Below are 104242 nucleotides of genomic sequence, written 5' to 3'. Positions count from 1 at the left end.
AGGACCTCCACCAGCCGAAGCTAAGTAGTAACATTAACAGTATGACTTCTAATTGCAGTCGCTGTACTCATAATATACAGGAGAACGATTGCCTTATGGCGAGGATAGCTGTGCTGCAAGTCCAGCTTCATACGCAATCGTTAGGCAAGGGTAATTTAAGTGTAGGAAAGGATGAAACAGCGTCTGTGCCACAAATAAGTACAGATAGTAGTAAAAATCCTGCGCACAGTCCCCGCAGCCAGACAATTTTCTCATGGCTTCTGGAAGGAAATGCTGTAGGAATGCTCAACCGGTGTTGCTCATTCATCCGACAGAAACTTTTAACCGGTTCTCCCCATTAAGCAACGGGTCGGAGTCAGAGGCCGAGCCTTCTCTGGTCTAGTTTTGTCCCATGGAATAAATGTTGTGGATCTTAATGTTTTTCCTCATAATCCTGGACTATCGGACCACCATTTTATTACGTTTGCAATCGCAACAAATAATCTGCTCAGACCCCAACCAAGGATCATCAAAAGCCGTGCTATAAATTCTTGGACAACCCAAACATTCCTAGATGCCCTTCCAGACTCCCTCCACCTACCCAAGGACGTCAGAGTAAAAAATCAGTTAACCACCTAACTGACAAATTTAATTTAACCTTGCGTAATACCCTAGATGCAGTTGTACCCCTAAAAACAAAAAACATTTGTCTGTCATAAGAAACTAGCTCCCTGGTATACAGAAAATACCTGAGACCGGGAAGCAATTATCCAGCAAATTGGAAATTAAATGGCGCTACACCAAACTGGAAGTCTTCCGACGAGCTTGGAAAGACAGTACCGTGCAGTATCGAAGAGCCCTCACTGCTGCTCGATCATCCTATTTTTCCAACTTAATTGAGGAAAATAAGAACAATCCAAAATGGATTTTTGATACTGTTGGAAAGTTAACTAAAAAGCAGCATTCCCCAAGAGAGGATGGCTTTCACTTCAGCAGTGGTAAATTCATGAACTTCTTTGACGAAAAGATCATGATCATTAGAAAGCAAATTACGGGCTCCACTTTAAATCTGCGAGTAAATCTGCGTTGTCCTGTGTCTGCACAACACTGCCAGGTCCTAGGATCAAGGGAGACACTCAAGTTTTTTAATACTACATCTCTTGACACATTGATGAAATGAATCATGGCCTCTAAACCTTCAAGCTGCATACTGGACCCTATTCCAACTAAACTACTGAAAGAGCTGCTTCCTGTCCTTGGCCCTCCTATGTTGAACATAATAAACAGCTCTCTATCCACCGGATGTGTACCAAACTCACTAAAAGTGGCAGTAATAAAGCTTCTCTTGAAAAAGCCAAACCTTGACCCAGAAAATATTAAACTATTGGTCTATTTCGAATCTCCCATTCCTCTCAAAACATGTTGAAAAAGCTGTTGCGCAGCAACTCACTGCCTTTCTGAAGACAAACAATGTATACGAAACGCTTCAGTCTGGTTTTAGACCACATCATATTACTGTGACTGCACTTGTGAAGGTGGTAAATTACCTTTTAATTGCGTCAGACCGAGGCTCTGCATCTGTCCTCATGCTCCTAGACCTTAGTGCTGCTTTTGATACCATCGATCACCACATTCTTTCGGAGAGATTGGAAACCAAAATTGGTCTACACAGACAAGTTCTGGCCTGGTTTAGATTTTATCTGTCGGAAAGATATCACTTTGTCTCTGTAGATGGTTTGTCCTCTGACAAATCAACTGTAAATTTCAATGTTCCTCAAGGCTCCATTTTAGGACCACTATTGTTTTCACTATATATTTTACCTCTTAGTGATGTCATTCGGAAACATAATGTTAACTTTCACTGCTATGCGGACGACACACAGCTGTATTTTCGATGAAACATGGTGAATCCCCAAAATTGCCCTCCCTGGAAGCCTGTGTTTCAGACATAAGGAAGTGGATGGCGGCAAATTTTCTACTTTTAACCTGTTTGGGATAGGGGGCAGTGTTTTCACGGCCGGATAAAAAACATACCCGATTTTCTACTTTTAAACTCGGACAAAACAGAGATGCTAGTTCTAGGTCCCAAGAAACAAAGAGATCTTCTGTTGAATCTGACAATTAATCTTGATGGTTGTACAGTCGTCTCAAATAAAACTGTGAAGGACCTCAGCGTTACTCTGGACCCTGATCTCTCTTTTGATGAGCATATCAAGACTGTTTCAAGGACAACTTTTTTTTCCATCTACGTAACATTGCAAAAGTCTGAAACTTTCTGTCTAAAAATGATGCAGAAAAGTTAGTCCATGCTTTTGTCACTTCTAGGGTAGACTACTGCAATGCTCTACTTTCCGGCTACCCGGATAAAGCACTAAATAAACTTCAGTTAGTGCTAAACATAGCTGCTAGAATCTTGGCTAGAACCCCAAAAATTATCATATTACTCCAGTGCTAGCCTCTCTACACTGGCTTCCTGTTGAGGCTAGGGCTAATTTCAAGGTTTTACTGCTAACCTACAAAGCATTACATGGGCTTGCGCCTACCTATCTTTCCGATTTTGGTCCTGCCGTACATACCTACACGTACGCTACGGTCACAAGACGCAGGCCTCCTTACTGTCCCTAGAATTTGTAAGCAAACAGCTGGAGGCAGGGCTTTCTCCTATAGAGCTCCATTTTTATGGAATGGTCTGCCTATCCATGTGAGAGACGTAGACTCAGTCTCGACCTTTAAGTCTTTATTGAAGACTCATCTCTCAGTAGGTACAATGATTGAGTGTAGTCTGGCCCAGGAGAAATGCTCACTATCAAGGATGTGCACAAAATTTGAGAGAAAAACCTTTTTTGTGCATAATGGAACATTTCTGGGATCTTTTATTTCAGCTCATGAAACATGTGACCAACACATTACATTTTGCATGTATATTTTTGTTCAGTATATGTTATTTTCAGCAGTATACTGACTGTGGCTGTCACTGGTGTAGAGAGGAGTAGGCAGGAAGAAGTCGCAGGTTTAGAACTACTGAATTTATTTAAGCACCATAGATGAAAGCGTGACAAAACCCAAATGCTGTTTTGCTCGAAATATATCTTCATAAACAAGGCACAGAGCGAACCCAAAGTGCAAAATATAAAGTACTCAGGAAATAGTAGGAGAACTTCCTCTCAGGAAAACAAGTAACATTTACAATGACCGACAAAGACAAATGGCAGAGGGATTATATATACAGTGATAGTGGGGATTGGAACCAGGTGTGTGTAATGATGACGAGACAAGTCCTGGGTTGATGAGTGAAGGGCGTTTGACAGCAGTAAGTTCGGCAGCAGCTAGAAGGCCGGCGATGCCGAATGCCTGAGCTGGACATGAGGGGGAACCAAAGCGAAGGCTGGTGTGGCAGCCAAAACATATAAATGTGAATCGATTCTTAATTGCGATATGGTTCTAGAATCATAAAGCGCTTTACTTTCATGTCACATGAAAATAATTTCACAAATGCTAAATATACACTTACTGTACAATGTTTTAACCGGCTTTATCACAGTTCTAGAAGACAGTGTTTTTCAGTGACAACATGTTTCTGGCAGTCTTCTTCCATTACACACAGGTGTCCGAAGCATGCTAGATAGCTAATTAGCACAGGTGGTCTCTCTGTCTTCCATCTGTCATCTATAAACATGTGCTGTTACATGGAGATATGGTCATGTGGGAACACTAACCCTCATCCTATAAGGGTGTGTATCAATTTAACCCTTTGTTTTTTGAAAATAATTTTTCGCTGATATGAAAGATAAGGTCCTTATGCTTTTAAAACCGTAACACAAGTGATGCATGTTAATGTCAGGGATCTTAACAAAACTCCCCCCTACAGAAGACACCTTCCTCCAATGACTCTTATGTGTAATGTCATGGAACTGAGTCATTACCAAGGGTTAGATGTAATGTAATGGAACGGAGTCATGACCAAGGGTTAGATGTAATGTAATGGAACTGAGTCATAACCAAGGGTTAGATGTAATGTAATGGAACTGAGTCATTACCAAGGGTTAGATGTAATGTAATGGAACTGAGAGTCATGACCAAGGGTTAGATGTAATGTAATGGAACTGAGAGTCATGACCAAGGGTTAGATGTAATGTAATGGAACTGAGTCATGACCAAGGGCTAGATGTAATGTAATGGAACTGAGAGTCATGACCAAGGGTTAGATGTAATGTAATGGGCAAGATGTAATGGAACTGAGAGTCATGACCAAGGCCTAGATGTAATGTAATGTAATGGAACTGAGAGTCATGACCAAGGGTTAGATGTAATGTAATGGAACTGAGAGTCATGACCAAGGGCTAGATGTAATGTAATGGAACTGAGAGTCATGACCAAGGGCTAGATGTAATGTAATGGAACTGAGAGTCATGACCAAGGGTTAGATGTAATGTAATGGAACTGAGTCATGACCAAGGGCTAGATGTAATGGAACTGAGAGTCATGACCATGGGCTAGATGTAATGTAATGGAACTGAGTCATGACCAAGGGCTAGATGTAATGTAATGGAACTGAGTCATGACCAAGGGCTAGATGTAATGTAATGGAACTGAGAGTCATGACCAAGGGTTAGATGTAATGTAATGGAACTGAGAGTCATGACCAAGGGCTAGATGTAATGTAATGGAACTGAGTCATGACCAAGGCCTAGATGTAATGTAATGGAACTGAGAGTCATGACCAAGGGTTAGATGTAATGTAATGGACCGGAGAGTCATGACCAAGGGTTAGATGTAATGTAATGGAACTGAGAGTCATGATCAAGGGTTAGATGTAATGTAATGGGCTAGATGTAATGTAATGGAACTGATAGTCATGACCAAGGGTTAGATGTAATGTAATGGGCTAGATGTAATGTAATGGAACTGAGAGTCATGACCAAGGCCTAGATGTAATGTCATGGAACTGAGAGTCATGACCAAGGGTTAGATGTAATGTAATGGAACTGAGAGTCATGACCAAGGGCTAGATGTAATGTAATGGAACTGAGTCATGACCAAGGGCTAGATGTAATGTAATGGAACTGAGAGTCATGACCAAGAGTTAGATGTAATGTAATGGAACTGAGTCATGACCAAGGCCTAGATGTAATGTAATGGAACTGAGAGTCATGACCAAGGGTTAGATGTAATGTAATGGAACTGAGAGTCATGACCAAGGGCTAGATGTAATGTAATGGAACTGAGAGTCATGACCAAGGGTTAGATGTAATGTAATGGGCTAGATGTAATGTAATGGAACTGAGAGTCATGACCAAGGGCTAGATGTAATGTAATGGAACTGAGTCATGACCAAGGGTTAGATGTAATGGAACTGAGTCATGACCAAGGGTTAGATGTAATGTAATGGAACTGAGAGTCATGACCAAGGGCTAGATGTAATGTAATGGAACTGAGTCATGACCAAGGGCTAGATGTAATGGAACTGAGAGTCATGACCATGGGCTAGATGTAATGTAATGGAACTGAGTCATGACCAAGGGCTAGATGTAATGTAATGGAACTGAGAGTCATGACCAAGGGTTAGATGTAATGTAATGTAATGGAACTGAGTCATGACCAAGGCCTAGATGTAATGTAATGGAACTGAGAGTCATGACCAAGGGTTAGATGTAATGTAATGGAACTGAGAGTCATGACCAAGGGCTAGATGTAATGTAATGGAACTGAGAGTCATGACCAAGGGTTAGATGTAATGTAATGGGCTAGATGTAATGTAATGGAACTGAGAGTCATGACCAAGGGCTAGATGTAATGTAATGGAACTGAGTCATGACCAAGGGTTAGATGTAATGGAACTGAGTCATGACCAAGGGTTAGATGTAATGTAATGGAACTGAGAGTCATGACCATGGGCTAGATGTAATGTAATGGAACTGAGTCATGACCAAGGGTTAGATGTAATGGAACTGAGTCATGATCAAGGGTTAGATGTAATGTAATGGAACTGAGTCATGACCAAGGGTTAGATGTAATGTAATGGAACTGAGAGTCATGACCAAGGGCTAGATGTAATGTAATGGAACTGAGAGTCATGACCAAGGGTTAGATGTAATGTAATGGAACTGAGAGTCATGACCAAGGGTTAGATGTAATGTAATGGAACTGAGAGTCATGACTAAGGGTTAGATGTAATGTAATGGAACTGAGAGTCATGACCAAGGGCTAGATGTAATGTAATGGAACTGAGAGTCATGACCGAGGCCTAGATGTAATGTAGTCTCAAAGACTGTAGAGTATGGCAGCCTGTAGACTTGCTTTAGTGCACAAGTTCAAACTGTAGATGACAACATCCATCCCCACTAGTCTATAAGGGTGTTGTAGTTTTAGCTCTCCTGTGGCCTGAGTGTGGACGGAGATTTCACAATGGAATATAAACAATTTACAGTTTTATGAATATTCAATCTAAAGTGTAAATGGAAATAACAAAATCACTGTTACATAACAAATCAACATCAGACAGGGAGAGAAATCAGCTGATCAAGATAATCTATATCTAAATCTGGAACCTGATTAATAGACAACATGAATCTCATATAAAATATATAACATAATCATACCAAAATGACCTATTACGTTTGTTCATTACTGTAAGTAACTTAGGCCTACCACCCTAGCCATTTAGCTAACTGACAGATTTAGTTACAAAATATCTTTCTCTTTTCTAAGTGACTGTAAATTAGGACTTATCAGAAGGCTGCATGTTTAAAAACTTCAAACTGGCAGTAGGCCTATTGGGAGGAGGACAGGAATCTCTGAGTGGGAGAAAAAAAGCACACATTTCCCAATAATAACCTTTATTATGGCACCATCTAGTTGGATTATAGGAGAGATGACAGTCTGCCTCCGTGTCACTCAAAGTAGGCAGAAGTCCAGATAAAAAATCTCTGAATAATCAATCATTCACACAAAGCCTATAGGAAATTAAATTACTGCAGGCTATTTGGCCAAGCCAATATCTGTTATAATGCAATAGGCCTATCGTTGCACTGTTTTCCATATTGACATATTATAATGATGATGAGAGCCTATAGGCTACACCATAATATACATGACACAACACAAGATCACCAGAGATTGTTTTGTAGCCTACAATTTATTCATGTATAGCCTATAAAATAACATTGCTGCAACTTTCAATCTTATAGAATAACTGACATTACATAATATCTGAAGATGTAGGACGACTGAGATCTACGCAGACTACTCCGCCTTTAAAAGGCCTGTCCGCTCGACAGTGTTGCCAACTTAGCGACTTTGTCGCTATATTTAGCGAGTATTCAGACCCCTCTAGCGACACATATTCAAAAAAAGCAACTAGCGACGTTATTCCTCTCTCCTACAGCGTCCATCATTATTACATGCACATGGCCAATTATGCAAATTAGGTGATGACGTCATTTAGCAACTTTTAGGACAGCCAATAGCTACTTTCCTTACTGAGGAGTTGGCAACACTGCATACAGTGTTGAATGGATTATTAGCAGGGCTGGGGGAACTGGGAAGTGGGTGTGCGGTTAACCCACCCCTCGTCTTCTTTAGCAACTGCCCGTGTTATTTTGGGATCGGGAACAAAGTATTTCGGTCTCAATGACAACATGAAGCACATAAGAGTTGAATGGTCTGACAGTACACATCGATGCACGGATTTTAGGAGCACCTAAATATATCCGAGATAGGCTATATGATTAATAACTGTAGCCTAGCCTATAGCCATTAGGACTACCACCTAGCTCCTAGCATATACACTGCCTTCAGAAAGTATTCAATCCACTTGATTTATTCCACATTTTGTGTTATAGCCTGCATTCAACATGGATTATATGTATTTATTTTCTCGCCCATCTACACACACTACCCCATAATAAAAGTGAAAACATGTTTTTAGACATTTTTGCAAATGTATTGAAACTGAAATACAGAAATATTTCATTTTACATAAGTATTGACACCATTAAGTCAATACATGTTAGAATTATGTAAGGCAGTGATTACAGCTGTGAGTCTTTCTGGGTAAGGCTCTAAGAGCTTTGCACACCTGGATTGTACAATACATGCCCATTATTTTTTTCTTCTAGCTCTGTCAAGATGGTTGTTGATAATTGCTAGACAGATATTTTCAAGTCTTGCCACAGATTTTCAAGCCCATTTAAATCAAAACTGTAATTAGGCCACTCAGGAACATTAAATGTCACCTTGGTAAGCAACTCCGGTGTATATTTGGCCTTGTGTTTTAGGTTGTTGTCCAGCTGAAAGGTACATTTGTCTCCCAGTGTCTGTTGGAAAGCAGACTGAATCAAGTTTTCCTCTAGGATTTTGCCTGTGCTTAGCTCTATTCCGTTTATTTTTATCCCCCCAAAATTTCCCTTATCCTTGCCGATGACAAGCATACCCATAACATGATTCAGTCACCACAATGCTTGAAAATATGAAGAGTGGTACTCAGTGATGTGTTGTGTTTGCCCCAAACATAACACGTTGTAATTCAGGACATAAAGTTAATTTCTTTGCCACATTTTGTGCAGTTTTACTTTAGTGCCGTATTGCAAACAGGATGCATGTTTTGGAATATTTTTATTCTATAGAGGCTTCCTTCTTTTCACTCTGTTATTTAGGTTAGTATTGTGGAGTAACTACAATGTTGTTGATCCATCCTCAGTTTTCTCCTAATGCGACCATTCAACACTGTAACTGTTTTAAAGTCATTGGCCTCATGGTGAAATCCATGAACGGTTTCCATCCTCTCCGGCAACTGAGTTAGGAAGGACGCTTGTATCTTTGTAGTGACTGGGTGTATTGATGAACCATCCAAAGTGTTATTAATAACTTCACCATGCTCAAAGGTATATTCAATGTCTGCCCTTCTTTGCGAGGAATTGGAAAACATCCCTGATCTTTGTGGTTGAATTTGTTTCATATTCACTGCTCGACTACTAAGGGACCTTACAGATAATTGTATGTCTGGGGTACAGAGATAAGGTAGTCATTCAAAAATCATGTTAAACACTGTTATTGCACAAAGAGTGAGTCCATGCAACTAATTATTTGACTTGTTAAGCACATTTTTACTCCTGAACTTATTTAGGCTTGTCATAACAAAGGGGTTGAATACTTATTGACTCACAACATTTCCTATTTTTATTTGAAATTAATTTGTACAAATTTCTAAAAACATAATTACACTTTGACATTATGGGTTATTGTGTGTAGGCCAGTGACACAAAATCTAAATTTAATCCATTTTAAATTCAGGCAACAAAAAAAAGTCAAAGGGTAGGCCCCATCCCAATAGCTTGCACATGACCAGTGCCCCATAGGCATGATTCAGATCTTTGAAATGTTTACATTTTTCTCAAATTTCCAGTCACAACACTATCAATACAAATGCACAGTTGCAGACCCAGGCAATTTCTCCCACTGTTGCATCAGATGGTCTTAATATTGAGCAAAAGGAGGAAGTGCGCATGTCCTCTTTTTTTGTGTATAGCCCCTCTCTCACCATTGGTGGAGAAACACGTTGTGTTTGACAGGACTAATAACGCTTGCATCAGCCTACTCGCAATTGCTACTCATCTGAGTGTGTGTTCTCCCAAGCTTCTCCAGGAACTGCCAATTTTCTCACGAATTACCGTTATTCAGAGTTCTGCCCCACAATTTCCATCAAAATTGAGAAGATAAACGGACACACAATGACCAATTCGGTCTCCACCGACGAAATCTTGGAGAAGAATGGAAATAAGAAGAAAAGCCGTAAAGACAAGTTGATGAGATTTTTGAATAGGAATATGTTAGTGATAATGACGGTGTCTGGAGTTCTAGTAGGCGTCGGCCTCGGAATGATGGTTCGGAATATGAACCTAACCCGGGCGCAGATGACTTATTTCGCTTTCCCCGGTGAGATGCTTCTGAGGATGTTGAAGATGATTATCCTTCCTCTGGTCGTGTGCAGCCTGATCTCCGGCGCCGCCAGCCTGGACACGCGCTCCCTGGGGAAACTAGGAGGCATCGCGGTCTCCTACTTCCTGGTGACCACACTCATCGCATCGGGAATCGGTGTGTCCCTCGCCTTCATTATCAAACCGGGAGTCGGTGCCGGGGCTCTAAACACAAATAATCTAGGTCTCGAGAGCGTCAATACCAACAAGGAGACCACGGATTCGTTTTTAGATCTTGCAAGGTAACGGTTGCGGGATGAGGTTATTGTTTCAATAGGCTAATACATGTATTCTGTTAAAGAGTGTTTCTTGAAAGGAAATCAACTAGCATGGCTGAGGGGGTGAGATGACTGAGGGGCGGGTAGTAGTGGAGTAGATGTATGCTCCACTAATTCACCCGGGCGCAGTACTGTAGCCTATATAGGTTACCCACGTGAGAGCCCAGACGCATGCTTGTTCCAGTACTTACATGGGATTACATGCTCTCAGAAATCAACAGACCAAGGTCTGGATATAGATGATTATTGATCAATATTTGGGGGGGAATTAGTCAACATATGTTTTTCATTTACGTGATTCGTTTATGCATAATGGTACGATATAAAACAGTAAGAAAAACAAAACAGACCGTGACAGGAAGAATCACTGCAAAAAAACGAAATAACTATAGCATTCCCACGAGACAAAGGTTCTTACACAGTGTGTCATTGGGTGTCTGTCTCTCTCGCTATCAATAGCTGCCTGTCTGTGTGTCTGCCTACCTAACTCCCTGTCTGCCCGTCTGTGTGTCTGCCTACCTAACTCCCTTTCTACCTGAATGACTGTCTGTCTGTCGGTCTGTGTCCAACTATCTGCCCGTCAAACCTTCTGCCTGCTCTCCTATCTATCTGTCTGCCTTCCTGTCTGTCTGCCCGCTTGTCCATCTGTCTGTCTGCATCTGAGGGGAAGCTGACAGCTGTTAAACCAGGGATTATATTCTGCACAAGGAAAAGTTATCTGTAGGGAAGCACAAGCTACACCACAGCTGGCGTATGTTAACTACACAGGCATGCTCACAACCATATATCCCAGCCATATATCATAGCCATATATCCCAGTCATGTATCATAGCCATATATCCCAGCCATATATCCCAGCCATGTATCATAGCCATATATCCCAGCCATATATCCCAGCCATGTATCATAGCCATATATCCCAGCCATATATCCCAGCCATGTATCATAGCCATATATCCCAGCCATGTATCATAGCCATATATCCCAGCCATGTATCATAGCCATATATCCCAGCCATATATCCCAGCCATGTATCCCAGCCATATATCCCAGCCATGTATCATAGCCATATATCCCAGCCATGTATCATAGCCATATATCCCAGCCATGTATCATAGCCATATATCCCAGCCATGTATCATAGCCATATATCCCAGCCATGTATCATAGCCATATATCCCAGCCATGTTTTTATTTTATTTTATTTCACCTTTATTTAACCAGGTAGGCAAGTTGAGAACAAGTTCTCATTTACAATTGCGACCTGGCCAAGATAAAGCAAAGCAGTTCGACAACATACAAAAACACAGAGTTACACATGGAGTAAAACGACATATAATCAATAATATAGTAGAAAAATAAGACTATATACAATGTGAGCAAATGATGTGACATAAGGCAAAAAAGGCCATGGTGGCAGAGTAAATACAGTATAGCAAGTAAAACACTGGAATGGTAGATTTGTTATTTGAAGAAAGTTCAAAGTTAAAATATAAATAATATGGTGCAAAGGAGCAAAATAAATAAATAAATACAGTAGGGAAGAGGTAGTAGTTTGGGCAAATTTTTTGATGGGCTATGTACAGGTGCAGTGATCTGTGAGCTGCTCTGACAGCTGGTGCTTAAAGTTAGTGAGGGAGATAAGTGTTTCCAGTTTCAGAGATTTTTGTAGTTCGTTCCAGTCATTGGCAGCAGAGAACTGGAAGGAGAGACGACCAAAGGAGGAGTTTTAGGGGTGACCAGAGAGATATACCTGCTGGAGCGCGTGCTACAGGTGGGTGCTGCTATGGTGACCAGTGAGCGGAGATAAGGGGGGACTTTACCTAGCAGGGTCTTGTAGATGACCTGGAGCCAATGTGTTTGGCGACGATTATGAAGCGAAGGCCAGCCAACGAGAGCGTACAGGTCGCAGTGGTGGGTAGTATATGGGGCTTTGGTGACAAAAGGATGGCACTGTGATAGACTGCATCCAGCTTGTTGAGTAGGGTATTGGAGGCTATTTTGTAAATGACATCGCCGAAGTGGAGGATTGGTAGGATGGTCAGTTTTACGAGGGTATGTTTGGCAGCATGAGTGAAGGATGCTTTGTTGCGAAATAGGAAGCCAATTCTAGATTTAACTTTGGATTGGAGATGTTTGATGTGAGTCTGGAAGGAGAGTTTACAGTCTAACCAGACACCTAGGTAATTGTAGTTGTCCACAAATTCTAAGACAGAACTGTCCAGAGAAGTGATGCTGGACAGGCGGGCAGGTGCAGGCAGTGATCGGTTGAAGAGCATGCATTTAGTTTTACTTGTATTTAGGAGCAGTTAGAGACCACGGAAGGAGAGTTGTATGGCATTGAAGCTCGTCTGGAGTGTTGTTAACACAGTGTCCAAAGAAGGGCCAGAAGTATACAGAATGGTGTCGTTTGCATAGAGGTGGATCAGAGATTCACCAGCAGCAAGAGCGACATCATTGATGTATACAGAGAAAAGAGTTGGCCCAAGAATTGAACCCTGTGGTACCCCCATAGACTGCCAGAGGTCCGGACAGCAGGCCCTCCGATTTGACACACTGAACTCTATCAGAGAAGTAGTTGGTGAACCAGGCGACGCAATCGTTTGAGAAACCAAGGCTACTGAGTCTGCCGATGAGGATGTGGTGATTAACAGAGTCAAAAGCTTTGGCCAGGTCAATGAATACGGCAGCACAGTATTGTTTCTTATCGATGGCGGTTACGATGTCGTTTAGGACCTTGAGCATGGCTGAGGTGCACCCATGACCAGCTCTGAAACCAGATTGCATAGCGGAGAGGGTGCGGTGGGATTCGAAATGGTCGGTAATCTGTTTGTTGACTTGGCTTTCGAAGACCTTAGAAAGGCAGGGTAGGATGGATATAGGTCTGTAGCAATTTGGGTCAAGAGTGTCACCTCCTTTGAAGAGGGGGATGACAGCAGCTGCTTTCCAATCTATGGGAATCTCAGACGACACGAAAGAGAGGTTGAACAGGCTAGTAATAGGGGTTGCAATAATTTCGGCAGATAATTTCAGAAAGAAAGGGTCCAGATTGTCAAGCCCAGCTGATTTGTAGGGGTCCAGATTTTGCAACTCTTTCAGAACATCAGCTGAATAGATTTGGGAGAAGGAGAAATGGGGGAGGCTTGGGCAGGTAGCTGTGGGGGGTGCAGTGCTGTTGAATGCAGTAGGGGTAGCCAGGTGGAAAGCAAGGCCAGCCGTAGAAAAATGCTTATTGAAATTCTCAATTATAGTGGGCTTATCGGTGGTGACAGAGTTTCCTATCCTCAGTGCAGTGGGCAGTTGGGAGGAGGTGTTCTTATTCTCCATGGACTTTACAATGTCCCAGAACTTTTTAGAGTTTGAGTTGCAGGAAGCAAATTTCTGTTTGAAAAAGCTAGCCTTGGCGTTTCTAACTGCCTGTATGTATTGGTTTCTAACTTCCCTGAAAAGTTGCATATCGCGGGGGCAGTTCGATGCTAATGCAGAACGCCACAGGATATTTTTGTGTTGGTTAAGGGCAGTCAGGTCTGGGGAGAACCAAGGGCTATATCTGTTCCTGGTTCTAAATTTCTTGAAAGGGGCATGCTTATTTAAGATGGTGAGGAAGGCATTTAAAAAAAATAACCAGGCATCCTCTACTGACGGGATGAGGTCAATATCCTTCCAGGATACTGGGGCCAGGTCGATTAGAAAGGCTTGCTCGTTGAAATGTTTCAGGGAGCGTTTGACAGTGATGAGTGGAGGTCGTTTGACCGCTGACCCATTACGGATGCAGGCAATGAGGCAGTGATCGCTGAGATCTTGGTTGAAGACAGCAGAGGTGTATTTAGAGGGCACGTTGGTTAGGATGATATCTATGAGGGTGCCAGTGTTTGCGGCTTTGGGGTTGTACCTGGTGGGTTCATTAATCATTTGTGTGAGATTGAGGGCATCAAGCTTGGATTGTAGGATGGCTGGGGTGTTAAGCATGACCCAGTTTAGGTCACCTAGTAGCACGAGCTCTGAAGATAGATGGGGGGCAATCAGTTCACATATGGTGTCCAGAGCACAGCTAGGGGCCGAGGGGGATCTATAGCAGGCGGCAACGGTGAGAGACTTGTTTTTAGAGAGGTGGATTTTTAAAAGTAGAAGTTCAAATTGTTTGGGTACAGACCTAGATAGCAGGACAGAACTCTGCAGGCTATCTCTGCAGTAGATTGCAATACCGCCCCCTTTGGTCGTTCTGTCTTGTCTGAAAACGTTGTAGTTAGGGATGAAGATTTCAGAGTTTTTGGTGGACTTCCTAAGCCAGGATTCAGACACGGCTAAGACATCCGGGTTGGCAGAAAGTGCTAAAGCAGTGAATAAAACAAACTTAGGGAGGAGGCTTCTAATGTTAACATGCATGAAACCAAGGCTATTACGGTTACAGAAGTCATCAAAAGAGAGCACCTGGGGAATAGGAGTGGAGCTAGGCACTGCAGGGCCTGGATTCACCTCTACATCCCCAGAGGAGCAGAGAAGGATGAGTATGAGGGTACGGCTAAAAGCTATGAGAATTGGTCGTCTGTGACGTCCAGAATAGAGAGAAAAAGGAGCAGGTTTCTGGGGGCGATAAAATAGCTTCAAGGTATAATGTACAGACAAAGGTATGGTGGGATGTGAATACAGTGGAGGTAAACCTAGCCATTTAGTGATGATGAGAGAGATATTGTCTCTAGAAACATAATTGAAACCAGAAGATGTCATAGCATGTGTGGGTGGGGGAACTGAGAGGTTGGATAAGGGATAATGAGCAGGGCTAGAGGCTCTACAGTGAAATAAGCCAATAAACACTAACCAGAACAGCAATGGACAAGGCATATTGACATTAAGGAGAGGCATGCTTAGCCGAGTGATCAAAGGGTCCAGTGAGATTCCTCATATATCCCAGCCATGTATCCCAGCCATGTATCCCAGCCATGTATCCCAGCCATGTATCCCAGCCATGTATCCCAGCCATGTATCCCAGCCATGTATCCCAGCCATGTATCCCAGCCATGTATCCTAGCCATATATCATAGCCATATATCCCAGCCATGTATCATAGCCATATATCATAGCCATGTGTATACCTGTCCTGAAGTATTAGTGGTCTATTACAAACTGCCTGGGACAAGAATCCACCTGTCCTGAAGTATTAGTGGTCCATTACAAACTGTCTGGGACAAGAATATACCTGTCCTGAAGTATTAGTGATCTATTACAAACTGTCTGGGACAAGAAACCACCTGTCCTGAAGTATTAGTGGTCCATTACAAACTGTCTGGGACAAGAATCCACCTGTCCTGAAGTATTAGTGGTCCATTACAAACTGTCTGGGACAAGAATCTACTTGTCCTGAAGTATTAGTGATCTATTACAAACTGTCTGGGACAAGAAACCACCTGTCCTGAAGTATTAGTGATCTATTACAAACTGAGAATACAGATGATTATTAGTTTTACTCCGTCCTCAAGTGCCACATTCTAGATGTTGATATATCCTATCTCACTGACACTTCATTTATAACTGGCTTACTTTACTTTACCTTTAACTTGGGGCTGCAGGTAGCCTAGTGGTTAGAGCATTGGGCCAGTAACTGAAAGGTTGCTGGATTGAATCCCCGAGCTGACAATCTGTTCTCCCCCTGAACAAGACAGTTAACCCACTGTTCCCCGGCAGGCCGTCATTGTAAATAAGAATTTGTTCTTAAATGACTTGCCTGGTTAAGTAAAGGTTATATTTAAATTTGTTTTATCTATACTTACTTACTTTACTAGGTGACTCAGTTCAGATCAAATATCTATTTAACAAAGGAGAGCTGTCCTAAGATGACATGGCTGTCTAACTTATTAACGTCACTAATTGACAATTAGAGAGCGAGTAAACACCTGGTTTCTCATGTCTAAATCAGTTACTTATTGAAAGGTGAGAATGGAAACACTCAAGGACAGCAGTGCTGCACCCCAGCATTGTGTGGTTTAACTATGCTGCACCCCAGCGTTATGTGGTTTAACTATGCTGCACCCCAGCGTTATGTGGTTTAACTATGCTGCACCCCAGCGTTATGTGGTTTAACTATGCTGCACCCCAGCGTTATGTGGTTTAACTATGCTGCACCCCAGCGTTATGTGGTTTAACTATGCTGCACCCCAGCGTTATGTGGTTTAACTATGCTGCACCCCAGCGTTATGTGGTTTAACTATGCTGCACCCCAGCGTTATGTGGTTTAACTATGCTGCACCCCAGCGTTATGTGGTTTAACTATGCTGCACCCCAGCGTTATGTGGTTTAACTATGCTGCACCCCAGCGTTATGTGATTTAACTATGCTGCACCCCAGCGTTATGTGGTTTAACTATGCTGCACCCCAGCATTATGTGGGTAGTGAACCACCCCAGCATTATGTGGTTTAACTATGTGGGTAGTGAACCACCCCAGCATTATGTGGTTTAACTATGTGGGTAAATTAAAGGAGAAGTTTACAAAAAATCCAGGAACTGCCAAGTGATTCCATACATTGAAAGTACTGTAGTTCTGTGAAGTTTGCCCTCTCCCCCTCTGTCTCCCCTGGAGTGCAGAACTGAGACAGCTGCAAAAACGGGTCATGCTGGATGCAGGCCTCGCTCTGCTCTGTGGTCAGTTGTTAGGTATCTCTGCTGATATGGCAGTCGGCTACATAAAATATTATATAAAATAATCACAAATATTTTAGGTAGAAAAGTACACATTTCCTGATTCAAAACCGCTAGTACTTTTGACAAAATTAGCTAATGTGGCTGTACACTTTCAAAAAAACAATGAATTTGTCCACAGTTTGCGTATTTGTGCATTCATTGACCACAGAGCAGAGCCAGCAACGTCACTAGTCACATGACCCGCAGCTGTTTCAGTTCTCCACTAGAGGGAGAGAAGGGGAGAGGGCAAACTCCACTGAAATAGTTTCAATATATGGAATCACTTGGGAGTCCCTGGATTTTGGGTAAACTTCTCCTTTAAGAGTTGTTGGTTTATAAGTTCAATAAATTCCATTGTTAAATAAATTCCATGGCCTCATTGAACAATTGATTTAAACATTTAATTTGTTTCTTAACCTCTGCCATCATTAATATTATGTAATCAGAGAAAAACATGATTGAAGTTGTGAATTTACAACAGATTCTGTGGTTGTTCATCGTGTAAGGCTTGCTTTGTAGTGGTTAAACGCTTCTTGTTGTGTTACTGATGAACCAGAGAGAGGGGCTTTGTCCCAAGTATGTCTCCTGCATCAAAGTGTTCACTTGTTCACTTCCCATCACTTCTAACCACTAGTATCTGAAAGGTTGCTGGATTGAATCCCCGAGCTGACAAGATAAATATCTGTTCTTCCCCTGAACAAGGCAGTTAACCCACTGTTCCCCGGCAGGCCGTCATTGTAAATAAACATTTGTTCTTAACTTGACTTGCCTGGTTAAATAAAGGTTAAACAAAACCATTTAAAAAATCATTCACAAGGAGATTACTGGTTTAAGAAATATGAATGAAACTCCCACTAATCCATGCCTCCACTAATCCAATGCTTCATGATTTGTGGGAAGTAGTGAACAAGTGCACACTTCAGGAAAGGGCATATTATTAGGATGTACCCCTGGTTCAAGACTAACACATTAATGAAACCTCTCCTGTTTATCTTGTCTTCCTCTGCAGGAATTTGTTCCCAGCTAACCTTGTGGCTGCAGCATTCCGTTCTGTAAGTATATCTATCTCTCTCTCTTCACCCCTCGTCATCTTTCTCTCCTCTCTCTCTCGCCTCTCTTCATCTCTTTCTCTAACTTTCTTTCTCTCTTCATCTCTCTCTCTCACACACATACTGTCCTATGCTCACCTCTTCATATATATACCATAAATCCTTTCCTTAGCGTTAAAAGTCTATGTAAATTCATGAATGAAGAGACTCAGAATAAAGAGTTCTGCTCTCCCTCTCGTCTTAGCACCTCTCATCTTCCTTTCACCAACCGTTACCATAGTGAGGTGATTCCATTCCAAACAGCCTAGCAACCTGTCTCGCCTCGTTGCTCTTTAATGTGCCCAGTGGCAGCCTGGTACCATTTCCTGGAACTGTGTGAGTGTCTGTCTATTAAGGCTGAAAGAGGGTCAGGAGGGTTCAACGTTTGGGGAGGAACACACACACACACACACACAAATGTGTCCTTTTAACCATGTTCTCATGGGGACATTTGGGGATTGCAGCTCCCCACGAGGATAGAAGAACAAGATACACACACAGAGCTGAATAATAATCATCAGCAGGCCAGGAATGAGAAATGACATCCACTTAACACCTTTTCATTCATATTACTGATACCAAACATTAACAAAACAACACGAAGAACAATTAATCATTACTATAATTCAGTTTTAATAAACCTGTTGTCACCTACTGTAGTACTACATCATGGTAAAACCTGTTGTCATCATCTACTGCAGTATTACATCATGGTAAAACCTGTCGTCATCTACTGTAGTACTACATCATGGTAAAACCTGTTGTCGTCATCTACTGTAGTATTACATCATGGTAAAACCTGTGGTCATCTACTGTAGTATTACATCATGGTAAAACCTGTGGTCATCATCTACTGTAGTATTACATCATGGTAAAACCTGTTGTCATCATGTACTGTAGTACTACATCATGGTAAAACCTGTTGTCATCTACTGTAGTACTACATCATGGTAAAACCTGTTGTCATCTACTGTAGTATTACATCATGGTAAAACCTGTGGTCATCATCTACTGTAGTATTACATCATGGTAAAACCTGTTGTCATCATGTACTGTAGTACTACATCATGGTAAAACCTGTTGTCATCATGTACTGTAGTACTACATCATGGTAAAACCTGTTGTCATGTACTGTAGTACGACATCATGGTAAAACCTGTTGTTATCTACTGTAGTACTACATCATGGTAAAACCTGTTTTTATGTACTGTAGTACATTTAATAAGATCACCAGTTTCTATTAGAGGGAGATGCCATTCTCAGTGGGCAGTGCCTACATATGTAATCTGTGTTCAGCATGGACAGATAGAAGTAGAGAGACAGGTACTGATGGACAAAAACATACATGTTTTAGAGAGAGACCAGACAACATTTATACCCTCCACACTCATCTACTCATGTTTTAGAGAGAGATAGAGACCAGACCACATTTATCCCCTCCACACTCACCTACTCATGTTTTAGAGAGAGAGACCAGACCACATGTATACCCTCCACACTCACCTACTCATGTTTTAGAGAGAGAGACCAGACCACATTTATACCCTCCACACTCACCTACTCATGTTTTAGAGAGAGAGACCAGACCACATTTATACCCTCCACACTCACCTACTCATGTTTTAGAGAGAGAGACCAGACCACATTTATACCCTCCACACTCATCTACTCATGTTTTAGAGAGAGAGACCAGACCACATTTATACCCTCCACACTCACCTACTCATGTTTTAGAGAGAGAGACCAGACCACATTTATACCCTCCACACTCACCTACTCATGTTTTAGAGAGAGAGACCAGACCACATTTATACCCTCCACACTCACCTACTCATGTTTTAGAGAGAGACCAGACCACATTTATCCCCTCCACACTCACCTACTCATGTTTTAGAGAGAGAGACCAGACCACATTTATCCCCTCCACACTCATCTACTCATGTTTTAGAGAGACCAGACCACATTTATCCCCTCTACACTCACCTACTCATGTTTTAGAGAGAGACCAGACCACATTTATCCCCTCCACACTCATGTACTCATGTTTTAGAGAGAGAGAGAGACCAGACCACATTTATCCCCTCCACACTCATGTACTCATGTTTTAGAGAGAGAGAGACCAGACCACATTTATCCCCTCCACACTCATGTACTCATGTTTTAGAGAGACCAGACCACATTTATCCCCTCCACACTCATGTACTCATGTTTTAGAGAGAGAGAGACCAGACCACATTTATCCCCTCCACACTCATCTACTCATGTTTTAGAGAGACCAGACCACATTTATCCCCTCCACACTCATCTACTCATGTTTTAGAGAGAGAGAGACCAGACCACATTTATCCCTTCCACACTCATCTACTCATGTTTTAGAGAGAGAGAGACCAGACCACATTTATCCCCTCTACACTCATCTACTCATGTTTTAGAGAGAGAGAGACCAGACCACATTTATCCCCTCCACACTCATCTACTCATGTTTTAGAGAGAGATAGAGACCAGACCACATTTATCCCCTCCACACTCACCTACTCATGTTTTAGAGATAGAGACCAGACCACATTTATCCCCTCCACACTCATCTACTCATGTTTTAGAGAGAGAGACCAGACCACATGTATACCCTCCACACTCATGTACTCATGTTTTAGAGAGACCAGACCACATTTATCCCCTCTACACTCATCTACTCATGTTTTAGAGAGAGAGAGACCAGACCACATTTATCCCCTCCACACTCATCTACTCATGTTTTAGAGAGAGAGACCAGACCACATTTATACCCTCCACACTCATCTACTCATGTTTTAGAGAGAGAGACCAGACCACATTTATACCCTCCACACTCATCTACTCATGTTTTAGAGAGAGAGACCAGACCACATTTATACCCTCCACACTCATCTACTCATGTTTTAGAGAGAGAGACCAGACCACATTTATCCCCTCCACACTCATCTACTCATGTTTTAGAGAGAGAGACCAGACCACATTTATCCCCTCCACACTCATCTACTCATGTTTTAGAGAGAGAGACCAGACCACATGTATACCCTCCACACTCATCTACTCATGTTTTAGAGAGAGAGACCAGACCACATGTATACCCTCCACACTCATCTACTCATGTTTTAGAGAGAGAGACCAGACCACATTTATCCCCTCCACACTCATCTACTCATGTTTTAGAGAGAGAGACCAGACCACATTTATCCCCTCCACACTCATCTACTCATGTTTTAGAGAGAGAGACCAGACCACATGTATACCCTCCACACTCATCTACTCATGTTTTAGAGAGAGAGACCAGACCACATGTATACCCTCCACACTCATCTACTCATGTTTTAGAGAGAGAGACCAGACCACATTTATCCCCTCCACACTCATCTACTCATGTTTTAGAGAGAGAGACCAGACCACATTTATCCCCTCTACACTCATCTACTCATGTTTTAGAGAGAGATAGAGACCAGACCACATTTATACCCTCCACACTCATCTACTCATGTTTTAGAGAGAGAGAGACCAGACCACATTTATCCCCTCTACACTCATCTACTCATGTTTTAGAGATAGAGACCAGACCACATTTCTCCCCTCCACACTCATCTACTCATGTTTCAGAGAGAGAGAGACCAGACCACATTTATCCCCTCCACACTCATCTACTCATGTTTCAGAGAGAGAGAGACCAGACCACATTTATCCCCTCCACACTCATCTACTCATGTTTTGTAGACTTCAAGAAAGAATTTGATTACATTTGGCACACGGTATTTTTGATAAATTAATTGAAACTGGTGATCTTATTAAATCAATGTATACTAAAAACAAATGTGTGGTTAAAATTGGCAACAAACAGGGCTGCTCAATTAGTCCAACACTATTTAACATCTACATTAATGAATTGGCCAAATCATGAGAAGAATCTGATGCACCTGGTCTCACTCTACACAACACTGAAATCAGGGCACCTGGTCTCACCCTACACAACACTGAAATCAGGGCACCTGGTCTCACAACACTGAAATCAGGGCACCTGGTCTCACCCTACACAACACTGAAATCAGGGCACCTGGTCTCACCCTACACAACACTGAAATCAGGGCACCTGGTCTCACAACACTGAAATCAGGGCACCTGGTCTCACCCTACACAACACTGAAATCAGGGCACCTGGTCTCACAACACTGAAATCAGGGCACCTGGTCTCACCCTACACAACACTGAAATCAGGGCACCTGGTCTCACCCTACACAACACTGAAATCAGGGCACCTGGTCTCACCCTACACAACACTGAAATCAGGGCACCTGGTCTCACCCTACACAACACTGAAATCAGGGCACCTGGTCTCACCCTACACAACACTGAAATCAGGGCACCTGGTCTCACCCTACACAACACTGAAATCAGGGCACCTGGTCTCACCCTACACAACACTGAAATCAGGGCACCTGGTCTCACCCTACACAACACTGAAATCAGGGCACCTGGTCTCACCCTACACAACACTGAAATCAGGGCACCTGGTCTCACCCTACACAACACTGAAATCAGGGCACCTGGTCTCACAACACTGAAATCAGGGCACCTGGTCTCACAACACTGAAATCAGGGCACCTGGTCTCACAACACTGAAATCAGGGCACCTGGTCTCACCCTACACAACACTGAAATCAGGGCACCTGGTCTCACAACACTGAAATCAGGGCACCTGGTCTCACCCTACACAACACTGAAATCAAGGCACCTGGTCTCACCTACACAACACTGAAATCAGGGCACCTGGTCTCACCCTACACAACACTGAAATCAGGGCACCTGGTCTCACCCACACACTGAAATCAGGGCACCTGGTCTCACCCTACACAACACTGAAATCAGGGCACCTGGTCTCACCCTACACAACACTGAAATCAGGGCACCTGGTCTCACCCTACACAACACTGAAATCAGGGCACCTGGTCTCACCCTACACAACACTGAAATCAGGGCACCTGGTCTCACCCTACACAACACTGAAATCAGCGCACCTGGTCTCACCCTACACAACACTGAAATCAGGGCACCTGGTCTCACCCTACACAACACTGAAATCAGGGCACCTGGTCTCACCCTACACAACACTGAAATCAGGGCACCTGGTCTCACCCTACACAACACTGAAATCTGCAGCACCTGGTCTCACCCTACACAACACTGAAATCAGGGCACCTGGTCTCACCCTACACAACACTGAAATCAGGGCACCTGGTCTCACTCTACACAACACTGAAATCAGGGCACCTGGTCTCACCCTACACAACACTGAAATCAGGGCACCTGGTCTCACCCTACAACAACACTGAAATCAGGGCACCTGGTCTCACCCTACACAACACTGAAATCAGGGCACCTGGTCTCACCCTACACAACACTGAAATCAGGGCACCTGGTCTCACCCTACACAACACTGAAATCAGGGCACCTGGTCTCACCCTACACAACACTGAAATCAGGGCACCTGGTCTCACCCTACACAACACTGAAATCAGGGCACCTGGTCTCACCCTACAACAACACTGAAATCAGGGCACCTGGTCTCACCCTACACAACACTGAAATCAGGGCACCTGGTCTCACCCTACACAACACTGAAATCAGGGCACCTGGTCTCACCCTACACAACACTGAAATCAGGGCACCTGGTCTCACCCTACACAACACTGAAATCTGCAGCACCTGGTCTCACCCTACACAACACTGAAATCAGGGCACCTGGTCTCACCCTACACAACACTGAAATCAGGGCACCTGGTCTCACCCTACACAACACTGAAATCAGGGCACCTGGTCTCACTCTACACAACACTGAAATCAGGGCACCTGGTCTCACTCTACACAACACTGAAATCTGCAGCACCTGGTCTCACCCTACAACAACACTGAAATCAAGTGTCTGCTGTACACAGATGACCTGGTTCTACTGTCTCCCACTAAGGAGGAGTTACAGCAGCACCTAGATCATCTGCACAGGTTCTGTCAGACCTGGGCTCTGACCGTTAATCACAGGTTCTGTCAGACCTGGGCTCTGACCGTTAACCACGGGTTCTGTCAGACCTGGGCTCTGACCGTTAACCACGGGTTCTGTCAGACCTGGGCTCTGACCGTTAATCACGGGTTCTGTCAGACCTGGGCTCTGACCGTTAACCACGGGTTCTGTCAGACCTGGGCTCTGACCGTTAACCACGGGTTCTGTCAGACCTGGGCTCTGACCGTTAACCTAAAGAAAACAAATATAATGATATTCCAAGAGAGGTAAGGAAATCAGGATAACAAATATAAATTCTATTTGGACACAGTTTTATTAGAAAACACCAAAAACAAAAGTATTTTGACACCTGCTCGTCAAACATCTCATTCCAAAATCATAGGCATTAATATGGAGTTGGTCCCCTTTGCTGCTATAACAGCCTCCACTCTTCTGGGAAGGTTTTCCACTAGATGTTGGAACATTGGTGTGGGGACTTGCTTCCATTCAGCCACAAGGGCATTAGTGAAGTTGGGCACTGATGTTGGGCGAATAGGCCTGGCTCGCAGTCAGCATCCCAATTCATCCCAAAGGTATTCGATGGGGTTGAGGTCAGGGCGCTGTGCGGGCCGGTCAAGTTCTTCCACACCGATCTCAACAAACTATTTCTTTGTTGAACTTGCTTTGTGCATGGGGGCATTGTCGTGCTGAAACAGGAAAGGACCTGTAGGGGGTAGGGGGTCCGCTGAACGGCAGTGGGGGGTCCAGATCTTTCAGAGCGCAGGGCCTCAATGGACAGAGAGGAAAAAGGAGTGTGTGTGGACAGGGGACAGGGGTCTCTGCCATTGTCTGCTGGTCTCTGGCTGCCAGGTCCTCTCCACCACATCTCTGAAGCTGCTTTTTTTTTTTTTTTTTTATCAGAAACTAAATATGTATCTGAAACAGGCATTCATCAGCACAGGAACTAAATACATCTCTGAAACAGGCATTCATCAGCACAGGAACTAAAGACACATATCTGAAACAGGCATTCATCAGCACAGGAACTAAAGACATCTCTGAAACAGGCATTCATCAGCACAGGAACTAAAGACATATCTCTGAAACAGGCATTCATCAGCACAGGAACTAAAGACACATCTCTGAAACAGGCATTCATCAGCACAGGACCTAAAGACACATATCTGAAACAGGCATTCATCAGCACAGGAACTAAAGACACATCTCTGAAACAGGCATTCATCAGCACAGGAACTAAAGACACATCTCTGAAACAGGCATTCATCAGCACAGGACCTAGAGACACATATCTGAAACAGGCATTCATCAGCACAGGAACTAAAGACATATCTGAAACAGGCATTCATCAGCACAGGAACTAAAGACAGGTATCTGAAACAGGCATTCATCAGCACAGGAACTAAAGACAGGTATCTGAAACAGACATTCATCAGCACAGGAACTAAAGACATCTCTGAAACAGGCATTCATCAGCACAGGAACTAAAGACATCTCTGAAACAGGCATTCATCAGCACAGGAACTAAAGACAGGTATCTGAAACAGACATTCATCAGCACAGGAACTAAAGACAGGTATCTGAAACAGACATTCATCAGCACAGGAACTAAAGACAGGTATCTGAAACAGGCATTCATCAGCACAGGAACTAAAGACATCTCTGAAACAGGGTCTCGGCTGCTTAGTGTTTGCATGTTCTGGTGCTAAGCTGTTATTTATTGAAGGGTATAAAACATAGAATGTAGAGTTCAGAAGGAACACAATCATAGAGCTAGAATGGAAAAATGACTCATGGTTTTAGCTTTCATTCCCACCCGATCTGAAGGATATTGGAGCAAACCTTGCACAGGTGCAAACGCTTAATACATCTGACAATAAATACCTGATCCTAAGTACTTTAATATAACTAGTTACTTGTTTATGAATGGCTTTGTTAACATACATGTACTTCCAAATAATTGTTGTTTAAATAAAGTTATTACTTTTTAAAATATTCAATTCATGTTTTCTCTGTCTCTTCCTCCATGTCACAGTATGCCACTGATTACAAGATGGTTGCTGTGGGAAACGACACCAATGGAACCATCCTCTACCAGAAGGTACTGATTATGAGATCCCTCATAGTTGTTGGTTTGTTTGTTTGATTGTTTGTTAGGGTCTCATTTAGCCTGTCATAGGCTATTCATCCAAGAAAAACCAAAATACAAAACGAATGACAACTTTTAAGGAAGTGGAATTACAACCACAGTACAGTAAGAACAAAGACACATTAGAAACATACACTATAAAAGAACAGGTGTCTGTGTTGGAGATGGTTGAGGGGGCTGTTCCACAGACAGGAGGGATCTGGTCCACGGACAGGAGGGATCTGGTCCACGGACAGGAGGGATCTGGTCCACGGACAGGAGGGATCTGGTCCACGGACAGGAGGGATCTGGTCCACGGACAGGAGGGATCTGGTCCACGGACAGGAGGGATCTGGTCCACGGACAGGAGGGATCTGGTCCACGGACAGGAGGGATCTGGTCCACGGACAGGAGGGATCTGGTCCACGGACAGGAGGGGGCTGGTCCACGGACAGGAGGGGTCTGGTCCACGGACAGGAGGGGGCTGGTCCACGGACAGGACAAATAATGAAACGGATAGGAAGAAAGTGGAAATGGAGTGAAGATCCTAGTCAGCATATTCTGGGTCTGTTATTGAGGGTACGTCCCAAACAGCCCTGGGTCTGTTAATGGGGGTACGTCCCAAACAGCTCTGGGTCTGTTAATGGGGGCACGTCCCAAACAGCTATGAGAGACCAGTGGGAGGACAGCAAACACAGAAGAGGAGCACAACGTGTTGTACAACGTACTGTTCTATGGTTCACTGTCCAATGGTGAAGACACTTGTCACAATACACTACGCAAGTGACCATCCGTTTCCATAGCAACACACATAGCAACATCACTGGAGCCTGGTAACAAACAGAAAGGACTCAATACAAGTTTAACGGTTCTCTCTTTAAAAAGTGATCAGTGATGAACCGTTCAGGGATCAGTATTCATCCACATCCTTAACCCTGATCAGACCAAGCTACTCTGTTGTGACGTCAATGTCAGTCACTGTCCTGTGTTTGTTGAGTTATGTCATGTGTCATATGTCATATGTCATGCATAAACAATCAAACAGTAAATATGGTTACAAGGAAATGATAGGGGAGGTTCCCTAGTGGGCTAAGCCGATATGACGGCTTGGTGGACAAAGGGAAGTGGGTGTGGACTGAGAAGGGCGGGAATTACAAGTCACTAAACAGTTGATAATTATTAATTGAAATGCTAATCCTTTGCACATGCACGCTCACTCATTCGGGAATCATTGCAATCAATATATATATACTGCTCAAAAAAATAAAGGGAACACTTAAACAACACAATGTAACTCCAAGTCAATCACACTTCTGTGAAATCAAACTGTCCACTTAGGAAGCAACACTGATTGACAATAAATTTCACATGCTGTTGTGCAAATGGAATAGACAACAGGTGGAAATTATAGGCAATTAGCAAGACACCCCCAATAAAGGAGTGGTTCTGCAGGTGGGGACCACAGACCACTTCTCAGTTCCTATGCTTCCTGGCTGATGTTTTGGTCACTTTTGAATGCTGGCGGTGCTTTCACTCTAGTGGTAGCATGAGACGGAGTCTACAACCCACACAAGTGGCTCAGGTAGTGCAGCTCATCCAGGATGGCACATCAATGCGAGCTGTGGCAAGAAGGTTTGCTGTGTCTGTCAGCGTAGTGTCCAGAGCATGGAGGCGCTACCAGGAGACAGGCCAGTACATCAGGAGACGTGGAGGAGGCCGTAGGAGGGCAACAACCCAGCAGCAGGACCGCTACCTCCGCCTTTGTGCAAGGAGGAGCAGGAGGAGCACTGCCAGAGCCCTGCAAAATGACCTCCAGCAGGCCACAAATGTGCATGTGTCTGCTCAAACGGTCAGAAACAGACTCCATGAGGGTGGTATGAGGGCCCGACGTCCACAGGTGGTTGTTGTGCTTACAGCCCAACACCGTGCAGGACATTTGGCATTTGCCAGAGAACACCAAGATTGGCAAATTCGCCACTGGCGCCCTGTGCTCTTCACAGATGAAAGCAGGTTCACACTGAGCACATGTGACAGACGTGACAGAGTCTGGAGACGCCGTGGAGAACGTTCTGCTGCCTGCAACATCCTCCAGCATGACCGGTTTGGCGGTGGGTCAGTCATGGTGTGGGGTGGCATTTCTTTGGGGGGCAGCACAGCCCTCCATGTGTTCGCCAGAGGTAGCCTGACTGCCATTAGGTACCGAGATGAGATTCTCAGACCCCTTGTGAGACCATATGCTGGTGCGGTTGGCCCTGGGTTCCTCCTAATGCATGACAATGCTAGACCTCATGTGGCTGGAGTGTGTCAGCAGTTCCTGCAAGAGGAAGGCATTGATGCTATGGACTGGCCCGCCCGTTCCCCAAACCTGAATCCAATTGAGCACATCTGGGACATCATGTCTCACTCCATCCACCAACGCCACGTTGCACCACAGACTGTCCAGGAGTTGGCGGATGCTTTAGTCCAGGTCTGGGAGGAGATCCCTCAGGAGACCATCCGCCACCTCATCAGGAGCATGCCCAGGCGTTGTAGGGGGGTCATACAGGTACGTGGAGGCCACACACACTACTGAGCCTCATTTTGACTTGTTTTAAGGACATTACATCAAAGATGGATCAGCCTGTAGTGTGGTTTTCCACTTTAATTTTGAGTGTGACTCCAAATCCAGACCTCCATGGGTTAATAAATTGGATTTCCATTGATTATTTTTGTGTGATTTTGTTGTCAGCACATTCAACTATGTAAAGAAAAAAGTATTTAATAAGATTATTTCTTTCATTCAGATCTAGGATGTGTTGTTTAAGTGTTCCCTTTATTTTTTTTTAGCAGTGTATTTACGCTCAGTGTGTTGTCAGAGATCTCTGTTGGAATCGTCCGTCTTTCTGTTGGAAAGTTCATCCGCTCGTCTCTCCATCTGCTTCTAAGAAGTCTTTCGTGGTTACAACGGACACTTCAGAGTCCCATTCAGAAATGTTCTTCTAGAATAGATGTTTTGGCGGTTGTCGGTCTTCACATCTCAGGTTAACATAGTTTCTAGCTGCAGACTAGTAATTAGTATCTAAGATTTGCTCGTATTCTGTCGGGATCGATAGTTTCAGACTTTCAACCATTCAACCATAACAACCTTAGCTTATACTGAGGTTTTTGTGGTCTCTACTCAACCTTCGCCCTCTCGGTGATCGAGGTACACATGGTCTCAAGAGGATTTCTCCAGGTGGGGTTTTTATTTGTAACAGTAGAAAAGGACTGTCCCATGACGCCAGATCGATGTCTGTACTCATGGGGCGGGCCAATGACTTAGTTAAACTTTAAAGGGAATACAATTCTCTCACGTTAATGGTTCAACATCACCTTACATAATTTCACAAATAGTTTCATCTTTACTCATTCATTTTATACAATAATTAGATGCAAACCTCATAACGGAGGCTCCTGTATAAACAGAGTTGTGGTAATGTGGCTGTATTGTCTTTCATGAGGTCACAAACATTAAACAAAACAGACCGGTCGTAGCTGGCTTCTCCACCAACCGTTTACACATTCTCCAAAACATGGATATTGTTCAGTTCTCAAGTTCTGTGATGTAGAAGTTCCTTTGTTCTACTGTGAAGCTCTCTCTCTCTATACTGCATAGCCCTGAGGAGAGTCTCCTCATGGAATTTACAACCTGAGATAACATAACCTGGGTGTCGGAGGGAGAGAGAGGTGATAAGAGAGAGGGGGAGGGTACTCGCTATACCCAAAGAGGGCAATGTCATGACACGTGTCATATTCAGCCCTCATATAGCCAGGCAGGCTCGGACTGTTGGCCAGCTAGCATGTTAGTTTGACCAACGACTCTGATTTTAAGAGAGAGAGAGAGAGAGAGAGTCCAAACAGGGAACCCTGGTCTGGCACGGTCCGAGGATGGATTCCTGGAGCACCCTGGGCTTTGGCCAGATACACTCAGACGTAGTGGCTGGTTGGCATTGCTGAGTGTGTGTTTGTCTGTGTGTATGCATGCATATGTACAGAGCTGGGGTGAGAAGGTCAGTCATCGCTACAGGAAAACGTGGTGACACAGAATTCTTTCTGTTTTTATTTCTGTGTGAATTTCAGAAGACGTTTGGGGAAGAAAAAAAAAACGGAGAAGAGATTCTGTCACCAAGATACTTATATCTTGGTCCAGTCAGCACAGATGATATGAGCTCCCACCCACCTGTCTGAGGAACATTCAGTAGTCTACCATTTTAAAAGCCTACAGATGGAAAAAGAACAGAAAGGCCTGCGCATCCTGTTCCTGCAGATGCTCCCAACTATCACCTCTGTTGACAATGTTTTGATCAGGCACAGCACTTCACAGGGGATGATGTCCCAAAGAAACGAAACACCAACAAACTACACAGATCACCAGCATGCAAGGGTTAATGTGCGCAGCTCGACTGCACTGTATTCGGCTTGGAACGTGACAATTTTTCTGACTTGTTGACTTGACCTCCAAGCGAGGCTGGAAGGACGCCCAGCCATGTCATCACTCAGCTGGGTAGTTTGGCCCAGCCGTCACAGGGCCCGTAGAGGAAGAGAAGACGGGAACCAGGGACTGGGAGGGGTGACAAGGATTGGAGGGGACAGGGCCAGTCCCTTTCTGAATCACCCTCTTGTACCCAGCTGCCAGACTGACAAGGGCATGCGTTCCAAATGGCACTCTATTACCTATATAGTGCACTACTTTAACCAGGGCTCTATATAGTGCACTACTTTTAACCAGGGCTCTATGATGATTTATAGGGATTAGGGTACCATTTGGGACACTCATAGAAATGTTTGGCTCATTCATTGGCAGAGAATTACCAGTCTGAGGGGTACTGATGAACAGACATGGCAGACCCTCCTCCGACCAGTGCCAATAGTGGTGGGTCCCCCATGAAGGGGTCAGTGGGAGCATAGCTCTTTTCTCTGGGCTGAATATCATCTGAGGAGGCTATTTAAACGGTAGCCTACTGAATCAAATTAAATGAAAGACTATGTTCTGATGTTCTATTTTCTGATGCTTTGATATTCTGTGTTATGATGTTCTGTGTTTTTTATTTTTTTATTTTTTTAAAATAACATCCATACATAAACAAAAGTGTGTTATGTGTGTTATGTGTTCTATGTAGGTTCCTGTGGGCACAGAACCAGATGGTATGAACATCTTGGGCCTGGTTCTCTTTGCCATGGTGTTCGGGGTGGCACTGAGGAAGCTGGGAGAGGAGGGGGAGGAGCTCATACGCTTCTTCAACGCTTTCAATGAAGCCACCATGGTACTGGTGTCCTGGATCATGTGGTGAGTGTCCTTAAACAACCCAGATCATGTGATTAGCCTCTCCTGGTTCCCAAGACTATTCCCAAGGGAAAACAAGAGGAGCTTCTGATGGCTCACTAGATAAAGTCTGTACTGTTTATTCCTTAAGAACTGCAGGAGGTGTTGTAGCCTGCTGACGCTATGCATTTGACACTGAAATGAGAAGCTACTTTTTGACTGGGAAGCTGCCTACTTATGTTGAATCAAATTAAACATTTAATTACATTTCTGATAAATGTTTTAGCTTTTCCTTTCATATAAATCTGCAGCAAAAATAAATATTCTGTTAGTCATCACCTCACCAAATGGTATACTTTCGATATTTCTCCTACCTCAGGTACGTCCCGTTCGGCATCATGTTCCTGGTGGGTAGTAAGATTGTGGAAATGGAGGATGTGGTTCTGTTGGTGACCAGTCTGGGGAAATACATATTCGCCTCTGTCCTGGGTCATATCATCCACGGGGGGGTCGTCCTGCCTCTCATCTACTTTGGGTTCACACGCAAGAACCCCTTCAGCTTCCTGTCCGGCCTCATCACGCCCTTCACCACCGCCTTTGCCACCTGCTCCAGGTAGGCCTCTGTTACTGTATCCCTTCACCAGTCCAGGTACTATCCCTCCACCAGTCTAGGTACTATCCCTCCACCAGTACTATCCCTCTGCCTGTCCAGGTACTATCCCTCTGCCTGTCCGGGTACTATCCCTCTGCCTGTCCGGGTACTATCCCTCTGCCTGTCCGGGTACTATCCCACTGCCTGTCCGGGTACTATCCCTCTGCCTGTCCGGGTACTATCCCTCTGCCTGTCCGGGTACTATCCCTCTGCCTGTCCGGGTACTATCCCTCTGCCTGTCCGGGTACTATCCCTCTGCCTGTCCGGGTACTATCCCTCTGCCTGTCCGGGTACTATCCCTCTGCCTGTCCGGGTACTATCCCTCTGCCTGTCCGGGTACTATCCCTCTGCCTGTCCGGGTACTAGGTATTCCTCCGCCTACCTGTCTAGGGAAGACGTGACAACATAATAATCTAGAGGCAAAAGAAACGCACACCAATTTAGGCGAGGTGCTGGTTAGCGGAGTAGAACGCTTGAAAAACGTTTCGACAGACAAGCTGTCTTCATCAGGGTATAATGACAAACACTGCAGGGTGACTCGTTTATATAATGTCAAAGGATATCATTGGTTAATTCTCAGATATAGAAATAACATATCAAAAACATGAATGGATAGCATACAATCATAGATACAATTTGGCTACATAGGCCTACAACATTTGCAATAATCACAAGAATGGCTTCAGATCAAAGTCTACATTGAGACCGGAGGGAGCAAGGGTCTTTAAATTAAAGATCCAGGCAGCCTCTCGTTTTAACAATAAATTGTCGAGGTCACCCCCTCTCCTAGGGAGGGTGACATGTTCGATACCAATATAACGTAGTGACGAAATCGAGTGGTTTGCTTCCAAAAAGTGGGCCGTAACTGGGTAAATCGAGTTTTATCACCTAATGGTGCTACGATGCTCCGAGATTCGTACCTTTTAATTCGAGCTTTGTTTTACCCACATCATTTTTACCACAAGGACAAGTTATAAGATAAATAACTGCCTTAGTGGAGCACGTAATAACACCTTTGATTGGGATCTGTTTCCCTGTTTGGGGGTGTTTTGAAGGATCTACATTTAGAAGTGCCATTGCATTGAGCACAGCCATTAGATGTTGTGTAGGGATATCTTGGGGTGGTAAAATCAGAGTTTACCAATTGATCTCTGAAATTTCTGCCCCGCGAGAATACGATCAAGGGAGGCTCCGAAACCACATTACTGATACTGTCATCGGAGCTTAGAATGTGCCAACGATTCCCTTAATTTGTTCAGAGCACTTTGAATAGCAGGTAGTTAGAATGCTTTTTTTTTTTGCGAGACTGTCCTTGAAAAAGATCATGTCTTGGTTTGTTTTGAATTTTCTCAATGGCAGTATTAATCTGACCATTTTTGTACCCCCTCTCCTTGAATTTTCTTTGCGTCTCAGCCATATTTCTGTCCAAATCTGATTGTTTTTTGCAAATTCTTTTGATTGGACAGAATTGGTTGTAGGGCAGACTGTTTTTCAAGGGAAGCGGGTGACAACTATCAGCCCTCAAACTGTTATGATCAGTAGGTTTCCTGTAAAGATCAGTGTATAGAACATTATCCTCACACAGGATCAGAAGATCAAGAAAACTGATTTGACGTGTATCAGATTGCATAGTAAATCTCAGATGCTCAGAACAGGAGTTAAGAAAAGCATGGAACGCCTGGAGCTGTTTTGCATCACCCCTCCATTGAAAAAAAATATCATCAATATGCCGTTTCCAAATAATGATGTTATGCAAGAAAACATTTTTTTTGAGAGGATTGAAAATGGCCTGTTTCTCCATGTAGCCCACATACAAATTAGCATAGTTAGGAACCATGGGGGATCCCATAGCAGTACCCTTCGTCTGAATAAAGAAATCACTTAGGAACATGAAGTAGTTGTGTGTGAGTACTATTTCAGCCAGTGTTATAATGCAGCACTGGAAGGTAGTTCATTAGAGTCACGATGCAGAAGAAAATGTTCCATAGCTTCAATACTGCCCTTGTGTGGAATATTTGTGTATAATGACTCAACATCAAAAGTTGTCAGGGAGAGGATCAAGACATTCAATAATAGAGATCATACTGCTGGTGAAATGGGGCAGTGGGGTCACTTCTGAGTTTCTTGTAAAAGGTGTTGTCAAACAGTTGTCTATGACACTCATTTACATAAACAGTCCTATCCATGAGTACAACCGACCCACCCTTATCAGCAGGGAGGGTAAGGACCGACGTATCAGATTGTACCACCGACCCACCCTTATCAGCAGGGAGGGTAAGGACCGACGTATCAGATTGTACCACCGACCCACCCTTATCAGCAGGGAGGGTAAGGACTGACGTATCAGATTGTACCACCGACCCACCCTTATCAGCAGGGAGGGTAAGGACTGACGTATCAGATTGTACCACCGACCCACCCTTATCAGCAGGGAGGGTAAGGACTGACGTATCGGATTGTACCACCGACCCACCCTTATCAGCAGGGAGGGTAAGGACTGACGTATCGGATTGTACCACCGACCCACCCTTATCAGCAGGGAGGGTAAGGACTGACGTATCAGATTGTACCACCGACCCACCCTTATCAGCAGGGAGGGTAAGGACTGACGTATCAGATTGTACCACCGACCCACCCTTATCAGCAGGGAGGGTAAGGACTGACGTATCAAATTGTACCACCGACCCACCCTTATCAGCAGGGAGGGTAAGGACTGACGTATCGGACAGTACCACCGACCCACCCTTATCAGCAGGGAGGGTAAGGACTGACGTATCAGATTGTACTACCGACCCACCCTTATCAGCAGGGGGGTAAGGACTGACGTATCAGATTGTACCACCGACCCACCCTTATCAGCAGGGAGGGTAAGGACTGACGTATCAGATTGTACAACCGACCCACCCTTATCAGCAGGGAGGGTAAGGACTGACGTATCGGATTGTAAATCAAGCAAAGCTTGTTTTTCATTCTTAGGTAAATTATGGAAGATATGTACTCCTGTTTGTTCTTAAGGAGATGAACAACATCTTTTTCAACAAGTCTGCAATATGTCTCCATAGATTGATTGCGATTGGCTGGAGGTACAAAATAACTCTTCTAAAAGGAGTCAGAGTATGTGCAGGTGAGCAACCTACATGTTCAGTAGAAATATCACGATTACGGGAGCTAAAGTATTGCCTTAAATGGATGTTTACCTTAACATCGAAATCGTTGCACTGAGATACAACAGATAACCCTTTATTAAGCAAGGAGACATGGGCAGGGCTCAATATCTTGCTTGATAAATTGAAGACACTCAGTCTCGTGGGTTCTGGAACCGTGTGAACGGTCCCCTCTGGTAGTTGTTTGTTCTTACCCCGTCGGGAGCAGCATCTCGTCGGTGCGCCTGTCTGCGGCCACCTCCGCGCTTCCGTCGGGCCAGTCTCTCGTTGGATAAAAAACTGTCACTGGAAGCAGATGAGGCGCTGGTTGTAGTGTTGGTCAGACGGGGGTGGATAGAAGGAAGCAGATGAGGCGCTGGTTGTAGTGTTGGTCAGACGGGGGTGGATAGAAGGAAGCAGATGAGGCGCTGGTTGTAGTGTTGGTCAGACGGGGGTGGATAGAAGGAAGCAGATGAGGCGCTGGTTGTAGTGTTGGTCAGACGGGGGTGGATAGGAGGAAGCAGATGAGGCGCTGGTTGTAGTGTTGGTCAGACGGGGTGGATAGAAGGAAGCAGATGAGGCGCTGGTTGTAGTGTTGGTCAGACGGGGGTGGATAGGAGGAAGCAGATGAGGCGCTGGTTATAGTGTTGGTCAGACGGGGGTGGATAGAAGGAAGCAGATGAGGCGCTGGTTGTAGTGTTGGTCAGACAGGGGTGGATAGAAGGAAGCAGATGAGGCGCTGGTTGTAGTGTTGGTCAGACGGGGGTGGATAGAAGGAAGCAGATGAGGCGCTGGTTGTAGTGTTGGTCAGACGGGGGTGGATAGGAGGAAGCAGATGAGGCGCTGGTTGTAGTGTTGGTCAGACGGGGGTGGATAGAAGGAAGCAGATGAGGCACTGGTTATAGTGTTGGTCAGACAGGGGTGGATAGAAGGAAGCAGATGAGGCGCTGGTTGTAGTGTTGGTCAGACGGGGGTGGATAGGAGGAAGCAGATGAGGCGCTGGTTATAGTGTTGGTCAGACGGGGGTGGATAGAAGGAAGCAGATGAGGCGCTGGTTATAGTGTTGGTCAGACGGGGGTGGATAGAAGGAAGCAGATGAGGCGCTGGTTGTAGTGTTGGTCAGACAGGGGTGGATAGAAGGAAGCAGATGAGGCGCTGGTTATAGTGTTGGTCAGACGGGGGTGGATAGAAGGAAGCAGATGAGGCGCTGGTTATAGTGTTGGTCAGACGGGGTGGATAGAAGGAAGCAGATGAGGCGCTGGTTGTAGTGTTGGTCAGACGGGGGTGGATAGAAGGAAGCAGATGAGGCGCTGGTTGTAGTGTTGGTCAGACGGGGGTGGATAGAAGGAAGCAGATGAGGCGCTGGTTATAGTGTTGGTCAGACGGGGGTGGATAGGAGGAAGCAGATGAGGCGCTGGTTGTAGAGCGTTGGTCAGACGGGGGTGGATAGAAGGAAGTAGATGAGGCGCTGGTTGTAGTGTTGGTCAGACGGGGGTGGATAGGAGGAAGCAGATGAGGCGCTGGTTGTAGAGTGTTGGTCAGACGGGGGTGGATAGAAGGAAGCAGATGAGGCGCTGGTTGTAGTGTTGGTCAGACAGGGGTGGATAGAAGGAAGCAGATGAGGCGCTGGTTGTAGTGTTGGTCAGACGGGGGTGGATAGAAGGAAGCAGATGAGGCGCTGGTTGTAGAGTGTTGGTCAGACGGGGGTGGATAGAAGGAAGCAGATGGGCGCTGGTTGTAGTGTTGGTCAGACGGGGGTGGATAGGAGGAAGCAGATGAGGCGCTGGTTGTAGAGCGTTGGTCAGACGGGGGTGGATAGAAGGAAGCAGATGAGGCGCTGGTTGTAGTGTTGGTCAGACGGGGGTGGATAGGAGGAAGCAGATGAGGCGCTGGTTGTAGTGTTGGTCAGACGGGGGTGGATAGGAGGAAGCAGATGAGGCGCTGGTTGTAGTGTTGGTCAGACGGGGGTGGATAGAAGGAAGCAGATGAGGCGCTGGTTGTAGAGCGTTGGTCAGACGGGGGTGGATAGAAGGAAGCAGATGAGGCGCTGGTTGTAGAGCGTTGGTCAGACGGGGGTGGATAGAAGGAAGCAGATGAGGCGCTGGTTGTAGAGCGTTGGTCAGACGGGGGTGGATAGAAGGAAGCAGATGAGGCGCTGGTTGTAGAGCGTTGGTCAGACGGGGGTGGATAGAAGGAAGCAGATGAGGCGCTGGTTGTAGAGCGTTGGTCAGACGGGGGTGGATAGGAAGAAGCAGATGAGGCGCTGGTTGTAGTGTTGGTCAGACGGGGGTGGATAGAAGGAAGCAGATGAGGCGCTGGTTGTAGTGTTGGTCAGACAGGGGTGGATAGGAAGAAGCAGATGAGGCGCTGGTTGTAGAGCGTTGGTCAGACGGGGTGGATAGAAGGAAGCAGATGAGGCGCTTCAAAGTCATCTTGTTTGGGTCTTTGACCAGTGTCAGGAAGATAATTATCATTCGGCATCGTTTAAGAGCTTTTTGCATAAGATTCAGATCAGCTCAAACATACAAAGCAGCCCATCAATGTATACACATTAACAAACCAGTGTGACCTGGTTACCCAGTAAATCCCTCCACTTCTGTGAACCCAGTGTGACCTGATTACCCAGTAAATCCCTAACCCAGTGTGACCTGATTACCCAGTAAATCCCTAACCCAGTGTGACCTTATTACCCAGTAAATCCCTCCACTTCAGTGAACCCAGTGTGACCTGATTACCCAGTAAATCCCTCCACTTCTGTGAACCCAGTGTGACCTGATTACCCAGTAAATCCCTCCACCTCTGTGAACCCAGTGTGACCTGATTACCCAGTAAATCCCTCCACTTCAGTGAACCCAGTGTGACCTGATTACCCAGTAAATCCCTCCACTTCTGTGAACCCAGTGTGACCTGATTACCCAGTAAATCCCTCCACCTCTGTGAACCCAGTGTGACCTGATTACCCAGTAAATCCCTCCACCTCTGTGAACCCAGTGTGACCTGATTACCCAGTAAATCCCTCCACTTCTGTGAACCCAGTGTGACCTGATTACCCAGTAAATCCCTCCACTTCAGTGAACCCAGTGTGACCTGATTACCCAGTAAATCCCTCCACTTCTGTGAACCCAGTGTGACCTGATTACCCAGTAAATCCCTCCACTTCTGTGAACCCAGTGTGACCTGATTACCCAGTAAATCCCTCCACTTCTGTGAACCCAGTGTGACCTGATTACCCAGTAAATCCCTCCACTTCTGTGAACCCAGTGTGACCTGATTACCCAGTAAATCCCTCCACCTCTATGAACCCAGTCCATTAGCAGTGCATTGCTAGCAGGCTTTGTCTCCAAGGCTACACCCCACCCTATTCCCTCTATAGTGCACTACTTTTGACTAGAGCCTGAACATACACCTGGGCTCTGGTCAAAAGTAGTGCCATTTGGGACACAAACATTGTCTCCAAGTATCCTCTGCTGTAAGTAACCTGCTGTAAGTAGCCTGCTGTAAGTAACCTAAACCTTTGGCTGAGTTGTTCCAACCTCAATCTTTAGACCCTGGACCCCACCACCTCTCTATCTAATCCATGGGGATCCAGGACATTCCTGGAGGGTCTTTACCATAGAAATAGAATGAGTAGAAGGGATGGTAACCTCTGACTTCTATTCATTCTAGTTCTGTGGTCTTTACCCTCTCTCTGTATGGAAGGGTTTTGGTTTAAGTTACACTACAATATGTTTTTCGGGTGGCTATCTCTCGTTCTCATTCTCTCTCTATTTCTCTCCCTCTCTCCCCTTCCTTCTCTTGCTATTCAATACATCTTCACTTGCAGAATACTCATGTAAATATTGTCAAAGCAGAGGAACTGAAGTTGCTAGTAAAGTACTGTAAAATGTTCCAGATTAATATGCTGTAATTTAACCACTGTATCTTACTGGTCCCTCCCTCCCTCCCTCCACCCCTCCCCCTCTCTCCTCAGCTCGGCGACCCTGCCCTCCATGATGAAGTGTGTAGAGGAGAACAACGGAGTGGACAAGCGGATCAGTCGTTTCATCCTTCCCATCGGAGCCACCGTCAACATGGACGGGGCGGCCATCTTCCAGTGCGTCGCGGCTGTCTTCATCGCTCAGCTCAACAACATAGAGCTCAACGCCGGTCAGATCTTCACCATCCTGTGAGTGGGGTGGGGTCAGAAGGAATGGTGGGTGGGGTCAGAAGGAATGGTGGAATGGTGGGTGGTGAAAGAAGGGATGGTGGGTGGGGTCAGAAGGGATGGTGGGTGGCGACAGAAGGGATGGTGGGTGGGGTCAGAAGGGATGGTGGGTGGGGTCAGAAGGGATGGTGGGTGGGGTCAGAAGGAAGGGTGGGTGGGGTCAGAAGGAAGGGTGGGTGGGGTCAGAAGGAAGGGTGGGTGGGGTCAGAAGGAAGGGTGGGTGGGGACAGAAGGAATGGTGGGTGGGGTCAGAAGGAAGGATGGGTGGGGTCAGAAGGAAGGGTGGGTGGGGACAGAAGGAATGGTGGGTGGGGTCAGAAGGAAGGGTGGGGTCAGAAGGAAGGGTGGGTGGGGACAGAAGGAATGGTGGGTAGGGGGTTTGCAAAATTCCCAGGTTTTTCAGAAATTCCAGTTGGAAGATTCCCGGGAATCAGGAGGGAATAAGCCAGAAATCCAGATTCCTACAACCTGGGAAATTTGGGAAAGTTAGTGGAATTTTGCAACCCTATGTCTGATGCTCTGACAATGTATCACATGCAGTGGCTCTGTTCCCACAGTGTGACAGCCACAGCATCCAGTGTGGGCGCAGCAGGCATCCCAGCCGGGGGTATCATCACCATTGCCATCATCCTGGAGGCTATCGGCCTGCCCACCAACGACCTGTCACTCATGCTGGCCGTCGACTGGATCGTGTAAGTAACACATGTACAGTATAGAGAACCAATACAGCAAGCACACATGGACACACACACACGGACAGACATAAACACACGCACACACAGACAAGCATACACACACGTACACAGACAAGCACACACACACAGACAAGCACACACACACGTACACAGACAAGCACACACACACAGACAAGCACACACACACACATGGACAGACACACACACGCAGACAAGCACACAGACACATTTCTGTATATATGCATGGTCATGCGCACACACGCACAAACACACACAGACACAAACACACACGCATAGACACACTCTTAATGTACTCACTCATTTTGGCCAGCTGCTATATCAAAATATCAGACGTTCATTCCAGTAACATACAGTAGACCTGTACAGTAGACCTATACAGTAGACCTATACAGTAGACCTGTACAGTAGACCTATACAGTAGACCTGTACAGTAGACCTGTACAGTAGACCTGTACAGTAGACCTATACAGTAGACCTGTACAGTAGACCTGTACAGTAGACCTATACAGTAGACCTATACAGTAGACCTGTACAGTAGACAGTAGACCTGTACAGTAGACCTGTACAGTAGACCTGTACAGTAGACAGTAGACCTATACAGTAGACCTGTACAGTAGACCTGTACAGTAGACAGTAGACCTATACAGTAGACCTGTACAGTAGACAGTAGACCTATACAGTAGACCTGTACAGTAGACCTATACAGTAGACCTGTACAGTAGACAGTAGACCTATACAGTAGACCTGTACAGTAGACAGTAGACCTATACAGTAGACCTGTACAGTAGACCTGTACAGTAGACAGTAGACCTATACAGTAGACCTGTACAGTAGACCTGTACAGTAGACAGTAGACCTGTACAGTAGACCTGTACAGTAGACCTGTATAGTAGACAGTAGACCTATACAGTAGACCTGTACAGTAGACCTATACCGTAGACCTGTACAGTAGACCTGTACAGTAGACCTATACCGTAGACCTGTACAGTAGACCTATACAGTAGACCTATACAGTAGACCTGTACAGTAGACCTATACAGTAGACCTATACAGTAGACCTGTACAGTAGACCTGTACAGTAGACCTATACAGTAGACCTATACAGTAGACCTGTACAGTAGACCTATACAGTAGACCTGTACAGTAGACCTGTACAGTAGACAGTAGACCTATACAGTAGACCTGTACAGTAGACCTGTACAGTAGACCTGTACAGTAGACAGTAGACCTATACAGTAGACCTGTACAGTAGACAGTAGACCTATACAGTAGACCTGTACAGTAGACCTATACAGTAGACCTGTACAGTAGACAGTAGACCTATACAGTAGACCTGTACAGTAGACAGTAGACCTGTACAGTAGACCTGTACAGTAGACAGTAGACCTGTACAGTAGACCTAGACAGTAGACCTGTACAGTAGACCTGTACAGTAGACAGTAGACCTGTACAGTAGACCTAGACAGTAGACCTGTACAGTAGACAGTAGACCTGTACAGTAGACCTAGACAGTAGACCTAGACAGTAGACCTGTACAGTAGACAGTAGACCTGTACAGTAGACAGTAGACCTGTACAGTAGACCTGTACAGTAGACCTAGACAGTAGACCTGTACAGTAGACAGTAGACCTGTACAGTAGACCTGTACAGTAGACCTAGACAGTAGACCTGTACAGTAGACAGTAGACCTGTACAGTAGACAGTAGACAGTAGACCTGTACAGTAGACAGTAGACCTGTACAGTAGACCTGTACAGTAGACAGTAGACCTGTACAGTAGACAGTAGACCTGTACAGTAGACCTGTACAGTAGACAGTAGACCTGTACAGTAGACAGTAGACCTGTACAGTAGGCAGTAGACCTGTACAGTAGACCTGTACAGTAGATAGTAGACTGTAGACCTGTACAGTAGACTGTAGACCTGTACAGTAGACTGTAGACCTGTACAGTAGACTGTAGAGTAGACCTGTACAGTAGACAGTAGACCTGTACAGTAGACCTGTACAGTAGACAGTAGACCTGTACAGTAGACCTGTACAGTAGACAGTAGACCTGTACAGTAGACAGTAGACCTGTACAGTAGACCTGTACAGTAGACAGTAGACCTGTACAGTAGACCTGTACAGTAGGCAGTAGACCTGTACAGTAGACCTGTACAGTAGATAGTAGACTGTAGACCTGTACAGTAGACTGTAGACCTGTACAGTAGGCAGTAGACAGTAGACCTGTACAGTAGACTGTACAGTAGACAGTAGACCTGTACAGTAGACCTGTACAGTAGACAGTAGACCTGTACAGTAGACAGTAGACCTGTACAGTAGACAGTAGACCTGTACAGAAATAGATGTGTTCTGCATAGCAACTAGGGTTATGTTACATTAGATGTATGCTAACAGTTAAAGAGAGCTCCTGATTCATCATATCAACTAGGGTTATGTTACATTAGATGTATGCTAACCGTTAAAGAGGGCTCCTGATTCATCATATCAACTAGGGTTATGTTACATTAGATGTATGCTAACCGTTAAAGAGAGCTCCTGATTCATCATATCAACTAGGGTTATGTTACATTAGATGTATGCTAACCGTTAAAGAGAGCTCCTGATTCATCATATCAACTAGGGTTATGTTACATTAGATGTATGCTAACCGTTAAAGAGAGCTCCTGATTCATCATAGCAACTAGGGTTATGTTACATTAGATGTATGCTAACCGTTAAAGAGGGCTCCTGATTCATCATATCAACTAGGGTTATGTTACATTAGATGTATGCTAACCGTTAAAGAGGGCTCCTGATTCATCATAGCAACTAGGGTTATGTTACATTAGATGTATGCTAACAGTTAAAGAGGGCTCCTGATTCATCATATCAACTAGGGTTATGTTACATTAGATGTATGCTAACCGTTAAAGAGGGCTCCTGATTCATCATATCAACTAGGGTTATGTTACATTAGATGTATGCTAACAGTTAAAGAGAGCTCCTGATTCATCTTAGCAGACTTGATTTACTGCTTAGCTTCTGACAAAAAGTATCCTAATAAATTGTGTGTGTTTGGGTGTGTACGTGTGTATGTGTGCGTATGTACATGTACTTATGTGCGTGTGTGTTTGCAGGGACCGCACCACCACCGTAGTGAACGTGGAGGGAGACGCCCTGGGGGCGGGGATCCTCCACCACATCAACCAACAGGAGATGAAGAAACAACAGCACCTGGGGGAGGAGCTAGCGGAGGTCCTGGTGGAAGCGGTAGCCAACGCCCAGGCTGACGAGGAGACCTCCCCGCTCGTCACGCACCAAACCCTGGGTTCAGCGGGCGACCAATCCCCCAGGGAGACCGCGGAAGCCATTGAGTCTGTCCTGTGAACTCGTAAAACAACTGTGAATTCCGTCTCTATGGTTACAATCAGTGGTGGCTGGTGGCACTTCAATTCGGAGGACGGACTCATAGCAAGGCCTGGAACGAAATTAATGGAATGATATCAAAACACATCAAATATATGGTTTTCTTTGTGTTTGATGTAATTACATTCACTCCATTCCAGACATTATTATTAGCCGTCCTCCCCTCACCAGCCTCCTCTGGTGTCTAAGGTTACGATGCTGCTGCTGCTACTCCTGACACACAACCGAGTCAACCGAATCGACTGTGAATCGACTCTGAATCAACTCTGACCACCTTCACCATACCTCTTAAAACAGTTCATAAGTCATTTCACTTCTAGGAAAAAAGTGCCCTAGATAAAGTTCTCGTGAGGTGACGTCATGTTTGTTTTATATTGTGGTACTTCCTATTTGGAGTATTGTAAAAGTGTATTTAAAAGCCACAAGAAGGTTAGCCTCGCCCTTTAGAATGAATCTTGCTCAAATTGAATCCAGGCTGCTTTCTGGTTTTGTGAGAGTGGTCTGTTAGACATAGAATCTAAAAAAGGGAATCTCTCCTAACCGTGACGTGGCTGTGACCTCACAAGGCAGATAGGAAGGAGAATCATTTACTAACTGACCTGGAGGTTTTTGTTTGTTTTCTGTCGATAGTCAACCCAGAACGTGAAACATTAACCCCTCGAATGACAAAAGTCTCTCAAATATTTTGGGTAAATATTGAGGAAGAGCCACAGTTGACCTTCTGTTTATGTACTAGAACCTACTGACCCAATGGCCTGCTATGGTGCCTGTATCTAATATTGGATTTAGGACCATAAGGATCTGTGTTGATATAGTGCAGGTTCAATTAGGGCAAATCCTAACTTCTACTTAAGTTTAATTTTCACTTTGTCTCACATTGACATCAATGCATGACTAAGTGGACATTTGCCTTAAATGGAAGTTACAGTAGGATTTACCCCTTGGGCAATGCATGGAAAGATGGTGGTGAGCACACTCCATTTACTGAACTGTTAAAGTGCAGACTGAGGCCAACAAGGGCTGTCCTATCCTTCTATTGTTGTGAGAATATATGTTGCCTCCATCAGTGATGTCCCAGACCCTTGCTACTATGGGTTTCATTTACTGAAGAAACCAAAACATATGTTCTTTGGAACTTTTTCTTTTTGAATTGAGAGGAAGGATGGTTAGACGGGCTGTGTTACAAATGGTACCCTGTTCCCTATATAGTGCACTTCTTTTAACCTGAGCCCGGCACCGTGTTCCATATATAGTGCACTACATTTTGCCCCATAGTGCAATGCTTTTAACCAGAGCCCTATGTAAGGAATAGCCATTTGGGACGACACATGGGCATTGATAAAGGCATGCTCTCATTATTGACTGCTAATAGTATTTATCTATATCCCTGGACATGAAGGAAACTGCCAAAGTTGTTAGAGCAGCCTTTTCCTGTTGCTAGATACATCTATGGGATACGTGTATGTTTTACGAATGACTAAAATGTACAAAATAATGATCATATTACAGCAATGGCATAGTTGTTCTGCTGCCACCTAGTGATGGCATGGTGTAGTGGTTCTGCTGCCACCTAGTGATGGCATGGTGTAGTGGTTCTGCTGCCACCTAGTGATGGCATGGTGTAGTGGTTCTGCTGCCACCTAGTGATGGCATGGTGTAGTGGTTCTGCTGCCACCTAGTGGTGGCATGGTGTAGTGGTTCTGCTGCCACCTAGTGATGGCATGGTGTAGTGGTTCTGCTGCCACCTAGTGGTGGCATGGTGTGGCGAAGTGGTTCTGCTGCTACCTAGTGGTGGCATGGTGTAGTGGTTCTGCTGCCACCTTGTGGTGGCGTGGCTCAATGTTTTGAGTTCTGTCATGAGAATGGAGCAAGCACGTGAAAGTACAGCGTTTTCATTTAATTTGTTCCTATATGGGCCAATGTGGCCTAGTTTATCTGGTCAAATTGATTTCTTATTTCTTTGTAATGAATCACTATTGCTGTTTGCTAGAAATGATTTACTCTGATTTATGGGGGAAATTATGTTGCACTAACTCACTAATGTACCAACTCTGTTCCAATTCCACTTCTACTCAGACTAATCGTTTGTTGAAGCAGTTTTTAGCAAGGACAATTATGTTATTAACTGTTTTATACAAAATTGTATGCACCCTGATTTGTAAGGATCTTTGGGAATTCTTTAAACTCTAAGCATGTCCTTAAAAATGTGAAAAGTTTGCCAGTCTGTCATTGGAATACTGTGGCTCTACGTAGTTTGACAGTGAATGATGTCTTTTTTGGAAAACAGAAACTGGTTGTGAGAAGGAGCATTACGTTTGAATATTCTTTCTTTATTTAACATGATCATCTTTCAATCGAACAACCCTTTACTTTTATAATGCTTGTAAATCTTTTTTTCACCCTGAAGCTGACTGAATTGAAAGTATTCGTGAGAATATGTTGAAATAATCTGGAACAATCACAGATATGTACTTGAATAAGCTATATGAAGGTATTTTTATTTATTCTAATTGCGTTAACATTTTGTATAATTTGTATATTTCAAATACGATTTAGGTATTTTCTCTCAATTTCTAGTTGCCACATCTGTTCCTAACGCCTTTCTCTGATGTGGAACTATTTCTCTTACAGCCTAAAGTATGTAGCCTGGTCCAGCTCTGGTTGTGCTCTTGCCAACTCCATTGCTATAATTGTCAAGACAATCTGTTTGGCATGGCAATGAGTGGCATGACATGGTAGCACAAACAGATCTGGCACGCAGGCTAGAAAGTATGTCCTCCATTTTGTTTTGTGGTATTTTGACCAACAGGAATAACTACTATGTTTCCTGTGCAATGATGATGTCTATCTTTGTAACACAGCTGTCTCTTTTACTTGTCTCTGTCTTTTACCATTAAATATAAATGTGTGTTTCACGCAACAGAGATGATTTGCTGGTGTTTGCTGATTGTCTGAATAGCAGCCTAGTCTGTTGGTATACCAGAATCAGACTGGAGATGAGGTTAGAGGTGTACCCATGTCAAAAATACATGTTTAGGTGGGCATATAGGTAAGTCTTGGAAATCCCAGACCTATGCTGGTACATTGTGGAAGGCAACCTGTCTGTCTAGACGGCGTTATGTGCCCCAGTGAGGCTTGGATGAAAATATGTAGTGTAAGTTCCATGGACTCACTCCGTGTACAATAAGTGTTTAACATGATTTTTGAATGACTACCTCATCTCTGTACCCCACACATAAAATTATCTGTAAGGTTCCTCAGTCGAGCTGTGAATTTCAAACACAGATTCAACTACAAAGACCAGGGAGGTTTTCTAATGCCTCGCAAAGAAGGGCACCTATTGGTAGAGGGGTAAACATTTTTAAAAGCAGAAATTGAATATGAGCATGGTGAATATATTAATTACACTTTGGATGGTGTATCAAGACACCCAGTCACTACAAAAACAGGCGTCCTTGCTAATTCACTTGCCGGAGAGGAAGGAAACCGCTCAGGGATTTCACTATTAGGCCAATGGTGACATTAAAACAGTTACAGAGTTTAATGGCTGCGATAGGAGAAAACTGAGGATGGACCAACAACATTGTAGTTACTCCACAATACTAACCTAAATGACAGGAGGGAAAAGAAGGAAGCCTGTACAGAATAAAAATATTCCAAAACATGCATCCTGTTTGCAATAAGGCAACATTGCAAAAAATGTGGCAAAGAAATGTACTTTATGTCCTGAATACAAAGTGCCATGTTTGGGGCAAATCCAACACATCACTGAGTACCACTCTTCATATTTTCAAGCATTGTGGTGGCTGCATCATGTTATGGGTATGCTCGTCATCGGCAAGGACTGGGGAGTTTTTTTTAGGATAAAAAGAAACGGAATAGAGCTAAGCACAGACAAAAATCCTAGAGAAAAACCTGGTTCAGTTTATTTTCCTACAGACACTGGGATACAAATTCACCTTTCAGCAGGACAATAACCTAAAACACGAGGCCAAATCTACACTTGTCGTAGGGTTGAGACCAAGACGCAGCGGGAAAATGTACACATCTTTTATTAACGGACAAAGGAAAACCAAAATAAACACACGTATATAAAAAACACGACGATAACAGTCTTGTCAGGCACACACAGCTAAACAAGAACAATCTCCCACAAAATACTAACACAAACACATACCTATTTATAGGACCCTCAATCAGAGGCAACGAGAAAACACCTGCCTCCAATTGAGAGTCCAACCCCCAATTAACTAAACATTGAAATACAAATGACTAGACTGAACATAGAAATACATTAACATAGAACAGTGCCCAAAACCCGGAATAATAAATCAAACACCCTACTACTAACACCACCAGCCCGAACCACATAAAACAAATACCCCCTGCCACGTCCTGACCACACTACAATAACAAATAACCCCTATTACTGGTCAGGATGTGACAACACTGGAGATGACATTGAATGTTCCTGAGTGGTCTAGTTACAGTTTTGACTTAAATCAGCTTGAAAAGCTAAAGAATAATGTGCAAATCTTTTAGCGACTTACCCAGAAAAACGGAATATTAGTGGGGGTTTTTTAAAACATTTTTAACAAATGTTCATTGTTCTTCCACTATGACATTACAGAGTGTTTTGTGTAGATCGTTGACAAAAAATGACATTCAATCCATTTTAATCCCACCGTGTAACACAACATTTTGAAAAAGTCAAGGGGTGTGAATACGTTCTGAAGGCACTGTATAATATAATAATATATGCCATTTAGCAGACGCTTTTATCCAAAGAGACTTACAGTCATACTGCATACATATTATATATGGGTGGTTCCGGGAATCAAACCCACTACCCTGGCGTTACGAGCGCTATGCTCTACCAACTTAGCTAAAATGGACCACAACAGCTACAAGTCTCTTTGTGCCTTGTTTAACGTTGCAAAGCCAATTGAGAGGTATCTCAGCCTACTACAGATGGTTGGCTCAGTGATCATGCCCCATAATCAGTTCAGTTCATTTATTAGGCCTTTTACAGGAAATTTGTCCAGCATTCAAGAGCACTATGTCAAAGACATAAAACCATCAACATTTACAGAAAACATGGCATAGATCACAACAACCACATAGAACAGATAGATATATACACAGGTAGGATATAGAACAGATAGAGATATAGAACATATAGATATATACACAGGTAGGATTAGAACAGATAGAGATATACACAGGTGGGATATAAAATAGATAGAGATATAGAACAGATATAGATATAGATTAGATAGAGATATAGAACAGATAGAGAAATATACCGGTAGGATATAGATTAGATAGAGATATAGAACAGATAGAGATATACACAGGTAGGATATAGATTAGATAGAGAAATATACCGGTAGGATATAGATTAGATAGAGATATAGAACAGATAGAGATATACACAGGTAGGTTATAGATTAGATAGAGCTATAGAACAGATATAGATATAGAACAGATAGAGATAGAACAGATAGCGATAAAACACAGGTAGGATATTGATTAGATAGAGATATAGAACAGATATAGATATAGAACAGATTGAGATATACACAGGTAGGATATAGAATAGATAGAGATATTTAACAGACAGAGATATAGAACAGATAGAGATAGAGATATAAAACAGATAGAGACAGAGAACAGACAGATATAGAACAGATATAAAAAAGATAGAGATATAGAACAGATATAGAACAGATAGATATAGAACAGATAGGTATAGAGATATAAAACAGATAGAGACAGAGAACAGACAGAGATATAGCACAGATAAAGATATAGAACAGACAGAGATGTAGAACCGATAGAGATATATAACAGATATAGATTTATAACAGATATAAAACAGATAGAGATATAGAACAGAGAGATAGAGAACAGATATAGAACAGATAGAGATAAAGAACAGACATAGATTTAGAACAGATATAGAACTGATAGAGATATAGAACAGATATAGACATAGAACAGATATAAAACAGATAGAGATAAAGAACAGACAGAGATAAAAAAAAAACAGATATAGAACAGATACAGATATAGAACAGATAGAGATATAGAACAGATAGAGATATAGAAAAGATATAGAACAGATAAAGATATAGAACAAATAGAGATAAAGAACAGATATAGATGTTGTAAGGAGTGACGCCGGACAGCAGAAGCAGGTACGGGGAGTCAAACATTTAATCAGGGACGGACATAGAACACGACAGGAACAGCGTTAGCACACGGGTAAACTAGGACATATGACAAACATAAATCCCAAAGCATGGAACAGAGCTTGGGAACAGACAGTTAAAGGGAAGGCAAAAACACAAGTAATAGAGTTCAGCTGAGTCCAATGAGCGCAGATGCGCGCGACTGGGAAAGGCAGGTGTGCGTACTAATGGTGGCTTGATTGCGTAATCCTGGAGAGACTGGCACCCTCAAGGGGGAGGATGAGTGGGAACAGGGCATGACAGTACCCCCTCTAGGGGTACCACCTGGCGTCCCACCTGGGTGAGAAAGAAAGAAAGAAAGAGAGAAAGAAAGAGAGTGAGAATTAGAGAGAGCATACTTAAAATTCATACAGGACACCGGATAAGACAGGAGAAATACTCCAGATATAACTGACCCTAGCCCCCCGACACATAAACTACTGCAGCATAAATACTGGAGGCTGAGACAGGAGGGGTCGGGAGACACTGTGGCCCCATCTGACGATACCCCCGGACAGGGCCAAACAGGCAGGATATAACCTCACCCACTTTGCCAAAGCACAGCCCCCACACCACTAGAGGGATATCTCTAACCACCAACTTACCATCCTGAGACAAGGCCGAGTATAGTCCACAAAGATCTCCGCCACGGCACAACCCAAGGGGGGGCGCCAACCCGGACAGGAAGATCACGTCAGTGACTCAACCCACTCAAGTGACGCACCCCTCCTAGGGACGGCATGGAAGAGCACCAGTAAGCCAGTGACTCAGCCCCTGTAATAGGGCGCAGGCCTCCTTACTGTCCCTAGAATTTCTAAGCAAACAGCTGGAGGCAGGGCTTTCTCCTATAGAGCTCAATTTTTATGGAATGGTCTGCCTACCCCGTTCAATTAAGTTAGAAAAATAGGAGGCAGAGAATCCCAGTGGAGAGAGGGGAACCGGCCAGGCAAAGATAGCAAGGGCGGTTTGTTGCTCCAGTGCCTTTCCGTTCACCTTCAAACTCCTGGGCCAGACTACACTCAATCATAGGACCTACTGAAGAGATGAGTCTTCAATAAAGACTTAAAGGTTGAGACCGAGTCTGCGTCTCTCACATGGGTAGGCAGACCATTCCATAAAAATTGAGCTCTATAGCAGAAAGCCCTGCCTCCAGCTGTTTGCTTAGAAATTCTAGGGACAGTAAGGAGGCCTGCGTCTTGTGACCGTAGCGTACGTGTAGGTATGTACGGCATGACCAAATCAGAAAGATAGGTAGGAGTAAGCCCATGTAATGCTTTGTAGGTTAGTAGTAAAACCTTGAAATCAGCCCTTGCCTTAACAGGAAGCCAGTGTAGAGAGGCTAGCACTGGAGTAATATGATCAAATTTTTTAGTTCTAGTCAAGATTCTAGCAGTCGTGTTTAGCACTAACTGAAGTTTATTTAGTGCTTTATCCGGGTAGCCGGAAAGTTGAGCATTGCAGTAGTCTAACCTAGAAGTGACAAAAGCATGGATATATTTTTCTGCACCATTTCTGGACAGAACGTTTCTGATTTTTGGTGGTGATCAATGGTATCAAAAGCAGCACTAAGGTCTAAGAGCATGAGGACAGATGCAGAGCCCCGGTCTGACGCCATTAAAAGGTAATTTACCACCTTCCTCAAGTGCAGTCTCAGTGCTATGATGGGGTCTAAAACCAGACTGAAGCGTTTCGTATACATTGTTTGTCTTCAGGAAGGCAGTGAGTTGCTGTGCAACAGCTTTTTCATTTTTTTTTGAGAGGAATGGGAGATTCGATATAGGCCGATAGTTTTTTATATTTTCAAGAGAGGCTTTATTCCTGCCACTTTTAGTGAGTTTGGTACACATCCGGTGGATAGAGAGACGTTTATTATGTTCAACATAGGAGGGCCAAGCACAGGAAGCAGCTCTTTCAGTAGTTTAGTTGGAATAGGGTCCAGTATGCAGCTTGAAGGTTTAGAGGCCATGATTATTTTCATCATTGTGTCAAGAGATATAGTACTAAAACACTTGAGTATCTCCCTTGATCCTAGGTCCTGGCAGAGTTGTGCAGACTCAGGACAACTGAGCATTGGAGGAATACACAGATTTAAAGAGGAGTCCGTAATTTGCTTTCTAATGATCATGATCTTTTCCTCAAAGAAGTTCATGAATTTATTACTGCTGAAGTGAGAGCCATCCTCTCTTGGGGAATGCTGCTTTTTAGTTAGCTTTGCGACAGTATCAAAAATAAATGTTGGATTGTTCTTATTTTCCTCAATTAAGTTGGAAAAATAGGATGATCGAGCAGCAGTGAGGGCTCTTCGATACTGCACGGTACTGGCTTTCCAAGCTAGTCCGAAGACTTCCAGGTTGGTGTGGCGCCATTTACGTTCCAATTTTCTGGAAGCTTGATCCAGAGCTCGGGTATTTTCTGTATACCAGGGAGCTAGTTTCTTATGACAAATGTTTTTTGTTTTTAGGGGTACGACTGCATCTAGAGTATTGTGAAAGGTTAAATTGAGTTCCTCAGTTAGGTGGTTAACTGATTTTTGTACTCTGACGTCCTCGGGTAGACGGAGGGAGTCTGGAGGAGCATCTACGAATCTTTGGGTTGTCCGAGTATTTATACCACGACTTTTGATGATCCTTGGTTGTGGTCTGAGCAGATTATTTGTTGCGATTGCAAACGTAATAAAATGGTGGTCCAATAGTCCAGGATTATGATGAAAAACATTGAGATCCACAACATTTATTCCACGGGACAAACTTGGTCCAGAGTATGACTGTGGCAGTGAGTAGGTCCGGAGACATGTTGGACAAGACCCAGTGAGTCGATGATGGCTCCGAAAGCCTTTTTGGAGTGGGTCTGTGGACTTTTTTAAATAAAACAGATAGAGATAAAGAACAGATATAGATGTAGAACTGATAGATGTAGAACAGATATAGATATAGAATATATATTAAACAGACAGAGATAAAGAACAGATATAGATATAGAACAGATAGAAATATAGAACAGATATAAAACAGATAGAGATATAGAACAGATAAATATATAGAACATATATAGAACAGATAAAGATATAGAACAAATAGAGATAAAGAACAGATATAGATATAGAACATATACAGATATAGAACAGATAGAGATATAGAACAGATAGAGATATAGAACAGATAAAGATATAGAACAAATAGAGATAAAGAACAGATATAGAACATATATAGATATAAAACAGATAGAGATATAGGACAGATAGAGAACAGATATAGATATAGGACAGCTATACAACAGATAGAGATATAGAACAGATATGAAACAGATATAGAACAGATAGAGATATAGAAGAGATACAGAACAGATAAAAAACAGATAGAAATATAGAACAGATAGCGATATAGGACAAATCAGTGGAGACCCATCATTCAGGACACCTGTTTTGAGCCCCAACTGTTTAGCTAAAACTGTTTAGCACATATGGAATCATGTAGTAACCAAAAAAGTGTTAAAGAAATCAAAATATATTTTACATTTGAGATTCTTCAAATAGCCACCCTTTGCCTTGATGACAGCTTTGCACACTCAAAGTGAAGGAAAAGCAGCCAACAAGTGCTCAGCATATGTGGGAACTCCTTCAAGACTGTTGGAAAAGCATTTCAGGTGAAGCTGGTTAAGAGAATGCCAAGAGTGTGCAAACCTGTCATTAGGCAAAGGGTTGCTACTTTGAAGAATCTAAATTCAACTTTGATTTGTTTAACACTTTTTGGTTACTACATGATTCCATATGTGTTATTTCATTGTTCTGATGTCTTCACTATTATTCTACAATGTAGAAAATAGTAAAAAATAAAGAAAAACCCCTGAATGAGCAGGTGTGCCCAAACTTTTGACTGGTAATGTACGTTTTACCTCAATTACCTCAACTAGCCTGTGCCCCTGCACATTGACTCTGTACCGGTACCCCCCTGTATATAGCCTCGTTACTGTTATTTTATTGTTGCTCTTTAATTATTTGTTATTTTTCTATTTTCTTACTTTTTTAATTTAGTAAATACTTAAAACGTATTTTTCTTCAAACTGCATTGTTGGTTAATAAGGGCTTGTACTTACGCATTTCACTGTAAGAATACACTTGTTGTATTCGGCGCCTGTGACAAATACAATTTGATTTGACTTGGTGGTGGACATGTAGCCTATTGCTTGTCTTAGAGAAATGTAATCATCGAATATTGTAAGCGCTTTCATTGTCTGCTATATGCGTTGACCACCGGAGGGCCTCCCCTCTGACCCTGGTTCGTCTCTTAGTTTCAATGTACTTACTGAATTGTTCCTGGCCACTGTGCTTCTGCTTGCTATTTGGAGTACTGGGATTAGGCTACTGTAAAAGTAATTCCTGCTGATGTAAAAAGGGCTTTGTTGCTTGATTGATGATCAACACTGTACTCTGTACTCCACGCAGTGTTGACGCCTGTTGCGTGGGCCATTGTAAACACGAGGCATGTGACACCAACGTCACTTGCCCGAGTAGCCACAAAAATAACAATGAGACAGATATTTCACCAGATGTATAAATGTGAAGCATCCGCTTGGCATTTCCACTCACTACCAACTATGGTGGAGAAAGGACGCCCAGTGGCCGGAAATGAAGAAGATGGATTTTGACCAATATTCTGGAAATGTTCTCTTCGATTAAACATTTAAATACATTTTTTTGTTCACAAAACTAGAATTTTTAAACTTTACCCTCTGTCAAAGTTTCCCAAAAAATTGCGTTGTTCAGAAGGAGTGCTCGGGCAATTTAGTTTTTGTCCACGCTCACTTCACAGAATAGGCGTTCCCCAACGGAGATATGTAAATACATGCAGGAACGAGCAAATAGGATCTTGCTGGCTCGTTCTTGACTCTGCCCCTCCTTCCTTGCTTGTTCTGCCCACTATGACTCATGAGTTCCCATTGGAAACGACAGGCTGTGGTCTCTCTTGGGTTAGTTATTACAATCTTTGGAGTAGCTTTGCAGCAGGCAGGGGCGAATGGCGGCGGTGCGCAGCGAGGAAGTGTCGGGGATTTAGCTAAAACAGTGTGTAAAGCTACTAGAATCGCTCCGTAATGCAGTGGCGTTGACACAGTAGAGAAATGTAAGTGCCATTATACATTTATCTCGCTGTGAATATTGAAACGTCCTCAGTGGAGGCGTCCAATGAGACGAATTGGGGGCGTGATCAGTGGTGCTGAATGTGCTCGGTAGCTGCAGGCTACAAACAAACTCGCGGCCTATCATGTTCCTCGCTGCTGGATAACTAACTAACTAACATGTACAATTGCTAGCTTCCCTATTTCTTTTTAAACGAGCCTATTTCTATAGGCTATGATTTGTTGTGCATGCTTAACTAACTACATGTATTATGTGGTTGTACAACCAAGTAGCTAAGTATTTCGTCATGGGAATGGTGCTTTTATTAAGTAAAGCTTATCACGTCGCTGTCACAGTCAGGCCTGCACTAGCTTGTTTTCCAGCTAGCTAAGTAGTAACTGGTTAGCCAATATGTTTAGCTGCAGTTACAGGAGTAGCCTAGCTAACTTTACAACGAAGGCTGCCATGCATATGGCACAGATGCATCCATTGGTAGCATCAACTAGCAAATCATGAAGATGAGGTAGTTTTGGCGCAAATGCATACATGTATATCCTCGCCCTCAGTAAGTTACGTTAAGGTATGCTAGCTAGCTGGATTGTTATGCTAACTGGAAGTAGCTAGCTGCTAACGACCCGTACCTTGTGCACCAGTCTGCATCTGATTCCTGCCACTCTGATGAAAGTTTTGGTTTTAGACTCTTTCTAGATATCATAAACGGAGCTAAACACATAGTGTTTGCAGTCCTGTAATGAAGTTATCTGGAGCTGTCAGTCCTGACAGTAAGTATTAGCTGATTTCTCATTAATTTGCTAGCTACCTAGCTAGCAACGTCATATATTTTAGCCTAGCTGGCTGGCTAGCTAGCTAGCTAACTGATGTTCTTCTGAAATATTTTTCGTTTATTAGGATCCTTATTAGCTATTGTTCATTCAGCAGCTATCTACTCTTTCAGCCACTCTTGTCTGACCCAAATGTCCAACACATGTCCGGTGTCATCCACCATTGATTGTTATTGAATAATGGTAGTTAACTTTAGCTTGTCAATGTTGCATTTGCTGTACGGGAACTGTTTTTAGAAATGTCATGAAAGTTAATGTACTAGCGATCTTGCCTACATGGCTGTTGACTCCAGTATAGGGGACCTATTTGATATAGAGTGTCTGAAGATTGAAATAGATTGTTCTGAATCTGAGCCATTTCTGTTGTCTGTACTGTAGCCTATGTTATTAATACCCTATCCTCTTATTCCTGCAGAGCTGACAGGAAGGGAACAGCATTCATGGATGTAGTGGACACTTTCAACCATTTGATTCCCAGTGACCAGTTAGATGACTCCTTGCTGATAGGGCAGAACTTGGAATGTGAAGCAAGTAATGACTTTGGAACAGGTGTCGACCAGCTGGGAGACTCACTGAGGAACATGCTTAGTGATAAAGATCCCATGTTTGGATCTGCAAGTTCACACTTCAATATCTTAGATAATGAAGACGCCAACTTCCAGATTGCTGAAGCAACAGGTATTTGTAGTCAGAATGACTTTTGTACAACTTCAATTGACAGTACAAGCTAAGTCGACGGGTGTTTATAGAAACCACTATTTGTAACTACTGATGTTTGTTAATGCTTCTAAAATAAATGTAAGTTATTATTTAATCTCTAATCTTCTCTCCCCGTAGTTGCAGATCTTGATGTTGGTGCAACAGAGGGTATCCTCGGTACCGCTGGTGGTGGGTTGGCTGGTACAGAGACTCCGCCAGTCAAACGGTCTGTTGGCAGACCCAGGAAATACGCATTAGGAGTTACCCCAGGTTAGCAACAATTCCGTTTTACAATGGAGTGTATTTTGTGTATATATTCTTTTTGCGCTGTTATGTAGTGACAGGCAAGTGGTTGAAACAGTTTGAAGGGTTGGAGCGGGGAGACAGGCAGGTGGGAGAAACAGTTTGAAGGGTTGGAAGCGGGCAACAGGCAGGTGGGAGAAACAGTTTTTGAAGGGATGGAAGCGAGGAACAGGCAGGTGGGAGAAACAGTTTTTGAAGGGATGGAAGCGGGCAACAGGCAGGTGGGAGAAACAGTTTGAAGGGTTGGAAGCGGGCAACAGGCAGGTGGGATAAACAGTTTGAAGGGATGGAAGCGGGCAACAGGCAGGTGGGAGAAACAGTTTGAAGGGTTGGAAGCGGGCAACAGGCAGGTGGGAGAAACAGTTTTTGAAGGGATGGAAGCGGGGAGACAGGCAGGTGGGATTAACAGTTTGAAGGGTTGGAAGCGGGCAACAGGCAGGTGGGATAAACAGTTTTTGAAGGGATGGAAGCGAGGAACAGGCAGGTGGGATTAACAGTTTGAAGGGATGGAAGCGGGGAGACAGGCAGGTGGGAGAAACAGTTTTTGAAGGGATGGAAGCGGGGAACAGGCAGGTGGGATAAACAGTTTGAAGGGTTGGAGCGGGGAGACAGGCAGGTGGGAGAAACAGTTTTTGAAGGGATGGAAGCGGGGAACAGGCAGGTGGGAGAAACAGTTTTTGAAGGGATGGAAGCGGGGAACAGGCAGGTGGGAGAAACTGTTTGAAGGGATGGAAGCGGGGAACAGGCAGGTGGGAGAAACAGTTTGAAGGGATGGAAGCGGGGAACAGGCAGGTGGGAGAAACAGTTTTTGAAGGGATGGAAGCGGGGAACAGGCAGGTGGGATAAACAGTTTGAAGGGTTGGAGCGGGGAGACAGGCAGGTGGGAGAAACAGTTTTTGAAGGGATGGAAGCGGGGAACAGGCAGGTGGGAGAAACAGTTTTTGAAGGGATGGAAGCGGGGAACAGGCAGGTGGGAGAAACTGTTTGAAGGGATGGAAGCGGGGAACAGGCAGGTGGGAGAAACAGTTTGAAGGGATGGAAGCGGGGAACAGGCAGGTGGGATAAACAGTTTGAAGGGATGGAAGCGGGGAACAGGCAGGTGGGATAAACAGTTTGAAGGGATGGAAGCGGGGAACAGGCAGGTGGGAGAAACTGTTTGAAGGGATGGAAGCGGGGAGACAGGCAGGTGGGAGAAACTGTTTGAAGGGATGGAAGCGGGGAGACAGGCAGGTGGGATTAACAGTTTGAAGGGATGGAAGCGGGGAGACAGGCAGGTGGGATAAACAGTTTGAAGGGATGGAAGCGGGGAGACAGGCAGGTGGGATAAACAGTTTGAAGGGATGGAAGCGGGGAGACAGGCAGGTGGGAGAAACAGTTTGAAGGGATGGAAGCGGGGAGACAGGCAGGTGGGATAAACAGTTTGAAGGGTTGGAGCGAGGATTGAACCTTGGTCTCCGGTGGGAGTGGACTTTATGTAAATAGGACTACACCGGGAGCATTACTGTGATTAACACTAAATACAGCTATTATCATTGACAAGATAGGACACTAAATAAAAAGCCATGCAAACTCATGGTACCCCTCCACCCTTTCATTTTCCTAGTATGAAAAGTTGATGTTGTGCATAGTTTTTAATTCACTTTGGTTGGCTTATTGCTTCGTTTTATATTGTCAAATGAGAGTGACGCTCCATTTTCCATCTTTTAAATTCCAGAGCGAAGTGCAGGCAGAGGGTCTTCCAACAACAAAAAGCCCCCGGGAAAACCTGGGAGACCAAGAAAGAAGTCCACTCTGAGTGAGAAGATCACTACTGCTGATGAATTAAGGAGAGAGCTTTACCTGGGTGACGGCAGGGTGAATATCAACGACCTTGACTTGGGCTCGTCCATGAAGCCCGTTGTTGTGTTACAGAGGTTGACGGTCACTTTCGGGGGTTTCAAAATCGAGCTTCTCCCGGGACCCTCCTTTACCGCTTTCACATCAGCTGAAAACACTGACGAATGTTATGAGGATGGCTCGCTGTACGGTGAAGGGATGGAATACACTATGGTGCAAGAGGAACCGTTACACGTACAGAATCCCACGGCAGGGGGTGGAGGAGGCGTGGGTGCTGCTCAGCTCTTCGTGAAGTACTGTGCTGACGACTTGCCCCTAGGGCTAGGACCTTACGTCAACCCCAATGACGTTCAGGTCTCCAACGGGGCGCTTCCAGGTAGTCCTTGCTTGGTCGAGACCAAACTTGACGACCAAAGTGACTCTCAGAAGCATGATCCAGCGGGGGTGAGGAAAGATGCCAGTATCAAGCAAGCAGCGCAGCATCACCTGCCAAACAGCAAAGTTCCTACCACTAATAATCCAGCCAAAAAGCAGCAGCCCAAGCTGAAGCTGTCAGCACTGTCCTCAGCTAAGAACAAGCACCTGGTAGCTGGTAAGGGGCCCAAAGGAACCCAACAACACACACTGGGGAAGAAGCTCCACCAGAGAGGCAACATGCACAAGATGGACGAAATGAAAGCCAAACAAGTCATCGTGTCCTTGAAAAGGCGAGGTGAATTCAACCCAGCTCAACCCGGCCCTAAGATTCAGAGGACGCAAGATGGACGTCCTGTGAAACTAAAGCAGAGATTACCTGACATGGGCCGTGGCGGTCCGGTCAAAAAAACACTGCCTTCTGGAAAGCGTCCTGCTGGTATGTCGCCAGGGACGACGATTACAACCAAACTGTCCAACTCTCATGTGGCCGACACCCAACCACAACCCCAGTTTGGATGGACACCATGTAAACGTGCCAATCCTCAGAAGGAGACATCGGAGGAGGAGAAGGAGGAGGAGCAAGACGAGCCTAAAGTGAAGAAGCCAGACAAGTGTCTTCAGAAACAGAGAAGCAGGAACGTCAGCAGAAGCATCTCTGTGGAGGAACCACAGCTCTTCATCCCCGACAACGCTCCTGCTGTCGTGAAGAAGGAAACCAGCGAGGAAGAACAGGCTAAAGAATCCGGGAAGGGACCAGAGAAGGAACCCGCAGACAGTGAGACCGTTGTGTGGGATCCAAACAAGAACTGTGGATTGTGCCAGAAACCTCATAGTAACAAGTAAGAGTTGTGTTCTTTACACCAAAGTGATTAGAGTTGAATATTCAATGTAGTACTTATGCAACATTGTAAACCTGTTATTACTAAGTTGTTACATCTTAGGATAAATTATCACAATGAACATGTAGAATATTCCCTGGGAAGTGAGCTCGTGTTCTTCTAAACAGGTTTGTTTTGTGCATCTGTGTACGTCTGTGTTTTGTTCTGTTCAGGTTCATGGTGGGCTGTGGGCACTGTGATGACTGGTTCCATGGGGACTGTGTTGGTCTGGACCTGGCCAAGGTGAAGAAGATGGAGGGGGGGGACCAGGAGTATGTTTGTCTGCAGTGCTGTTCCAAGGACCAGTACACCACCACCAAGGTCTGTTGATGGATTTCTACTGCACTAGGAATGGGTTTAGATTTGAATGGACTTTTTAATGGAGAAGGGAGTATATTTCTCTGAAGTGCTATAAGGTCAATAGATTGATTTTAAGTTGCACTATCTCAAAGTTTATTTTAACTTGTGGTTTGATTTGAATGTATGGTGTCCTGAAAATACAAAAATAATATAGATACTAATAAAAATATTTCATGTTATTTATCTTCTTCTCCTCATTAGGAGCCAGGCGGTGCTGGGCAGGGGGAGGCCAGGACAGAGGGACAACAGAAGCCCTCAGAGACCCAGGACCACAAGATGGCCGCAAAGCAGAAACAGCCGACCCCACATCCTGTCACCTCCGGGGGAGTCAGGCCCTTCAGAAAGGTAAGGTTCACTCTGCTAGTAGTCTGCAATGCATGCTTTATTATTATTTTTTTTGTAAATGTAATGTAGGCCTGAATACAGGATAATAATATTATAATAATCTTAAATGGAGCTGTAACATATCGGATTACCATCAGGCAGTGCATATTTATGATATTAAAGCCTATGAGAAGAGATTGGATGATAAACCTTTATATGCATATTATCTGTTGTCAAAATCTTACATTTAACTCAAATGTTTTAGAAACATAATCTTCAACAAGCCCTACCATTGATTAAATGTAGTGGTGCAGATTTAGTCCTCTTCAGTTTATTCAGCTGATATGTATGAAAGCCAGTGTTGGCACTACTCAAGGGTTGGTTGACCTCTTTTCACTTCCTCTTTATTCCCTGCATGTGTACACATGGATGGAAGGGTGTTAGGTTACCATGGTGATTCTATTCAACGTCTGTTTTGAGGACATTTTAAAATGGTGGTTATGTTTTCAGCACCACGATGCACAGCCCCCTGCCCAACAAGAAAAAGAAACATTTAATATACAATTGAATTTGTAAGATTATTTTGAATCTCACTGAGGTGATATTCTGTGTCTCACTCTGTAACAGGACTCTGTGGAAAGAAGACAGTCGACTGAAGTCAAAGATTCAAATCAGAGATCAGGTGTGTTGTAGTGTTGTGTGTTTCTACATTCTGCTGTCCATGTCCCTCGCAGGAGTCGTGTTCAGTAGGCATGAAACTGTAAAAGGGGAGGGACTATATGAATTTGTCCAATAAGAAACGCTTGTTTTCCCATTGGAAAAAAACATTTAAAATGTTTTACTACAAGGTGTCCTAATGAACATGCCCTACTCTGCGACGTCTCCTACTCTCTGTGGCTGTGTCCCGTTAGGAGTGTCAGTGAAACAGGAGACCAAGAGGCCCAAGGTGTCGTCGTCTCCCTCCTCTAAGAAACCCGTGTCTGTTGACCAGATCAGACGGAGCGTCCGTGACGCCCTGAAGGACATCCTCCTGAAGAGGTAATTAAACATGTTATAACAGTAACTTAACAACATTTATAATCTGTTTAGTCTAATAACCATTATAACAGTCTGGTGATGCACTACATGGCCAAAAGTATGTGGACACCTGCTTGTCGAACATCTCATTCAAAATCATAGGCATTAATATGAAGTTGGTTCCCGTTTGCTGCTATAACAGCCTCCACTCTTCTGGGAAGGCTTTCCACTAGATGTGGGGACTTGCTTCCATTCAGCCACAAGAGCTTTAGAGATGTTGGGCACTGATGTTGGACGATTAGGCAAGCTCACTGTCGGTGTTCCAATTCATCCCAAGGGTGTTCAATGGATTTGAGGTCGGGGCTCTGTGCAGGCCAGTCGAGTTCTACCACACCGATCTCGACAAACCATTTGTGTATGGACCTGACTGTGCACGGGGGCATTGTCATGCTGAAACAGGAAAGGACCTTCCCCAGGCTGTTGCCACAAATTTGGAAGCACAGAATCGTCTAGAATGTCATTGTATGCTGTAGCGTTAAAATTTCCCATCACTGGAACTAAGGGGCCTGGGCTGAACTTTGAAAAACAGCCCCAGAACATTATTCCTCCTCCACCAAACTTTACAGTTGCCGCTATGCATTGGAGCAGGTAGCATTCTCCTGGCATCCAGCAAGTTCCAGAGTCCAATATCGGCAAGCTTTATACCACTCGAGCCGATACTTGGCATTGCACATGGTGATGATAGCCTTGTGTGCGGCTGCTCGGCCATGGAAACCCATTTCATGAAGCTCCAGACAAACAGTTCTTGTGCTGACGTTGCTTCCAGAGGCGTTTCCACTTCACAATAACAGCACTTACAGTTGACCGGGGAAGTTCTAGCTGGGCAGAAATTTGACTGACTTGTTGGAAAGGAGGCATCCTATGACGGTCCCATGTTCAAGGTCACTGAGCTCTTCAGTAACGCCATTCTACTGCCAGTGTTTGGCTGTGGAGATTGCATGGCTGTCAGCAACAGGTTTGGCTGAAATGGCAGAATCCATTCATTTGAAGGGGCGTCCACATACTTTTGGCCATGTAGTGTATCTGCCTGTAGAGCAGGGTGGTGATCCTCTATATTCCTCCTGTGTAATCCTCTATTGTGCCCTACATTGTCTCAGGCTGAAGGAGTCTGATTTCCAGGCGTCACCAGAGAAGGCTGCTGAGGTGGCCAAGAAGACTGAGAGAGAGCTGTTTGCCTTCTACAGAGACACAGACTGCAAATACAAGAGCAAGTACCGGAGCTTGATGTTCAACCTCAAAGACACCAAAAACAATGTAAGTCGTTATGTTAACAATTTTGATGCAATGATTTCTCTTTTAGACAATACTGACTCTTCTGATACTGACATTTTATGGACATTATACTGGATTTTGTCCCAGTTTGTAGTAGGTACTTTGTTTCAATTATATACGTTTGAACGTTAACTACATGAAACGTATACATCGCAAACATAATCTAAAATATGTTTTGATATCAGTTCATCTAGCTATGTGACTTTATAACTTGTGTATTTCAGGTGTTATTCAAGAGGGTTCTGAAAGGGGAGATTTCTCCTGGCACTTTGATAAGGATGAGTCCTGAGGAACTGGCCTCAAAGGAACTGGCTGCATGGAGACAAAGAGAGAATCGACACGTAAGCAACACTAAAACACACACTGCCTGTCCTCCAACTCTAAAACACACACTGCCTGTCCTCCAACTCTAAAACCCACTGCCTGTCCTCCAACACTAAAACACACACTGCCTGTCCTCCAACACTAAAACACACACTGCCTGTCCTCCAACTCTAAAACACACACTGCCTGTCCTCCAACACTAAAACACACACTGCCTGTCCTCCAACTCTAAAACACACACTGCCTGTCCTCCAACACTAAAACACACACTGCCTGTCCTCCAACACTAAAACACACACTGCCTGTCCTCCAACTCTAAAACACACACTGCCTGTCCTCCAACACTAAAACACACACTGCCTGTCCTCCAACACTAAAACACACACTGCCTGTCCTCCAACTCTAAAACACACACTGCCTGTCCTCCAACACTAAAACACACACTGCCTGTCCTCCAACTCTAAAACACACACTGCCTGTCCTCCAACTCTAAAACACACACTGCCTGTCCTCCAACACTAAACCCCACTGCCTGTCCTCCAACACTAAAACACACACTGCCTGTCCTCCAACACTAAAACACACACTGCCTGTCCTCCAACTCTAAAACACACACTGCCTGTCCTCCAACACTAAAACACACACTGCCTGTCCTCCAACTCTAAAACACACACTGCCTGTCCTCCAACACTAAAACACACACTGCCTGTCCTCCAACACTAAACCCCACTGGCTGTCCTCCAACACTAAAACACACACTGCCTGTCCTCCAACACTAAAACACACACTGCCTGTCCTCCAACTCTAAAACACACACTGCCTGTCCTCCAACTCTAAAACACACACTGCCTGTCCTCCAACACTAAAACACACACTGCCTGTCCTCCAACACTGAAACACACACTGCCTGTCCTCCAACTCTAAAACACACACTGCCTGTCCTCCAACACTAAAACACACACTGCCTGTCCTCCAACACTGAAACACACACTGCCTGTCCTCCAACTCTAAAACACACACTGCCTGTCCTCCAACACTAAAACACACACTGCCTGTCCTCCAACTCTAAAACACACACTGCCTGTCCTCCAACTCTAAAACACACACTGCCTGTCCTCCAACACTAAAACACACTGGCTGTCCTCCAACACTAAACCCCACTGGCTGTCCTCCAACACTAAAACACACACTGCCTGTCCTCCAACTCTAAAACACACACTGCCTGTCCTCCAACACTAAAACACACACTGCCTGTCCTCCAACACTGAAACACACACTGCCTGTCCTCCAACACTAAAACACACACTGCCTGTCCTCCAACACTAAAACACACACTGCCTGTCCTCCAACACTAAAACACACACTGCCTGTCCTCCAACACTAAAACACACACTGCCTGTCCTCCAACACTAAAACACACACTGCCTGTCCTCCAACACTAAAACACACACTGCCTGTCCTCCAACACTAAAACACACACTGCCTGTCCTCCAACACTAAAACACACACTGCCTGTCCTCCAACACTAAAACACACACTGCCTGTCCTCCAACACTGAAACACACACTGCCTGTCCTCCAACACTAAAACACACACTGCCTGTCCTCCAACACTAAAACACACACTGCCTGCCCTCCAACACTAAAACACACACTGCCTGTCCTCCAACTCTAAAACACACACTGCCTGCCCTCCAACACTAAAACACACACTGCCTGCCCTCCAACACTAAAACACACACTGCCTGTCCTCCAACACTAAAACACACACTGCCTGTCCTCCAACACTAAACCCCACTGGCTGTCCTCCAACACTAAAACACACACTGCCTGTCCTCCAACACTGAAACACACACTGCCTGTCCTCCAACTCTAAAACACACACTGCCTGTCCTCCAACTCTAAAACACACACTGCCTGTCCTCCAACACTAAACCCCACTGGCTGTCCTCCAACACTAAAACCCACTGGCTGTCCTCCAACACTAAACCCCACTGGCTGTCCTCCAACACTAAAACACACACTGCCTGTCCTCCAACTCTAAAACACACACTGCCTGTCCTCCAACTCTAAAACACACTCTGCCTGTCCTCCAACACTAAAACACACACTGCCTGTCCTCCAACTCTAAAACACACACTGCCTGCCCTCCAACTCTAAAACACACACTGCCTGTCCTCCAACTCTAAAACACACACTGCCTGTCCTCCAACACTAAAACACACACTGCCTGTCCTCCAACTCTAAAACACACACTGCCTGCCCTCCAACTCTAAAACACACACTGCCTGTCCTCCAACTCTAAAACACACACTGCCTGTCCTCCAACACTAAAACACACACTGCCTGTCCTCCAACACTAAAACACACACTGCCTGTCCTCCAACACTAAAACACACACTGCCTGTCCTCCAACTCTAAAACACACACTGCCTGTCCTCCAACACTAAAACACACACTGCCTGCCCTCCAACACTAAAACACACACTGCCTGTCCTCCAACACTAAAACACACACTGCCTGCCCTCCAACACTAAAACACACACTGCCTGTCCTCCAACACTAAAACACACACTGCCTGTCCTCCAACACTAAACCCCACTGGCTGTCCTCCAACACTAAAACACACACTGCCTGTCCTCCAACACTAAAACACACACTGCCTGTCCTCCAACTCTAAAACACACACTGCCTGCCCTCCAACACTAAAACACACACTGCCTGTCCTCCAACTCTAAAACACACACTGCCTGCCCTCCAACACTAAAACACACACTGCCTGCCCTCCAACACTAAAACACACACTGCCTGCCCTCCAACACTAAAACACACACTGCCTGTCCTCCAACACTAAAACACACACTGCCTGTCCTCCAACTCTAAAACACACACTGCCTGTCCTCCAACACTAAAACACACACTGGCTGTCCTCCAACACTAAAACACACACTGCCTGTCCTCCAACTCTAAAACACACACTGCCTGTCCTCCAACTCTAAAACACACACTGCCTGTCCTCCAACACTAAAACACACACTGCCTGTCCTCCAACACTAAAACACACACTGCCTGTCCTCCAACTCTAAAACACACACTGCCTGTCCTCCAACACTAAAACACACACTGCCTGTCCTCCAACACTGAAACACACACTGCCTGTCCTCCAACACTAAAACACACACTGCCTGTCCTCCAACACTAAAACACACACTGCCTGCCCTCCAACACTAAAACACACACTGCCTGCCCTCCAACACTAAAACACACACTGCCTGCCCTCCAACACTAAAACACACACTGCCTGTCCTCCAACACTAAACCCCACTGGCTGTCCTCCAACACTAAAACACACACTGCCTGTCCTCCAACACTAAAACACACACTGCCTGTCCTCCAACACTAAAACACACACTGCCTGTCCTCCAACACTAAAACACACACTGCCTGCCCTCAAACACTAAAACACACACTGCCTGCCCTCCAACACTGAAACACACACTGCCTGTCCTCCAATACTGAACCCCACTGCCTGTCCTCCAACATTTTAGTCATTTAGCAGACGCTCTTATCCAGAGCGATTTACAGTAGTTAATGCATACATTTCATACATTTATTCTCCGTACTGGTCCCCCGTGGGAATCGAACCCACAACCCTGGCGTTGCAAACACCACGCTCTACCAACTGAGCCACACGGGACCCACTGCCTGTCCTCCAACACTGAACCCCACTGCCTGCCCTCCAACACTGAACCCCACTGCCTGCCCTCCAACACTGAACCCCACTGCCTGCCTCCAAACTAAGTCCTCCAAATAACCCCACTGCCTGCCCTCCAAACAACACTGCTGCCCTCACGAACCCCACTGCCTGCCCTCCAACACTGAACCCCACTGCCTGCCCTCCAACACTGAAACCCACTGCCTGCCCTCCTTCAAAGTATTTGACTAATTCTCTAAGAACAGGTTTCCCAGACAGATTCATCTTAATTCTGGACTAAATAGGACTTTCAGCAGAGAGCCCCTATTGAGTGTGTTTTTAGTCCATGACAAGGCTTCATCTATGTCTGGTAAAACTGCCCTAAAAACACTGTATAGAAAAGGCAATGTAGAATGAAAATAGCTTACCTCATTGGTTGATCACACCTCCCTGTAAGTTAAACTTAGTCATCATACCAAATCATATCGTTGACAAGTTAAAACGGTTTGTGTGAAGTGAACTATGAATGACCTTTCACCAAAATGGACTGTGATCATTGCTCTTTCTGTGTGAGATGCATTCACCAATATGTTCTTGTTCCCCCCCAGGCGATTGAGATGATTGAGAAGGAGCAGAGAGAGGTGGAGAGGCGACCCATCACTAAGATCACACACAAAGGAGAGATAGAGATTGAGAGCCAGGAGCCTGGGAAGGCACCAGAAGCCATAGAGCCGGAGGTAAGACACAGCTCATGTAAAGAAACACCACGCTTGTTGTTCAAGTGAGTGCTGGTCCTTTTTAATTTTTCTGTGATTATATTTTGGGTTCTAGAATAGTTAGTGGTCAAAGGTAGGGCTGTTACTGTGACCGTGTTACCGCCACAGCTCTAGTCATAGTCCTTATAAAATTGAAGCTGGGTTAATAAGGGACATGAACAGACAGGCCCACACGCTGCAGATGTTCTGCTAACAACTTTATGTACCTCCTGGAGTATTGGTTCAACAGGATTTAGTGTTGAGCATGTCCTCTTCCTAAGAAATAGTTCATACCTTTAATCACTTCTGGGTGAATCTCAATTGTATTTACTCAAATTAACATGCCCTGGTCTATCCTTGCCTCCACCTCAACATGCATCAGTGAGGACAATGAGGAATCAAGGAAATACAATTGACGTTTACCCAGTGTGTCTATACATTTCTTATGAACTCTTACTGTTGTTGTTTGAACTCTTCCAGCCAGAGCCTGTGGTTGCTCCCAAAGTGACAGAGGAGCCGGTGGAAGTTCCCCAAGAGAAGTCGTTGTTGTCGACGACAACAGCAGAGAGCGTCAATATTTTCCAAGATACAACCAGTCTGCATAAGACTCACCTGTTTGACCTCAACTGTAAGATCTGCACAGGTAGGCCCTGATTCTGTTCTTTCAGTTTCTGCTTTTATTTTGAAGGATAGTGGAAGTACTATAGATATGTGTTGATGCCTGATCAGATAGAATGGAAGTAGAGGGGAGATGGATTAGGAGGAGAAGAGGTAAACATGCCAAATGAGCCCCACAAACTCAGAATTGTGGCTTTAAGTCAAGTCTAACCAGTGGTTTTCTATTGGACTAAATGGAATTGTAAATCCTGAAGGTCGTATGGCTCCACCTGTGGAGGAGGCTCCTACCAAAGTGGTGAAAGTGGCCACTACTGTAGTGAGGAGACGGTCTGCTACCAGCACTACAGAGGCAGTGACCAAGAACACACAGTCTACAACCACTACCTCCAGCAATACAGAGGGACAGACCAAGAACACACCGTCTGCCACCACTACCTCTACAGAGGGAGAGACACCCTCCTCCTCCTCATCTGCTAAGGACGACGACCTTCACCTCAAAGTCCTAGAGGAGAGCCTCCTCAGCGCCAAAATCTTCTCCAACTACGAGGGGAGGTATGTGGATCAATCAGTCAATTACCCAGAACAGTCAGTCAGTCACCCCTGTTTACATCCGCAAATGTTAGTCAATTTCCAGTAACACGGCCTCCAACCCAACGAGAAGGCAAAGCACAGTGGCCATATTGTTCTTCGTCATTCTCGTCCTTGTGATGGAATCACAAAGACTATCAATGTAATTGTCACACAAAAAATAACATACAAAGTAAAGTGGTGTTGAGTTACTTACACGGCCATTCTAAATGTATTTAGAAAATATACTGTACCAGTCATGTTGGGACAAACCTACTCATTCCAGGGTTTCTCTTTATTTTCTACATTGTAAAATAATAGTGAAGACATCAAACTATGTAATAACACATGGAATGATGTTATAACCAAAAAAAGTGTTTAATCAAAATAGATTTTAGATTCTTCAAAGTAGCCACCCTTTGCCTTGATGACAGCTTTGCACACTCTTGGCATTCTCTCAACCAGCTTCACCTTTGAATTCTTTTCCAACAGTCTTGAAGGAGTTCCCACATATGCTGAGCACTTGTTGGCTACTTTTCCTTAACTCTGCGGTCCAACTCATCCTGTGGTGCGACAGGTAGCCTAGTGGTTAGAGAGTTGGACTAGTAACCAAAAGGTTTCTGGATCGAATCACCGAGCTGACAAGGTTAAAAATCTGTCGTTCTGCCCCTGAACAAGACAGTTAACCCACTGTTCCGCGGTAGGCCGTCATTGTAAATAAGAATTTGTTCTTAACTGACTTGCCTAGTTAAATAAAAAAATCCCAAACCATCTCAATTGGATTGAGGTCGGGTGATTGTGGAGGCCAGATCATCTGATGCAGCACTCCATCACTCTCCTTCTTGGTCAAATAGCTATTACGCAGCCTGGAGGTGTTGGGTCATTGTCCTGTTGAAAAACAAATGATAGTCCCACTAAGCACAAACCAGATGGGATGGCCTGTCGCTGCAGAATGCTGTGGTAGCCATGCTGGTTAAGTGTGCCTTGAATTCTAAATAAGTCACTGACCGTGTCACCAGCAAAGCACCACCTCCATGCTTCACAGTGGGAACCACACATGCGGAGATAATCCGTTCACCTACTCTGCGTCTCACAAAGACATGGCGGTTGGAACCAAACATCTCAAATTTGGACTCATCAGACCAAAGGACTGGTGTCCTTTTAGTAGTGGGTTTCTTTGCAGCAATTCGACCATGAAGTCCTGATTCACGCTGTCTCCTCTGAACTGTTGATGTGTCTGTTATTTGGGCTGCAATCTGAGGTGCAGTTAACTCTAATGAGCTTATCCTCTGCAGCAGAGGTAACTCTGGGTCTTCCTTTCCTGTGGCGGTCCTCATGAGAGCCAGTTTCATCATAGCGCTTGATGGTTTTTGCAACTGCACTTGAAGAAACGTGAAAAGTTCTTGAAATGTTCTGGATTGACTGACCTTCATGTCTTAGGGTAATGATGGACTGTCTTTTCTCTTTGCATATTTGAGCTGTTCTTGCCATAATATGGACTTGGTCTTATACCAAATAGGGCTATCTTCTGTATTCCACCCCTACCTTGTCGCAACACGACTGATTGGCTCAATTGCATTAAGAAGGAAAGAAATTAGACAAATTCACTTTTAACAAGGCACACCTGTTAATTGAAATGCATTCCAGGTGACTGACTACCAGATGAAGCTGGTTGAGAGAATGCAAAGCTGTCGTCAAGGCAAAGGGTGGCTGCTTTGAATATATTTGGATTTGTTTAACACTTTTTTTGTTGTTGGTTACTACATGATTCCATATGTTATTTCATAGTTTTGCCGTCTTCACTATTATTCTACAATGTAGAAAATCGCACAAATAAAGAAATCCTTGAATGAGTAGATGTGTCTAGACTTTTGACTGGTACTGTTTATTATTAAATGACCGATAAACCAGAATTAAGTGCAGGGTTATTCTAAAGTTGTTTGTATTCCTGGACTCCAGGTCAGTGTCTATGAGTGGCAGAGATGGCGAGGCTTCCTTCCTGTCCAACCTGCAGCCTCTATGGAGAGGGCTTGTCAACATGCCTGCTGTGGCCAAGCTCCTCACTAAAGCCTTCCCTGTATCCGGTGTCCTGGACCACCTGACAGAGGTAAAACTGCACAAAGATATTTATTAATTCATATAAATGCATCATATATTTTGTTTTTCTTCAATGAAATATAATGCTTTAAATAGTGTAAATGTGTTTATAAATCCTCTAATGCTTATTCATGAAAGTGATAGTGTTACAACACAGCTTTTAGATTTTCTAGTTATGGAATGCCTTTATCTAAATGCCATTTATATTAACAACTCAACAAACTATCACGTTGAAGGGTAGATAGCATAAACGTAACCACAAGCAAATACTTTATGAATTTATTGTTACAAATCAACTTCCAAGGTTGCTAGCCAACTAGGCTGCTAACGTTAGCCCTACCCTCCTGCTAACATTAGCCCTACCAGCCTGCTAATGCTACATTAGCACTAAATGAGTCAGCCAGTTTCTATCAACACCTAGCTACCAGCTACATTAAAGTAAACCAACGTTTTGGAAATACAAGGCCTTCAGAAAGTTTGTTGAAACAAAGTGGGATTAAAATTGATTTCATTCGATTTTTTTTTGTCAACGATCAACACAATACAATACCAAAGTTGAAGAAAAACTCTAGCATAACAAAACTGGGTTACTATAAGAGCTTTGCACACCTGGATTGTACAATATTTTCTCATTATTTAAAAAAATTCCTTCAAGCTAGCTGTTGATCATTGCTAGACAGCCATTTTCAAGTCTTACCAAAGATTTTCAAGTGAACTGTAACTAGGCCACTCAGGAATATTCAATGTTGTTTTGGTAAGCAACTCCAGTGTACTTTTGGCATTGTTTTAGGTTGTCCTACTGAAAGGTGAATGTCTCCCAGTATCTGTTAGAAAGCAGCTCTATTCCGTTTCTTTTTATTAAAAAATAATAAATATATATATATATATATATATCCCTAGTCCTTGCCCATGACAAGCATGCCCATAACATGATGCAGCCACCACCATGCTTGAAAATATGAAGTGGTACTCGGTGATGTGTTGGATTTGCCCCAAACACAACACTTTGTATTCAGGACATAAAGTTAGTTTATTTACCTTTTTGTTTTCTTTTTTTTTCTTCAGTTTTACTTTAGTGTCTTATTGCAAACAGGATTCATGTTTTGGAATTATTTTTATTCTGTACAGGCTTCCTCCTGTTGTTCCATCCTCAGTTTTCTCCTAACGTGACCATTCAACTCTGTAACTGTTTTAAAGTCACCATTGGCCTCGTGAAATCCCTGAGCGGTTTCCTTCCTCTCCGGCAACTGAGTTAGGAAGGATGTCTCTATCTTTGTAGTGACTGGGTGTATTGATACACCATCCAAAGTGTAATTAATAACTTCACCATGCTCAAAGGAATATGACAAGTTTTTTTTTTTATAAAATCAATCGGATGAAATGGTGATAATCCCTGTTATCAGGATCTGCCGGAGAGTTTCCAGATGGGTGGGAGGATCTCCCCACAGATTGTATGGGACTACCTGGACAAGATCAGAGCCACTGGAACAAAGGTACGTTCAAAGTGTAGGCCGACCTGCTTGAAATATGATAAATGAATTTAAACATCAGAAGTTGTCATGAAGAGCTTTTACAGTAACCTGGCCTAGATGCGAGAGCAAGTATGATATACAAATATGATATGCCATTTAGCAGACACTTTTATCCAAAGCGACTAAGTCATGTGTGCAAACATTTTACATATGGGTGGCCTGGGCAGTAAAAGTATATTCATCTTTCCAAGACAATCTGTGCCTGAACTGGAGATGAATAGTAGCGGTCTAGCTAGTAGCTATGTTTGGGGTACGATGCATAAAATGTAGTCTGAGATTTGTTTGGATTGTACATGTTCCCTGACACTTAAATTATTATTTACAATGAATGACTTATTAACTCTCCCACCTGGTTAAATAAATGTATTAAGTTAAATTGAACTTCTTTCCTCCTTTATTTTGATCTTTTTTCAGGAGGTGTGTTTGATTCGTTTTTCCCCTGAGACCGACGAGGATGAGATCCACTACACTCTGCTCTATGCCTACTTCAGTAGCCGTAAACGCTTCGGTGTGGTCGCCAACAACTTGAAACAAGTCAAAGACATGTATCTCATCCCCTTGGGTGCTATTGAGAAAGTCCCACACCAACTGGTTCCCTTTGATGGCCCAGGTAACAACCAACTGCTCTCTACGTATATTGGGCGAATAGACTTTCATTAGCTAAAGGAGATCCTAATAAACAAAGAAAATATGTTGGATTAATCTGGTACTGGTTACCCAGACCCAGATCAAGCCTACTCCTAGACTGAAAAGCATGCTCACTTGTCTCTGTTCAAATCTTTTTCTAGTCTAATGGCTCCCACAATTGTATAATAAGTTGAAGTTCAATGGTAGATTTAAATCAGAACTGTAACTCTGCCTCTTAGGAACATTCACTGTCTTCTTGGTAAGGAACTCTAGTGTAGATTTGGTATTGTGTTTTTAGATTATTGTCCTGCTGAAATGTGAATTAATCTCCCATTGTCTTGTGGAAAGCAGACTGAACTAAAATTTTACCTGTGCTTAGCTCATTACGTTTCTTTTTTATCCTGAAAAACTCCCCAGTCCTTAACGATTACAAGCATACCCATAACATGACACAGCCACCACTATGCTTAAAAATACGGAGAGTAGTGTAATGTATTGGATTTGCCCCAAAGTAACACTTTGTATTCAGGACAAAAGTTAATTGCTTTAACTGAACCCAAAAGTTAATCCCTGATTTAACCCAAGAATATCAGAAACTTGACATGCTATCTGTCATCCATTAATCATTTGCTCCTATTTCAGTCTCATTCTGAACGTCGTAATATCCCATAAATCTGCACGAACCCTAGTCTCCATGATGAATCAGCTTACACAAATTGGCTTAATTATTGATTTACTAACTAATGAAATAATCACACAGAAATACAAACACACACACACACACAAAATATAGTATTGAATACTGATTATTAACATGATGCAATGAAAAGTCCCTAGTGGACTAACCTGATATGATGGCATTTTAATAAAAGGGGTGGGAAAAGAAGGAGACAAAGGAATTCAACTACCGTACATACAGTTGAATAATATGCTCATCATAAATATGGATATTTAGCACCCTAACAACCGTTCATTCGGATTTAGAAATGCAGCACATATTTACGCTTGGATGTCTTTGTTGTCTCTCTATTGGAATCGCCCAGTCCATTTTCTGGGAAGTCAGTTGACAGAATCTCTGGTTGTTTTAAGTCTACGGTTGTCCGTTAGCCTGGGTCCTTCAGATGTTCCAATGGTCATTTGATGGAATCTTCCTCGTGTCTTTGGTCAAAGTTCTATATTACTTTACATGCAGAGCTGCAAGTGGTGCATGTCTTAGTCTTCTTCACTCGTCGAGTTTCAGAGGATCTTGTAGTTTAAGAACCATTTGTGATGTCCGTATACTGGTCTAACTGGTTGATTATTCAGGGTACAGCTAACACCACTGTCCACACCGGCAGCAACCCGGCATGTTTTGGTCTTTAGTTAAATGGCAACCATTATCAAAGCTCCACATTTTCTGGTCTAAAGTTTTAAACCATTTCTCAGCTGTGTAGCCACCGCTCCATGCTGTCTGGTCTAATGTAAATCTCGTTAGGAGTCCTTTTATAAACTCTGGCAAAAGGGGGCGTTCCATGACGCTGACATAATGTCTGCTCACGATTACTGACTGGGTAAAACAATTCTCATTTAACCTCTCTGGGCCAGTGGGACGCTTGCGTCCCACCCTAATCAACAGCCAGTGGAATCGCGTCATGCTAAATGCAAAACCTCATAAATGCTATAACTTCAATTTCTCAAACATATGACTATTTTACACCGTTTTATAGATACACCTCTCCTGAATCGAACCACGTTGTCCGATTTCAAAAAGGCTTTACAGCAAAAGCAAAACATTAGATTATGTTAGCAGAGTACCCAGCCAGAAATAATCACACAGCCATTTTCAAAGCAACTAGCATGCATCACAAATACCCAAAACACAGCTAAATGCAGCACTAACCTTTGACAACCTTCATCAGATGACACTCCTAGGACATCATGTTACACAACACATGCATTTTTTGTTCGATAAAGTGAAAATACTGCCCCCTAGCCATAACAGGTTAATGATATCACAAAACAACAACTGATTTGACATGATTATTGTTTAAATACCCACGGACCATTCCAAATGTTTGGATTACAGAAATTGTTTCATTATCCAATTTAAAGTTTTGGCGGTTTCCTTGCTCTCCGGCAACTGAGTTAGGAAGGACGCCTGTATTTTTCTAGTGACTGGGTTTATTCATGAAGTGAATTAATAATTTTACCAAGCTTAAACCATCGATCGATAGGTGCCCTTCTCTGCGAGGCATTGGAAAAAATCTTTGATGAGGTTGTCGTTCAAAATCATGTTAAACACTATTACACACAGTGAGTACAGTCAACTTATTATGTGACTTGTTAAGCACATTTTTACTCTTGAACTTATTTAGACTTGCCATAACAAAGTGGTTGAATACTTATTGACTCAAGACATTTCAACTTGACATTTTTTATTAATTTCTAAGCATTTTGAAAAACACAATTCCACTTTGACATTATGGGGTATTGTGTGTAGGCCAGTGACAAACATCTCTGCCAGTAACACAACAAAATGTGGAAAAAGTAATGTGAATACTTTTTGAAGGCACCATAGGTGCAGCTGTTTTTATTACGTAACTTATCGCTCTCACGTGCCCATTTCATTCCATTTAAGAACCAACGATGTGCTACCTTTTTTGTAGCATTTCTGACCATGCTAACACCTTTTTTCAGCCGAAGCTTAAAAGTTCTAACACCGGGTCGAGCAACTCGTAGTAGGCGTTGGTCTGAAGCTGAAAAAGAAAGGAAATTCACGAGCACCACAATGTCTACTCCACCTAGGCTGCTTGAGAAGTATCTATTTTGAAATAACTGCCCTTTATCTGTCCCGCAAATAGATTTTGACAAATTGGTCCCCCAAAAAATGTGCAGCCCTCTGTTGAATTTGGAAATCTCATTGTGTCCCTCGAGCCAAAACGTTTGCCCATCCCTGTTCTAGCTAATAATCTGGGTCTGGGAAACCAACCCATGATGATTCCACACCCCATTTACCTTTTTATGAAGGAATATGCGCAATATTCTCACAATGTAAATCATGACGCTTTAATATCTAAAAACATTTACTTAGCCTACTTTTATGTTATTAGGTTGTCTTTGTCAAATAAGAATCTATTCTGAATGGACTGTCTAAATAATACATGGGTGTGGCCAACCAATGTTTCATTTATAAAATCATTTTTTATGATTTTATTTCATAAATGTTTTACTTTTCATTGGTGTTGCTCTTTAACAGGACTGGAAAACAACCGCCCCAACCTCCTGCTGGGCCTGATCATTCGCCAGAGGCGTAAACGGGACTTCCTGCCCGTCGACATCAACGAAACGGCCAGGTTCATACCGGAGAGCAAACCCGAGACGGCGACAACTACGGTTACTGTAAACGACAAAGAAGTTACCCGGGAGGAGGAGGAGAACTCTTACATCTCCTCTCTGTGCGCTTCAAGTACTAAAGAAAGGGACAGAGAAGAGATACCATTGCTGAACACAGCTGAGGAAGTGGTCACAGCAGAACAGTCTAGTACAGACATCTCTGAGAAAGCTGAAGCTGAAGATACTGAAGAGGGGTACCAACCACTACGTTTCCTTCCGGGGGTGTTGCGTAGTTGGGGCGGGGAGCTTCTGCCCCTGCCAGACTTCTCAGGTAAACCTAAACATAAAAGGCCTGTGCTCACTTGAACACCATTTGCAATTTTGAAGCTTTGTTTATTTTTCTTTTAACTCATAATAGCAACATGTCTTTGAACCACACCTTACGTTTCGGCTTGCTCCTTCCTTCCTCAGGTAACCCTCCACTGCTGGGTGATGATGGTCGAGAGCCCTCGGCTCCACAGACCTCCAAGGCTGACGGAGGAGCAGCAACCACTCCAGGAAGCTCCACCACCACTAAGACTCCCAGCGCTGGTGCTCACAGACAGACTGGTTTTGTCATCAAGAAGAGGGAACCCAAACCGGTCAAAGCAGAGGAACCTGTGTCTTCCAGCTTGGCTGAAACGTCTACCGCTAACAACAACGCGTTGGTGAAAGAGGAGGGTGTGGCTTACCGAGGCCCGTCGGTCTCTCTGAAAGACAAACCTCCAGACGTCTCGACAGAGTCGTTCCTGGCCAGCCTCTCCACGGATCTCAACACAGACGGCTCCTTAAACAAAGGAGATTCGGCGTTGTGCGAAAAGGACAAATCCAAAGAAGAGAAGACACCTATTCTCTTGTCTCTTACAGCCACGTCCAACGCTTCTGTCGAGGAAAGCGTCCCCACACCAAAACCCCTTCCGAGTGGAATCCTGAAGAAAAGCTCTGCGTATTCCAATATGACTGAAGAACCAACTGCTGTCCAATCAGCAGGATCACAGGATCACCCCCAACCTGTTCCTGTTCTGACCACCAGGAAGTATCGTCCTATGGCAGCTCAGCACGGATACCCCTCCCACCACCACCAGACTGACTACAGACGCCCCCCACCTCCAGACCATGGCCCACTACAGGTTGGTCCCTATGGTCCCATCCCTCTCCAGCCTGGAGGACCTCCTGTAGACTTCCAGTACCAGCCAGCACCACCTGTCCCCCCTTCTGTAACACCGCACCGCCACCTTTCCAGCACCCGCCCCAGCTACCCACCAACTTCAGCTACCCTACTGGCCCCCCACCACCCATGATGTACCCGCCACCTCACGACCCACAGATGCAGAATCATGCTGGAATAACACAGTGGGCTCAGCCTGGTCCAGGACCCACATCTCCCAACTCTTTCCCCGGGGGGCTACCGTTAGCTTATGGTGGTGACCCTCAGAGGTTTGCCTCTGCTGAGTCATCCAATTCCAACCTGAACCTGCCCCCATCTGCCGCTGCCAAAGAGGACCAGAAGGGGGCAGCAGAGAGGATTCTGTACAGCGACCCCTGGGACAGGCAGCCCGGGTCGGGCCACAAGAAGGAGGACAGGGACCAGTATGGGAGGCACCGGCACCACAGTGAGTCCCGTCACGGAGAGAAGAGCCGGAACCACAGCCAAGAGAGGGGAAAGAAACGTGATAGAAGCCGGAGCAGAGAGAGAGATCGGAGTAAAGACTCTTCTTCTCACCACAGAGGGAGCCGGCACCACTCTAAAGACGAGCGCCACGGTCACAGTGAGAGGAGGAAAGAACGTCACCATAGCGACGGTGACCACGGGAACCGTCACAAACACAGCAGGAGAGACTCTGATTATGAGAAATCGAGGAGAAGTTCCAAAGACAGTCACTCATGAGTTTTCTTTTGTACTACCCACCCCGAGATGGTCTACCCTACAACAGTTTTACTGGCATTGTCCCTTTTATATATGTTCTTTTTAAAATCCAGTAGAGGTCAACACTTTCAGTAGGATTATTAACACATTCTGAAATCTGCTTTCTTAAAAACCAACCGTTAAAGCTTTGAGGTGATATTTCAAGTTTTGAACATCTCCAGTTTTTTAAGTGTTAATTTTACCGTATATTTCTGTATTCTGCGTGTCACTTGGTGCACTGAGCATTGTGCTCTGATATGGATCACAACAAGTGGTTAAAGGGATAGCTCAATGATTTGACATATGTTTCCATACCTTTTAAAATCAGTCTATGGATAAGGAGGCAGCAATGATTTGGGCATGATATTTAACACATGCTAAACACGGTAGATTGACTTAGACAGGGAAATGATCGCAAAACGCTAATGTTGCTAATACTTAGTGTGGATTGTAGTCGGTCCCCTTGTCCATAGATTGTTTTCAGGGTAAAGAAACAAATCTTAATATGTAAAATGGCTGAACTATTCTTTTAATGTTTTCTATAGCATGAAACACAATAACAGGCATACCCAGATGGACTGTTGGAGTAGAGATGGAGGGAAAGTTCTGGTGACTTCAGCAGTTTCACATGAATTTAATACAGCGGAGAGAGAAACTAACCATTTGAGTAGCAGAAAACAAAACATTTTAATTAAAGCAGCTTCTCTTGTTCTGGTTTTTCCATTTTATTTTTTAAAATTGCTATACAGAAATAAATTGTTTTTTTTCTATCGACAAATATTGTCTATGTACATTTTGGCTTGTCAAGGACATTGGAAAATCAAGTGTGCCTTCTGCACCGTGTTCATGTACAGCTGGTAATAAAGTTGATCTTTGTATTGTTGAGAAGAAAGATGTCCTTTTTATGAGAGGAATGTATATTCTAATCAGACTTACTGAGTAGACAAAACATTAAGAACACCTGCTCTTTCCATGACACAGACTGACCAGGTGAATCCCTTATTGAGTTTCTCTTCAATCAGTGTAGGAGACAGGTAAAACATTTTTTTTGAGACATGGATTGTGTATGTGTGCCATTCAGAGGGTGAATGGGCAAGACTAAAGATTTGTGCCTTTGAATGGCGTAGTAGTGCCAGGCACACCAGTTTGAGTGTGTCAAGAACTGCAATGCTGCTGGGTTTTTCATGCTCAACAGTTTCCTGTATGTATCAAAAATGGTCCACCAGCCAAAGGACATCTAGCCACTTGACACAACTGTGGGAATCATTGGAGTCAACATGGGCCAGCAGCCTTGTGGAATGCTTTCGACACCTTGTAGAGTCCATGCCCCAAAGAATTGAGGTTGTTCTGAGAGTAAAAGGGAGAGGAGCAACTTAATTTTAGGAAGGTGTTCTTAATGTTTGGAATACTTAGGGTATTAACCATCTACTGAGGAGCTGGCAGTTTCAACAGAGTTGTGTTCATCAGGGCACACAATGGATAAAAAAACAACGAGCTTATTAACAATTCCAGGAAGTTGTCCTTGTTTGTGTTTTCTTCCATTTGGTGCATAATGAATACAACTTGGATTGCCATACAAATAGTGTATAAAGAACTTAAACTATTACATTCTAGAAACCAATTCTATGAATTTCTTTATCACAACACACTAATTACCTATTTTCACGAGTTACAGAACTACTCATTACTTTTGTAAACATTAAATCCTTTGCTGTTTTGGAGGAACTGCAGTTGTCTGGGGTCCTGATACAAACGCACATCTTTAAGATCTCCCACAAACCCTTTGGTAAACAGCCCAGATGTCACTGTTGAGATGTTCCTATGCAACTCGAACCCTCCCAAGTACAACAGACCCCCGTAATTCATGGCAACGTAACGCTCGAAGGGGTCCACATCTTCGAAAAGGACCCTCTCATCACCCAGGAACACCTGAATAAGGGTACTGTTCAGAGAGAGAGATAAATAATGCCATTTGTTGCAACACAACGTGACGTTTCTGAAAGTGAGCGGGAGGGAGAGCCTCTCTCCGAGGTTGACTGCGATTTTGAGGTGGCCCGCCTGAAGCCCGACAGCAAGGTAATCGTCGTCATCATGCTCCGCTCTTCCCATCCACAGAATCAACCCTTCGTTCCTGCTTGCTGTAAAGTTAAACGAAACCTGCGTGTACCTCAGATTCCTTGTGTTGAATTTAGGATCCCTGTATTTCAGATATGATTTCCCAACGAACTTCAGAGTGGTCATGGATAGGCCTACCTGCTTATCGCAGTACCTCCCCTCCCACCCGAGAGGACAGAAACAGTCGTATGAGCCAGTCACAAGATCAGAGAAACACAATGACTCATGTTGACAGAGGTTATTGACACAATACATCGATTGGTTACACACAGGACCTGTCCACCGAGGAGGGCAGGTGCACATAAATGAGTCCGAATCGGCGCCGCTCAACGCAGTACAGCGGCCGCCGTTCTGGCACACCTTGTACCCGCACGCCGTCCCGTCCCAGTCGCCCACGTTGGCCCCTCCCAGGGCCCCTGTCTCCGTCAGGTCAAAGTCGTGTCCGTTTAAGACGAGCTCTCTCACGCCTCCGGTAAAACCCACAGGCTCGCTCTCCACGGAGAACGTAGAGATGGAGCTCAGGTCGGAGACCCCGCCGACGAAGAGGTCCGTGGCCACGTCCAGAGTGGACATCCCTCCCTCGGTGTCGTTCTGCTTCACCTCCAGCCCGTCCAGAACCAGGAACCCCTGGTGGCCCGTCCTGCCTGCCCTCACCTGGAATGATAAACATCAAACTGTTACAGAAAATATTAATTGCGTGTGTGTTTTCTAATTATTTAGCCAGATCCTGTAAATATCTGATGTGTTTTCAGCACATGTAAGCAGCTGGAATGTTCCTGTCTGTTCTGTACAGGTGTAAGAACATAATGGGGCAGGAGGAGATGGCTGCTGTTATACGGCCACCTAACCAATTGTGTGTCTTTTTTCGCTTAAAACTGCTTTGTTGGTTAAGGGCTTGTAAGTAAGCATTTCACTGTAAGATCTACACCTGTTATATTCAGGATTTCACTGTAAGATCTACACCTGTTATATTCAGCATTTCACTGTAAGATCTTCACCTGTTATATTCAGCATTTCACTGTAAGATCTACACCTGTTATATTCAGCATTTCACTGTAAGATCTACACCTGTTATATTCAGCATTTCACTGTAAGATCTACACCTGTTATATTCGGAGCATGTGATAAAATAAAATGTGATTTGACATGGTACCGTGTGCCAGGTCCCTCCGCTGGTGTCCACTCTGTTAGTGGACTGTAACACGTTGGTTCCAGAACCCAGGTTGTAACGCAGCTGGACCAACCCCGATGTCAGGGACACACAGAAGAAGTCTCCTGTGGATGACATGACCAGAGAGGGACACGATGGTCATTAATGTTGTCATTCTGAATGTATTTATATTATTACCACATTTCTATAAACCACAAATGACAGGAAAACAGTGTAGAGGGATAGAATGGTTACTGTGTTCCTACCGGCCCGGGCACTGAGGTGCTGTGCTGTGTAGAAGAGGATGCCCTCTGGTGACAGAGTCTGGAACTGCAGCCTGAGGTCTGTCCTGTGTCTGATGCTGACTGGAGGGAAAGACATCCAGGATGACTGGTTACTGCTGAAGAATGGGTCACTGATGGCCATGGCTGAAACAAACAAGAATGGGAGAAATACAAACCTCATAAAAAATGTATAAAATACTTTTAGAATATTTTTTCTTGTTCATTTGGTTCTGAAATTACTTTTACAAGAACAGGATACAAAAAATGGCTAATGTTACTATGAAGATTTATCTTCATAACATCAAGAAGAACCAGAGTAATATGGAAATGTGTAAGGTTTGTTCAGAGTTGTAGTGTAATTCTTATTGCTTATGACAACAACGTTATTGGATTTATCTGTATATTCTCAAACTCCTGTTTTATCAGATTGAAGATGAGAACCTGTTGTATACAGTAGTCCTATTACAGTAATACATACAGCCCTGTGTTTTGTATACAGTAGTCCTACTACAGTAATACATACAGCCCTGTGTTTTGTATACAGTAGTCCTACTACAGTAATACATACAGCCCTGTGTTTTGTATACAGTAGTCATATTACAGTAATACATACAGCCCTGTGTTTTGTATACAGTAGTCCTGCTAAAGTAATACATACAGCCCTGTGTTTTGTATACAGTAGTCCTACTACAGTAATACATAGAGCCCTGTGTTTTGTATACAGTAGTCCTACTACAGTAATACAGAGCCCTGTGTTTTGTATAGAGTAGTCCTATTACAGTAATACATAGAGCCCTGTGTTTTGTATACAGTAGTCCTACTACAGTAATACATACAGCCCTGTGTTTTGTATACAGTAGTCCTACTACAGTAATACATACAGCCCTGTGTTTTGTATACAGTAGTCCTACTACAGTAATACATAGAGCCCTGTGTTTTGTATACAGTAGTCCTACTACAGTAATACATACAGCCCTGTGTTTTGTATACAGTAGTCCTACTACAGTAATACATAGAGCCCTGTATTTTGTATACTGTAGTCCTATTACAGTAATACATAGAGCCCTGTATTTTGTATACAGTAGTCCTACTACAGTAATACATAGAGCCCTGTATTTTGTATACAGTAGTCCTATTACAGTAATACATACAGCCCTGTGTTTTGTATACAGTAGTCCTACTACAGTAATACATAGAGCCCTGTGTTTTGTATACAGCAGGCCTACTACAGTAATACATAGAGCCCTGTGTTTTGTATACAGCAGGCCTACTACAGTAATACATAGAGCCCTGTGTTTTTTGTGTATACATAGAGCCCTGTGTTTTGTATACAGCAGGCCTACTACAGTAATACATAGAGCCCTGTGTTTTGTATACAGTAGGCCTACTACAGTAATAAATAGAGCCCTGTGTTTTGTATACAGCAGGCCTACTACAGTAATACATAGAGCCCTGTGTTTTATATACAGTAGTCCTACTACAGTAATACATAGAGCCCTGTATTTTGCGTAATAACATTATCATAAAACATAGCCAGGCTGTATCACTACCGGCCCGTGATTGGGAGTCCCATAGTGCAGCACACAATTGGCCCAGCGTCGTCGGGTTTGCTCTTGCCTAGTTAAATAAAGGTTAAATAAAATGCGGTAAGCTTGGAGATAGTGGGACACACTGAGCTGTGACATTTATTTTCATCTCCTCTTTCCCTCAGACAATGGCTTATTTTTCTCTCTATCCCTCTGTCCCGACTGCTTTCTGTCTGTCTGTGTTCTCCCCCCTCTCTGTCTCTCCTCCCACCTCTGTCTGTCTCTCCTCCCCCTCTATCCCTCTCTCTGTCTCCCCTCCCCCCTCTGTCCCTCTCTCTGTCTCTCCTCCCCCTCTGTCTCTCCTCCCCCTCTGTTCCTCTCTCTGTCTCTCCTCCCCCTCTATCCCTCTCTCTGTCTCCCCTCCCTCCTCTGTCCCTCTCTCTGTTTCTCCTCCCCCCTCTATCCCTCTCTCTGTCTCTCCTCCCCCCTCTATCCATATATCTTTCCCCTTAATCATACTGCTAACCCTAATGCCTGACCATAGACCAAAAAGCAAATTTTAGTTTTCATGAATTTTTACAATATAGCCAATTTTGACTTTGCAGCTGGCCTATCTAGTGGAAATCGTTCAGTTCTGCCCCAGGACAAGACTCATGACAATAAACGTTAACTTTCCTTCCGTTGGCCCTAAGCCTTCAATCTTTTCAGATCTACCATTTTATAAAGCACTCTCACATCTGAGTTTTCTTGCTGCAGGTGCGCGGCAATAATGTAATTACTTATATTTGCAGATCTTCAATGTTTGTTTATCTCTAAAGTCACATGCTTGTCACATGCTTGGTAAACAACACGTGTAGGCTAACAGTGAAATGCCTACTTACAGGCCCTTCCCAACAACACAGAGAGAAAAATAATAACTCAATGAAAACATCCACAATGAGTAATGATAACTTGGCTATAAACATGGGGTACCAGAACCGCGTAATGATAACTTGGCTATAAACATGGGGTACCAGTACTGAGTAATGATAACTTGGCTATAAACATGGGGTACCAGTACCGCGTAATGATAACTTGGCTATAAACATGGGGTACCAGTACTGAGTAATGATAACTTGGCTATAAGCATGGGGTACCAGTACCGCGTAATGATAACTTGGCTATAAACATGGGGTACCAATACCAAGTCCATGTGCGGGGGTAGATAGGTAACCGGAGACAAGGCAATAGGATGAAATGACCAGGCAACAGGATAGATAATAAACAGCAGCGTATGTGATGAGTCAAAAGAATGTATGCACCATGGAGAAGCTTCACGAGACCCTTCAGATCTGGAAACATTGAAGGAGAAGGGCCAAGGGGAAGGAGTAGGGCCAAGGGGAAGGCCAACGGGAAGGAGTATGACCATGGGGAAGGAGAAGGGCCAAGGGTACGTAGTAAGGCCAAAGCGAAGGAGTATGGCCAAGGGGAAGGAGTAAGGCCAAAGGGAAGCAGTAGGGCCAAGGGGAAGGAGTAAGGCCAAAGGGAAGGAGTAAGGTCAAGTGGAAGGAGTAAGGCCAAGGGGAAGGAGTAAGGCCAAGGGGAAGGAGTAAGGCCAAAGGGAAGGAATAAGGCCAAGGGGAAGGAGTAAGGCCAAGGGGAAGGAGTAAGGCCAAGGGGAAGGAGTAAGGCCAAAGGGAAGGAGTAGGGCCAAAGGGAAGGAGTAAGGCCAAAGGGAAGGAGTAAGGCCAAGGGGAAGGAGTAAGGCCAAAGGGAAGGAGTAAGGCCAAAGGGAAGGAGTAAGGCCAAAGGGAAGGAGTAGGGCCAAAGGGAAGGAGTAAGGCCAAAGGGAAGGAGTAAGGCCAAAGGGAAGGAGTAAGGCCAAAGGGAAGGAGTAAGGCCAAGGGGAAGGAGTAAGGCCAAAGGGAAGGAGTAAGGCCAAAGGGAAGGAATAAGGCCAAAGGGAAGGAGTAAGGCCAAAGGGAAGGAGTAAGGCCAAGGGGAAGGAGTAAGGCCAAGGGGAAGGAGTAAGGCCAAGGGGAAGGAGTAAGGCCAAAGGGAAGGAGTAAGGCCAAAGGGAAGGAGTAAGGCCAAAGGGAAGGAGTAGGGCCAAGGGGAAGGAGTAAGGCCAAAGGGAAGGAGTAAGGCCAAAGGGAAGGAGTAAGGCCAAAGGGAAGGAGTAAGGCCAAGGGGAAGGAGTAAGGCCAAGGGGAAGGAGTAAGGCCAAGGGGAAGGAGTAAGGCCAAGGGGAAGGAGTAAGGCCAAAGGGAAGGAGTAGGGCCAAGGGGAAGGAATAAGGCCAAAGGGAAGGGTTAGGGTCAAGTGGAAGGAGTAAGGCCAAGGGGAAGGAGTAAGGCCAAGGGGAAGGAGTAAGGCCAAAGGGAAGGAGTAAGGCCAAGGGGAAGGAGTAAGGCCAAGGGGAAGGAGTAAGGCCAAGGGGAAGGAGTAAGGCCCAGGGGAAGGAATAAGGCCAAAGGGAAGGAGTAGGAAGGGAATTGGTAAGAGACAGAGGGCTATAGCCACAGTAGGCTATTATGCAATGTCATTCTCTAATTGAACCTATTGGCGCAGCCAGTTCTAACAGGTCACAGGTCACAGTGTACTGAATATGGATTCATTTAAATGAGCTCACCCCAGAGCCCAATGTTCCTTGGCAATTTGTACCAGAGAGCTATACTGACTGACTGGATTTGATTGAAATCTCATTAATATAACCACTGATGCGCTGCTCTGACTGCCAGGCTGGGATATAACCACTGAAGCGCTGCTCTGACTGCCAGTCTGGGAGCAGGACTGCAGCTATAGTATCTGGTGGATTATCTGGTGGATTAATGCAAAAAATATACAGTACCAGTCAAAAGTTTGGACACACCTACCCATTCATGGGTTTTTCTTTATTTTTACTATTTTCTGCATTGTATAATAATAGTGAAGACATCAAAACTTTGAAATAGCACATATGGAATCATGTAGTAACCAAAAAAGTGTTAACCTGTTATGGCTAGGGGGCAGTATTTTCACGGCTGGATAAAAAACGTACCCGATTTAATCTGGTTACCACTCCTACCCAGTAACTAGAATATGCATATACTTATTGCATATGGATAGAAAACACCCTAAAGTTTCTAAAACTGTTTGAATGGTGTCTGTGAGTATAACAGAACTCATTTGGCAGGCAAAAACCTGACAAGGTTTCATGCAGGAAGTGGCCTGTCTGACAAGGTGTCGTTCTTCTTGTCTCTGTTTATTGAAGAGTGAGGATCTTAGCTGTCCCGTGACACTTCCTACGGCTGCCATAGGGTCTCAGAAGGCGGTAAAAAGCTGAATCGTGGCTTTGCAGGCTCTGGCTGAAAAAAAGTAGCGCGTTTGGGTAGTGGCTGGTTACAGTACTGTGAGACTCAGGCTCGTGCCCGCGTCGCCCGAAAGCTTTGTTTACTTTCCTCTGTTTAGCTAAAAGGAGATTCCCGGTCGGAATATTATCGCTTTTTTACGAGAAAAATGGCATAAAAATGGATTTTAAACAGCGGTTGACATGCTTCGAAGTACGGTAATGGAATATTTAGATTTTTTTTGTCACAAATTGCGCCATGCACGCGACCCTGATTTACCATTTCAGATAGTGTCTGGGACGCACGAACAAAACGCCGCTATTCGGATATAACGATGGATTATTTTGGACCAAACCAACATTTGTTATTGAAGTAGCAGTCCTGGGAGTGCATTCTGACGAAGACAACAAAAGGTAATCAATCTTTTATAATAGTAAATCTGATATTGGTGAGTGCTAAACTTGCCGGGTGTCTAAATAGCTAGCCCGTGATGCCTGGGCTATGTACTTCAAATATTGCAAAATGTGCTTTCACCAAAAAGCTATTTTAAAATCGGACATATCGAGTGCATAGAGGAGTTCTGTATCTATAATTCTTAAAATAATTGTTATGCTTTTTGTGAACGTTTATCGTGAGTAATTTAGTAAATTCACCGGCAGTGTTCGGTGGGAATGCTAGTCACATGCTAGTCACATGCTAATGTAAAAAGCTGGTTTTTGATATAAATATGAACTTGATTGAACAAAACATGCATGTATTGTATAACATAATGTCCTAGGGTTGTCATCTGATGAAGATCATCAAAGGTTAGTGCTGCATTTAGCTGTCTTCTGGGTTTTTGTGACATTATATGCTAGCTTGAAAAATGGGTGTCTGATTATTTCTGGCTTGGTACTCTGCTGACATAATCTAATGTTTTGCTTTCGTTGTAAAGCCTTTTTGAAATCGGACAGTGTGGTTAGATAAAGGAGAGTCTTATCTTTAAAATGCTGTGAAATAGTCATATGTTTGAAAAATTGAAGTTTTTGTATTTTTGAGGAATTTGTAATTCGCGCCACGCCTATCATTGGATATTGGAGCAGGTGTTCCGCTAGCAGAACGTCTAGATGTAAGAGGTTAATCAAATCAAAATATATTCAAAGTAGCCACCCTTTGCCTTAATGATAGCTTTGCACACTCTTGGCATTCTCTCAACCAGCTTCATGAGGAATGCTTTTCCAACAGTCTTGAAGGAGTTCCCACATATGCTGAGCACTTGTTGGCTGCTTTTCCTTCACTCTGCGGTCCAACTCATCCCAAACCATCTCAATTAGGTTGAGGTCGGGTGATTGTGGAGGCCAGATCATCTGATGCAGCACTCCATCACTCTCCTTCTTGGTCAAATAGACCTTACATAGCCTGGAGGTGTGTTGGGTCATTGTCCTGTGGAAAAACTAATGGTAGTCCCAAAGCGCAAACCAGATGGGATGGCGTATTGCTGCAGAATGCTGTGGAAGTCATGCTGGTTAAGTATGCCTTGAATTCTAAATAAATCACAGACAGCGTCAGCAGCAAAGCACCCCTACACTCGGTGGCCTCAAAAAAAAAGGTCTCAAATGGAGGCCGCCATTAAACGTTTCCAGCATTGCAGGAGCTGTGTTTACTTTGCGTTGTTCCGGGACAAAGCGGACTGCGCTGACTTTCAATGTAGCAACTGCTTGCTTGCGGAGGACTACAGGAGCGAAGTGGCTACTCTTAGCAAGCAAGTAGCAAACCTACATAAGCTACTGGGGAACCCACGCCCACCTACTTTTGATTTTTCTTCCACTCTAGTAGCCGGACAGCGCTCTGGTCTGGTGGAAGTTTCGCCGCTGTGTCGGCTCTCCACAGCCGACTGGCTGGTGCTAGGCAGGGTTCCATCCCCGAAGTGGTCTCCCCCTTCCCTGGAGAACCGAGCTGTTCTCGACCCAGCCAACCAGCCATGGAGGTACGTCACTTGCCGTGGAAGTCGAAGAAGGCGTCCTCTGGCAACGGGGGTCTCCATGGAGATGTTGAGCCAGGAACTGACACAGACCAAAAACAGCTTTGCCGCCCTGGATCCAGAGGTTCCGGAGCCTTCGTTCTCGGTGGCTTCCCAATCAAGATCGGATCTGGAGGTACCTGCATCTTCGTCCTCGGTTCTGTCTCCCTCTCCGGTGGCTTCTACCTCGGGTTCAGATCTTCGGAGCTCACCAGACCGTGAGGCTGCCTGAGAGACCGGCCCATTCAACATCACCAGCTGTCATCATAGGCAGCTCTATGGTGAGAAACATCTCGGTCCCCAAGGCAAAAGAACAGGACATAACAAGGGCGTGTCGACTGTTCTACCACAGATGCAGGGAGCTGACACTGTCGTAGTCCATGTGGGGTCAAACGACATCAGGAGGGCTAGCTCGGAACATTTGAAAATGGATTTTAAAGAACTGATTTTAGCATTAAAAGACTCCAAAAAAGGGCCAATAATTTCAGGTCCAGTACCATCGTTGGGTGTGAAAGATTCAGCAGACTGCTGGCTTTACACATCTGGCTAAAAGACTACTGTAGCTCTTCTGGAGTCACTTTTATTGATAACTTTGACACCTTCTGGAAACAGAAGATACTCTACAGGAATGACGGAGTCCATCCAAATCATCTTGGCTCCTGGACTCTGTCCATGCATTTCAAGGCTGCGTTGAAACAATGACTGGTAAATGATCCAAGACCAGCTCAGTTAATCCCTACCATTGTGACAATGAGTCGTCATAATGCTGCATGAAATGTACATGATCTTAGGGGCATTGGAAAACACAATGTAAGTAATTTAATTTATGTACCGAATACATCTGTTTATCCTACAGCTATTGTAAGCAGTAGTCATGAGTTCCACTGTTAGCACTGAGGCGGTGTGCAATAGTAGGAAGACCACTTTATGCAGCTCACTCTGCACTATCAGCTCCAATGTAAATAACATGAGTAAGTCTACCTCTGATAAGCTTCCCAGTAAACCATTAAAAACAATCAAGCAACCCAGAAAAGTGCTACAAATAGCCCATATTAACATATGTAACCTAAGAAACAAGGTACATGAAGTCAATAACTTTCTTGTAACAGATGACATTCATATTCTGATTATCTCTGAAACTCACTTAGATAATACATTTGATGATACAGTGGTAGCAATACATGGTTACAACATCTACCGAAAAGACAGAAATAAGATAAATTAAATAAAAGAATGATAGTAAAAAGCTTTGGGGCACCTTAAATGAAATTTTGGGAAAAAAAGACAACTAGGCTCCTTCATTCATTGAATCAGACTGTCACGTCCTGACCAGTAAAGAGGTTATTTGTTATTGTAGTTTGATCAGGACGTGGCACTTACACAAATTACTGATGATTGGCTGAGATAAATTGATGATAAAATGATTGTGGGGGCTGTCTTATTAGACTGCAGTGCAGCTTTGACATTATTGATCATAGTCTGCTGCTGGAAAAACGTATGTGTTATGGCTTTACACTCACTGCTATAATGTGGATAGAGTTACTTGTCTAACAGAACACAGAGGGTGTTCTTTAATGGAAGCCTCTCAAATATAATCCAGTTAGAATCAGGAATTCTCCAGGGTAGCTATTTAGGCCCCTTGCGTTAATTTAATTTTACTAACGACATGCCACTGACTGAGTGAAGCCAGAGTGTCTATGTATGCGGAAGACTCAACACTATACACGTCAGCTACTACAGCGACTGAAATGACTGCAACACTCAACAAAGAGCTGAAGTTAGTTTCAGAGTGGGTGGCAAGGAATAAGTTAGCCCTAAATATTTCTGAAACTAAAAGCATTGTATTTGGAACAAAACACTCACTAAACCCTAAACCTCAACTAAATCTTGTAATAAATAAATTGAGCAAGTTGAGATGACTAAACTGCTTGGAATAACACTAGATTGTAAACTGTCATGGTCAAAACATATTGATGCAGTAGTAGCTAAGATTGGGAGAAGTCTGTCTATAATAAAAACTATGCTCTGCCTTCTTAACAACACTATCAACAAGGCAGGTCCTACAGGCCCTAGTTTTGCAATTGGCTCATAACAGGGCAGCACGGCTGTCCCTTGGATGTACACAGAGACCTAATATTAATAATATGCATGTCAATCTCTCCTGGCTGAAAGTGGAGGAGAGATTGACTTCATCACTACTTGTATTTATGAGAGGTATTGACATGTTGAATGCACTGAGCTGTCTGTCTAAACTACTGGCACAGAGCTCGGACACCCATACATACCCCACAAGACATGCCACAAGAGGTCTCTTCACAGTCCCCAAATCCAGACAGACTATGGGAGGCACACAGTACTACATAGAGCCATGACTACAATAAACTCTAGATTTAAAAAACACCTTATGGAACAGCGGGGACTGTGAAGCAACACAAACATTGGCACAGTCACATGCATACACACACACACGATAACATCATACACATGGATTTAGTACTGTAGATATGTGGTAGTGATGGAGTAGGGGCCTGAGGGCACACAGTGTGTTGTGAAATCTGTGAATGTATAATAATGTTTTTAAAATGGTATAAACTGCCTTAATTTTGCTGGACCCCAGGAAGAATAGCTGCTGCTTTGGCAACAGCTAATGGGGATCCATAATAAATACAAATACAAAATACACCATCACACCTCCTCCTCCTTGCTTCATGGTGGGAATCACACATGCAGAGATCATCTGTTCAGCTATTCTGCGTCCCACAAAGACACGGCGGTTGAAACCAAAAATCTGACATTTGGACTCATTAGACCAAAGGACAGATTTCCACCGGTCTAATGTCCATTGCTCGTGTTTCTTGGCCCAAGCAAGTCTCTTCTTCTTATTGGTGTCCTTTAGTAGTGGTTTCTATGCAGCAATTCGGCCATGAAGGCCTGATTCATATGTCTGTTACTTGAACTCTGTCAAGCATTTATTTGGGCTGCAATTTCTGAGCCTGGTAACTCTTATGAACTTATCCTCTGCAGCAGAGGTAACTCTGGGTCTTCCTTTCCTGTGGCGGTCCTAATGGGAAGCAGTTTCATCATAGCGCTTGATGGTTTTTGTGACTACACTTGAAGAAACTTTCAAAGTTCTTGAAATTTTCCAGATTTACTGACCTTCATGTCTTAAAGTAATGATGGACTGTCGTTTCTCTTTGCTTATTTGAGCTGTTCTTGCCATAATATAGACTTGGTATTTTACCAAATAGGGCTATCTTCTGTTTACCACCTCTACCTTGTCACAAGACAGCTGATTTTCCTCAAACACATTACACGAACCGCCCTTGTTGTCTCTGCCTGGCCGGTTTCCCCTCTTTCCACTGGGATTCTCTGCCTCTACCCCTATTATGGGGGCTGAGTCACTGGCTTGCTGGTGTTCTTCCATGCCGTCCCTGGGAGGGGTGCGTCACTTGAGTGGTTTGAGTCACTGACATGGTCTTCCTGTCTGGGTTGGCGCCCCCCCTTGGGTTGTGCCGTGGCGGAGATCTTTGTGGGCTATACTCGGCCTTGTCCCGGGATGGTATGTGGGTGGTTGGAGATATCCCTCCAGTGGTGTGAGGCTGTGCTTTGGCAAAGTGGGTGCGGTTATATCCTATCTGTTTGGCCCTGTCCGGGGGTTTCATCGGATGGGGCCACAGTGTCTCCTGACCCCTCCTGTCTCAGCCTCCAGTATTTATGCTGCAGTAGTTTATGTGTCGGGGGGCTAGGGTCACATCTGTCACATCTGGAGTACTTCTCTTGTCTTTTCCGGTGTCCTGTGTGAATTTAAATATGCTCTCTCTAATTCTCTCTTTCTTTCTTTCTTTCTTTCTTTCTTTCTTTCTTTCTTTCTTTCTTTCTTTCTTTCTTTCTCTCTCTCGGAGGACCTGAGCCCTAGGACCATGCCTCAGGACTACCTGGCTTGATGACTCCTTGCTGTCCCCAGTTCACCTGGCCGTGCTCCTGCTCCAGTTCCAACTGTTCTGCCCGCAGCTATGGAACCCTGACCTGTTCACCGGACGTGCTACCTGTCCCAGACCTGCTGTCCCAGACCTGTGGGAACCCTGACCTATTCACCGGACGTGCTACCTGTCCCAGACCTGCTGTTTTCAACTCTCTAGAGACAGCAGGAGTGGTAGAGATACTCTCAAAGATCGGCTATGAAACAGCCAACTGACACTTACTCTTGTGTTACTGACTTGCTGCACCCTCGACAACTACTATGATTATTATTATTTGACCATGCTGGTCATTTATGAACATTTGAACATCTAGGCCATGTGCTGTTATAATCTCCACCCGGCACAGCCAGAAGAGGACTGGCCACCCCTCATAGCCTGGTTCCTCTCTAGGTTTCTTCCTAGGTTTTGGCCTTTCTAGGGAGTTTTTCCTAGCCACCGTGCTTCTACACCTGCATTGCTTGCTGTTTGGGGTTTTAGGCTGGGTTTCTGTACAGCACTTTGAGATATCAGCTGATGTAAGAAGGGCTATATAAATAAATTTGATTTGATTTGATTTGATTAAGAAGGAAATAAATTCCACAAATTAACTTTTGACAAGGCACACCTGTTAATTGAAATGCATTCCAGGTGACTACCTCATGAAGCTGGTTGAGAGAATTACAAGAGTGTGCAAAGTCATCAAGGGAAAGGGTGGCTACTTTGAATAATCTAAAATCAAAAATATATTTTGATTTGTTGAACACTTTTTTGGTAACTACATGATTCCATATGTGTTATTGCATAGTTTTGATGTCTTCACTATTATTCTACAATGTAGAAAATAGTAAAAAATTAAGAAAAACCCTTGAAATAAATAGGTGTGTCCAAACTTTTGACTGGTACGGTATCTATTTCTTTGTGTCAAGCTATCAATCAAAGGGGAAAGACAAATGGTTATATGAGAGGGACTGAGATCTTTTCATTTGATGTAATTACATTTTAAAACCCTGGAAATTGATACTATAGGATAACGGGGAAAAAACGTATACCAACGTTTTGGTCTCAATAGACCTTCATCAGTGTTTTACGGAGAGTTTAACAGAAAGGTTAACAGAGAGGTTAACAGAGAGTTTAACAGAGAGGTTAACAGAGAGCTTAACAGAGAGGTTAACGGAGAGGTTAACGGAGAGTTTAACGGAGAGCTTAACGGAGAGCTTAACGGAGAGCTTAACGGAGAGGATAACGGAGAGGTTAACGGAGACGTTAACAGAGAGGTTAACAGAGAGGTTAACGGAGAGTTTAACAGAAAGGTTAATGGAGAGGTTAATGTAACGGAGAGGTTAACGGAGAACCTGTTAGGGCTAGGGGGCAGTATTTGCACGGCTGGATAAAAAAAATGTACCCGATTTAATCTGGTTACTAATCCTACCCAGTAACTAGAATATGCATATACTTATTATATATGGATAGAAAACACTCTAAAGTTTCTAAAACTGTTTGAATGGTGTCTGTGAGTATAACAGAACTCATTTGGCAGGCAAAACCCTGAGACATTTTCTGACAGGAAGTGGATACCTGATGTGTTGTATTACCTTTAAACCTATGCCATTGAAAAACACAGGGGCTGAGGAATATTTTGGCACTTCCTATTGCTTCCACTAGATGTCACCAGCCTTTACAAAGTGTTTTGAGTCTTCTGGAGGGAGATCTGACCGAACAAGAGCCATGGAACGATGATGGCCCATTAGACACCTGGCGCGAGTTCATGTTGGGTACCCTCGTTCCAATACGTTATAAAAGAGTATGCATTCGTCCACCTTGAATATTATTCATGTTCTGGTTAAAAAAGGCCCTAATGATTTATGCTATACAACGTTTGACATGTTTGAACGAACGTAAATATATTTTTTCCCCCTCGTTCATGAAGTGAAGTCCGGCGGGCTTAGATCATGTGCTAACAAGACGGAGATTTTTGGACATAAATGATGAGCTTTTTTTGAACAAAACTACATTCGTTATGGACCTGTGATACCTGGAAGTGACATCTGATGAAGAGAATCAAAGGTAATGGATTATTTACATAGTATTTTCGATTTTAGATCTCCCCAACATGACGACTAGTCTGTATCGCAACGCGTATTTTTCTGGGCGCAGTGCTCAGATTATTGCAAAGTGTGATTTCCCAGTAAGGTTATTTTTAAATCTGGCAAGTTGATTGCGTTCAAGAGATGTAAATCTATAATTCTTTAAATGACAATATAATATTTTACCAATGTTTTCTAATTTTAATTATTTAATTTGTGATGCTGACTTGACTGCCGGTTATTGGAGGGAAACGATTTCCTCAACATCAATGCCATAGTAAAACGCTGTTTTTGGATATAAATATGAACTTGATAGAACTAAAAATGCATGCATTGTCTAACATAATGTCCTAGGAGTGTCATCTGATGGAGATTGTAAAAGGTTAGTGCATCATTTTAGCTGGTTTTATGGTTTTGGTGACCCTGTCTTTGAATTGACAAAACATTACACACAACTCTTGTAAATGTACTGTCCTAACATACTCTAAATTTATGCTTTCGCCGTAAAACCTTTTTGAAATCGTAAAACGTGGTTAGATTAAGGAGATGTTTATCTTTCAAAGGGTGTAAAATAGTTGTATGTTTGAAAAATTTGAATTTTTACATTTATTTGGATTCAAATTTGCCGCTCTTGAAATGCACCTGCTGTTGATGGAGTGCACCACGGGTGGGACGCCTGCGTCCCACCTAGCCCATAGAGGTATTAACAGAGAGGTTAACAGAGAGGTTAACGGAGAGTTTAACTTAACGGAGAGGTTAACAGAGAGGTTAACAGAGAGTTTAACAGAGAGGTTAATAGAGAGGTTAACAGAGAGGTTAATCGCTTTCTTTTTCTTATTTTTTTGGAACAAACTGGTTGGGTTGGTTGGTTATTATTTTGACCTAATACTATTTGGTTAGTGTTTGGTCAGTATTCTGACCTAATAGTATTTGGTCAGTATTCTGACTTAATAGTATTTGGTTAGTGTTTGGTCAGTATTCTGACCTAATAGTATTTGGTTAGTGTTTGGTCAGTATTCTGACCTAATAGTATTTGGTTAGTGTTTGGTCAGTATTCTGACCTAATAGTATTTGGTTAGTGTTTGGTCAGTATTCTGACCTTGCTGACAGTGCAGTCCGCCGGTGCCCAAGGGGCAGAGGCAGGTGTATCCGTCTGGAAGGGGTACGCAGGTGGAACCACGGGCACACAAAGGAGGGGGACGGTGTTCAGCGTCGCACACAGACACGGTCTCAGAGCAGAGTGCTCCCTTCCAGCCGAATGGGCACTGGCAGCTAGGGGAGAGAGGAACACATGGGTTAGGGTTACTGGCAGCTAGGGGAGAGAGGAACACATGGGTTAGGGTTACTGGCAGCTAGGGGAGAGAGGAACACATGGGTTAGGGTTACTGGCAGCTAGGGGAGAGAGGAACACATGGGTTAGGGTTACTGGCAGCTAGGGGAGAGAGGAACACATGGGTTAGGGTAACTGGCAGCTAGGGGAGAGAGGAACACATGGGTTAGGGTAACTGGCAGCTAGGGGAGAGAGGAACACATGGGTTAGGGTAACTGGCAGCTAGGGGAGAGAGGAACACATGGGTTAGGGTAACTGGCAGCTAGGGGAGAGAGGAACACATGGGTTAGGGTAACTGGCAGCTAGGGGAGAGAGGAACACATGGGTTAGGGTTACTGGCAGCTAGGGGAGAGAGGAACACATGGGTTAGGGTAACTGGCAGCTAGGGGAGAGAGGAACACATGGGTTAGGGTTACTGGCAGCTAGGGGAGAGAGGAACACATGGGTTAAGGTTACTGGCAGCTAGGGGAGAGAGGAACACATGGGTTAGGGTTACTGGCAGCTAGGGGAGAGAGGAACACATGGGTTAGGGTAACTGGCAGCTAGGGGAGAGAGGAACACATGGGTTAGGGTTACTGGCAGCTAGGGGAGAGAGGAACACATGGGTTAGGGTAACTGGCAGCTAGGGGAGATGTCATGAGGTTTACTTAACATCAGAATAACTACTTCTACTACTGGCACAGACAGTGCTGCTAGTAGTGCTACTAGTAGTGCTACAGGGGAGAGCAGAATGACATGGAGTACGACTAGTAATACTGTAGTACAGGGCACTGGCTTACTACTAGTAATACTGTAGTACAGGGGACTGGCTTATTACTAGTAATCCTGTAGTACAGGGGACTGGCTTACTACTAGTGATACTGTAGTACAGGGGACTGGCTTATTACTAGTAATACTGTAGTACAGGGGACTGGCTTACTACTAGTAATACTGTAGTACAGGGGACTGGCTTATTACTAGTAATACTGTAGTACAAGACACTGGCTTACTACTAGTAATACTGTAGTACAGGGCACTGGCTTATTTCTAGTAATACTGTAGTACAGGGCACTTGCTTACTACTAGTGATACTGTAGTACAGGGGACTGGCTTATTTCTAGTAATACTGTAGTACAGGGCACTGGCTTATTACTAGTAATACTGCAGTACAGGGGGACTGGCTTATTACTAGTGATACTGTAGTACAGGGGACTGGCTTACTACTCGTAATACTGTAGTACAGGGGACTGGCTTACTACTAGTAATACTGTAGTACAGGGGACTGGCTTATTACTAGTAATACTGTAGTACAGGGGGACTGGCTTATTACTAGTGATACTGTAGTACAGGGGACTGGCTTACTACTAGTAATACTGTAGTACAGGGGACTGGCTTACTACTAGTAATACTGTAGTACAGGGGACTGGCTTATTACTAATAATACTGTAGTACAGGGCACTGGTTTATTTCTAGTAATGATCTACAGAGTCTTCAGATGGTGATGATACATCTACAGAGTCTACAGATGGTAATGATACATCTACAGATTATACAGATGGTGATGATACATCTACAGAGTCAACAGATGGTGATGATATATCTACAGAGTCTACAGATGGTGATGTTACATCTACAGAGTCTACAGATGGTGATGATACATCTACAGAGTCTACAGATGGTGATGTTACATCTACAGAGTCTACAGATGGTGATGATATATCTACAGAGTCTACAGATGGTGATGATATATCTACAGAGTCTACAGATGGTGATGATACATCTACAGAGTCTACAGATGGTAATGATACATCTACAGAGTCTACAGATGGTGATGATACATCTACAGAGTCTACATATGGTGATGATACATCTACAGAGTCTACAGATGGTGATGTTACATCTATAGAGTCTACAGATGGTAATGATACATCTACAGAGTATACAGATGGTGATGTTACATCTATAGAGTCTACAGATGGTAATGATACATCTACAGAGCATACAGATGGTGATGATACATCTACAGAGTCTACAGATGGTGATGATACATCTACAGAGTCTACAGATGGTGATGATACATCTACAGAGTCTACAGATGGTGATGTTACATCTATAGAGTCTACAGATGGTAATGATACATCTACAGAGCATACAGATGGTGATGATACATCTACAGAGTCTACAGATGGTGATGATACATCTACAGAGTCTACAGATGGTGATGTTACATCTACAGAGTCTACAGATGGTGATGATATATCTACAGAGCATACAGATGGTGATGATACATCTACAGAGTCTACAGATGGTGATGATACATCTACAGAGTCTACAGATGGTGATGATATATCTACAGAGTATACAGATGGTGATGATACATCTACAGAGTCTACAGATGGTGATGATATATCTACAGAGTATACAGATGGTGATGATACATCTACAGAGTATACAGATGGTGATGATACATCTACAGAGTCTACAGATGGTGATGATATATCTACAGAGTATACAGATGGTGATGATACATCTACAGAGTCTACAGATGGTGATGATACATCTACAGAGTCTACAGGTGGTGATGATATATCTACAGAGTCTACAGACGGTGATGATACATCTACAGAGTCTACAGGTGGTGATGATATATCTACAGAGTCTACAGATGGTGATACATCTACGAGTCTACAGATGGTGATGATATATCTACAGAGTCTACAGATGGTGATGTTACATCTACAGAGTCTACAGATGGTGATGATACATCTTCAGTGAATTACTAAGAGTTATTATATTTTCACCAACTACATTACATTTTGCAATTATTGTCTGAATGAATCCACTATTGCCTGCACTGTTGTGTATCACATTCATTAACATCGAGTCCTAAACACACAGCTCCTTGCTCTGATGATGCTGTTCTCAACAATACAGACAGATAAGTCTCTCCTGAATAGAAGAAACTAAAACAAACTGATCTAGGATCAGGTCCCCCCCTGTCCATATAATCTTGTTCATTATGAGCTAAAAGGCTAAGGTGATTCCAAACACATGTTAGGAATCTGGACCTGTATTTACAAAGCATCTCAGAGTAGGAGTGCTGATCTAGGATCAATTTTGCCTTTTATATCATAATGAACAAGAACACATGGGCATTGGGGACCTGATTCTAGATCAGCACTTGTACAGGCTGAAATAGAATTCACCACCTATCTCCTGGTCAACCCAGCCAACCATGATTAATAGGACTAACAGTGGTACAGCCATACCCATTCATTTGCCTCCATGTTGAGCAGTGATTTATGTCTCCAAGCCTCTCATTTCTGGGATAATAACATTGATTACACCAGCCGGAGGAGGCCTGATGCCCACTAAGCCCTTGGTCTGACATGCAACATCAATACATGGTCCTGTTTTCTCAGTCTCGCCATAGAGATGGATAGAGGGAGCACTTGCCACAAGGACTGTTTTAGCGTGGGCATTTTCTGAGTCTCACTGATAGAAGGTTTATAGAAGAAACCACAAGCCCCCCCCCGCAACAGTACACTTCAATCAACCCTATATATGACTAGCCTTAGCCTACATCTCTGGTCAAGTCATATTATGCAGAGACGTCATTGTAGTCACTTAACTCAATAATAATAATACCACAGCCACATAGCATGGGCTTCATGGGTTCCTCTAAAGCACTTTGGGAGATATATTGTGGTAGAAAGGGCAATATAAATCAATCTGATTAATTGATTAAAAGCATAACAATGGGACATCCTGGTTTAAAGAACGGTTCAACAAAATAAAATAATCAATGAAAATGTAGTGTACATACTAGACAGAGGATCCAGAGTCTACACAGGTTCCTCCATTCCTGCAGGTCACCAGGGTGCAGGGTGTGACCCCGCACTGACCCACACTACGGCCAGAGTTAGGATGACCCTCAGGCTTCCCCAACGCTATGAACTTCCCGTCTCTCCTCGTCCGAAACTCCAGATCAAATATGCAACCTGTGAAATAACACAGAAAAACCCACTCAAACTGAGCAGACAAACAGTGTGTGTAATTAAGCAGACATTTCTCGGAACTTCACATCGCTCAAATAGGAAACCTTTGAAATCACAAAACATATAACTATAACGCATTGCTTCAGGGAAACAACAGCAGCATTCATTTTTAGTCTTCAAACTGTCCATATTAGGACATCCTCAGAGTCAAAAGAATCTGGGGTGACTGAGGATGTCCTAATATGGACACCGTACAAAACATACCCACTCAAACAGTCTTTCTTTCTGTCAGAGAGAAGTCTTTCATTGTAGTTGACAGTGAGGTTAAGGGATGACAGTTTGAAGACTAAAAATGAATGCTACTGTTGTTTCCCTGAAGCAATGAGAATCAAAGGTAACAGGGCTGGAAACACACACACACACACGCACGCACACACACACGCACACGCACACACACACACACACACACGCCTTCAGAAGGTATTCAAACCCCTTGACTTTTTCCACATTTTGTTGTGTTACAGCCTGAATTTAAAATGGATTACATTTAGATTTTTTGTCACTGGCCTACACACAATACCTCATAATGTTATGTTTTTCTACATTTTTTCAAGTTAATAAAAGATTATAAGCTGAAATGTCTTGAGTCAATAAGTATTCAACCCCTTTGTTATGGCAAACCTAAAGTTCAAGAGTAAAAATGTGCTTAACAAGTCACATAATAAGTTGCATGGACTCACTCTGTGTGCAATAACAGTGTTTAACATGATTTTTGACACATCTCTGTACCCCACACATACAATTATCTGTAAGGTACCTTAGTCCAGCAGTGAATTTCAAACACAGATTCAACCACAAAGACCAGTGAGGTTTTCCAGTGCCTTGCAAAGAAGGGCACCTACTGATAGATGGCAAAAAAACAGACATTGACTATCCCTTTCAGCATGGTAAAGATATTAATTACACTTGGATGGTGTATCAATACACCCGGTCACTACACAGAAACAGGCGTCATTCCTAACTCAGTTTCTGGAAAGGAAAGAAACCACTCAGGGATTTCACCTTGAGGCCAATGGTGACATTAAAACAGTTACAGAGTTTAATGGCAACTGAGGATGGACCAACAACATTGTAGTTACTCCAGAATACTAACCTAAATGACAGGAGGGAAAAGAAGGAAGACTGTTTTGCAACATGGCACTAAAGTTACACTGCAAAAAATGTGGCAAAGTAATTAACTTTTTGTCCTGGATACAAAGTGCTATGTTTGGGGCAAATCCAATACATTACTGAGTACCACTGTCCATATTATCAAACATAGTGGTGGCTGTATCATGTTATGTGTATACATGTAATCGTTAAGGACTGGGGAGTTTTTCAGGATAAAAAAGACACAGAATGGAGCTAAGCACAGGCAAAATCTTAGAGGAAAACCTGGTTCGTGCTTCTACATCTGCATTGCTTGCTGTTTGGGGTTTTAGGCTGAGTTTCTGTACAGCACTTTGAGATATCAGCTGATGTAAGAAGGGCTATATAAATACATTTGATTTGATTTGATTCAGTCTGCTCCCCACCAAACACTAAGAGATTAACTCACCTTTCAGCAGGACAATAACCTAGGCCAAATCTACACAGGAGTTGCTTACCAAGAAGACAGTGAATGTTCCTGAATGGGCGAGCTACAGTTTTGACTTAAATCTATTGAAAATATATGGCAAGACCTGAAAAGGGTTATCTAGCAAGGATCAACAACCAATTTGACAGTGCTTTACATTTTTTTTAAAGAATAATGGCCAAATGTTGCACAATCCAGGTGTGGAAAGCTCTTAGAGACTGTCTCTTAGAAACATGTGTAATCGCTGCCAAAGGTGCTTCTACAAAGTATTGACTCAGGGGTGTGAATAATTATGTAAATACAATATACTAAATATACAAAAGTATGTGGACATACAATTACCTTCTAGAGACGATTCTGTGCTTTCAACTTGGTGGTAACAGTTTGACCTTTCCTGTTTCAGCATGACAATGCCCCAGTGCACAAAGCAAGATCCATACAGAAATGGTTTGTCGAGATCGGTGTGGAAGAACTTGACTGGCCTGCACAGAGCCCAGACCTCAACCCCATCAAACACCTTTGCTCTTGTTGCTGAATGGAAGCAAGTCCCTGCAGCAATGTTCCAACATCTAGTGGAAAGTCTTCCCAGAAGAGTGGAGGCAGTTATAACAGCAAAGGGGGATCAACTCCATATTAATACCCATGATTTTGGAATGAGATGTTTGCCGAACCGTTGTCCACATACTTTTGGTCATGTAGTGTATTTCTGTATTTCATTTTCAATACATTTGCAAACATTTCTAAAAACATGTTTTCACTTTGTCATTATGGGGTATTGTGTGTAGATGAGTGAGACATTTTTTTTATTTAATAAATGTTGAATTCAGGCTGTAACAACAAAATGTGGAATAAGTCAAGGGGTATGAATACTTTCTGAAGGCACTGTTCTCACACACATATTTTAGTGATTTTTTTCATATATTTTTTTTACAAAGCCAGAAAAAATGAAGAGTACTATTTCCCCATGGTGTTGGGGAAATTATCATGGTGTGATGATAATGACTTCATGTTAATGACTTCATGTTCATGTTTGTGTATAGTTGTTGCAAGGGTTAGGGTAAGGTTAATTGTAATTTGTATTAACAAAAACACAAAGAAAATGGGTCACTGAAGGTTTGAGCCAGTCATTGAATATTTATATTAAGGGTTGGAAATAAAGGATATGCTGTAATTCACTCTCTGCATATCTCTCTCCATTAAATGGTAATTTTACATAATTTGCTAGGATGAAATCTCTGCATAGACTAGCAGTTAGATTAAATCCAACATAATAGGAGGATTCTTAATTATTTTCACAAAAAAGCACATTCACCCAAATTCACTCTCTCCTTCCTGTGATTTGTATTCTGTCTTTACTGCAACAGGGCAAATATTCTGTCTACTGCAACAGGGCAAATATTCTGTCTACTGCAACAGGGCAAATATTCTGTCTACTGCAACAGGGCAAATATTCTGTCTACTGCAACAGGGCAAATATTCTGTCTACTAAACAGGGGAAATATCCTGTCTACTCCAACAGGGGAAATATTCTGTCTACTGCAACAGGGCAAATATTCTGTCTACTGCAACAGGGCAAATATTCTGTCTACTGCAACAGGGCAAATATTCTGTCTACTAAACAGGGGAAATATCCTGTCTACTCCAACAGGGGAAATATTCTGTCTACTGCAACAGGGCAAATATTCTGTCTACTGCAACAGGGCAAATATTCTGTCTACTAAACAGGGGAAATATCCTGTCTACTCCAACAGGGGAAATATTCTGTCTACTGCAACAGGGCAAATATTCTGTCTACTGCAACAGGGCAAATATTCTGTCTACTGCAACAGGGCAAATATTCTGTCTACTGCAACAGGGCAAATATTCTGTCTACTAAACAGGGGATATATCCTGTCTACTGCAACAGGGGTAATATTCTGTCTACTGCAACAGGGGAAATATTCTGTCTACTGCAACAGGGGAAATATTCTGTCTACTAATCAGGGGGAATATTCTGTCTACTGCAATAAGGGAAATATCCTGTCTACTGCAATAGGGGAAATATCCTGTCTACTGCAACAGGGGAAATATTCTGTCTACTAAACAGGGGAAATATTCTGTCTACTGCAACAGGGGAAATATTCTGTCTACTGCAACAGGGGAAATATTCTGTCTACTGCAACAGGGGAAATATTCTGTCTACTGCAACAGGGGAAATATTCTGTCTACTGCAATAGGGGAAATATTCTGTCTACTGCAACAGGGGAAGTTGCATCGAAAATATTTGTTTGGTCTGTATCTGCGGAGCACTAGGGCTGGGTCCCAAATGGCGCCCTGGTCAGAAGTAGTGCACTATAAAGGGAGTAGGGAGCCATTTTGGACGCAAACTAGGTCTACTATAAATATGAATCCTCCTGAACACACTAGCCAAGGCTTGGAAACCATCTCTCTCTCTCTCTCTCTCTCACACACACACACACACACACACACAGACCCCCCCCCCCCCCTTGCCTAGACACACACCATCTC

The 104242-nt window shown here is 43.8% G+C and overlaps 2 protein-coding genes and 1 non-coding gene across 5 annotated transcripts; 2 read left to right on the top strand and 1 right to left on the bottom strand.

Annotated features, from left to right (window-relative positions):
• The first annotated feature begins 8988 nt into the window (after positions 1 to 8988).
• On the top strand, positions 8989 to 46492 carry LOC106577368 (neutral amino acid transporter A). Its single transcript, XM_014155332.2, has 8 exons — positions 8989 to 10195; positions 17917 to 17959; positions 26068 to 26133; positions 31299 to 31465; positions 31821 to 32054; positions 39207 to 39401; positions 39998 to 40132; positions 43275 to 46492. The coding sequence occupies exons 1-8, from the start codon at positions 9708 to 9710 to the stop codon at positions 43522 to 43524; spliced, it is 1578 nt and encodes a 525-aa protein (XP_014010807.1). The 5' UTR covers positions 8989 to 9707; the 3' UTR covers positions 43525 to 46492.
• An 8227-nt stretch (positions 46493 to 54719) lies between these two features.
• Positions 54720 to 79270, top strand: LOC106577366 (PHD finger protein 3). Of its 3 annotated transcripts, XM_045701773.1 has the most exons (19): positions 54720 to 54913; positions 55607 to 55691; positions 56167 to 56429; positions 56589 to 56720; positions 58468 to 59845; positions 60058 to 60205; positions 60446 to 60589; positions 61196 to 61250; positions 61480 to 61606; positions 62743 to 62899; positions 63142 to 63258; positions 67543 to 67671; positions 68170 to 68332; positions 68562 to 68859; positions 70834 to 70981; positions 72375 to 72464; positions 72918 to 73113; positions 76366 to 76773; positions 76914 to 79270. In XM_045701773.1, the coding sequence occupies exons 3-19, from the start codon at positions 56192 to 56194 to the stop codon at positions 77780 to 77782; spliced, it is 4797 nt and encodes a 1598-aa protein (XP_045557729.1). In that variant the 5' UTR covers positions 54720 to 54913; positions 55607 to 55691; positions 56167 to 56191; the 3' UTR covers positions 77783 to 79270. The 3 variants fall into 3 exon arrangements, with proteins under 3 accessions (XP_045557729.1, XP_045557731.1, XP_045557730.1); XM_045701775.1 differs by lacking the exon at positions 55607 to 55691 and having other exon boundaries at positions 54777 to 54913; XM_045701774.1 differs by lacking the exon at positions 54720 to 54913 and having other exon boundaries at positions 55029 to 55691.
• trnaa-ugc (transfer RNA alanine (anticodon UGC)) lies at positions 66864 to 66939 on the bottom strand. Its single transcript has one exon. It is a non-coding gene; the product is annotated as a tRNA-Ala (tRNA).
• Positions 79271 to 104242: the final 24972 nt, after the last annotated feature.

Source organism: Salmo salar, chromosome ssa18, assembly GCF_905237065.1.
Source record: "Salmo salar chromosome ssa18, Ssal_v3.1, whole genome shotgun sequence".
Taxonomy (NCBI): domain Eukaryota; kingdom Metazoa; phylum Chordata; class Actinopteri; order Salmoniformes; family Salmonidae; genus Salmo; species Salmo salar.
The sequence above is the reverse complement of the archived record's forward strand: the minus strand, read 5'-3'. Positions and strand labels throughout refer to the sequence as shown.

What these genes read in the sequence shown, in the direction of transcription:
- LOC106577368 (XM_014155332.2), top strand. Translation starts at nt 9,708, where the DNA reads ATGACCAATTCGGTCTCCACCGACGAAATCTTGGAGAAGAATGGAAAT. An exon ending in TCGTTTTTAGATCTTGCAAG is followed by an intron (nt 10,196 to 17,916) that starts GTAACGGTTGCG and finishes CTTCCTCTGCAG; the next exon opens with GAATTTGTTCCCAGCTAACC. An exon ending in GCCTTTGCCACCTGCTCCAG is followed by an intron (nt 32,055 to 39,206) that starts GTAGGCCTCTGT and finishes CTCTCTCCTCAG; the next exon opens with CTCGGCGACCCTGCCCTCCA.
- LOC106577366 (XM_045701773.1), top strand. Translation starts at nt 56,192, where the DNA reads ATGGATGTAGTGGACACTTTCAACCATTTGATTCCCAGTGACCAGTTA. An exon ending in CCAGATTGCTGAAGCAACAG is followed by an intron (nt 56,430 to 56,588) that starts GTATTTGTAGTC and finishes CTCTCCCCGTAG; the next exon opens with TTGCAGATCTTGATGTTGGT. An exon ending in TCCTGGACCACCTGACAGAG is followed by an intron (nt 70,982 to 72,374) that starts GTAAAACTGCAC and finishes CCCTGTTATCAG; the next exon opens with GATCTGCCGGAGAGTTTCCA.